This window comes from Hemiscyllium ocellatum, chromosome 31, assembly GCF_020745735.1.
Source record: "Hemiscyllium ocellatum isolate sHemOce1 chromosome 31, sHemOce1.pat.X.cur, whole genome shotgun sequence".
NCBI classification, from domain to species: Eukaryota; Metazoa; Chordata; class Chondrichthyes; order Orectolobiformes; family Hemiscylliidae; genus Hemiscyllium; species Hemiscyllium ocellatum.
The window spans coordinates 45,965,396-46,109,574 of record NC_083431.1 but is presented as its reverse complement, the minus strand read 5'-3'; the positions used below and the strand labels follow the sequence as shown (position 1 = coordinate 46,109,574).

General features: G+C 45.9%; 1 protein-coding gene across 1 annotated transcript; it reads right to left on the bottom strand.

The window, feature by feature from the left end:
• Positions 1-40,736: 40,736 nt before the first annotated feature.
• mmp28 (matrix metallopeptidase 28) lies at positions 40,737-143,428 on the bottom strand. The gene is made up of 8 exons (XM_060848002.1): positions 142,959-143,428; positions 107,616-107,695; positions 98,262-98,449; positions 67,902-68,123; positions 63,256-63,501; positions 46,838-46,987; positions 44,244-44,411; positions 40,737-43,465 (listed from the first exon to the last, which is right to left on the bottom strand). Exons 1-8 carry the CDS (start codon positions 143,106-143,108, stop codon positions 43,062-43,064), a joined length of 1,608 nt encoding a protein of 535 aa, XP_060703985.1. The 5' UTR covers positions 143,109-143,428; the 3' UTR covers positions 40,737-43,061.
• Between the last annotated feature and the right edge of the window lie 751 nt (positions 143,429-144,179).

Here is a 144,179-nt window from a genome sequence, read left to right as displayed (position 1 = left end):
AGTGATGTGATCAATACTGAGAGGGGATGTGGTCAATGCTGTGAGGGGATGTGATCAATACTGTGAGGGATGTGATTGATAATGTGAGGGAATGTGATCGATACTGTATGGGGATGTGATCATTACTGTGAGTGGACGTGAGCAATAATGTGAGTGGATGTGATCAATACTGTGAGGGATGTGATCGATACTGTGAGAGGATATGATCAATACTGTGAAGGATGTGATCCATACTGCAAGTGGATGTGATCAATACTGTGAGGGGATGTTATCAATACCGTGAGGGGACGTGATCAATGCTGTGAGGGGATGTGATCAATGCTGTGAGGTGATGTGATCAATACTGTGAGGGAATGTGATCAGTACTGTGAGGGGTTGTGATCAGTACTGTGAGGGGATGTAATCAATAATGTGAGGGGAAGTGATCAATACCGTGAGGGGATGTGATCAATAATGTGAGGGGAAGTGATCAATGCTGTGAGGGGATGTGATCAATGCTGTGAGGGATGTGATTGATAATGTGAGGGAATGTGATCGATACTGTATGGGGATGTGATCATTACTGTGAGTGGACGGGAACAATAATGTGAGTGGATGTGATCAATACTGTGAGGGAATGTGATCAATACTGTGAGGGAATGTGATCAATACTGTGAGGGGAATGGATCACGAAAGCGAGGAGGTGATTGATTCTGTGAGAGATGTGATCACTACTGTGAGGGATGTGATCGATGCTGTGAGGGGATGTGATCAATACTCTGAGGGATGTGATCAAAAATGTGAGGTGTTGTGATCAATGCTGTGAGGGGATGTGATCAATACTGTGCGGGGGTGATTGATGCTGTGAGGGATGAGATCAATAATGTGAGTGGATGTGATTAATACTGTGAGGGGTAGTGATCGATAATGTGAGGGAATGTGATCGATACTGTGAGGGGGTGATTGATGATGTGAGGGATGAGATCAATACTGTGAGGGATGTGATCGATACTGTGAGGAGATGTGATCGATACAGTGAGGGGATGTGATCAATACTGTGAGTGGATGTGATCAATAATGTGAGGGGATGTGATTGATACTGTGTGGGGATGTGATCAATACTGTGAGGGGTTCTGATCAATACCGTGAGGGGTTGTGATCAATGCTGTGAGGGGATGTGACCAATACTGTGAGGGCATGTGACCGATACTGTGAGGGGATGTGATCAATACTGTGAGGGGATGTGATTAATAGTGTGAGGGGATGTGATCAATACAGTGAGGGGATGTGATCAATACTGTGAGCGGATGTGGTCAATAATGTGAGCGGATGTGGTCAATACTGTGAGGGGATGTGATCTGTACTATGAGGGGATGTGATCAACACTGTGAGGGGTATTAATCAATACTGTGAGGGGGTGATTGATGCGGTGAGGGATGAGATTAATATTGTGTGGGATGTGATCGATATTGTGAGTTGATATGATCAATACTGTGAAGGATGTGATCCATACTGCAAGTGGATGTGATCAATACTGTGAGGGGATGTTATCAATACTGTGAGGGGATGTGATCAATAATGTGAGGAGATGTGATCATTGCTGTGAGGTGATGTGATCAATACTGTGAGGGAATGTGATCAGTACTGTGAGGGGTTGTGATCAGTACTGTGAGGGGATGTGATCAATAATGTGAGGGGAAGTGATCAATGCTGTGAGGGGATGTGATCGATGCTGTGAGGGGATGTGATCAATACTGTGAGTGATGTGATCAATACTGAGAGGGGATGTGGTCAATGCTGTGAGGGGATGTGATCAATACTGTGAGGGATGTGATTGATAATGTGAGGGAATGTGATCGATACTGTATGGGGATGTGATCATTACTGTGAGTGGACGTGAGCAATAATGTGAGTGGATGTGATCAATACTGTGAGGGATGTGATCGATACTGTGAGAGGATATGATCAATACTGTGAAGGATGTGATCCATACTGCAAGTGGATGTGATCAATACTGTGAGGGGATGTTATCAATACCGTGAGGGGACGTGATCAATGCTGTGAGGGGATGTGATCAATGCTGTGAGGTGATGTGATCAATACTGTGAGGGAATGTGATCAGTACTGTGAGGGGTTGTGATCAGTACTGTGAGGGGATGTAATCAATAATGTGAGGGGAAGTGATCAATGCTGTGAGGGGATGTGATCAATGCTGTGAGGGATGTGATTGATAATGTGAGGGAATGTGATCGATACTGTATGGGGATGTGATCATTACTGTGAGTGGACGGGAACAATAATGTGAGTGGATGTGATCAATACTGTGAGGGAATGTGATCAATACTGTGAGGGAATGTGATCAATACTGTGAGGGGAATGGATCACGAAAGCGAGGAGGTGATTGATTCTGTGAGAGATGAGATCAATACTGTGAGGGGATGTGATCACTACTGTGAGGGATGTGATCGATGCTGTGAGGGGATGTGATCAATACTCTGAGGGATGTGATCAAAAATGTGAGGTGTTGTGATCAATGCTGTGAGGGGATGTGATCAATACTGTGCGGGGGTGATTGATGCTGTGAGGGATGAGATCAATAATGTGAGGGATGTGATCAATAATGTGAGGAGAGGTGATCAATACTGTGAGGGGATGTGATCAACACTTTGAGGGATGAGATCAATATTGTGAGGAGATGTCATCAATACTGTGTGGGATGTGATTGATACTGTGAGGGGAGGTGATCGATACAGTGAGGTGATGCAATCAATAGTGTGAGGGGGTGAATGATGCTGTGACGGTTGTGACCAATACAGAGTGGGATGTGTTAAGTACTGTGAGGGGATGTGATCAATACTGTGAGGGATGTGATCGATACTGTGAGGGAATGTGATCAATACTGTGAGGGGAATGGATCAAGAAAGAGAGGGGGTGATTGATTCTGTGAGAGATGAGATCAATACTGTGAGGGGATGTGATCAATACTGTGAGGGGGTGTGATCAACACTGCCATGGGATTTGATCGATACTGTGAGGGTATGTGATCAATACTGTGAGGGGGTGTGATCAATACTGTGAGGGGATGTGATCACGCCTGTGAGAGGGTGATTGATGCTGTGAGGGGACGTGATCAATAGTGTGAGGGGATGTGATCGATGCTGTGAGGGGATGTGATCGAGACTGTGAGGGGATTTGATCAATACTGTGAGGGGGTGTGATCGATACTGTGAGGGATGTGATCAATACTGTGAGTGATGTGATCAATACTGTGAGGGGATGTGATCAATACTGTGAGGGATGTGATCGATATTGTGAGAAGATGTTATCAATACCTTGAGGGGATGTGATCAATACTGTGAGGGGATGTGATCGGTACTATGGGGGGATTTGATTGATACTGTGTGGGATATGATTGTTATTGTGGGGGATGTGATCAATACTCTGAGGGATGTGATCAAAAATGTGAGGTGTTGTGATCAATGCTGTGAGGGGATGTGATCAATACTGTGCGGGGGTGATTGATGCTGTGAGGGATGAGATCAATAATGTGAGTGGATGTGATTAATACTGTGAGGGGTAGTGATCGATAATGTGAGGGAATGTGATCGATACTGTGAGGGGGTGATTGATGATGTGAGAGATGAGATCAATACTGTGAGGGATGTGATCAATAATGTGAGGAGAGGTGATCAATACTGTGAGGGGATGTGATCAACACTTTGAGGGATGAGATCAATATTGTGAGGAGATGTCATCAATACTGTGTGGGATGTGATTGATACTGTGAGGGGAGGTGATCGATACAGTGAGGTGATGCAATCAATAGTGTGAGGGGGTGAATGATGCTGTGACGGTTGTGACCAATACAGAGTGGGATGTGTTAAGTACTGTGAGGGGATGTGATCAATACTGTGAGGGATGTGATCAATACTGTGAGGGAATGTGATCAATACTGTGAGGGGAATGGATCAAGAAAGAGAGGGGGTGATTGATTCTGTGAGAGATGAGATCAATACTGTGAGGGGATGTGATCAATACTGTGAGGGGGTGTGATCAATACTATGAGGGTATCTGATCAATACTGTGAGGGACGTAATCACTCCTGTGAGGGGACGTGATCAATAGTGTGAGGGGATGTGGTCAATACTGTGAGGGATGCGATCAATACTGTGAGGGGATGTGATCGATACTGTGAGGTGATGTGATCAATACTGTGAGGGGGTGTGATCAATACTGCCATGGGATGTGATCGATACTGTGAGGGGGTGATCGATGCTGTGAGGGGATGTGATCAATAATGTGAGGGGATGTGATCGATACTGAGATTGGTTGTGATCGATGCTGTGAGGGGATGTGATCGATACTGTGAGGGGATGTGATCAATACTGTGAGTGATGTGATCAATACTGTGAGGGGATGAGATCAATACTGTGAGGGATGTGGTCGATATTGTGAGAAGATGTGATCAATACCTTGAGGGGATGTGATCAATACTGTGAGATGATGTGATCGATACTATGGGGGGATTCGATTGATACTGTGTGGGATATGATTGATATTGTGGGGGGTGTGATCAATACTCTGAGGGATGTGATCAATACTGTGAGTGATGTGATCAATACTGTGGGGGATGTGATCAATATTGTGAGGGGATGAGATCAATACAGTGAGGGGATGTGATCAATACTATGAGGGTATCTGATCAATACTGTGAGGGACGTAATCACTCCTGTGAGGGGATGTGATTGATTCTGTGAGGGGACGTGATCAATACTGTGAGGGGATGTGATCGATACTGTGAGGGGATGTGATCGATACTGTGAAGTGATGTGATCAATACTGTGAGGGGGTGTGATCAATACTGCCATGGAATGTGATCAATACTGTGAGGGGATGTGATTGATACTGTGAGGGATGTGATCAATACTGAGTGATGTGATCAATACTGTGAGGGGATGAGATCAATGCTGTGAGTGATGTGATCGATATTGTGAGAAGATGTGATCAATACTGTGAGGGGATGTGATCAATACTGTGAGGGATGTGATCGATAATGTGAGGGAATGTGATCGATACTGTGAGGGGATGTGATTGATACTGTGAGGGATGTGATCGATACTGTGAGGGAATGTGATCGATAATGTGAGGGAATATGATCGATACTGTGAGGGGATGTGATTGATACTGTGAGGGGATGTGATCAATACTTTTTGGGATGTGATTACTACTGTGAGGGGATGTGGCCATAACTGTGAGGGATGTGATCAATTTTGTGTGGGATGTGTTCAATACTGTGAGGGGTTGTGATCAGTACTGTGAGGGGATGTGATCAATAATGTGAGGGGAAGTGATCAATGCTGTGAGGGGATGTGATCGATGCTGTGAGGGGATGTGATCAATACTGTGAGTGATGTGATCAATACTGAGAGGGGATGTGGTCAATGCTGTGAGGGGATGTGATCAATACTGTGAGGGATGTGATTGATAATGTGAGGGAATGTGATCGATACTGTATGGGGATGTGATCATTACTGTGAGTGGACGTGAGCAATAATGTGAGTGGATGTGATCAATACTGTGAGGGATGTGATCGATACTGTGAGAGGATATGATCAATACTGTGAAGGATGTGATCCATACTGCAAGTGGATGTGATCAATACTGTGAGGGGATGTTATCAATACCGTGAGGGGACGTGATCAATGCTGTGAGGGGATGTGATCAATGCTGTGAGGTGATGTGATCAATACTGTGAGGGAATGTGATCAGTACTGTGAGGGGTTGTGATCAGTACTGTGAGGGGATGTAATCAATAATGTGAGGGGAAGTGATCAATGCTGTGAGAGGATGTGATCGATGCTGTGAGGGGATGTGGTCAATGCTGTGAGGGATGTGATTGATAATGTGAGGGAATGTGATCGATACTGTTTGGGGATGTGATCATTACTGTGAGTGGACGTGAACAATAATGTGAGTGGATGTGATCAATACTGTGAGGGAATGTGATCAATACTGTGAGGGAATGTGATCAATACTGTGAGGGGAATGGATCACGAAAGCGAGGAGGTGATTGATTCTGTGAGAGATGAGATCAATACTGTGAGGGGATGTGATCACTACTGTGAGCGATGTGATCGATGCTGTGAGGGGATGTGATCAATACTCTGAGGGATGTGATCAAAAATGTGTGGTGTTGTGATCAATGCTGTGTGGGGATGTGATCAATACTGTGAGGGGGTAATTGATGCTGTGAGGGATGAGATCAATAATGTGAGTGGATGTGATCAATACTGTGAGGGGTAGTGATCAATGACATGAGGGGACGTGATCAATGCTGTGAGGGAATGTGATCAATACTGTGAGGGCATGTGATCAATACTGTGAGGGGATGTGATCAATGCTGTGAGGGAATGTGATCAATACTGTGAGGGGATGTGATCAATAATGTGAGGGGATGTGATCAATATTGTGGGGAGTTGTGATCAATACAGTGAGGGGATGTGATCAATACTGTGAGCAGATGTGGTCAATAATGTGAGTGGATGTGGTCAATACTGTGAGGGGATATGATCAATACTGTGAGGTCTTTGATCAATACTGTGAGTGGATGTGATCAATACAGTGAGGGGATGTGATCAATACTGTGAGGGGATGTGATCAATACTGTGAGGGGTTCTGATCAACACCGTGAGGGGACGTGATCAATGCTGTGAGGGGATGTGACCAATACTGTGAGGGGTTGTGATCAATACTGTGAGGGAATGTGTTCGATACTGTGAGGGGATGTGATCAATACTGTGAGGGGATGTGATTAATAGTGTGAGGGGATGTGATCAATACAGTGAGGGGATGTGATCAATACCGTGAGGGAATGTGATCAGTACTATGAGGGGATGTGATCAACACTGTGAGGGGTATTAAACAATACTGTGAGGGGGTGATTGATACGGTGAGGGATGAGATTAATATTGTGTGGGATGTGATCGATATTGTGAGTTGATATGATCAATACTCTGAGGGATGTGATCGATACTGTGAGGGGATGTGATCAATAATGTGAGGGGAAGTGATCAATGCTGTGAGGGGATGTGATCGATGCTGTGAGGGGATGTGATCAATACTGTGAGGGATGTGATCAATACTGAGAGGGGATGTGGTCAATGCTGTGAGGGGATGTGATCAATACTGTGAGGGATGTGATTGATAATGTGAGGGAATGTGATCGATACTGTATGGGGATGTGATCATTACTGTGAGTGGACGTGAACAATAATGTGAGTGGATGTGATCAATACTGTGAGGGAATGTGATCAATACTGTGAGGGGATGTGATCAATACTGTGAGGGGAATGGATCACGAAAGCGAGGAGGTGATTGATTCTGTGAGAGATGAGATCAATACTGTGAGGGGATGTGATCACTACTGTGAGGGATGTGATCGATGCTGTGAGAGGATGTGATCAATACTCTGAGGGATGTGATCAAAAATGTGTGGTGTTGTGATCAATGCTGTGAGGGGATGTGATCAATACTGTGAGGGGGTGATTGATGCTGTGAGGCATGAGATCAATAATGTGAGTGGATGTGATCAATACTGTGAGGGGCAGTGATCAATGACATGAGGGGACGTGATCAATGCTGTGAGGGAATGTGATCAATACTGTGAGGGGATGTGATCAATAATGTGAGGCGATGTGATCAATATTGTGGGGAGTTGTGATCAATACAGTGAGGGGATGTGATCAATACTGTGAGTGGATGTGGTCAATACTGTGAGGGGATATGATCAATACTGTGAGGGCTTTGATCAACACTGTGAGTGGATGTGATCAATACTGTGAGGGGATGTGATTGATAATGTGTGGGGATGTGATCAATACTGTGTGGGATGAGATCGATACTGTGAGGGGATGTGATCGATACAGTGAGGGGATGTAATCAATTGTGTGAAGGGATGTGATCAATACTGTGAGTGGATGTGATCAATACTGTGAGGGGATGTGATTGATACTGTGTGGGGATGTGACCGATACTGTGAGGGGATGTGATCAATACTGTGAGGGGATGTGATTAATAGTGTGAGGGGATGTGATCAATACAGTGAGGGGATGTGATCAATACTGTGAGCGGATGTGGTCAATAATGTGAGCGGATGTGGTCAATACTGTGAGGGGATGTGATCAGTACTATGAGGGGATGTGACCAACACTGTGAGGGGTATTAATCAATACTGTGAGGAGGTGATTGATGCGGTGAGGGATGAGATTAATATTGTATGGGATGTGATCGATATTATGAGTTGATATGATCAATACTGTGAGGGGATGTGATCAATACTGTGAGGGATGTGATCGATACTGTGAGAGGATATGATCAATACTGTGAAGGATGTGATCCATACTGCAAGTGGATGTGATCAATACTGTGAGGGGATGTTATCAATACCGTGAGGGGACGTGATCAATGCTGTGAGGGGATGTGATCAATGCTGTGAGGGGATGTGATCATTACTGTGAGTGGACGGGAACAATAATGTGAGTGGATGTGATCAATACTGTGAGGGAATGTGATCAATACTGTGAGGGAATGTGATCAATACTGTGAGGGGAATGGATCACGAAAGCGAGGAGGTGATTGATTCTGTGAGAGATGAGATCAATACTGTGAGGGGATGTGATCACTACTGTGAGGGATGTGATCGATGCTGTGAGGGGATGTGATCAATACTCTGAGGGATGTGATCAAAAATGTGAGGTGTTGTGATCAATGCTGTGAGGGGATGTGATCAATACTGTGAGGGGGTGATTGATGCTGTGAGGGATGAGATCAATAATGTGAGTGGATGTGATTAATACTGTGAGGGGTAGTGATCGATAATGTGAGGGAATGTGATCGATACTGTGAGGGGGTGATTGATGATGTGAGGGATGAGATCAATACTGTGAGGGATGTGATCAATAATGTGAGGAGAGGTGATCAATACTGTGAAGGGATGTGATCAACACTTTGAGGGATGAGATCAATATTGTGAGGAGATGTCATCAATACTGTGTGGGATGTGATTGATACTGTGAGGGGAGGTGATCGATACAGTGAGGTGATGCAATCAATAGTGTGAGGGGGTGAATGATGCTGTGACGGTTGTGACCAATACAGAGTGGGATGTGTTAAGTACTGTGAGGGGATGTGATCAATACTGTGAGGGATGTGATCGATACTGTGAGGGAATGTGATCAATACTGTGAGGGGAATGGATCAAGAAAGAGAGGGGGTGATTGATTCTGTGAGAGATGAGATCAATACTGTGAGGGGATGTGATCAATACTGTGAGGGGGTGTGATCAACACTGCCATGGGATTTGATCGATACTGTGAGGGTATGTGATCAATACTGTGAGGGGGTGTGATCAATACTGTGAGGGGATGTGATCACGCCTGTGAGAGGGTGATTGATGCTCTGAGGGGACGTGATCAATAGTGTGAGGGGATGTGATCGATGCTGTGAGGGGATGTGATCGAGACTGTGAGGGGATTTGATCAATACTGTGAGGGGGTGTGATCGATACTGTGAGGGATGTGATCAATACTGTGAGTGATGTGATCAATACTGTGAGGGGATGTGATCAATACTGTGAGGGATGTGATCGATATTGTGAGAAGATGTTATCAATACCTTGAGGGGATGTGATCAATACTGTGAGGGGATGTGATCGGTACTATGGGGGGATTTGATTGATACTGTGTGGGATATGATTGATATTGTGGGGGGTGTGATCAATACTCTGAGGGATGTGATCAATACTGTGAGTGATGTGATCAATACTGTGGGGGATGTGATCAATATTGTGAGGGGATGAGATCAATACTGTGAGGGGATGTGATCAATACTATGAGGGTATCTGATCAATACTGTGAGGGACGTAATCACTCCTGTGAGGGGATGTGATTGATGCTGTGAGGGGACGTGATCAATAGTGTGAGGGGATGTGGTCAATACTGTGAGGGATGTGATCAATACTGTGAGGGGATGTGATCGATACTGTGAGGTGATGTGATCAATACTGTGAGGGGGTGTGATCAATACTGCCATGGGATGTGATCGATACTGTGAGGGGGTGATCGATGCTGTGAGGGGATGTGATCAATAATGTGAGGGGATGTGATCGATACTGAGATTGGTTGTGATCGATGCTGTGAGGGGATGTGATCGATACTGTGAGGGGATGTGATCAATACTGTGAGTGATGTGATCAATACTGTGAGGGGATGAGATCAATACTGTGAGGGATGTGATCGATATTGTGAGAAGATGTGATCAATACCTTGAGGGGATGTGATCAATACTGTGAGATGATGTGATCGATACTATGGGGGGATTCGATTGATACTGTGTGGGATATGATTGATATTGTGGGGGGTGTGATCAATACTCTGAGGGATGTGATCAATACTGTGAGTGATGTGATCAATACTGTGGGGGATGTGATCAATATTGTGAGGGGATGAGATCAATACAGTGAGGGGATGTGATCAATACTATGAGGGTATCTGATCAATACTGTGAGGGACGTAATCACTCCTGTGAGGGGATGTGATTGATTCTGTGAGGGGACGTGATCAATACTGTGAGGGGATGTGATCGATACTGTGAGGGGATGTGATCGATACTGTGAAGTGATGTGATCAATACTGTGAGGGGGTGTGATCAATACTGCCATGGAATGTGATCGATACTGTGAGGGGATGTGATTGATACTGTGAGGGATGTGATCAATACTGAGTGATGTGATCAATACTGTGAGGGGATGAGATCAATGCTGTGAGTGATGTGATCGATATTGTGAGAAGATGTGATCAATACTGTGAGGGGATGTGATCAATACTGTGAGGGATGTGATCGATAATGTGAGGGAATGTGATCGATACTGTGAGGGGATGTGATTGATACTGTGAGGGATGTGATCGATACTGTGAGGGAATGTGATCGATAATGTGAGGGAATATGATCGATACTGTGAGGGGATGTGATTGATACTGTGAGGGGATGTGATCAATACTTTTTGGGATGTGATTACTACTGTGAGGGGATGTGGCCAATACTGTGAGGGATGTGATCAATTTTGTGTGGGATGTGTTCAATACTGTGAGGGGATGTGATTAGTACAGTGAGGGGATGTGTTCAAGAAAGTGAGGGGGTGATTGATTCTGTGAGGGATGAGATCAATACTGTGAGGGTTGTGATCGTTACTGTGAGGGGATACGATTGATACTGTGTGGGAATGAGTTCAATACTGTGTGGGGATGTGATCGATACTATGAGGGGATTTGATCGATACTGTGAGGGGATGTGATCAATACCGTGAGGGATGTGATCGATGCTGTGAGGGGATGTGATCAATACTGTGAGGGCGTGTGATCTATACTGCCATGGGATGTGATCGATACTGTGAGGGGATGTGATCAATACTGTGAGGGATGTGATCGATGCTGTGAGGGGATGTGATCAATACTGTGAGGGATGTGATCGATGCTGTGAAGGGATGATCGATACTGTGAGGGGATGTGATCGATAATATGAGGGGATGTGATCAATAGTATGAGGGGATGTGATCAATACTGTGAGGGGATGTGATCATTGCTGAGAGGGGATGTGATCGATGGTGTGAGGGGATGTGATCGATAATGTGAGGGGATGTGATCAATAGTATGAGGGGATGTGATCAATACTGCAATGGGATATGATCGATACTGTGAGGGTATGTGATCGATACTGTGAGGGGATGTGATCAATACTGTGAGGGATGTGATCGATGCTGTGAGGGGATGATCGATGCTGTGAGGGGATGTGATCGATAATATGAGGGGATGTGATCAATGCTGTGAGGGGATGTGATCAATACTGTGGGGGATGTGATCAATACTGTGAGGGGATATGACCAATACTGTGAGGGGATGTGGTCAATGCTGTGAGGGTTTTTATCGATACTGTGAGGGGATGTGATCAATACTGTGAGGGGATGTGATCAATACTGTGTGGGGATGTGATCAATACTGTAAGGGGACGTGATCAATACTGTGAGGGGATGTGATCAATACTCTGAGGGATGTGATCAATAATGTGAGGTGTTGTGATCAATGCTGTGAGGTGATGTGATCAATACTGTGAGGGGGTGATTGATGCTGTGAGGGATGAGATCAATAATGTGAGTGGATGTGATCAATAATGTGAGGGGATGTGATTGATATTGTGAGGTGATGTGATCAATACTGTGAGGGAATGTGATTAGTACTGTGAGGGGTTGTGATTAGTACTGTGAGGGGATGTGATCAATAACGTGAGGGGATGTGATCAATGCTGTCAGGGAATGTGATCAATGCTGTCAGGGATGTGATCAATACTGAGAGGGAATGTGGTCAATGCTGTGAGGGGATGTGATCAATAATGTGAGGGGATGTGATCAATGCTGTGAGGGGATGTGATCAATACTGTGAGGGGGTGATTGATGCTGTGAGGGATGCGATCAATACTGTGAGGGATGTGATCAATAATGTGAGGAGATGTGATCAATGCTGTGAGGAGATGTGATCAATACTGTGAGTGGATGTGATCAATAATGTGAGTGGATGTGATCAATACTTTGAGGGTATGAGATCAATACTGTGTGGAGATACGATCAATACTGTGAGGGGAATGGATCAAGAAAGGGAGGGGGTGATTGATTCTGTGAGAGATGAGATCAATACTGTGAGGGGATGTGATCAATACTGTGAGGGGGTGTGATCAATACTGTGAGGGATGTGATCGGGAATGTGATCGATACTGTGAGGGGATGTGATTGATACTGTGAGGGGATTTGATTGATACTGTGAGGGATGTGATCGATAATGTGAGGGGATGTAATTGATACTGTGAGGGGATGAAATAGATGCTGTGAGGGGATGTGATCAATACTTTGAGGGATGTGATTACTACTGTGAGGGGATGTGGCCAATACTGTGAGGGGATGTGATCAATGCTGTGTGGGGATGTGATCAATACTGTGAGGGGATATGACCGATACTGTGAGGGGATGTGATCAATACTGTGAGGGGATGTGATCAATACTGTGAGGGATGTGATCGATACTGTGATGGGATGTGATCAATACTGTGAGGGATGTGATCGATGCTGTGAGGGAATGTGATCGATACAGTGAGGGGACGTGATCAATACTGTGAGGGGATGTGATCGATTCTGTGAGGTGATATGATCAATACTGTGAGGGGGTGATTGATTCTGTGAGGGGATGTGATCAATACTGTGAGGGGGTGATCGATACTGTGAGGGATGTGATCGATAATGTGAAGGGATGTGATCGATACTGTAAGGATGTGATCAATACTGTGAGGGCGTGATTGATGCTGTGAGGGGATGTGATCAATAGTGTGAGGGGGTGAATGATGCTGTGACGGATGTGACCAATACAGAGTGGGATGTGTTAGGTACTGTGAGGGGATGTGATCAATACTGTGAGGGGGTGTGATCAATACTGTGAGGGTATCTGATCAATACTGTGAGGGACGTAATCACTCCTGTGAAGGGATGTGATCGATGCAGTGATGGGATGTGATGAATACTATGAGGGGATGTGATCAATACTGTGAGGGGATGTGATCAATACAGTGAGAGGATCTGACCAATACTGTGAGGGATGTAATCAATACTGTGAGGGGATGTGATCACGCCTGTGAGAGGGTGATTGATGCTGTGAGGAATGTAATCAATACTGTGAGGGATGTGATTGATACTGTGAGGGGATGTGATCGATACAGTGAGGGGACGTGATCAATAGTGTGAGGGGATGTGATCGAGACTGTGAGGGGATGTGATCAATACTGTGGGGGGGTGTGATCAATACTGTGAGGGGATGTGATCGATACTGTGAGGGAAGTGATCAATGCTGTGAGGGGATGTGATTGCTATTGTGAGGAGATGTGATCGATACTGTGAGGGGATGTGATCAATACTGTGAGGGGATGTGATCAATACTGTGAGGGTATGAGATCAATACTGTGTGGAGATACGATCAATACTGTGAGGGGAATGGATCAAGAAAGGGAGGGGGTGATTGATTCTGTGAGAGATGAGATCAATACTGTGAGGGGATGTGATCAATACTGTGAGGGGGTGTGATCAATACTGTGAGGGATGTGATCGGGAATGTGATCGATACTGTGAGGGGATGTGATTGATACTGTGAGGGGATTTGATTGATACTGTGAGGGATGTGATCGATAATGTGAGGGGATGTAATTGATACTGTGAGGGGATGAAATAGATGCTGTGAGGGGATGTGATCAATACTTTGAGGGATGTGATTACTACTGTGAGGGGATGTGGCCAATACTGTGAGGGGATGTGATCAATGCTGTGTGGGGATGTGATCAATACTGTGAGGGGATATGACCGATACTGTGAGGGGATGTGATCAATACTGTGAGGGGATGTGATCAATACTGTGAGGGATGTGATCGATACTGTGATGGGATGTGATCAATACTGTGAGGGATGTGATCGATGCTGTGAGGGAATGTGATCGATACAGTGAGGGGACGTGATCAATACTGTGAGGGGATGTGATCGATTCTGTGAGGTGATATGATCAATACTGTGAGGGGGTGATTGATTCTGTGAGGGGATGTGATCAATACTGTGAGGGGGTGATCGATACTGTGAGGGATGTGATCGATAATGTGAAGGGATGTGATCGATACTGTAAGGATGTGATCAATACTGTGAGGGCGTGATTGATGCTGTGAGGGGATGTGATCAATAGTGTGAGGGGGTGAATGATGCTGTGACGGATGTGACCAATACAGAGTGGGATGTGTTAGGTACTGTGAGGGGATGTGATCAATACTGTGAGGGGATGTGATCAATACTGTGAGGGTATCTGATCAATACTGTGAGGGACGTAATCACTCCTGTGAAGGGATGTGATCGATGCAGTGATGGGATGTGATGAATACTATGAGGGGATGTGATCAATACTGTGAGGGGATGTGATCAATACAGTGAGTGGATCTGACCAATACTGTGAGGGATGTAATCAATACTGTGAGGGGATGTGATCACGCCTGTGAGAGGGTGATTGATGCTGTGAGGAATGTAATCAATACTGTGAGGGATGTGATTGATACTGTGAGGGGATGTGATCGATACAGTGAGGGGACGTGATCAATAGTGTGAGGGGATGTGATCGAGACTGTGAGGGGATGTGATCAATACTGTGAGGGGGTGTGATCAATACTGTGAGGGGATGTGATCGACACTGTGAGGGAAGTGATCAATGCTGTGAGGGGATGTGATTGCTATTGTGAGGAGATGTGATCGATACTGTGAGGGGATGTGATCAATACTGTGAGGGGATGTGATCAATACTGTGAGGGGATGAGATCAATACTGTGAGGGATGTGATCGATATTGTGAGAAGATGTGATCAATACTGTGAGGGGATGTGATCAATACTGTGAGGGGATGAGATCAATACTGTGAGGGATGTGATCAATACTGTGAGGGGATGTGATCGATACTGTGAGGGATGTGATCAATACTGTGAGTGATGTGATCAATACTGTGAGGGGATGTGATCGATACTTTGGGGGATGTGATCAATATTGTGAGGGGATGAGATCAATACTGTGAGGGGATGTGATCAATACTGTGAGGGGATGTGATCGATACTGTGAGGGGACGTGATCAATAGTGTGAGGGGATGTGATCAATAGTGTGAGGGATGTGATCGATACTGTGAGGGGATGTGACCGATACTGTGAGGGATGTGATCAATACTGTGAGTGATGTGATCAATACTGTGAGGGGATGAGATCAATACTGTGAGGGAAGTGATCAATACTGTGAGGGGATGTGATCGATACTGTGAGGGATGTGATCAATGCTGTGAGTGATGTGGTCAATACTGTGAGGGGATGAGATCAATACTGTGAGGGATATGATCGATATTGTGAGAAGATGTGATCAATACTGTGAGGGGATGTGATCAATACTGTGAGGGGATGTGATCACTACTATGGGGGGATTTGATTGATACTGTGCGGGATATGATTGATATTGTGGGGGATGTGATCAATACTGTGAGTGATGTGATCAATACTGTGGGGGATTTGATCAATACTGTGGGGGATTTGATCAATACTGTGAGAGGATATGATCAATACTGTGAGGGGATGTGGTCAATGCTGTGAGAGATTTGATCGATACTGTGAGGGGATGTGATCGATGCTGTGAGTGATGTGATCAATACTGTTGCGGGATGTGATTGATACTTTGAGAAGATGTGATCGATTCTGTGACGGGGTGATTGATACTGTGAGGGGATGTGATCAATACTTTGAGGGATGTGATCAATATTGTGAGGAGGTGTCATCAATACTGTGTGGGATGTGATTGATACTGTGAGGGGAGGTGATCGATACAGTGAGGTGATGCGATCAATAGTGTGAGGGGGTGAATGATGCTGTGACGGATGTGACCAATACAGAGTGGGATGTGTTAGATACTGTGAGGGGATGTGATCAATACTGTGAGGGGATGTCATCAATAATGTGAGAGGATATGATCAATACTGTGAGGGGATGTCATCAATGCTGTGAGGGGATGTGATCAATACTGTGAGAGGATATGATCAATACTGTGAGGGGATGTGGTCAATACTGTGAGAGGATATGATCAATACTGTGAGGGGATGTGATCGATACTATGGGGGGATTTGATTGATACTGTACGGGATATGATTGATATTGTGGGGGATGTGATCAATACTGTGAGTGATGTGATCAATACTGTGGAAGGTGTGATCAATACTGTGATGGGATATGATCAATGCTGTGAGGGGATGTGATCAATACTGTGAGAGGATATGATCAATACTGTGAGGGGATATGGTCAATACTGTGAGGGATTTGATCGATACTGTGAGGGGATGTGATCGATACTGTGAGGGGATGTGATCAATACTGTGGGGGGATGTGATTGATACTTTGAGAAGATATGATCGATTCTGTGACGGTGTGATTGATACTGTGAGGGGATGTGATCAACACTTTGAGGGATGTGATCAATATTGTGAGGAGATGTCATCAATACTGTGTGGGATGTGATTGATACTGTGAGGGGAGGTGATCGATACAGTGAGGGGATGTGATCAATACTGTGAGGGGGTGAATGATGCTGTGACGGATGTGACCAATGCAGAGTGGGATGTGTTAGATACTGTGAGGGGAGGTGGTCAATACTGTGAGGGGATGTGATCAATACTGTGAGGGATGTGATCGATACTGTGAGGAATGTGATCAATACTGTGAGGAGATGTCATCAATAATGTGAGAGGATATGATCAATACTGTGAGGGGATGTCATCAATGCTGTGAGGGGATGTGATCAATACTGTGAGAGGATATGATCAATACTGTGAGGGGATGTGGTCAAAACTGTGAGAGGATATGATCAATACTGTGAGGGGGTGATTGATTCTGTGAGGGGGTGATTGATTCTGTGAGGGGATGTGATCAATACTGTGAGGGGATGTGATCAATACTGTGAGGGGATGTGATCGATACTATGGGGGGATTTGATTGATACTGTGTGGGATTTGATCGATACTGTGAGGGGATGTGATTGATACTGTGAGGGGATGTGATCAATACTGTGGGGGATGTGATCAATACTGTGGGGGGACGTGATCAATACTGTGAGGGGATGTGATTAATACTGTGAGGGGATGTGGTCAATACTGTGAGGGATTTGATTGATACTGTGAGGAGATGTGATCAGTAGTGTGAAGGGATGTGATCAATATTGTGAGGGATGTGATTGACACTGTGAGACGATATGATCAATACTGTGAGGGGATGTGGTCAATACTGTGGGAGGATATGATCAATACTGTGAGGGGGTGATTGATTCTGTGAGGAGATGAGATCAATACTGTGAGGGGGTGATCAATACTGTGAGGGATGTGATCGATAGTGTGAAGGGATTTGATCGATACTGTAAGGATGTGATCAATACTGTGAGGGCGTGATTGATGCTGTGAGGGGATGTGATTGATACTGTGAGGGGATGTGATCAATACTGTGAGGGCAGTGATCGATACTGTGAGAGATGTGATCAATACTGTGAGGGGATGTAATCAATACTGTGAGTGATGTGATCAATACTGTGAGGGGATGTGATCGATACTTTGGGGGATGTGATCAATATTGTGAGGGGATGAGATCAATACTGTGAGGTGATGTGATCAATACTGTGAGGGATGTAATCAATACTGTGAGGGGATGTGATCGATACTGTGAGGGGACGTGATCAATAGTGTGAGGGGATGTGATCAATAGTGTGAGGGATGTGATCAATACTGTGAGGGGATGTGATCGATACTGTGAGGGATGTGATCAATACTGTGAGTGATGTGGTCAATACTGTGAGGGGATGAGATCAATACTGTGAGGGATGTGATCAATACTGTGAGGGGATGTGATCAATACTGTGAGGGGATGAGATCAATACTGTGAGGGATGTGATCGATATTGTGAGAAGATGTGATCAATACTGTGAGGGGATGTGATCAATACTGTGAGGGGATGTGATCAATACTATGGGGGGATTTGATTGATACTGTGCAGGATATGATTGATATTGTGGGGGATATGATCAATACTGTGAGTGATGTGATCAATACTGTGGGGGATGTGATCAATACTGTGAGGGGATGTGATCAATGCTGTGAGGGGATGTGATCAATACTGTGAGAGGATATGATCAATACTGTGATGGGATGTGGCCAATGCTGTGAGGGATTTGATCGATACTGTGAGGGGATGTGATCGATGCTGTGAGTGATGTGATCAATACTGTGGGGGATATGATTGATACTTTGAGAAGATGTGATCGATTCTGTGACGGGATGATTGATACTGTGAGGGGATGTGATCAACACTTTGAGGGATGTGATCAATATTGTGAGGAGATGTCATCAATACTGTGTGGGATGTGATTGATACTGTGAGGGGAGGTGATCGATACAGTGAGGTGATGCGATCAATAGTGTGAGGGGGTGAATGATGCTGTGACGGATGTGACCAATGCAGAGTGGGATGTGTTAGATACTGTGAGGGGAGGTGGTCAATACTGTGAGGGGATGTGATCAATACTGTGAGGGATGTGATCGATACTGTGAGGAATGTGATCAATACTGTGAGGAGATGTCATCAATAATGTGAGAGGATATGATCAATACTGTGAGGGGATGTCATCAATGCTGTGAGGGGATGTGATCAATACTGTGAGAGGATATGATCAATACTGTGAGGGGATGTGGTCAATACTGTGAGAGGATATGATCAATACTGTGAGGGGGTGATTGATTCTGTGAGGGGGTGATTGATTCTGTGAGGGGATGTGATCAATACTGTGAGGGGATGTGATCAATACTGTGAGGGGATGTGATCGATACTATGGGGGGATTTGATTGATACTGTGCGGGATATGATTGATATTGTGGGGGATGTGATCAATACTGTGAGTGATGTGATCAATACTGTGGAAGGTGTGATCAATACTGTGATGGGATATGATCAATGCTGTGAGGGGATGTGATCAATACTGTGAGATGATATGATCAATACTGTGAGGGGATATGGTCAATACTGTGTGGGATTTGATCAATACTGTGAGGGGATGTGATCGATACTGTGAGGGGATGTGATCAATACTGTGGGGGATGTGATCAATACTGTGGGGGGACGTGATCAATACTGTGAGGGGATGTGATTAATACTGTGAGGGGATGTGGTCAATACTGTGAGGGATTTGATTGATACTGTGAGGAGATGTGATCAGTAGTGTGAAGGGATGTGATCAATATTGTGAGGGATGTGATTGACACTGTGAGACGATATGATCAATACTGTGAGGGGATGTGGTCAATACTGTGGGAGGATATGATCAATACTGTGAGGGGGTGATTGATTCTGTGAGGAGATGTGATCAATACTGTGAGGGGGTGATCAATACTGTGAGGGATGTGATCGATAGTGTGAAGGGATTTGATCGATACTGTCAGGATGTGATCAATACTGTGAGGGCGTGTTCGATGCTGTGAGGGGATGTGATCAATACTGTGAGGGCAGTGATCGATACTGTGAGAGATGTGATCAATACTGTGAGGGGATGTAATCAATACTGTGAGTGATATGATCAATACTGTGAGGGGATGTGATCGATACTTTGGGGGATGTGATCAATATTGTGAGGGGATGAGATCAATACTGTGAGGTGATGTGATCAATACTGTGAGGGATGTAATCAATACTGTGAGGGGGTGTGATCGATACTGTGAGGGGACGTGATCAATAGTGTGAGGGGATGTGATCAATAGTGTGAGGGATATGATCAATACTGTGAGGGGATGTGATCGATACTGTGAGGGATGTGATCAATACTGTGAGTGATGTGGTCAATACTGTGAGGGGATGAGATCAATACTGTGAGGGATGTGATCAATGCTGTGAGGGGATGTGATCAATACTGTGAGGGGATGAGATCAATACTGTGAGGGATGTGATCAATACTATGGGGGGATTTGATTGATACTGTGCAGGATATGATTGATATTGTGGGGGATATGATCAATACTGTGAGTGATGTGATCAATACTGTGGGGGATGTGTTCAATACTGTGAGGGGATGTGATCAATGCTGCGAGGGGATGTGATCAATACTGTGAGAGGATATGATCAATACTGTGATGGGATGTGGCCAATGCTGTGAGGGATTTGATCGATACTGTGAGGGGATGTGATCGATGCTGTGAGTGATGTGATCAATACTGTGGGGGGATATGATTGATACTTTGAGAAGATGTGATCGATTCTGTGACGGGATGATTGATACTGTGAGGGGATGTGGTCAATACAGTGAGGGATTTGATCGATACTGTGAGGGGTGTGATCGATACTGTGAGGGGATGTGGTCAATACAGTGAGGGATTTGATCGATACTGTGAGGGGATGTGATCGATACTGTGAGGGATGTGATCGATACTGTGAGGAGATGTGATCAGTAGTGTGAGGGGATGTGATCAATATTGTGAGGGATGTGATTGACACTGTGAGACGATATGATCAATACTGTGAGGGGATGTGGTCAATACTGTGAGAGGATATGACCAATACTGTGAGGGGGTGATTGATTCTGTGAGGAGATGTGATCAATACTGTGAGGGGGTGATCAATACTGCGAGGGATGTGATCGATAGTGTGAAGGGATTTGATCGATACTGTAAGGATGTGATCAATACTGTGAGGGCGTGATTGATGCTGTGAGGGGATGTGATTGATAGTGTGAGGGGATGTGATCAATACTGTGAGGGCAGTGATCGATACTGTGAGAGATGTGATCAATACTGTGAGGGGATGTGATCAATACTGTGAGATATGTGATCGATACTGAGAGGGATGTGATCAATGCTGTGAGGGGATGTGATCAATACTGTGAGAGGATATGATCAATACTGTGAGGGGATGTGGTCAATGCTGTGAGGGATTTGATCGATACTGTGAGGGGATGTGATCTATGCTGTGAGTGATGTGATCAATACTGTGGGGGGATATGATTGATACTTTGAGAAGATGTGCTCGATTCTGTGACGGTGTGATTGATACTGTGAGGGGATGTGATCAACACTTTGAGGGATGTGATCAATATTGTGAGGAGATGTCATCAATACTGTGTGGGATGTGATTGATACTGTGAGGGGAGGTGATCGATACAGTGAGGTGATGCGATCAATAGTGTGAGGGGGTGAATGATGCTGTGACGGATGTGACCAATACAGAGTGGGATGTGTTAGATACTGTGAGGGGATGTGATCAATACTGTGAGGGGATGTGATCAATAATGTGAGAGGATGTGATCAATACTGTGAGGGGATGTGATCAATACTGTGAGAGGATATGATCAATACTGTGAGGGGGTGATTGATTCTGTGAGGGGATGTGATCAATACTGTGAGGGGATGTGATCGATACTATGGGGGGATTTGATTGATACTGTGCGGGATATGATTGATATTGTGGGGGATGTGATCAATACTGTGAGTGATGTGATCAATACTGTGGAAGGTGTGATCAATACTGTGATGGGATGTGATCAATGCTGTGAGGGGATGTGATCAATACTGTGAGAGGATATGATCAATACTATGAGGGGATATGGTCAATACTGTGAGGGATTTGATCGATACTGTGAGGGGATGTGATCGATACTGTGAGGGGATGTGATCAATATTGTGGGGGGACGTGATCAATACTGTGAGGGGATGTGGTCAATACAGTGAGGGATTTGATCGATACTGTGAGGGGTGTGATCGATACTGTGAGGGGATGTGGTCAATACAGTGAGGGATTTGATCGATCCTGTGAGGGGATGTGATCGATACTGTGAGGGATGTGATCGATACTGTGAGGAGATGTGATCAGTAGTGTGAGGGGTTGTGATCAATATTGTGAGGGATGTGATTGACACTGTGAGACGATATGATCAATACTGTGAGGGGATGTGGTCAATACTGTGAGAGGATGTGATCAATACTGTGAGGGGGTGATTGATTCTGTGAGGAGATGTGATCAATACTGTAAGGGGGTGATCAATACTGTGAGGGATGTGATCGATAGTGTGAAGGGATTTGATCGATACTGTAAGGATGTGATCAATACTGTGAGGGCGTGATTGATGCTGTGAGGGGATGTGATTGATACTGTGAGGGGATGTGATCAATGCTGTGAGGGCAGTGATCGATACTGTGAGAGATGAGATCAATACTGTGAGGGGATGTGATCAATACTGTGAACGGATGTGGTCAATACTGTGAGGGATGTGATCGATACTGAGAGGGATGTGATCAATAATGTGAGAGGATGTGATCAATACTGTGAGAGGATATGATCAATACTGTGAGGGGATGTGGTCAATACTGTGAGAGGATATGACCAATACTGTGAGGGGGTGATTGATTCTGTGAGGAGATGTGATCAATACTGTGAGGGGGTGATCAATACTGCGAGGGATGTGATCGATAGTGTGAAGGGATTTGATCGATACTGTAAGGATGTGATCAATACTGTGAGGGCGTGATTGATGCTGTGAGGGGATGTGATTGATAGTGTGAGGGGATGTGATCAATACTGTGAGGGCAGTGATCGATACTGTGAGAGATGTGATCAATACTGTGAGGGGATGTGATCAATACTGTGAGGGATGTGATCGATACTGAGAGGGATGTGATCAATGCTGTGAGGGGATGTGATCAATACTGTGAGAGGATATGATCAATACTGTGAGGGGATGTGGTCAATGCTGTGAGGGATTTGATCGATACTGTGAGGGGATGTGATCGATGCTGTGAGTGATGTGATCAATACTGTGGGGGGATATGATTGATACTTTGAGAAGATGTGCTCGATTCTGTGACGGTGTGATTGATACTGTGAGGGGATGTGATCAACACTTTGAGGGATGTGATCAATATTGTGAGGAGATGTCATCAATACTGTGTGGGATGTGATTGATACTGTGAGGGGAGGTGATCGATACAGTGAGGTGATGCGATCAATAGTGTGAGGGGGTGAATGATGCTGTGACGGATGTGACCAATACAGAGTGGGATGTGTTAGATACTGTGAGGGGATGTGATCAATACTGTGAGGGGATGTGATCAATACTGTGAGGGGATGTAATCAATGCTGTGAGGGGATGTGATCAATACTGTGAGAGGATACGATCAATACTGTGAGGGGGTGATTGATTCTGTGCGGGGATGTGATCAATACTGTGAGGGGATGTGATCGATACTATGGGGAGATTTGATTGATACTGTGCGGGATATGATTGATATTGTGGGGGATGTGATCAATACTGTGAGTGATGTGATCAATACTATGGAAGGTGTGATCAATACTGTGATGGGATGTGATCAATGCTGTGAGGGGATGTGATCAATACTGTGAATGGGTTTGATCAATACTGTGAGGGGATGTGGTCAATACTGTGCGGGATTTGATCGATACTGTGAGGGATGTGATCAATACTGTGAGGGCGTGATTGATGCTGTGAGGAGATGTGATCAGTAGTGTGAGGGATGTGATTGACACTGTGAGACGATATGATCAATACTGTGAGGGGATGTGGTCAATACTGTGAGAGGATATGATCAATACTGTGAGGGGGTGATTGATTCTGTGAGGAGATGTGATCAATACTGTGAGGGGGTGATCAATACTGTGAGGGATGTGATCGATAGTGTGAAGGGATTTGATCGATACTGTAAGGATGTGATCAATACTGTGAGGGCGTGATTGATGCTGTGAGGGGATGTGATTGATACTGTGAGGGGATGTGATCAATACTGTGAGGGCAGTGATCGATACTGTGAGAGATGTGATCAATACTGTGAGGGGATGTGATCAATACTGTGAACGGATGTGGTCAATACTGTGAGGGATGTGATCGATACTGAGAGGGATGTGATCAATAATGTGAGAGGATGTGATCAATACTGTGAGGGGATGTGGTCAATACTGTGAGGGGATGTGGTCAATACTGTGAGAGGATATGACCAATACTGTGAGGGGGGGATTGATTCTGTGAGGAGATGTGATCAATACTGTGAGGGGGTGATCAATACTGCGAGGGATGTGATCGATAATGTGAAGGGATTTGATCGATACTGTAAGGATGTGATCAATACTGTGAGGGCGTGATCGATGCTGTGAGGGGATGTGATTGATACTGTGAGAGATGTGATCAATACTGTGAGGGATGTGATCGATACTGAGAGGGATGTGATCAATGCTGTGAGGGGATGTGATCAATACTGTGAGAGGATATGATCAATACTGTGAGGGGATGTGGTCAATGCTGTGAGGGATTTGATCGATACTGTGAGGGGATGTGATCGATGCTGTGAGTGATGTGATCAATACTGTGGGGGGATATGATTGATACTTTGAGAAGATGTGCTCGATTCTGTGACGGTGTGATTGATACTGTGAGGGGATATGATCAACACTTTGAGGGATGTGATCAATATTGTGAGGAGATGTCATCAATACTGTGTGGGATGTGATTGATACTGTGAGGGGAGGTGATCGATACAGTAAGGTGATGCGATCAATAGTGTGAGGGGGTGAATGATGCTGTGACGGATGTGACCAATACAGAGTGGGATGTGTTAGATACTGTGAGGGGATGTGATCAATACTGTGAGGGGATGTGATCAATACTGTGAGGGGATGGATCAATACTGTGAGGGGATATAATCAATGCTGTGAGGGGATGTGATCAATACTGTGAGAGGATATGATCAATACTGTGAGGGGGTGATTGATTCTGTGCGGGGATGTGATCAATACTGTGAGGGGATGTGATCGATACTATGGGGGGATTTGATTGATACTGTGCGGGATATGATTGATATTGTGGGGGATGTGATCAATACTGTGAGTGATGTGATCAATACTGTGGAAGGTGTGATCAATACTGTGATGGGATGTGATCAATGCTGTGAGGGGATGTGATCAATACTGTGAATGGGTTTGATCAATACTGTGAGGGGATGTGGTCAATACTGTGCGGGATTTGATCGATACTGTGAGGGATGTGATCAATACTGTGAGGGCGTGATTGATGCTGTGAGGAGATGTGATCAGTAGTGTGAGGGGATGTGATCAATATTGTGAGGGATGTGATTGACACTGTGAGACGATATGATCAATACTGTGAGGGGATGTGGTCAATACTGTGAGAGGATATGATCAATACTGTGAGGGGGTGATTGATTCTGTGAGGAGATGTGATCAATACTGTGAGGGGGTGATCAATACTGTGAGGGATGTGATCGATAGTGTGAAGGGATTTGATCGATACTGTAAGGATGTGATCAATACTGTGAGGGCGTGATTGATGCTGTGAGGGGATGTGATTGATACTGTGAGGGGATGTGATCAATACTGTGAGGGCAGTGATCGATACTGTGAGAGATGTGATCAATACTGTGAGGGGATGTGATCAATACTGTGAACGGATGTGGTCAATACTGTGAGGGATGTGATCGATACTGTGAGGGATGTGATCAATACTGTGAGGGCGTGATTGATGCTGTGAGGAGATGTGATCAGTAGTGTGAGGGGATGTGATCAATATTGTGAGGGATGTGATTGACACTGTGAGACGATATGATCAATACTGTGAGGGGATGTGGTCAATACTGTGAGAGGATATGATCAATACTGTGAGGGGGTGATTGATTCTGTGAGGGGATGTGATCAATGTTGTGAAGGCGATGATCAATACTGTGAGGGATGTGATCAATACTGTGAAGAGATTTGATCGATACTGTGAGGGATGTGATCAATACTGTGAAGAGATTTGATCGATACTGTGAGGGATGTGATCGATACTGTGAGGGATGTGATTGATACTGTGAGGGGGTGTGATCAATACTGCAATGGGATATGATCGATACTGTGAGGGGATGTGATCAATACTGAGAGGGGTTGTAATCGATATTGTGAGTAATGTGATCAATACTGTGGGGGAAGTGATCAATACTGGGGGGGTGATCAATACTTTGAGGGGATGTGGTCAATACTGTGAGGGAATGTGATCAATACTGTAACGGGATGTGATCAATACTGTGAAGGGTGTGATTGATACTGTGAGAGATGTGATCAATACTGTGAGGGGATGTGATCAATAATGTAAGGGGATGTGATCAATACTGTGAGGGATGGGATTGATACTGTGAGGGAATGCGATTGATACTGTGAGTGATGTGATCGATATTGTGAGGGATGGGATCGATACTGTGAGGGGATGTGATAGATGCTGTGAGGGGATGTGATTGATACTGTGTGGGGATGTGATCAATACTGAAGGGATGTGATCAATATGGTGGGGGGGTGATTGATGCTGTGAGGGATGTGATCAATACTGTGAGGGGATGGAACCAATACTGTGAGAGATGTGATTAATGCTGTGAGGGGATGTGATCAATACTGTGAGGGGATGTGATCGATACTGTGGGGAATGTGATCAATACTGTAAGGGGATGTGATCGATACTGTGAGGGGATGTGATTGATACTGTGAGGGATGTGATTAATGCTGTGAGGGGATGTGATCAATACTGCAAGGGGATGTCATTGATACTGTGAGGGATGTGATCAATTCTGCGAGGGATGTGATAGATACTGTGAGCTGATGGGTGAGTGGAATCTGTGAGGGGGTCATGAATGGAAGCAATATTCCAAGGAGGAGGAGGAAGCGGACCGTGAGTGAAGGAAGCTCTCTTTGTGGATGACAGAGCTCAGAGGCTAACAGCCTGATCGCACTGACAGCCAGTTCCAATCGATGGGAGCTGGCTCCTACAGACCAGGGTGGAATGTCAAATCTCTGTTTCGGCTTGAGTTGGTTTACACTGAGTGAGGAAGCTACAGCCTGTGTTGGTTTTGTCTGTGTTCCCTTTTGCTGTCTGTAAATCAAACCTTTGCTGGTAATAGTGTAATTGTTTGTCTGCAATTTTTGAGATTTGTAGCTCAGGTTGAGGTTCAGGTTGTAAGTTAGCTCGCTGAGCTGGAAGGCTTGTTTTCACAAATTTAATCACCATACTAGGTAACAGCATCAGTGTGTCCCCAGTGAAACACCAGTGTTCTGTCCCACTTGATATTTCTGTGTCTTGGTCTGTTGTGGTGGGTGCTATCATTACCAGTTCTTTCTCTCAGAGGTTGGTAAACTCTCTCACTCATTTTCTTACATAAAGATGAAGAAGGACATCACTTCAACTGGGACAACATAAAGATCCTAGCACAGGCTAAACACAGACACGCATGAGAATTCCAGAGGCCTGGCATTCTAACCGGAACTCCATCAATAAACTCATCGTTTGGACCCCATTTATCAATCTCTGAGAAAAAGAGCTGGAAATGATATCACCCACCTTAACAGACCAAGACACATAAATAGCAAGCAGGACAGAACACCAGTGCTTCACCAGAGGCTCACTGATTGTGTTACCTAGCGTGGTGATGAAACATCTGAGGAAACATCCTACTAGTTCACTGAACAAACTTATAACTTGAAGTGTTTGCCTGTTTGCGATGATCTTTTACTGTCAGGCTTACAGTGGGCAGGGTAGCACTGATGTGGACGGTGTTTAGGCAGGACGTAGCTAAGGACAGGTAAAGTATGTGCCCTGAAGGTTAAACAGTGACGACGGTGAGAGAAGGGTTTTCTTTGTGTCAGAGACTGTCAGCCGTGAGTGTCAGCGGTCTGCCTTGAGCAATGTAGCTCTCTCGCTGCTGTGCCAAGGCGTTGCCAGGGAAGGGCAACATCAGATTGCTCAGGGGCACAGTAACCTTTTTAAAGTTGGTACAGACGTAGGGATATCAGTCTTTGGGCAGGTATTGCTGGGCTGTTCTGGGAAAGGTGTGTGGAAAGATGAGACAGAAATTAGACAGAGAGACACCATGAGGCATGCTGGGTAACTAATACGTCAAGTTGGAAAGATAGTGCAAGGAAACACACTGTGATTGAGGGCACCAAACTCTATAAAAGACTCAACACGATTCAGAACTGACCAGAAATAACATAACACTGTTGTGGAAGTTACTTACAGCTGGGTGACTGGTTACTGACTTCCGGAACACTCATCACTCAGGGTGTAATTGGTTTGTTTTAGTCACTTTTTATTAAAACAGGGACTCAGTCAATAAAAGACAGAATGGCCTCCTTTTCAAAGTAGCATCAACACGACCAAGAGAAATCAGCGACCAACAACACCTAGAGACGTAGTGTATAGTCAGGGATCGCCTGTACACATAGACTTGGAGGGGGGGTGTCAGGGATCACCTGTACACAGAGACTTTGGAGGGGTGGGGGATGTCAGGGATCACCTGTACACAGAGACCTTGGAGGGGGGGGGGTGTCAGGGATCACCTGTACACAGAGACCTTGGAGGGGGGGGGGTGTCAGGGATCACCTGTACACAGAGACTTGGGGGGGGTGTCAGGGATCACCTGTACACAGAGACTTGGAGGGGGGGTGTCAGGGATCGCCTGTACACAGAGACTTGGAGGGGGGTGTCAGGGATCGCCTGTACACAGAGACTTGGGGGGGGGGGTGTCAGGGATCGCCTGTACACAGAGACTTGGGCGGGGGGAGGTGTCAGGGATCGCCTGTACACAGAGACCTGGAGGGGTGGGGGGTGTCAGGGATCGCCTGTACACAGAGACTTGGGGGGGGGGGTGTCAGGGATCACCTGTACACAGAGACTTGGGGGGCGGTGTCAGGGATCACCTGTACACAGAGACTTGGAGGGGTGGGGGGTGTCAGGGATCACCTGTTCACAAAGACTTGGAGGGGTGGGGGGTGTCAGGGATCGCCTGTACACAGAGACCTTGGAGGGGGGTGTCAGGGATCACCTGTACACAGAGACTTGGGGGGCGGTGTCAGGGATCACCTGTACACAGAGACTTGGAGGGGTGGGGGGTGTCAGGGATCACCTGTTCACAAAGACTTGGAGGGGTGGGGGGTGTCAGGGATCGCCTGTACACAGAGACCTTGGAGGGGGGGTGTCAGGGATCGACTGATGAACAGCTTCTCTTTATTTCAGGTTGATCTCCAGCTTGTCTGCTGCTGGTGCTGTACCATTTGAACGAACATTGTGCAGTGTTCCAAAAACATCGCTGTTAATAAATAGCTTCTGTCAATGAGATAAGAAATCTCGGAGCGAAACAATGGACCAATTCACCACGGCCATCCTGAGTCAACAGAGCTGGAACTTTCCCGGGAGTGAGCTGGCCAAGTGCTGAGTGACAGGAGGAAACCGACAGATGTTGATACCAGCCCGTCAACACTCCGATAACCTTGGCTCCTGGTTGATGCCCATTTGATGCCAAGTCTGTCTCGGGTCGTCAAAGATAATGGCCCCTCATTAGAAAGAAAGTAAAGTTTAAGGCATTATAGGGAGCTCATTTACTTCCCGGCTGTTACTAGCCTGATGAATGGACTCTCTAGCCTCAAATAATGCTGACCTTACTCTCACCCGGGGCATGCACTGTGCAATGTAAACTGTAACCTGGGGTGGCTCAGCGGTTAGTACTGCTGCCTCCCAGTGCCAGGGTCAATTCCAACCTTGGACAACTGTGTGGAGTTTGCACGTTCTCCGCGTGTCTGCGTGGATTTCCTTGGAGGAAACTCAGGGAGAATGGGCAAACTCCACACAGACAATCGCCCAATGGTGGAATCGAACCCGGGTTCCTGGCGCATTGAGGCAGCAGTGCTAACCACTGAGCCACCATACAGCCCTGAAATAAAAAGTACTAACCAGGAGGGGCAACTTTTTCACACATAGCATGGTATGTGTATGGAATGAGCTGCCAGAGGAAGTGGTGGTGGCTGGTACAATTGCAACATTTAAAAGACAGTTGGATGGGTTTATGAATAGGAAAGTGTAGTGGTTCTGTTCGCCGAGCTGGAAGTTTTAGTTGCAAACGTTTCGTCCCCTGTCTAGGAGACATCATCAGTGCTGTGGAGCCTCCTGCGAAGCGCTTCTTTGATGTTTCTTCCGGTATTTATAGTGGTCTGTCCTTGCCGCTTCCGGGTGTCAGTTTCAGCTGTCCGCTGTAGCGGTTGGTATATTGGGTCCAGGTCGATGTGTTTGTTGATGGAGTTTGTGGATGAATGCCATGCCTCTAGGAATTCCCTGGCTGTTCTCTGTCTGGCTTGCCCTATGATAGTAGTGTTTTCCAAGTCGAATTCATGTTGCTTGTTGTCTGAGTGTGTGGCTACTAGGGATAGCTGGTCGTGTCGTTTCGTGGCTAGTTGGTGTTCCTGATGAAGGGCTTATGCCCGAAACGTCGAATTTCCTATTCCTTGGATGCTGCCTGACCTGCTGTGCTTTAACCAGCAACACATTTTCAACTGTGATCTCCAGCATCTGCAGACCTCATTTTTAACCTTTCAGTGAAAGGCTAATACTTAATTGGATATCTAACCTGGTTTAAGTTTCCATTTTCTCCCTGGCCCTTGGTAGTCCCTAACCTCGCATCATTATAAACTCCTCAGAATTGATGTCTTTTGCATGTAAAGCATTTGGCCTGAACTTCCCAACAGTAATCTCCCCTTGTTACAGCTTTGCTCACTCACTTATTCGATCAATGCCCCAGTGGAAGATTTGCTCCCTATTGTATAAGAGACTGGTTCTCAAGGTGTTAAGATTCCTATTACAAAGGCTCCACCCTTTCTGTTGATGTCACATGCTCTGTGGGTGAGCTCACTAGTTTTCGGAGGCAGTGGACATACCTATAGCAGATCCCTAAGGTCCCAGTAATGATACCTGACCAAATCTAGTTGTACTTATTGCTATCATGCAATAACCCTTCTTGTTAACTAACAACACAGCTTCTTCTCTAGTTACTGAACAGTGGTACATCCTCTCCCATTGGTCATAGAGTCATAGAGTCATAGAGATATACAGCATGGAAACAGACCCTTCAGTCCAACTTGTCCATGCCAACCAAATATCCCAACTCAATCTAGTCCCACTTGCCAGCACCTGGCCCATATCCCTCCAAACCCTTCCTATTCATATATCCATCCAGATGCCTCTTAAATGTTGCAATTATACCAGCCTCCACCACTTCCTCTGGCAGCTCATTCCATACACGCAGCACACTCTGTGAAAAAGTTGTCCCTTAGGTCTCTTTTATATATTTCCTCTCCCACCCTAAGCCTATGCCCTCTAGTTCTGGACTCCCCACCCCCAGGGAAAAGACTTTGTCTACTTATCCTATCCATGCCCCTCATAATTTTGTAAATCTCTATAAGGTCACCCTTCAGCCTCCGATGCTCCAGGGAAAACAGCACCAGCCTGTTCAGCCTCTCCCTGTAGCTCAAATCTTCCAGCCCTGGCAACATCCTTGTAAATCTTTTCTGAACCCTTTCAAGTTTCACAACATCTTTCCAATAGGAAGGAGACCAGAATTGCACGCAATATTCCAACAGTGGCCTAACCAATGTCCTGTACAGCCGCAACGTGACCTCCCAACTCTTGTACTCAATACTCTGACCAATAAAGGAAAGCATACCAAACTCCTTCTTCACTATCCTATCTACCTGCGGCTCCACTTTCAAGGAGCTATGAACCTGCATTCCAAAGTCTTTTATTCAGCAACACTCCCTAGGACCTTAACATTAAGTGTATAAGTCCTGCTAAGATTTGCTTTCCCAAAATGCAGCACCTCACATTTATCTGAATTAAACTCCATCTGCCACTTCTCAGCCCATTGGCCCATCTGGTCCAGATCCTGTTGTAATCAGAGGTAACCCTCTTCGCTGTCCACTACACCTCCAATTTTGGTGTCATGTGCGAAACCTACTAATTGCACCCCTTGTGCTCGCATCCAAATCATTTATATGAATGACGAAAGGTAATGGACCCAGCACCGATCCTTGTGGCACTCCAGTGGTCACAGGCCTTCAGTCTGAAAAACAACCCTCTGTCTTCTACCTGTGAGCCAGTTCTGTATCCAAATGCTATTCCATGAGATCTAACCTTGCTAGATAGACCCAAGTCAAAGCAAAGACAAAGGGGCACTGGTGGCAGCAAACTACCTCAGACAAGGTCTTAGCCGGTACCACACCCTGGCAGAGGTTCCATCCGATCATCTGGGAAAACACCATTCCCATTTCTATCGCTTACTCCCAGGCAGCTCACCCCCGCCTTCTCAAGGGGCAAATAGGAATGGGCTATCATTGCTGGCCAGCCAGCATCACCCAAATCCCAAAAATAAAAAAAAGTAGCCAAATAGTATTTGAAGTGAACAAAGTGCCCAACTGTAATAATGATGACTGGATTTTACTTGACATTATTTGGGGTTTGAGCTTAAATCTTTGTGTCAGTTGTAAAGAGGTTAAAGGTAGGGTTACCCGGTACTCACCTTGTTCCATCCCAACCATTTAAGATTGTTTAAGATTGGAATAAAAGCCCTTGCTTTAAGCAAGTGAGTGAGTAACTATAATGCAATGGTTGTGGTCCAAGTGTCCCAATGTTTCCGAGTGATCCAGAGACGGCTAATGAGTACAGTTGAATGAAAGCATGAGCTGACTTCAGGGAGCACACACACACACACAGTAGGGTGGCTGGAATTAAGTTGAGTCAGTGATAATACTAACGTGAGAAAAATGCCAAGACTATGAAGACCAGGCAACAATGGGATACATTAACCCCTTGGAGGGTTTGGCAGGGCAGAAAGAGAAGAGACAGCTCCTGAGTAAATGGACAATGCTCATGACCCCAATATTATTGGGTAGGTGCAAAACTAAATATGTTTGGTTAGCAGTAAAATAGGCCTTGCTTGAGATTAATAAATGTAAGTGTTTAACACTGAATATGATTTTGCAATTGGACAGCATTTGTTGAATAATCCTTAGTGTGCTCAGAATTACACTGAAAACATTTAAATTGTCATTTGGGCTGGCAATTTTGTTACTGGGAGCTATATGAATGCACTGGTCCCTATTCTATGCAGACAATAGGAACATGTGCATCCATTGTGCTTGTTTCAACTAAACAAAATAGGTGACAGCTATTCGCTGGTTCATTCCTCACGGCCTTGACCAATCAGAGTCAATGTGGCTGGTTTACGTTTAAACAAAGCTTGGCAGTTAGCTGTCAGTCATCATCAAACTGGTGCATTCTCCAAGGGCAGCATCTCTACCAAACAAACTCCACATGCTCATACAGATTAAAAATGCTGTTCCAGGGGGATCCAAGATGGCGGCAACCCCACTGAGTCTGCAGTGCTCCTCCCAAGACTTGGGCAAAGTGGGTCACCCCCCCACCACACTCACCAAATCACTTAAAATAGTTTTTACTTAATGTAATTAGTTGCTTTGTTTAATTTCAATACTATTTAATCTTCAGTAAAAATGACTAAAGGGAAGGGAGCCCGCAGTTCTCAGCAGGCAGGAGCCCCACCCCGCCCCTCCCCAGCTGCAGCAGAGGCATCCGCAGCCACCCCAGGAGGCTTACCTACGGTGGTGAGTCTTGTGGAAATCATCTCCAAACTCGATGCGAAGATTGACGCTTTCACTGAAGAGTCCCGAAGCTGATGGGACTCACTCTCAGCCGCACTACAAAAACATGGCTGAGACATCGAGGAAATTGAGCGCCGAGTCAGAGGGGCGGAGCTTAAAGCCGTGATCTCCGAGGCCATTGCAGAATCGGCCGTGGATCGGGTCCGGGCTCTCGAGCAGCAAGTCCGGACCTTAGAGAATCACATTGACGACCTCGAGAATCGAGGTCATTGAAAAAACATTCGTTTGCCGGGCCTTCCCGAACGGGAAGAGGAAGGCCAGCTTACAGTGTTCCTTGAACAGTGGCTGCCACAGCTTTTAAATCTGGAGGCTGGATCAGGCCAGGTAAGGGTGGAATGGGCCTACCGGGCTGTAATACGCGGACCCGGCCTGAACCAGCGCCCCCGCCCGGTCCTGTTCTGGCTGCAGAGCTATAAGGAGAGGCAGATATTCTTAGAAGTTTTCTGAAATCTTGGGAAAGATCCACAAGCCATGATCTATAAAGGATCAAGATCATGTTATTCCAGGACTTTTCCCCAGTTCTGGTCCAAAAAAGGAAGGTGTTTGATGAGGCGAAGAAGTGTTTAAGGGACTTAAATATTCAGTACTCCTTACGCCAGCCAGCGACGCTACCCTTTAACCATGAAGGGTCCGTGTATAACTTCGGATCGCCGGAAAAGGCCAAGGAATGTTTGGACTCTTTTAGATAAATTGTAAGAGATAACTGATGTTGGTTTGCTTTGCCCCATCCCGGTTTACACACCCTTTTTAAAATATATATTAATCCCCTTTTTTTAACCTTACTGTTTAATATTATCTTGGGGGTGGGGAGAGGGATTTCTTTATTTGTTCTCTACTTAACAATTTTCTCCCCCTCCACCTTGTTTTTTATTATTCTATATACAGGCCGGGGGGATTTAGTTAATGTAGGTGGGGGGAGGTGGTTACCTTATCCTATTTTACCTCTATCTCTAGGAGTGGGGTTGTTTTCCCTTGTTACTTTGTATTATTATATTTAATTATTACTTGTTGAGGCTGTAATTTTATAGTTATATATGTTTATACATGTATTAACATTACCAAATATATCCAGGTGTTGGTGTAGGTCGGTGGGGTGGGGTGGGGGGGGAGGAGGCAGGGTATTCACTGTTAATTCTAGCTCTGTAGTATATTTGAATTTTCTTCATCCTATTGAGGAGCGCCTGGGTCAAGGGTGGGGCACTGGTTGGGAGAGGATACGATGGACTTTTCGAAAGGAAGTGATACCCCCTGGGAACAAGGGGGAAAATCTCCATTTAAGTTTTTTTAAATTTAGAAATAGCTTTTTTATTATACTGTTGTGAGTGTACTAGAGAGCCTTTATTTTTGTAAATTTTATATGCTCTATGCTCGGGATGTTCCAGATAGGGTTTCCTCTCCCGAGGGGTCTCGGATTTGCCCAGACAATTAGGGTTGATCAGTCGGTTAAGTGGTGCACCTGGAATGTCAAGGGGAGTAATTCACCAATCAAAAGGAAGAAAATATTATCAAATCTCAAGAAAGAAAGGGTTGATATAGCTCTCCTACGGGAGACACACTTATTGGATAAAGAACACTTGAAATTACGACAGGATGGATTTGATCAGGCCTTTTTTTCTTCTTTTAGCTCAAAAAGCAGGGGAATTATTATTCTTATTCGGAAGAATTTCCCTTTCAAAATCCTAAATCAGATAAAAGACGAATCTGGATGATATATTCTGATTAAAGCCCTTATAAATGGAGAGGAATGTGGGATTTTAAATTTGTATTGCCCCCCGGCACATCCTTTTAAATTTATAACGGAAGCCTTCTCAAAATTGATGGCTCTCGGTGCCCGTCATACAATTATAGGGGGAGACTTTAATTATATCGTGAATCCGAAAATAGATAGGATTCCCAAGAGTACAGCAGGAGTATCTCCCAGATCTAGACAATTAGTGGATCTGAACAAAGAATTAGGACTAGTAGATGTATGGAGATGCCTTCATCTACAAGGCAGAGATTTTTCTTTTCACTCCAATCCACATAAATGTCCTACTAAAATCAATATGTTTTTTGCCCCCTCGATTTTTTTAAATTCCATATCATCCTGTAAAATAGGCAGTATAACAATTTCCGATCACGCTGCTGTATATATGGAAACCAAGGCGAGGAACAATGGGACATCCCCTCAGCATTGGCATATGGACCCCTTCCTGATGAAAGATAGTAAATTTGTAAAGTACTTCTCTCAATAATTCTAAACTTTTTTAGAAATTAATTCAGGTATGGCTAGCAACCCATCAATGATGTGGGAGACCATCAAAGCTTACACGCGAGGTTTGATCATCTCCTACTCAGCGACCCAGAAGAAACTGAAGGGAGAGCAACAGCGTCTGCTCGAAGCTCGCTTAAAAGCAGCTGAAACAGCAAATGCTGATAGACCTTCTATTATCAAATTGCACAGGATTACAGCCCTTAGGACAGCTCTAAACACCACGCTTACCCAAACGGCTAAGAGGGAAATATTACTTGCAAAACAAAGGCTATATGAATTTGGCGATAAACCCAGTAGATACTTAGCATTTCTTGCAAAGAAAAAAAAGGCCCCTCAAACTATCACATCTATCAAGGAAAGTACGGGTATTTTGACTCATGGTCATAAAAGGATTAACGTAATCTTTAGAAAATTTTATTCTGATTTATATAAATTACAGGATTGCGAAGACAAGACTAGGAGGATGCAATCATTTTTTTAAAAACCTGACTTTTCCGGACCTAACTCCGGAACAGGTATCGGTCTTGAATGTTCCCCTAACAAGCCAAGGAGTAGTTGACACAATCAGGCAACTTCAGAGCGGTAAGGCACCTGGCTCAGATGGATTTCAAGCTGAATTCTATAAGAATTTACAGGAATATTAGCTTGCCCACTTATGGACATGTATAACTATTCATACAGTCAGGGCTGTCTCCCGCCTTCGCTGAAAGAGGCAAATATCTCTCTTATCCTTAAAAAAGGAAAGGACCCAGAAGATTACATGTCATACAGACCAATATCCTTACTAAATGTAGATTTTACAATCCTCTCTAGAATGTTAGCATTGAGGCTAGAAAGGGTATTGCCACATATCATAAAGGAGGATCAGACAGGGTTTATTAAGGGCCATAGATCATCCAATAATGTTAGAAGGGTTTTGATTGTGATTCAAGCCTGCCATCAGGGAAAGATACCCAGAGTAGTAGTCTCATTAGACACAGAAAAGGCATTCGACAAGGTTGAATGGTCATATCTGTTTTTCACATTAGAAAGGTTTGGCATTGGAAAGGTGTTTACCAAATGGGTCTCAACACAATTTCCCAAAGCAGTTGTGGTTACCAATGGATTAGATTCAGATAGCTTCAATGTGGATACGGGCAGCTGTCAGGGATTTCCTCTCTCGCCATTGCTATTTACGCTAATAATTGAGCCACTAGCAGAAGCTATACGGGTTGACCCTAATATAACAGCCCCGAGGATTGGTACAGGTAAACAAAATTACTCTTTATGCAGATGATGCTCTTCTATTTCTTAGTAATCCTTTGATGTCCATGCCTCGTTTAATCCAAGTTATTAATACATTTAGTGTATTTTCAGGCTATAAAATTAATTTTTCAAAATCGGAGGCTATTCCAATGGGTGGCCTTGCTAGTATATCCCACCTATTAGATGGATCCCACTTTCCCTCTCGGTGGTCCCTGGAGGGTTTCTTATATTTAGGTATTTTTATTACCCCAGTATATGGTTAGTTGTACAAGGCTAACTTTGTCCATTTACTGGAAAGGATAAGGCAGGACCTCCAGCGATGGGGAGACCTTCCAATTTCCTGGTTGGGCAGAATAGCACTAATTAAAATGAATGTCCTGCCCCGTCTCCTGTACCCTATGAGAATGCTCCCGGTGATGCTGCTGAGGCTGGCACTACGTAAATTATATGGCTGGTTAGGTTCCTTTATCTGGAATCATGGACGGCCCCTCATTAAGTTGAAGAAGCTACAGCTTCCACAGGCAAGGAGAGGACTGGATTTCCCAGATTTTAGGAAATATCAGTTAAGTTCCCTATTAAGTTACATAGCTGATTGGGTCTTGTCTGACCTGCAATCAATCTGGCTGGACATCGAGGCCTCTCAAGTAAATACCCACTTATTAACCTCTTGTTTTCAGACAAGAGGAAAATCATTACAGATCACTGTAGAAACCCTCTAATGCTAAACACAATTAAAGCTTGGAATATAATGCGGCAAAATGAGGGCAACTCACATAAAACATCCCCCTATGCTCCGATAGTGGGAGCATGGGGATTCCAATCGGGACTTACAGATGCCACATTCAAACTCTGGAGATCCAGGGGTATCTCCTGCTTTGGGGATCTATTTAAAGAGGGGGTCCTGATGTCTTTTGAACAGCTGTGTCAGAAATTTAGATTATCTAATGGAGACTTCTTTTGAGACTTCCAAATTTGAGATTACATACAGAAGAAGACTACATTATTAGATAGTCTTTATAAATCAGACAGAGAACGTAGAGTACTATGACCAATGGGGGTATCTTCCGTCAGTACTACTTATCATTTACTACATGATGAAATATTGGGAGATATGGACAATCTGCTTAAAACATGGAATCAGGATTTGGGACTAGAAATCTCTATAGAAATGTGGAATGACATTTGGGAAAATGCCAGAAGAATCACCATCTGCAGCAGAACTCAGGCCATTCAGTTGAAGATACTTCATAGGGCCCATATAGCACCGGATTGATTGGCAAAATTTAAGGCAGGAGCATCTCCAATGTGTCCCAAATGTAAAATAGAGGTGGGCACTCTTGTACATTGCTTATGGACCTGTCATAAGATCCGTAGATATTGGACTAAAGTAGCAAGTGCTCCGACAGAAATCTTAGGAACGGAAATTAGAGTGGACCCTGTATCTCTCCTTTTGGGCTTTTCGAACCTACCCTCCCTGGATATGCACGGGTAGAGATTATTTTCTATTCTCTCTTTCTGTGCAAGGAAAAATATTTTGGTGAAGTGGGTGGCTGAGGGCCCCCTGGACTTTCAAATTGGCAGAGATTAATTATGGAATGTATTCCCCTTGACCCCCTCACAAATACGGTGCACCGAAAGACCGCATTATTCCATAAAATATGGCAGCCCTTCTTGAATTATATAAATACAGATATTTCGGCTATCCTAACAAGGGCTTTTATTTAATTGAGATTACGAACCTGGCTGGTCTGGGGCCCCTTGGGAGGAGAGTCCCGCAGGAACACGGGTTTCGTTAAATTTGATGTTAACACATTCCGAGCATGTATCTCACTACCCAATTTCTGTGTTATCCGTCTGGTTTTATTTCTCTTATTTGAATAATGTAAGAGACTTAATTATACACTCTGGTTAGTTGTAGGTTAGATTAGTAGTTAATTTAGTAGTTAGTTGAGTTTTGTTTTGTTTTGGTTTTTTTCTCTCGGTTTTTTCTTTTGTTAAATTTTGGTTATTATTTATTGAAGATTTAATTGTATATCAATGTTTGTACTTGGTTTTTTTAAAATTTGTAAACTTGTAAAAATATGTTAAATTTTCAATAAAAATATCTATAAAAAGAAATGCTGTTCCACTTCACATTGGTATTCTTGCGAATTGTCCTGAGTGTAAGATAAGTCGTTCTGACAAAGCATATCCTTTATCAGCTATACACAATTAAGATTGATTGTAATGAAGGAATCAAAGGTACATGCAGGAGATGAAGGGGAGTCATGTGTGAGCCCAGTTATAGGTTATGATCAAGCTGTAGAGGGTTCAGAAGGGATGTACCAGGATATTGCCAGGATACTGGAAGGTTTCAGTTATAAAGAAAGGCTGGATGGAATGGGACTTTTTTCACTGGAGTGTAGGAGGTTGAGAGATGACCTTGTAGAGGTTTATAAATCATAAGGGGCATTGATAGAGTTAGCGATAGGTGTCTTCTCCCTAAGAAGGGGAATTTCAAGACTCGGGGCCATATCTTTAAGCCAAGAGGAGAGAGATTTTAAAGAAGACATGAGGGGATTTTTTTTTACACCGAGGGTGGTTCACGTGTGGAATCAATATATCATTTCAGTTTCGTGACACTGTATTCTTTTGCTATAAATTCTGTGCCTTATGATCTTATACTCCACAGCTACCTGATGGAGCAGCGCTCCGAAAGCTAGTGCTTCCAAATAAACCTGGTGGACTATAACCTGGTTTAACTTTGTGCACCCCAGTCCAACACCAGCTCCTCCACACCATTTCCTGAGGAATTGATGGATGTGGGTACAGTTCCAACATTTAAAATACACTTATAAAAGTTCATGAATAGGAAAGGTTTGGCGGGATATGGGCCAGGAGCAGGCAGTTAGGTTCGGGATTATGTTCGGCATGGACTGATTGAACCGAAGGGTCTGATTCTGTGCTGTATGACTCTCGGACTATGAGCATTTTTCTGCTCATTGTCTCGAACGTCTGCAGTTCTCATGGAGTGAACAGTGGCTTCGCTGAATAAGAAACAGAAGAAATTTCAGAAGGCAGCTTCGGTTTAATTACAGCTCAAAGTGATTAACATAAATACACAGACTCATCAAAACTTTGGTTGAGTAAAAAGGACAAAGGACTAGACCAGTGATGCCCTGGAATTTCCCTGAATGAATGATACTTTTTCAGGACAATGATTTGAACAAACCCAGAGGTTACCATCAGGGCTTTAAAACTCAGAAGTTTCTTGCTTTCCATTACTTCTGCTCTTTAGCTTTTGCTGATGGTGAAGAATCATTCAATCAACTGTTTGCTTTCCCATTGGCTGTTGGAAGGCAGACTCCCATGAGGATGGGTGCGTCCAGTGACCAATGGCAGGAGGGTGAGGGTGTGGCATTCAGAGGTCATGTGATGAAACTGTGGCAGATATGTCAAAGCAGAGCTGACATTCCCCTCTCTCTCCAGCAACACAGAGGGAGTAAAGTTCAGAGTGAGGAATGATTCAGTGGTGTTGTGCTTAGATGGAGCACTGTCGGCAAGTTCTGACATTAAACAATAAATACTGATCAGATATCAGTATAGAAAACTGATCATAGGATGTAAGGAAAAATTATTTTAAACAATTACTAATGAAACCAAACAAAATTCAGCTTGCATTTTCTGCCCTTGCCCTCTGTCACTGCAAAAACAAAATGGTTTTGAAGAATTGAAAGACTATATGAACAGGTGGCTTTACAATTTGGCCAATGACATATTAATATTTGCACAGAGGATTGATACATCAGGTGCCTTCCACCCCAACATGACAATACACTGTATCCTGTCTGTAGTGTGCTCTTTGTGTTTAGGGTAATCTGTAACCTCACCCGATGTATAGGGTACTCCATATCCTCATCCTGTGTATAGGATATTCTATACACTTGTCCTTGTGTATAGAACAATCTACACTCCTATCTTTGACTGTAGGGTACTTTAGTATGAGGGGATAATGTGTACGGAACTTTATACTATCATCCTTATGTGTAGAGTACAGTCTATCCTTATCTTTGTGTGTAGGTTACTTTAGACTTCCATATTTGTGTGTAGGGTACTCTATGCCTTCCTCCTGATGTATAGGGTGAGGTGACAGAGAAACAGAGAGAGACAGAGAGAGAGAAAGAGAAAGAGAGAGAGAGTAAAGGATCAGGTCATCAGAGGCCAGATACAGGGAGTGAGAGGTTGGATTGAGATGGGGTAGCAGTCAAATGCAGGTTGGGAGTGTTGTATGTGGTGAGCTATGGTTAGGTCAGCTTTAGAGTTAACCAGGAATCTTTCTCTAAGTCAGAATTAAGCTGAGAACATCAAAGCCCTCTGAGGCCTGGGACTCGAACCCAAGAGTTGGAGACCTTTTCAGAGGGTTCTGGACTCTGACCCATGAGAAGATTTAACTTCAGAAATAATTCCCACCAAGCTAACTGCATTGGCACTTTCGGCATAGTTCCAGCACACTACTCCAGGCTACACTGCTGCATTATCCCATCGGGGGAGCTCAAACAAGTCATCTCCCAAACTAATGGACGCTTTGCAACAAAAACAGGATAGGAGCCAGGGAAGGACCGAACAGGCTTTAGGAAAGTTGCAGTTCTGAGCTCTGGAATATTTTAAAGCAAATGGGACTAGTTTGATTTTGGAAACCTGGTCAGCACGGACAAGTTAGGCGAAAGGGCCAGTTTCCATACTGTATGACTCTATGCCCCTATGGATCCATGAACAATGGGAGGTAGAGCACATCGACCATCCTTTAGAATGTTGTGGGTTGGCTGGGCCGCAGCTGTGGACTTTGTTAGAACTGACAAATTGTGAGCAGAGCTTTCACAGCAGGTTGGTGGGGGCGAATTGCCCTGATCCCTCTTCAGTGAGACGGAGGCTCTTGATCAGAAAAAAAAAACGATTTGTAGTTACAAAGCACCAAGCAGGTAGGGAATAGCCTGAAGGAAGAGCTGTATAATTGTGATAATGTGGAGTTAACACACTGTGGAACAGTTCCCCTTTCTGTGAGCTTTCCATTTCTCATGTTGGGATTGGGATTACTGTATACTCTGCCAATGTGTATATGGTAATGGATATTCCATGCCGGATTTTTGGAATGCCCTTCCCTTTTCCGGCATGAGGGAAATCAGATATCCTGTGCCTTGAGTTATTTTATACCCTTGTCTCTATGACAGAGGTATGTGGTCTCCTGGATTGTGTTCGGGTTTCCTTGATAGCCTCTCATTGTGTTACTTCCTCCTGATAGGATGTGCTGGAGCTCCGAATACCAATTTCCACAAGAGCAGGAAATGTCACACCTCTGCAACGGAGCCCGGGTTGATTGCCAAGCTTGGCTCGGGTCACGTTTGCAAGTGCTCCGTGCCCGTTGTGTTCCTGTGGTAACAGCCAGTCCATTGCAGCTCCTTCGCCCACTTGCCCTGGTGCAGCATCTTCAGCCTGCTGTTGTCAAATTTCCAGTACGTCTCATCCTTGAAGAAATAGGTGCGCTTCTCATTCCAGGTGAAGACACCGTTGATGCCAACGGGGATGCCTTTCCAATCGCTGAGGGTTCGAGGGTAATACTGCTCCACCTGCATTAGCTCTTCATTTAGGACAAAGTACTTTGACCCTTTGAAGATCACCACATGATTCAGCGGTTGGAAGTAGAAGGCTGCGTCCGGGTGGCGAGGGAGACCCATGGTCTTGACCTTCATCGGGAAGCCCCGGTCCAGCTGGTCTCCAGCGTACCTCCAGCAGCGGCCCCCTGCTCCAACGAGAGCCATTCATTAGACGGGTTACGGCATCTGGGTCAACCCCAGGTCAGCACCGAAGACAGGGCCTCCCTCCAGCTCCCCGGTCCGCCTTCAACTAGCGTCTATCGCGACCACCCGTCACCCCGCGCTCGGTCACTCCCATCGCAACATTGTCAACACGACCGACCAAACCCATCCCCGAGGTGATAACCTGCGTGTGGGAGGAGAGGGAGAGTAGGGTAGGGGAGTGAGGGGGAGGGGGAGAGTAGGGTAGGGGAGTGAGGGGGAGGAGGAGAGTAGGGGAGTGAAGGGGAGGAGGAGAGAAGAGTAGGGAAGTGAGGGGGAGGAGGAGAGTAGGGGAGTGAAGGGGAGGAGGAGAGTAGGGTAGGGGAGTAAGGGAGGGCGAGCGTAGGGTAGGGGAGTGAAGGAGAGGAGGAGAGTAGGGGAGTGAAGGGGAGGAGGAGAGTAGGCTAGGAGAGTGAGGGGGAGGAGGAGAGTAGGTTCGGGGAATAAAGGGGAGGGAGAGAGTAGGGTAGGGGAGTGGGGGGAGGGGGAGAGTAGGATTGGGGAGGGGGGGGGATGAGGAGGAGAGTAGGTTCGGGGAGTGGGGGCTGGAGGAGAGTAGGGTGGATTGGGGATTGGCTGATCGAAATGATCCCGGCAGGGGCAAGGGATCTACTGAAGCTCATCGAATCAAGGATTGCTGGTGCTCACTGATCACATGATCTCAGGGATCACCTGATCACAGTCTGAGCAGGGCTTTGAGTGATGTGAGTGTGGTCACTTTACCTCTGAAGAAGTAGAATTTCCCTTCCTTATCCGACACAGCAGCTGCCTCAATAGCTGAGGGCAGCTCAGGCCAGCTCTTCTGGATTGACAGAGGGCCCTTTATATTCCCGTCTTTTGAGATTTTCCAGTAATCTGCTCCTCGGAATATGTAAATATTTTGTTTTAAATCTGCACAGGAGCAACAAACAGATGCATATTCAGAATCCCGCCGCTGTAAGGAGTGGTTATCAGCTTGTTTCAGGTTCCTCAGTGTCTCAAGCATCTCTAGCTCACTGTTATAGATCTACCCAAACAGACAGCCCTGAGAGAGGTTCCCTGTGAAACTTGTGGCAAGTCAGAAAAGCTCAAATCTCTGCAACACCTTTCACAGTTTCAGGACATCCCAAAGCACATTACAGCTTTACCTTCGAAGTTGGAGTTACGTATTTGTGCACAGAAGCTCCCATTATCGGCAATAAACAGGTTATCTGTTTCATACTGTTGTGTTTCTGGGATAAATAACGGCCAACTCACGAGCTAGAGCAGTGTCGCAGGGAGTTGTACATTCACTCGAGAAGGCAGACAGAGCATCAGGTGGAGATCAGTGTATGACAGCACATGTGACAGTGCAGCACTCCCTCGGTACTAACAGTGGACATTGATTAGATTAGATTACTTACAGTGTGGAAACAGGCCCTTCGGCCCAACAAGTCCACACCGACCCGCCAAAGCGAAACCCCCCATATCCCTACATTTACCCCTTACCTAACACTAGGGGCAATTTAGCATGGTCAATTCACCTGACCCGCACATCTTTGTGACTGTGGGAGGAGACCAGAGCACCCGGAGGAAACCCACGCAGACATGGGGAGAACGTGCATACTCCAACACAGTCAGTCGCCTGAGGCGGGAATTGAAGCCGGGTCTCTGGCGCTGTGAGGCAGCAGTGCTAACCACTGTGCCACCGTGCCGCCCGGTTCATTGCTCATGTCTCTGCAGTGGGGCCTGAAACTACAGCTGCCTGACCATGGGACAGTGATACTGAGTGAAGCACAGCAGCACTGAACCCCAGTAAAGTGGCGTCAAATGGTTATGCTATCACATCAGTGTTTTTGCTGGGGTTACAGTGAGAGATCCTGCAAAAACTGAAGACTTTCAGTTATACCCAGATTGCTTTGTCAGGTTTTAATGTATATCTTAGGTGAAGGGGTAAATGTAGGGGTCTGGGTGGGTTGCGCTTCGGCGGGTCGGTGTGGACTTGTTGGGCCGAAGGGCCTGTTTCCACACTGAAAGTAATCTAATCTAATCTAATCTTCCACCAGCCCCCATTAACTGTTCTCCTGATGAAAGGCTTTTGCCCAAAACGACGATTTTCCTGCACCTCGGATGCTGCCTGACCTGCTGTGCTTTTCCAGCACCACTCTAATCTATTCTCACACACGGTCAGTCGGAGGTGCCTCCCCTTCTCTCTTTTAGCCTTTTGCAGTTTCATTCCAATCTCACTCCGGCCATTCCTCTTGTTCCCACTAGATGGCAATCCAATTTCTTTTCATTGGTATGTGTGAGTACATATGCGTGAATTCAAGCGTGTGTGTGTGTGTGTGTGTGTGTGTGTCTACATACGAGTGCATACCTGCATATGTCTTTGTGTTTGCACATGTATATGTATGTGCATGTGTGTCTGAATGAGTGTTTGCATATGTGGGTGTGTCACACACATGAATGTAGTGTGTGTACACATATTCATCAGTCTATCATACATGCATGTGTGTTAGTGTTCAGAGTGTGCGTGTTGGTGAGTGAGTGAGTGAGAGAGAATGTGTGTGTTTGTGCGTGTCTGTGTCTGAGTGTGTGTTTGTGGATGTAAGAATGTATGTTGTGTGTGACTGTTGTGTTTGCGTGTGTGTATGCTGATTATGTGTGGTAAATGCATCAGGTGTGTGTCTGTGTGTCAGGCATGTGTGTGCATGTCGAGTGTGCGTATAAAATTAAAAATCACACAACACCGGGTTATAGTCCAACAGGTTCATTTAGAAGGACAAGCTTCCAAATTCCTCCACATCATAGTGTGCGGGTGTGAAAGTGTGTGTGTGTGTCAGATGTGTCTGTGTTAAGGGTGTGTGTGTGTGTGTGTGTGTGTGTGTGTGTGTGTGTGTGTGTGTGTGTGTGTGTGTGTGTGTGTGTGAGAGAGAGAGTGTGTGAGAGAGTGTGTGTGGTGTGTGACATGCGTGTGATATTTGATGGTAGGCTCCCTCCTCACTTTGTCCCACGCTTGGTGAGTGGTTACAGTCAGGCTCTATGTAACCAATGGTCCCGCTGTACTGGAGAGCAACGTCTATGGCTCTTTGTGGACTACAGCTAGTCAACAGCATTACCATGTCCCTTTGTTTTGCTCTATTTATTGCATGTTGCAGTGGAATATCTTTTATTCTCTGCACAGACCCACCGAGGACTGACAGAGTTTTCTGTGATTGGCTCTGTCCATATACAAATCTCTTTCCTTCCCTCAGGAGACAATGTGGGGGCAGAGGAACACTGGTTTCTCTTGTCAAAGTGTCAATGTTAGATTTCCACTACATTTTATATTCTGTCAAACTGTGAGGGTGAACTCTTACCCTTAGTGATGGTGTCAAAGTGGGTCTGGCAGTAGGAGGGAGGCAGATGGTCATCTGATGGGATTCTGGGCTTGGCGTGCTCGGCTGCATTCTGGAAAAAGGTCAGCAACTTTCCGGGCAGCTGCAGCACAGGCTCACGCAGCGGTTCTCCTGAAACAGAAAGAGAGGGAGAGAGAGGAAGAACTGCTGAGAAGGTTCATTCCAAACTCGGCTCGGGGGAGTTGCAGGCTGGGTTTCTGCGTACTGAGCATGAATGAAGGCAGTGACTGGAACACCACATTACCCCACACGCCCGCCACACAGTCTGCTTGGCGAGAAGGCTTTGACACGGTCTCTTTAACCCCCGGAGTACCGTGGCCAGCTCCCTCCCCGCCCCCAGGCTGACTCCACTGGATTTATCTGGTGCTGCAGCTTCACTGGGGACCTGTCTCCCTGTCCGACACCTCATCCACACCTCCACAGAGCCACAGTGGGCATCGTGCCCCTGGCTGACTTCCACCGTCTTGGGGGTCAGTTAGAATCAGCACACAGCAGCAATGTAGCGATGGGGACAGAATAAAGACAGGGGGAATAGCAGGAGTAGGCCATTCAGCCCCTCAGGCCCTGCTCCAATAATCCATCTGACTGTGGCTTCAACTACATTTTCCTGCCTCCCAGCTCACCCACCCCACCTATACCCCTCTACTCTCTTCTGGTCAAAAACTCCATCGAACTCAAATTTTAACACAATGACCCAATCTCCAGTGTTCTCTAGAGAAAAGAATTCCAAACCTAACACAGCAATGCTGTGTGGTTCACTGGGCTAACACCAGGGATAGCAGGACAGTCCCATACAGTCATACAGCATGAAAATAGGGCCTTCAGTCCAACTCATCCATGCCGACCAGATATCCTAAACGAATCTAGTCCCATTTGTCAGCATTTGTCCCACCTCCCTCCAAACCCTTCCTATTCATATACCCATCTAAATACCTTTTAAACGTTGCAATTGTACCAGCCTCCACCACTTCCTCTGGCAGCTTGTTCCAAACACGTACCACCCTCTGCGTGAAAAGGTTACCCCTTAGGTCTCTTTTATATCTTTCCCCTCTCACCCTAAACTTGTGCCCTCTAGTTCTGGACTCCCCAACCCCAGGGAAAAGACCTTCTCTGTGCACCTTATCCATTCCCCTAATGATTTTATAAACCTCTACAAGGTCACCCCTCAGGCTCTGACACTCCGGGGAAAACAGCCCCAGCTTGTTCAGCCTCTCCCTGTAGCTCAAACCCTCCAACCCTGGCAACATCCTTGTCAATCTTTTCCGAACCTTTTCAAGTTTCACAACATCTTTCCTGTAGCAGGGAGACCAGAACTGAATGCAGGATTCCAAAAGTCCTGTGCACTGACTGGGCTTGTATTCATTAGAGTTTAGGGGGATGAGAGGGAATCTGACTGAAATGTGTAAAACTCTAACAGGGCTGGACAAAGTAGATAAAGGGACAATGTTCCCCCGGTTGGGGGTCTAGAACCAAGGGACACAGTCTCAGGAGATGAGGATAGACTATTTAGGGCTGAGACAGGAAAAGGTTTTCTCACCCAGAGGGTGGTCAAACTGTGAGAATTTCCTTCCAGAGGAGGTTGTGGAGGCCAGGTCACTGAGAACATTCAAGAAAGGCATCGAAGGAGTATGGGGAGAGTGTGGGAATGTGGTGTGGATATACAGGACAAGCAACTCCAACAGTATAGCTCTCCCTCAGTACTTCACTGGACTGTCAGCATGCTTGTACTGCCAGACCATTTCCTGGGATAGAAAGTTCTGGAAGAACAGGCCACGGGACATAATATTAAATCAAACAGGCCCGAGATGAATAGAGGATATTTTGTTTTGCACAGAGGGCTGTATAATGCTGTGTTTATTTACTGTAACAGATCTAGGCTGGCTCTGCACTGACACAAAAGATGGATGAAAGAACGAGAGGGAGAGAAGGAGAGAGAGAAGGGATGGATAGAGGGAGAGAAGGGGCGAGGGAGAAAGAGAGAGACACTGGAGAGACAGTGAGAGAGAGAGAAAGAGGGAGAGACAGAGTGATTTGGGAATAGTGCAGACACAAAGGGATTAACAAGCTCAGGAACTGACTGGCTGAGACAAACATCCTGTCTCTGGGCTGTAATTCCTATCAGTTCGATGATAGTGATAGCAGCCAATAATGACGGCTGATTTGAACATTCTCCAGCTCCAAGGCCTCAAAGCGCACCCTCCCAGGAGTCCACCTGGAAGCTGAAGCCTGACTTCGCTCAGCTCCCTCAGCAGAGGCAGGACTCAGTCCTCCTCCCTGAGCTGTGCACATGCTCAATGGGATCTCTCTGACTCCCCACACCTTGAACATCGGTTTTCCTTTGTGATGTGATGCAGAACGAACAGGGACAAGGCAAATACTCTCCGCTGAACCTTGTGCAGTGAACTACCCAGAGCTAGCCCCAAGAAGAAAGGAGTCCTGCATTTATGTAGCGCCTTCCACAACTTCATCATGGCCCAAAGCACCTTACACCCAATGAAGAATTTTTGAAGCGTAACTGAAGTGGAGACAGTCCATTTACACACAGCAAGATCCCACAGTGGGCAAGGTGATAATGATTAAATATGAGTTTAATGATTGGTTTATCAATCAGAGTCCATTTTTGATGGTGCTGCCTAATGAGGGATGAATACTGGCCTGAGGAGAACTCTTCTACCCTCAGGAGAGAGTCAAAGAATACAGTCAGGGCCAAGGCCAGAAATAACAGTCCCACCCCCAGCCAGAGCACAGAGGGCCCCAAACAGAACAGTGACCCCACCCTGAATCAAAGCACCATAGCTCTCAGAGCTCCATCCCCCAGATCCTTCAAGATCCACCCATAAACCACTCCTCCCCATCCCCAAAGGTTTTTGGTCAGATTGGGATGTGGGGAAAATAGGAGAGCTCTGGTCCATGAATTTTCCTGGAGCTATTCTCAGTTTGCTTCCATAACCTTGGTGGGGGGGGCGGGGGGGGGGAGGGGGGGAAGCAGGGTTGCGAACTTTGGACTGACATCTCACGAGAACACAATAGCCACCTATGGACTGCTTGGGATTGTGGGAATGGTGGGGCCATCATCTGAGAAGACTAGGCATGTCCTCTCTGCGATTTGGCAGAACACGGGGTGACCCGACTGGAACATGCAAAATTCTCACAAGGACAAACGTAAGAAGGATTTCTCCTCTGGCTGGGAAGGTGGGCAGGGCAAAAGGGGGATCCAGAACTGAGGACACAGCCTCAAAATAAGCAACTGGCCAATTTAAAATTGAGATGAGGAATGTTTTTTTTCACTCAGAGGGAAGGGAATGTTTGAAATTCTCTACCTCAGCCTGTGAAAGCTCAACCGTTGAATATATTCAAGACAGAGTCAAAAAGTGTGGCACTGGAAAAGCACAGCCGGTCAGGCAGCACCCGAGGAGCAGGAGAATCGATGGTTCGAGCCTAAGTTCTTCATCAGGAATCACTTTTTGACTCTGATCTCCAGCATTTGCAATCCTCTCTTTCTCCCTGAATTCAAGACAGACTGATCGATATCAAAGATATCAGGGTGTGTCGGGGTTGTGAGTGAAAATGGTATTAAGGTCGAAGGTTTTATCGAAGGATAGAACAGACCCAAGGGGCTGAATGGCCTGTTCCTGCTGCTATTTCCTACCTTCTGACATTTCCCAATGGAGAAAGCAGAGTTAAACTGGCCAACCTTCAAGGGGTGCGTGTGCATGGCACAAGAGTCACAGTTTTAAAGCATTGGCGCAAATGTAACATGGGTCACAGCAGTACAGGGCATTGGGAAAGGGCAGGCACTCCGTCCAATGACATTTTGAAAGCTTTTCCTTGTGATTCAGGAATGCGACCTCCCCCACACTCCTCCTCCTCCTCCTGTCATCCTCATAAATCTCTCTGACAGCTTTCACAACATTTCTGCGGCTGTGCTCAATCTGATATCTTACTGCTCCACTCTCCTCTCTCTGTCTCTGTGCTTCACTGTACCACAGTCTGACCGCCACCGGAATACACTGGTTTGATTTTAGCTATGTATAACTCAGGGTATTGAGTACAGGAGTTGGGATGTCTTATTGCAGCTGTTCAAGACATTGGTGAGGCCACATTTGGAGGACTATGTGCAGGTCTGGTTGCCCTACTATAGAAAGGTTATTATTAAACTGGAAGGAGTGCAGAAAATATTTACTAGAATGCTACCTGAACTTAAGGGTTTGAGTTATCAGGAGAGGTTGGATAAGTTGGGACTTTTTTTCCCTGGAGTATAGGAGACTGAGGGGTGACCTCATGGAGGTCGAGAAAATCATGAGAGGTATAGATAAGGTAGATAGCGAACAGCTTTTTCCCATGGTAGGTTTAAGGTGAGAGGGAAGAGATATAAAATGGTCTTGAGAGGCAATATTTTCATACAGCGGGTGATGAGTACTGAGAGTAGGCTGCCAGAGATAATGGTGGAGCTGAGTACAATTTTGCGATGTAAGAAACATTTGGACAGCTCCGTGGATGGGAAAGGTACGGAGGGGTATGGGCTGTGGGAGATGTGTGGAAGAATGCAAAGAGAAGTCCAGTCAGGCCTGTCTCAACGCTGGGAGCGTATCGTTTATAATTTTCACAAGCAGCGAGGCTAGTCTCTCAATAAGCAGCAGGCAGTGGTCAATTCCAGGGAATTAGTGCTTGTTCAATACACCGCAAACAGCCTCACTCACCTCACTCACCTCACTCGCCTCACTCGCCTCACTCAACTCACTCTCCTCACTCAACTCACTCGCCTCACTCACCTCACTCAACTCACTCAACTCACTCGCCTCACTCAACTCACTCGCCTCACTCGCCTCACTCAACTCACTCGCCTCACTCGCCTCACTCGCCTCACTCGCCTCACTCGCCTCACTCACCTCACTCACGTCACTCATCTCAACTCACTCGCCTCACTCACCTCACTCACGTCACTCATCTCACTCAACTCACTCACCTCACACACCTCACTCACCTCACTCGCCTCACTTACGTCACTCGTCACTCATCTCACTCGCCTCACTCACCTCACTCATGTCACTCATCTCACTCGCCTCACTCGCCTCACACACCTCACTCGCCTCACTCACCTCACACACCTCACTCGCTTCGCTCACCCCACTCGCCTCACTCACCTCACTCACGTCACTCACCTCACACACCTCACTCGCCTCACTCACCTCACTCACCTCACTCACGTCACTCATCTCAACTCACTCGCCTCACTCACCTCACTCACGTCACTCATCTCACTCAACTCACTCACCTCACACACCTCACTCGCCTCACTCAACTCACTCACCTCACTCGCCTCACTTACGTCACTCACCTCACTCAACTCACTCGCCTCACTCACCTCACTCATGTCACTCATCTCACTCGCCTCACTCGCCTCACTCGCCTCACTCGCCTCACTCACCTCACTCGCCTCACTCGCTTCGCTCACCCCACTCACCTCACTTGCCTCACTCACCTCACATACCTCACTCACCTCACACACCTCACTCGCCTCACTCGCCTCACTCGCTTAACTTGCCTCACTCGCCTCACTCGCCTCACTCGCCTCACTCGCCTCACTCGCTTCACTCACCTCACTCGCCTCACTCGCCTCACTAACCTCACTCGCTTCACTCACCTCACTCGCCTCACTCGTTTCACTCGCCTCACTCGCCTCACTCGCCTCACTCGCTTCACTCGCCTCACTCACCTCACTCGCCTCACTCGCTTCACTCACCTCACTCGCCTCACTCGCTTCACTTGCCCCACTCGCCTCACTCGCTTCACTCACCTCACTCGCCTCACTCGCTTCACATGCCCCACTCGCCTCACTCGCCTCACTCACCTCACTCGCCTCACTCACCTCACTCACCTCACTAACCTCACTCGCCTCACTCGCTTCACTCACCCCACTCGCCTCACTCGCTTCACTCACCCCACTCGCCTCACTCGCCTCACTCACCTCACTCATCTCACTAACCTCACTCACCCCACTCGCCCCACTCGCCTCACTCATCTCACTAACCTCACTCACCTCACTCGCCTCACTCGCCTCACTCGCCTCACTCACCTCACTCGCTTCACTCGCCTCACTCGCCTCACTCGCCTCACTCGCTTCACTCACCTCACTCGCCTCACTCGCCTCACTCATCTCACTAACCTCACTCGCTTCACTCACCTCACTCGCCTCACTCACCTCACTCGCCTCACTCGCTTCACTTGCCCCACACACCTCACACACCTCACTCGCCTCACTCGCCTCACTCGTTTCACTCGCCTCACTCTTCTCACTCACCTCACTCGCCTCACTCGCTTCACTCGCCTCACTCACCTCACTCGCCTCACTCGCTTCACTCGCTTCACTCACCTCACTCGCCTCACTCGCTTCACTTGCCCCACTTGCCCCACTCGCCTCACTCGCTTCACTCACCTCACTCGCCTCACTCGCTTCACATGCCCCACTCGCCTCACTCGCCTCACTCACCTCACTCGCTTCGCTCACCCCACTCACCTCACTCGCCTCACTCACCTCACACACCTCACTCACCTCACACACCTCACTCACCTCACTCGCCTCACTCACCTCACTCGCTTAACTTGCCTCACTCGCCTCACTCGCCTCACTCATCTCACTAACCTCACTCGCTTCACTCACCTCACTCGCTTCACTCATCTCACTAACCTCACTCGCTTCACTCACCTCACTCGCCTCACTTGCCCCACTCGCCTCACTCATCTCACTCACCTCACTCACCTCACTAACCTCACTCGCCTCACTCACGTCACTCGCTTCGCTCACCTCACTCACCTCACTCGCCTCACTCGCCTCACTCACCTCACTCGCCTCACTCGCTTAACTTGCCTCACTCGCCTCACTCGCCTCACTCGTTTCACTCGCCTCACTCATCTCACTAACCTCACTCGCTTCACTCACCTCACTCGCCTCACTCGCTTCACTCATCTCACTAACCTCACTCGCTTCACTCACCTCACTCGCCTCACTCACCTCACTCGCCTCACTTGCCCCACTCACCTCACTCACCTCACTAACCCCACTCGCCTCACTCGCTTCACTCACCCCACTCGCCTCACTCGCCTCACTCACCTCACTCATCTCACTCACCCCACTCGCCTCACTCGCCTCACTCATCTCACTAACCTCACTCGCTTCACTCACCCCACTCGCCTCACTCGCCTCATCCATACTACCAGGGTAGCGAAGTGTTGAGAGTCTGATACAGAGAAACCAAGTTTGCAGCTGGTTGATTCAGCTCCCAGCTTGGTTCAAAGAGAACTCCCAGTGGGGCCCCAGGGCAGCACAGTGGCTCAGAGGTTAGCACTGCTGCCTCACAGCACCAAAGACCCGCGTACAATTCCCACCTCGGGCAACTGTTTGTGTGGAGTTTGCACATTCTCCCCGTGTCTGTGTGGGTTTCCTCCCACAGTCCAAAAATGTGCAGCTTCGGTGAATTGGCCATGCTAAATTGCCCATAGAGTTAGGTGTAGGGGAATGGGTCTGGGTGGGTTGCTCTTTGGAGGGTCAGTGTGGACTTGTTGGGCCGAAGGGCCTGTTTCCACACTGTAAGTAATCTAATCTCAGGGCACCCGCATCCACCAACATTGACATTTGACACATATCAGGAACTATCTCCAATATGAGACTTCGAAGCTGCGCAAGTAACTATTTGTGTAATACTCAGCAAGGATACTGTACTCTTAAGGACACACACCCAGTTCATGGACTGCTGCGGGCTCTACCTCCAAGCTCTTTGCTCACTATCATGGCATTCACTCACTTGGAGCCTCCACTCTGATCACAGCATCCCTACCTTTCATTGCCTTTTCCTACCTTGTCCCTCAGCCAGAGATATCAAGCACACCATGCTGCTGTTTTGCTGTGCCATTAAGTACAGAGACACCCCCACCACTGAATCACCCTCTGCCTGTCCACTAATCTCAGGGACTGTGCTGGGCCACTCCAGCCTGACTGTCACTGTCTGGGTTTACAACAGGCTTCTAGAGCTTCCGCTGGATTCTGGGACATCCGATGAGTGGCCAGTCATTCCGGGAAGACAAGGTCAGAACTGTACAGAGAGAGAGAGAGAGAGAGAGAGAGAGAGAGGCCTTGGGTTGGTCATTAACACAGCATGTGTGGATGTGACACAGTGACAGACCCCACTAGGCACCATAGCAAAACACCCTCAAAATACAAATGCAACGCAACTTGAACTGAGGCAAAAGCCACATAAAATTCATCACAGCAAGGCTGACAGAGAGACCTGCACACAGGCAGCTAGAGGGGGACACACAGCAGGAGAGGTGCAGCAGAGAGACAAACCAATACATACAGACACTGAGAGAGGGGTGTTCAGAATGACAGACAGTACAGAGCACTGCAGATAGAGTATGTGGGAATACAAGAGTAGGTCAGTGTATTACAGCTCAACTTAGTGCAACAAATTCAGTCCAACTTTGCTGCTTCTTAGGAAACCTCTGTGTTTGCATGTTCATGTGGTCAAGCTCAGTGGCACAGTGGTTAGCACTGCTGCCTCACAGCACCAGGGGCCTGGGTTCAATCCCAGCCTTGGGTGACTGTCTGTGTGGAGTTTGCATGTTCCTCCAGGTGCGTGGGCTTCCTCCACGTGGTCTGGTTTTCTTCCACAGTCCAAAGCTATGCTGGTTTAGGTGGATTAGATGTAGGAAATGTGGGTTATAAGGATGAGGGTGTGGTTATAAGGATGCTCTTTGGAGGGCCAGTGTGGGCTGAATAGCCTGCTCCCTCATTCTCAGGATTCTAAATATTGATCATCGCCAAATGGTTTTATCCAAAAGGCCACAAAACTAAATAATTTAATTTCAATGTATCCCAATTTAATAACTTAGTTCACAACTGTTTACCCAAACTCTCAATGAACCAGGGCCTGCTGTTGCCCTGGGGCCTGTTTTGGTTAATGGAGATTGTGATAACAATAACAGGCCAAGTCTCCACAGCACATTCACAGGCGGAAAGTGGCTGACAGGCGCCAGGCCAGTCCAGGGACTCCCAGCCTCGGTCCAGATTGCATCGGTAACGCTAGAAAATGCCCACAGATTTCTTGTTAGGATGTTTATGGTTTAGCTCTTCCTAATTACACCAGAAAATCTTCTCCTCAAAACACAAGTTACTTCAGTTAACCCTTTCACTAACGTTGATTGACATTAAGTGCCTTCCCTTCAGCTTTGCCTGAAACTTGCAATCTTCCTCCTTTGTCAGGGCTCAGAGTGACAGGAACAGAAGTGGAAAATAGGTGATAAAATGACAGGATGTCCAGCACTGTCTGGAAGGGAAAGGGAGCTGGAAGCTAACCATTTGAACTTGCACCTCAAACTATGTCCATGGTTAGGGTAGTCAACTGTGACAAAATGAAAGTGATAGAGTCAGAGATCACGGAAATAGACCAAGCAGTGCATGCTAACCAGGTTCCCAAACTAAACTAGTCCCACACCCGCCTGCTCCTGACCCATACCCCTCCACATATTTTATTATTAACGTACCTGTCCAAATGCCTTTTAAATGTTGTAAGCGTTCCCACATCCACCACTTCCTCTGGAAGTTCATTCCACACACGAACCACCCTCAGATGAAAAATGTTGTTCCCCATGTCTTTTTTAAAGCGTTCTCACTTTGAAAATATGCCCCTTAGTCTTGAAATCCCCCATCCTAGGGAAAAGATCACCCTATCTGTGCCCCTCCTGATTTTATAAACCTCTATAAGTTCATCCCTCAACCTCTGCACTCCAATGAAAACAATCCCAGCCTATCCAGCCTGTACCTGTAATTCAAACCCTCCATTCCCAGCAACATCCTGGTAAAAGTCTCCTAAACCCTCTCCAGCCTAATAATGTCCTTCCTATAAACAGGACGACCAGAACTGGTCACAGTATTCCAGCAGACACCTCACCAATGTTCTGTAAAACCTCAACCTGATGTCCCAACACTCATACACAAAGGTTAAAGGTTCTAGAGAAGAGTCACTGCTCTCAAAACGTTATCACTGTTTTACTCTCTCCACACTGGCTGAGTTTCTCCAGCAATTCCTGCTGCTGTTTGTTAGAAATCCTGGAGATTTCTTCACATGGGCCTTGCCCCATACTCTGACCATTCATCAGCCGTACACCTCTCCCTGTGTCAGACTGTCTCTCAGAACACAGTCAGACGAGGCTTGGCTGTTACCTGAAGAGTTTTCTCTTTCCCCATTTCAATATTTTTATATCTGGCCAAGAGAAATGTTGGAACAAAGTGACAAAAACAAAGCAAGCCTTCTTCATGTCCCTGTGTTTTTGATTCTGTGGTCGCCCACAGCAGTGTCCTGAAGATTGAACATCAATTACTGGAGATCCCAGGTCAATCTTCCTGGGAACTCTACTCCATTTCTGTTGTTTATGCCATCGACTAGAATAGGTGCAAACACCAACAACGGTGTGCATTAATGTAGCAGCCTGTTTGGCAGCACAGTGGCTTAGTGGTTAGCACTGCTGCCTCACAGAGCCAGGGACCTTGGTTTGATCCCACCCTCGGGCGACTGTCTGTGTGGAGTTTGCACATTCTCCCCGTGTCTGCGTGGGTTTCCTCCGGGTGCTCTGGTTTCTTCCCACAGTCCAAAGATGTGCAGGTCAGGTGGATTGGCCATGCTAAATTGCCCATAGTGATCAGGATGTGTAGGTTAGGTGCATTAGTCAGGGATAAATATACCCACACTGTCCACAGTTGTGCAGGCTCGGTGGATGAGCTGTGGTCAATGCAGGGTTACAGGGATGGGTTGAGTCTGGGTGGGCTGTTATTCACCCCGAGGCTGGAATCGAACCCGTGGCACTTTGAGGCATCAGTGCTAGCCACCGTGCCACCTAGGGTACTGCCCTTGAATGCCGGTTACATTCAGTGTTTGCATCTCTGGAATAGGGTTTGAACCCCAAATGCCCTGGTGAAAGTGCCAGCACTGAGCCAGAGTCAAACCCAGCCTCCTGCACGTCTACCGTGGATTTCCAGCATCTGCAGTTTTTTTAATCTCTAACTGACCAACACTGGCACTGATAGGGGTCTGGGCAGTGAAGTGATTGGACAGTTGTGAAGAGCCAATGAAAAGGATTGTTTGAAACAACTATCCACCGATGTCACTTCCCAGACCCTTTCAGTGCCAGTGTGGAGGAGAGAGGATGCAAGGATCAATATATAAAGGATTTGCCTACATGAGTCCCTAATTTCCAAGAGTCCCTATTTCTGTTTGTACACGAGCATACCAGGGCCTGTTAACCCCGGCATAATGTATTGGTCGTTTGCACGTAGACTCTGCGAACTTGCAGCACTGAGCTGCCTTATCAGAAGCTCAGTCTAATCTGCCATCTCACACAGTAATACAGAAGCAATTTAGTTCTAATCTCCAGGAATGTAGCTGAGCTCAGGAATTCTTGAAGAGACAGTAGTCCATTCATAGAGGCCAATCCAGATGGTGCTTTGTGAAAAAATGATAATTGTCCCATAAATACCATCGGTAATTTACGTGAAGATTTTCCACTTTGGTGCACGTTTCATACCCTGCCCCCGGTCTGTGGTGGCCCCCTCTTGCCAATATCCCAGGCATTGACCATCACAGGGTGTTACTGGGGGTGGCTGACCTCCCCCTGTCATGTGACATTATTTTGCCAAATAGCTTCGACCTGGGCTGTAGAGGTGGAACTTGGTAACTTGCTGAGAATTTTGCGTCTCACCAATGCCAGTGTTCTCGCTTCTCCAGCCACCTTGGTCTCCTGCCCTTTCAGCCACCCACATGGATAAGATACCCCTGGAATGTCCTTTGGGGACCGAACTGAGTGGAGGGCAAGATGATCATTTACAGATTTGACCAGTGTCACATCTGCTTGGTACAAAGCAGCCACACTGAGTTTAAAATCCATTTGTTGATTTAGTTCAATTTTCAAAAATTGACAGAAATGGCTGACGTGGGATTAGCATTCCCGTCCCGCACTCTTCCCATCCCACCTCACTCCTTCTATAAACTGGCATCACTTCATGTTACTTGCTTCCCCTCAGCAAGGCTCTTTAATGTTCCAATTTGCCCAGTGTTCTTATTGCTAACACAGTCAACATTGGTTTATGCGTAACATCTAGAGATGGATAGGCAGCGACGTAGTGGTGAAAGTGAGGACTGCAGATACTGGAGATCAGAGTCAAGATTAGAGTGGTACTGGAGAAGTACAGCAGGTCAGACAGCATCCAAGGAACAGGAAAATTGATGTTTTGGGCAAAAACCCTTTATCAGGAATCATGATGAAGGGCTTTTCCTGCTCCTTGGATGCTGCCTGACCAGTGATGTAGTGGCACCAACACTGCCCTGCGCAAGGTCCTGCGAATCCTGTACCAACACCAGTGTCCTCAAGCAGGCCAACATCCCCACAATCGAGACACTGACACCTCCTAGATTGGCTGGGCACATCATCCCCATGACCAACACGAGACTCCCCAAGCTCTACTCCCAGCTCTGAAATGGTAAGTGAGCCCCAGGTGGACAGAGGCAATGCGTCAGGGATACCCTCAAGGCCTCTCTGGGGAAGTGCAGCATTCCCACAGACACCTGGGAATCACTGGCCCAAGAGAGTCCAAAGTGGAGGAGGAGGAGCGCTGGGGAAGGCATCGAACACCTTGCCATAGGGAAGAAGCCGAAGCCAAGCTAAAACAGAGCAAGGAGCGTGCTGCCCCACTCACCCCTTCCCGTGACCAGTCTCTGCCCCCAAGTGTAATGGCTGCCACAAGCTCTGCATCAATCCCACCCTGACAGCGGTGAAGAGTCATCCTCGTCCACGAGGGATGCCAATGATGATGAGATGAGATGAGATGGTCATGTCACTAGACTCGTAACCCAGAACCTCAGGCCAATTAAGAACCTAGAACAGTACAGGCCCTTCAGTCCCCAATTCTGGGGATATTATTCCAACCTCACTTTGGTAGCTGGTGACATTTTAATTCAATAATGAAAAAGACCAAATCTGAAATAAAGAGCTAGCCTAATGGTGATCCCGTGGCTATTGTAAACTGTTGTGAAAAAGGTCTGGTTCATTACTGCCTTTTACTGAAGGAAATCTGCCATCCTTACCTGGTCTGGCCTATATGTGACTACATCTGCAACAATACAGTTGACTCTTAACTACTCTCAGAACAATTAGGGATGGATAATAAATGCTGACTTCGCCGGCAAAGCCTACACCCTAAACTATTTTTTTCATTATTGTCTACTTTTGTCCACCATACGCACATGTACCAGCGGAGGGAGTCTGTTTGGAAGTCAATCATAAGGACTAAAGGATCCAAGATGAACAATTTTTGCAGTTCCTACTCAAAAAGTCTGAATGTTTAACTGTTTCTGTCCTAAGAATTTAACTGCTGTTTAACAATCCAATGTTGTTCTGCAGATCAACATGTAATTATCAGCTATGTTTTGAAGATATTTTGGGAAATCCTCATTCCTGCAAGTGTTGAAGGCCACACCGATATCTTGGATTTTTTCCACATGTTGAAGGAACCCATCTCTTTTCCCCTTCCTGTACAGTATGATATTCATGATCTGTCAACCAGAGAAAGCCTACTCTACACAAACCATGGGAGGAAGTGCTCCCCAAGATGATGAAAGTCTGAAGAAATGCCTGGGAAAATCTCCTTGATTTCCCAATGCCCTCACAGAGCGTAGCCAGAACCCCAAGAGAAAAGACAAACATGACCACAAACCCCAATTCTCAGGCCTGAAGGGTGACTTCATCCAGAATTATCACCTCAGTGTGTAACCCTTCAAAATCACCAAACTGGCTCCAAATTACTTTGGGACATCCTGGAGTCAGTGCAGGTGCTATTGAAATGCAATTTCTTTCTTTACTACCGGAAGTGGGAAAAGGCAAAACCCACGATATTGTTGCAAGTTAAACTGTGATGGTAGGACAAAGCACTGGTACATTGTAAATTTTGGCCTGGAGACAGACACACACACATACACAGACACACTAACACAGACACACACACAGACACACACATACACGGAGACAGACACACAGACACACACACACAGACACACTCACACAGACACACTAACACAGACACACACACACAGACACACACACATACACAGACACACACACACACATACACAGACACACACACACACACACAGACACACTAACACACACAGACACACACAAGACACACGCATACAAGGACACACAGACACACACACATACACAGACACAGACACAGTCACACACACATACACATACACAGACACACACACAGACACACACACAGACACACACACAGACACACACACATACATGGACACACAGACACAGACACAGTCACACACACATACACAGACACACACACACAGACACTTAGACACACACAGACACACACACAAACACACACAGACACACACTCAGACACATACACAGACACATACACAGACACACACACACATACACACAGACACATACACAGACACACACACATACACAGACACACACGCAGATACACACACAGACACAGACACACATACACACACAGACACACACACAGACACATACACATACATGGATAGAATGGGGGCAAGAGTCCTGGAATCAAATAGCTTCTGCAGTGGGGATGGGCAGTGTGAGCAAGCCCGTCATTGGAGATGGATTAATGAGATCGGCCCAAATAGCTGTCTACATCTGGAAGGATGATGATCAAAGAAAACTGCTGAGGTGCCATCAGACTCCAGTCAAGTTAAATGCCATCAGGCTGTTGCCAATTCCTGACCTAATGTAATGATGTCTTAATTAAGTTGAAAGTGGGAGCAATTACTTTCAGTCTGGTGCAAGTATTGTTTACAAACCATTCATATTTCATGGGGTTTGAGAGTTTAGGTAAGTTAGCGTTTTACAATATCTGTATCTCTCTTTCTCTTTTTCTCTTTCTCTCTGGTGTTCTGGGTCAGTTTATGACAATCTTGTGAATATGAATAATAACCACAGAAAGAGGTGGATACCTAGTCACTTGTATGAGGGACCAAGCTGCTAACAATGTCACCTCATTGTCACGGACTTAAATCTGTGATAATTTCCACTGTACTCCCTACACCTCTCTAATCTGTGACTCGTCAAATCTATGGTGAGTCAAACTGCTTCCAAAGTAACTAGAAACGTGAAGGATGATGTTTGAGGTGACTGATAGCAGGAGAAAACTTGTGTCCATTCAGCCAAGAGTTGTGGGAGTTTACTGCTGACCTAGACAATGATACCCACAAGGTAACAACAATGTCTGCAGATGCTGGAAACCAGAGTCTAGATTAGAGTGGTGCTGGAAAAGCACAGCAGTTCAGGCAGCATCCGAGGAGCAGTAAAATCGGGCAAAAGCCCTTCATCAGGAATACAGGCAGAAGGGTGGAGAGATAAGTGAGAGGAGGGTGGGGGTGGGGAGAAAGTAGCATAGAGAAAGTAGCAATGATACCCACAACCCATCAATGAGTAGAAAACAATTTTTTTTTAATTTTGTGATTTTGTCAGCCTCTTCCATTACAGATCTCGATTTTTCCTCGACATTTTTAACTGAAGCTAAACACTGGGGTTTCCTTTGACTGCCTTGTGTTGGATCTGGGTGTCATCGTTCATGAGTCACAGAAAGCTACCATGCAGGTACAGCAGGAAAGAAAGGAAGTGATTGAAATGTTGGCTTTTCTAGCCAAAGGAATAGACCATAAAGTCTAGGAGGTATTGTTGTAACTGTACAAGGCACTGGTGAGACTGCACCTGATGTATCGCGCACAGTTTTGGTCTCCTCATTTGAGGAAAGCATGCAGAGGCATTGGAGGCATTCGGAGGAGGTTCACTGGATTGATTCCAGAGGTGAAGGGTTTGTCGTGTGAAGAGAGATTGAACAGTTTAGGCCTTATACTAAGAAGAGTGAGGGGAGATCAAATTGAGGTATTCAAGATGATAAAAGAAGTGGATAAAATAGACCTGGAGCGGACGCTTCCTCTTGTGGGGCATTCTGGGACGAAAGGTCATAGTCTTAGAATAAGGAGGAGCAACTTTAAATCTGGGTTGAGGAGAAACTACTTCTCCCAAAGGGTTGTGAATCTGTGGAATTCACTCCCCCGAAGTGCGAGATGGTGAGTTAGACAGATTTTTAATTGGTGATGGGTTGAAGGGTTATGGGGAGAAGGCAGGAAAATGGGGGTGACGAGTATTTCAGCCATGATCGAATGGCGGAGCAGACTCGATGGGCCGAATGGCCTAATTCTGTATCTTATGGATAGTGTTAAGGGTGAAATGAAAGGTCAAGAAGAGGAAGTGCGTAATTGAAATGCCGGGCTTACCGTACAGTTTCTGAATGGCCATCTTGTCATCCCAGCTGAGGAGGAAGTCCCGGCCTAGCTTTTTGTAAAATGGAGACATTAGGGCGTTTTTAACGGGAGAGTGCTCGAGGCCCAGGGTGTGGCCAATCTCGTGGGCCGTGACGATGAACAGGTTCCTCCCTTTGCCGCGGTTGAGAGACCACCTCTCGTCGTTGTCAAAATGAGCTTCTCCTCTTCGGGGGAAGAAGGCGTGCGCTAAGGCACCACCTGCAACAGACACAGAGAGTAACCTAAAACACAGGGAAGAATGACCAGGCGGGCACTGTAACACAAATGTGAAACAAGATGGTATCAAGAATGAATTCAGATAGCACCTGCCCTCCCGGCAGTAATGTCACTGAGGGAGTCATCCAGAACTGCAAGCGCATGTTCTAGCGTCCCAATCCCCACATGACAGATGGTGCAATATGAATTCAATAAGAACCTGGAACACTCAGCTAGCCTGATGGTGACTGTAGAGTTACGGAAGCATACAGTACAGAAAATGATCCTTCAGCCCATCTCATCTGTTCCACTATTCAAACCCCTTTTTTCCAGCATTTGGCCTGTAGCCTTGCAATTGCACTTCGAAAATATTTCTTCAATGTTTGAGAGTTTCTCACCTTAAAGATAGTGAGTTCCAGATTCCCACCGCCCTGCGGGTTACTTCATATCCCCACTAAACTTCCTGCCCCTTATCTGAAACCAATTCCCCCTTCATTCATGGGTCACTGATCTCTCCACTAAGGGGAATAGTTCCTTCCTGTCTACTCTATCATGACTCTCCATAATGTGATACATCTCAATCATGTCCCCCTCAGTCCCCTCTGCTCCAACGAGAACAATTCCAGTCCGTCCATTCTCTATTCATAATTAAGACTCTCCAGACCTTGGCAACATCCTGGTAAATTTCCTCACCAGTGCAATCACATTCCGTCCCTCCACCCCCCCCCATAATGTGCAGTCCAGGTTTTCCCAGTGTCAATCGTCATTAAAAAAAACCATCAAATTCACTCATGTCCTTTAGAGAAGGAAATCTGCCATCTTTACCAGATCTGTCCTACATGTGACTCCAGACCAATTCCAATGTGGTTGGCTCTTAACTGCTCTCTGGACAATTAGAGACGGGTGATAATTGCGGATCTAGTCAGCAATGTCTACATCCCATCAACAAATAAAAAAAAATTGTTTTTACATGCATCCTAGATAGAAAACAAAACTCCGTATCTGTTGAGTACTGTGCTCAGCTGACCTGTACACAATGATCACTCCAGTCTCACCAGGCTCTATGCCCCTCAGTTCTAGCCCAGTGTACTCAGCCTGCTCTCTGACTAGTGTAGCTTCTGGGCATCGTGCAAGTCCCAACACTAACCACTCACTGTAAAGCGTAGTGCAGTGCACAGCTATGTAGTAACACTTTAAACAGGGACCATGCTTTAACAAATAACCCATTAGACCATAAGATATAGGAGCAGCATCAGGCCATTCAGCCCATCAAATCTGCTCCACCACTTGATCATGGGTGATATGCTTCTCAGCCCCATTCTCCTGCTTTCTGCCTGTAACTCTTGATCCCCTTGCCAATCAAGAGACTATCCATCTCTGTCTTAAATACACGAATGACTTGGCCTCCAAAGCCTTCTGCAGCAACGAATTCCACAGACAAACCTCCACAAGGAATTTCGAGGGAACTTTGCTACTGAGCTTTACTGGGCACCTCTTACTGTCAGATACTGGGGGTCAGAGGGAAAGGTCAGGTCAGTTCTCTCAGGTTAGATGGAGGGATGGGATCATTGGTTCAATGCTCAGTTTTCTCAATATTAAACTCATGGATATTGCCCACAACTGATTTGAATCTATCTCCCAGGAATTGCCTGTAAATGGGGAGGGATTGGATTGGAGGAGCACCCGAGGGTGATGTTCAGCCAACAGCTTTGGAGCCGTACGAGGAGCAGGACTAAGACTTGGGAACTGGGAACGGGACCAGGAACAGAACCAGGAATGTTCAGATTGTCGATCTGTCAGTCCATGTGGTTGTCGACCCTTCAAGTGAGTGTGCATTCACCTGCCCCGTTCCGATATTCTCGTATTTTAATTATCTCGCTGCACAGCTGTCAACTCTGGAATTTGGATACAGGAGGGTGATTTCAGTTGGGAATCTTCCATTTCCTGGTGAATCTCAGTAAAAGGAAAAACCTGCTTCCCCTAAAAGTGAGGCTTCTGCCGAATAATAGACACACAGTGCAGGAGAAAGAGAGAAGGGTGGACGACGCAGTGGTTAGCACTGCTGCCTCACAGTGCCAGAGACCCGGGTTCAAGTCCCACCTCAGGTGACTGACTGTGTGGAGTTTGCACATTCTCCCTGTGTCTGCGTGGGTTTCCTCTGGTTTCCTCTCACAGTACAAGAATGTGCAGGTTAGGTGAATTGGCCATGTTAAATTGCCCATAGTGTTAGATGTAGGGGAATGGGTCTGGGTGGGTTGCGCTTCAGCGGGTCAATGTGGACTTGTTGGGCCAAAGGGCCTGTTTCTACACTGTAAGTAATTTAATCTAAAAGAAGTAAAGGGTTAACTATATCTTTGCTCAAAGAAAAGCTACTAACGATGTGTCCAAGCTCAGAACGATGAAAGATTTACATGGAAATGTACAGGCAGTGTGCTCCTTTACTATGACATGGACATGGTTATGTTCAGGGAAGCCTGTTCATTTTCAATCATTCAGGCATAGACCTGACCCTACAGCAGACACTTTGAGGAAATCTGTATAGTTTCTGCCTCAGCCATTATATCCCAGAAAGGGAATTGGACATAGAATCAGAGAGTTGCACAGCACAGAAACAGATCCTTCCATCCAACCCAACCATGCCGCCCAGATATCCCACATTAATGGTCAGTGCATTGAGTTTAGGAGTTGCGAGGTGATGTTGCAGCTGTACAGGCCATTGGTTAAGCCACTTTTGGAATACTGCATGTAATTCTGGTCTCCCTGCTATCAGAAGGATGTTGTGAAACTTGAAAGGGTTTAGAAACGATTTCCAAGGATGTTGCCAGGGTTGGAGGATTTGAGCTACAGGGAGAGACTGAACAGGCTGGGGCTGTTTTCCCTGGAGAGTCAAAAACTGAGAGGTGACCTTATAGAGATTTACAAAATCATGAGGGACATGGATAGGGTGAGTAGACAACACTTTTTCCCTAGGGTGGGGGTGTCTAAAACTAGACAGCACAGGTTCAGGGTGAGAGGGAAAAGATTTAAAAGTGATGTAAGGGCAATCTCTTCAGATAGAGGGTGGTGCGTGTATGGAATGAGCTGCCAGAGGAAATGGAGGCTGGTACAATTACAACATTTAAAAGGTATCTGGATGGGTATATGAATAGGAAGGGTTTAGAGGGATATGGGTCAACAGCTGGCAAATGGGACAAAATTAATTTAGGATAACCGGTCGGCATGGACAAGTTGGATCGAAGGGTCTATTTCCCTGGTGTTTATTTCTATGACTTATCTATCCTGAGAGCATGAAAACCAAACCACCGTCATTCTTAGTAAGGTTCCACAAAGGCTTTGCATTTCCTCCTGGCTTTATTTACTGAGTCAAAAACTCAAATCCATGCCATCACCAGTAATGGCTCAAATACTGAGTCAAAACGTGTGATCTAATACTGAAGAGTTAAACTGGAGTAGCTAAAGTATTAAACAGGTGCATGTAGTCATTTCCAGCCCCTTACATTCATCGATAACGTTCTAAATTAATGTATTGTTCCCAATACATTGGTGATGGCATGCTGGCTCAGTGGTTAGCAGTGCTGCCCCAAAGCGCCAGGGTCCTGGGTTCGATTCCAGCCTCAGGCAATTGTCTGTGTGGAGTTTGCACGTTCTCCCTGTGTCCGCGTGGGTTTCCTCCCATAGTCCAAAGATGTGCATATTAAATAGATTAGCCATGCTCAATTGCCAATAGTGTCCAGGGATGTGTAGGTGAGCTGGATTGGCATAGGAAATGCAGGATTACTGGTATGAGGTGGATCTGGGTGGAATGCTGTTTGGAGGGTTGGTGTGGACTCGATGGGTCAAGTGGCCTCTTCCTGCACAGTAGGGATTTTAATTCTCCTATGTCCTCAGCTTTGTTCAGGTGCAGGGTCTTATAATACACCCATACACCCAGACAGAGCGTGGGTAAACTGTTTAACCATGAAGGGTATCAGAGACACTTATCTCCTGATGCTAGACAACATACATTTCTTGTCGTTTCAAGATTAATTTATTCTAACAGTGCGTGCAGCTGTTTAGGATTGAGATGTACATTGTCGATCGAGTGAGCCTGGTCAATCAGCTGATAGGATCATACAGCACTGGACAAGACCATTTGGTCCATTGTTTTCATGCCAACTCATTGGATGAGCTGTAAAATTCATCCCAGTCCCCCTTACTCTTGACCCAAAGCCCAGCAATTTATTTCCCTTTTCAAGTGCAGGTCCAGTTCCCTTTTGAAAGTTCCTTCAGAAGAGGATTCCAGGAGAAATGCCCTCGCACACCTCCTCCTCCCTTCAGCTTGTCGATCCTGAGGTGAATGCAGACACTCAGTAAGACAGCACTGAGTTAAAGTAAAAGTCTTACAATGAGACAGCAGTCAGCACCTGGTCCATCGAAAGCGTTGCCAATTCCGTCGTTGTGCTCCCCCTGGTAGAACGCCAAGCGGATGTCCGCAGGGCCATCCATCACCTCCCAGAAGGTCAGCGGTGATGCGTTACTCCACAGCTCAAAGGCCGTTCTCACCGCCATCTTCACCCGGCTTTGTTCCAAGTACCTTGGCCAGTTTATAATCTTGTATGTCAAGTGGTGCTTGTACCACTTCTCTCCTAAAGGGGAAAGCAGGGAAAAACATTCAGCACGATTTTACTCAGATCTTCATTGACCAGTTACCACTTCAACCAAGAGACCAGGCCAGACCAGGCCCTGGCTTTGGCAGAAAACTTCCGTATCTACAGCATGCTTCAAGACTAGAGGTTGTCCTAAAACACTGTGCAAACAATTAAATACCTTTGAAGTGCTGCCATGTAGGAACGGTTGAAACATGAGCACAGCAAGATCCCATGACAGCAGTGACTACATGGTATGTTTCAGTGGTGTTGGCCGAGGGGTAAAATTGGGTGGAACACTAGAGACAGTGAGATGCTGGAGATCAGAGTTGAGAGTGTTGGAAAAGCACAGAACATCAGGCAGCTTCCGAGGTGCAGGAAAATCAACATTTCGGGCCACAGCCCTTCATCAGGAACACCAGAGAGCCTGGTGGCACGGTGGCTCAGTGGTTAGCACTGCTGCCCCACAACACAAGGGACCCGGCTTCAATTGCAGCCTCAGGTGACTGTCTGGAGTTTGCACATTCTCCCCGTGTCTGTGTGGAGTAGTTGGACTGGCCACACTAAATTGTCCATGGTGTGCAGGCTCAGTGGATTGGCCCATGGGAAATGCAGGGAAAGGGATGGGTCCAGGTGGGATGCTCTTTTAAGGGTTGGTGTAGACTCAATGGGCCAAATGGCCTACTTCCACACTGTAAGGATTGTATAAACAATCCCCCTCTTCTTCAAAGTAGAACCATGAGATCTTTAGTACCAGCAAACTTTGTTTTAACCTGTACCTTAACAACCAACATTCTTAATAAACCAGCAAACATTCTCTCTACTGCACAGTCGGAGTATTTATGCTGTAAATAAAGTGTTACCGTGATGTGTATACCCCTTGCATTACTTACTGTGTGTTCCACATTGGTTTGTGGAGGTGTATTGAGGTTTTTTCATGTGGATTGTTTGAGGCATGTTGATGTCTCGAAACTTCACATGGTCAGAGTTGACTGTGGTTATGTGGACCTCTTGATTATCCAGACTTTTTAATCAACAGGCACTCTCCTGGTCCCGTAGGTGCCAGTTAATAAAGCATTTGCTGCATATACACTTAAAATGGCAGCCATCACCTCAATTTATAAATATAAGATCCATACACAGGATCACACCACACGGGAGTAGCACGGTGGTTCAGTGGTTAGCACTGCTGCCTCCCAGCACCAGGGACCTGGGATGGATTCCACCCTTGGACGACTGTCTGTGTGGAGTTTGCACATTCCTCCCCGTGTCTGCATGGGTTTCTGCCAGGTGCTCTGGTTTCCTCCCACAGTCCAAAGAAGTGCAGGTTAGGTGGACTGGCCATGCTAAATGGCCCGTAGTGTCCTGGGATGTGCAGGTTAGGTGGATTAGCCATTGGAAATAGAGAGCTACAGGGAGAGGAGGGTGTGATGCTCTTTGGAGAGTCGGTGTGGACTTGATGGGCCGAATGCCCAGTTTGCATACTGTAGGAATTCTATCACTTCATATCAGCCGTGAACTCTTTGAATGTTGGAACAGACTAAATGGGCTGAATGGGTAAATACAATGAATGCAGATGCTGGAAACCAGATTCTGGATTAGTGGTGCTGGAAGAGCACAGCAGTTCAGGCAAGCATCCAAGGAGCAGCGAAATCGACATTTCGGGCAAAAGCCCTGGGATGCTATGATTGTATAGTGGTTAGTACTCTGCGTTGCGGCCGCAGCAACCTCGGTTCAAATCCGAGTCACGGCAGCAATTGCTCTAACTGCCTCAGTTAATGGGCTGAATGGCCTACTCCTGCTTCTATAATATAATATTTTATAATCTTCACATTTCATTTGAATGATGACAGTTCCAACAGAATGACACTCTACTGTACTACAGCATAGCCTCAAAAGGAATGTGTTCAAACTAGATTAGATTACTTACAGTGTGGAAACAGGCCCTTCGGCCCTACAAGTCCACACCAACCCGCCGAAGCGCAACCCACCCATACCCCTACATTTACCCCCTACCTAACACTACGGGCAATTTAGCATGGTCAATTCACCTGACCCGCACATCTTTGGACTGTGGGAGGAAACCGGAGCACCCAGAGGAAACCCACGCAGACACGGGGAGAATGTGCAAACTCCACACAGTCAGTCGCCTGAGGCGGGAATTGAACCCGGGTCTCTGGAGCTGTGAGGAAGCAGTGCTAACCACTGTGCCACCGTGCCACCCACAACTAATACCCTTTTGAATTACCCAGAAAGTTGAGGATCCAATATACTGCCATTGTTTTCTCCATGACAATGCCTCAATAAATAGAGCCAACCAATCAGCAGTCTTTTTCCCTCCAATATAATTTGTTGTGATCATTGGAAATTTGGTATTCTTGCATGTGTCCTGATAAGAGGAAAAACTTCAGCCAAATGTCTCTCTATTCCTGACTGAGACAAAACTTATACTGAGCCAAGGATTGTAACAGTATGATTGATAACTAAAAGCCTGGACAAAGAGCTATTATTTAAGAAACATCTTAAAGGTGATTGAAACAAACAAAGAGATTCACAAAGAGAATTGTCGAGCTTGAGGACTAGCTAGCTGAAGGCACTGTTGGAGAGGTGAAACATAAGGGCTCAAAGATGGAGGAGCGCAGAGTTCCCACCGGGATTGGAGGATGTCACAGCGATTGGGAAGCGTGGGACCATTGTCGAATTTGAACACTGAGATGAGCACTTAAAAGCCAAGGTGATCGTGAACGGTACCCCAGCATAGGTCAGTGGGCACCTGAGTGATAAGCAAAAGGGATTTACTGAGAGTGGAGATGCAGAGATTTGGACAGGCTGTAGTTTATGGAGGGTGAAAGATGGGCTGCTCGACAGACGTGTGTTGGCGTAGTTAGGTTTGGGAACAATAAAGGCATGGACAAAGTTTTGGGCAGCGGATGATGTGAGGTAGAGTCCTCCAAATGTCCCGATCTGTGCAGAAACATTATCCCCCCACTCCTCAGCTTGCGGAGATCCTGCTGTTCTGCTGGGGACTCGCACATGGTAGGAGAAAGTGAGGACTGCAGATGCTGGAGATCAGAGCTGAAAAATGTGTTGCTGGAAAAGCGCAGCAGGTCAGGCAGCATCCCAGGAACAGGAGAATCGACGTTTCGGGCATCAGCCATTCCTGAAGAAAGAATGCTCATTAGGCCCAATGAGAGTGTTAGCCCCAGGGGACATTTGAGATAGGGTTGTGTGCGTGAGATGGAATGAACTGTATTGTTGGAATGATATTCCCTTCTTCAGGAAGGGCTCATGCCCGAAACGTCGATTCTCCTGCTTCTTGGATGCTGCCTGACCTGCTGCGCTTTTCCAGCAACACATTTTCAGCTCGCACATGGTAAACAGGCTTGACAGGATGATGAGGTTGAGGGAACTGTATGGACCACACAGTAATGAGGAGGCCAGTTAGGAAGTCTGACTGAGATGGTTCTGCTCAGAGTTGGTTGGCAATGTGTTTGTGCAAGGGTGAGGACAAGACTGAGCAAGTGAGAAAGACCAAGTTTGATGATTTAGCATTTGCATTATGTTCAGCTGTATAAATAGAAAGTTTAACCCAATCTCTAGCAGACTAAAGGTTAGAGTTCCTTTCTCTTCTGTTAGTGGTTTTAACTTTCCTCACTGAACTTCAGAGCAACAACAGAAAACCCAGCTCCACAAAGGTTAGACGCCCCACTGCACTTGGGTCAACATACAACACCGAAGAGCAAATTCTGGGAGCTGCAACCTGAAATATCATTCCAACAATACAGTTCATTCCATCTCTCACACACACAACCCTATCTCAAATGTCCCCTGGGGCTAACACTCTCATTAGGCCCAATGAGCATTCTTCAAATATTTATAAATCATTACTCACGCTGACAGTCTGGTTTTGGGGAAGTAATTCCACCACAATGTAATGGAAGGTCTCTCTTAGAAGAAGTCACATCAAGTTCAGCAGCCACTCGGATGGAGGATTCTAACGTTGAATTATTCCCTTTTGTCCCTCGTTGATTGGCTGGTCTTTGCCCGTCTCAGGAACAGGTCCACTCCATTGCTAGTTTTTTTGAGCACCACCACACACCAAAGGATTCTCATTTGTGTTTGACAACAAGTACTTGTCGGCTGATCAACCAGAGTAGGCAGTGCAGCAACTACAACCGTAGATTTGTTTCTGAGTTACTCCCAGCAAAGTCACAGGGTCATCGAGTCATCCAGCACAGAGACAGGCCCTTCGGTCCAACCAGTCCACGCCAACCATAATCCCAAAGTTAACTAGTCCTACCTGCCTGTTCCTTGACCCATATCCCTCCTGACATTCCTTATAAGTGTCTTTTAAACATCATAATTGTGCTCGCATCCACCACATCCTCTGGCAGTTCATTCCACACACGAGCCACTATCTGTATTAAAACATTGCCCCTCATGTCTTTTTTTAAATCTCTCTGCTCTCACCTTAAGAATATGCTCTCTGGTCTTGAGGTGCCCCACCCTAGGGTAAAGACAACTGCCGTCCACCTTATCTATACCTCTCCTGGTTTTATAAACCTCCATAAGGTCACCCCTCAACCTCCCAAGCTCCAGTGAACAGCCTATCCAGCCTTTCTTTATAACTCAAACCGTCCATTCCCGGCTACATCCTGGGAAATCTCTTCGGAACCCTCTCCAGCTTAATAGTGTCCTTCCTGTAACAAGCTGACTAGAACTAAGATGATAAGATTATAATAGTGAGAGATAATCATAGCAACCCAAATGGAACCTTTGACTTAGTTTATGTGACACGAGCAGACCTCTCTGTGTTTATGGGAAAATTGGGCAGCACAGTGGCTAAGAATCTCACAGCGCCAGGGACCCAGGTTCAATTTCCCCTCGGGTGACTGTCTGCGTGGAGTTTGCACATTCTCCCAGTGTCTGTGTGGGTTTCCTCTGGGTGCTCCGGTTTCCTCCCACAGTCCAAAGACGTGCAGGTTAGGTGGTTTGGCCGTGCTAAATTGTGCAGGCTAGGTGGGTTAGCCATGGTATATGTGGGGTTATAGCAATAGTGTAGGGGCTGGGGGTGGATGCTGTTCGGAGGGTCGGTACAGACTCAATGGGCTGAAATGGCCTCTTTCTGCACTGTAGAGTTTCTATGATTAGTTACAGAGACCTTTTGATAAGGTGCAAACCTTTCTCAATATGGCTCGATTTAGCCTCTAGGAATGATACTAAAGGCCCCTTTTTGTCCCACCCAGGTTTGAGGGAGGAGGGGATGGTTGCATGGGCAGTGCAGGATGATGGGGACGGGGCAGGGTGCAGCAGGGAAAGTGGGGTCAGACCCAGTTAAACTAGATTCCACCATCCAATGTCCATCATAAGGAAGTTCCTCTGTTATAAAAATGCTTTCCCATTGAAGGTCATGAACTCCCATTTCGAAGATGGAATCCATAAGATATAGGAACAGTAGTAGGCCGTTCAGCCCATCAATTCTGTGCTAACTTTCATTGGATTAAGTAATGGAGCAATAATAGTGTCCTCTTCCTTGACAGTGACCAATCATGGTGGATAATGACAGCTATGGTTTGCCATTCATAGAATCCCTGGGGTAGCAGGGAGATTATGGGCCACATATTGCAATATCTGCCCTCCAGATCAGATCCCCACGCCCCCCGTTAACTTTCTTGTACCACAGGTTGAGTGTTGGCAGATCCCCTTGTGTATCCAGCAAACTGAGGCGAGCTATAGTTGCAAAATCACACCCAATGTAAATGTATCTTTCAGTTCACTCACCTCCCCACTCCCCCTCACTTGGAAGGACTAGGCTGGTGAGTGGAAGGAAATATGGGTGACCGACTGCAAAGAATTGAACGCTGGAATGTACAGCAATTTCTACAAGATAATGACCACAAAGTGACAGGAAGTTCTCTTTTGATTTGGGAGATGACAGATCCAGTGTTATTTCTGAGGCAATGCAATAGGACAGCAGTTTTTATTTATTTACAGGAGCGTTTATTTTTGATTAAATAAAACCACTCCAGCCAGTTGAAGCATTAACTAATGCCTGAATGCTCACCAAGTGCTGCTGCCTGATGCTGTCAGGAATATCTGTGTGGAACAGTTCCCAATTGGAATAATCACAGTGCTCCAAGATAAGGCAGTTCCTGCATTTTTACTGGACGCTAAGTAAACAATTCATTTGCTGTAGAATTCTAAACCCTTCAGATTCCCACAGAAAGAGTAAGCAAACTACTGAGTTTATCCAGATGCCCCTGAATCTCAGGACACATACACAGACAGACACACACACACACACACAGACACGCGCACACACAGACACAGATGCACTCTCACAGACACATACACACAGACAAAGACACTCATTCACACACCTAGGCACATGCACACAGACACACATATACACAGAGGCACACATACACAAGCAGACAGGGCACACATATGCATACACACAGACACACATATACACAGAGACACACAAACACACGCAGACAGGCACACGGATGCATACACACAAACACACGTATACACACAGGCACACATACACACATGGACAGACACACACAGATACATACACACAGACACACATGCAAATACACTGGCACATACACACAAACACACACTCATATATACATATACTCACACTCACGGACAAATACACAAACACACACTCAGGCACATACTCAGACACTCACACATAGATACATAGGCTCACATAGACAAACACAGCCACACATACACAGACACACACACACACACACACACACACACACACACACACGGTCAAACTTTTAAGTTTTTACATGGGAATTTTTTCTGCAAGGGACAGAGGTCATTGCTGAGGGTACTAGCCCATTATGCTCCTTCACGTCACATCTGAAGTACCTTTCAACCAGAATTTATCTCCCTCTGCACTGCCTCAGCCTCAGAGGAGTTCCTCCCCTCCTGCATCTGTGTGAAATTCCCATTGGTGCCTGTAATAACTCCACAGAGGACAGTGTTCCATCACCAATTCACTCTTTATTTACACGCGCATAGTACACAACATGGACCCAGCTAGCTCACAGCCAGCTCCTGGAGTGAACAGAGCCTCAGACGCTCCTGCCTATATCTGTCAGCCAGGGCTCCCTGATTGGGGCTGTTAATCAGGGAGCTCATATTCCAATAGATCCACCTGGCTGACCTCCTCCAATGCCATAGATTGGGCTGAGTGCCCTTTCTCAGTCACCCTGCTTCATGGTTTGCACTCTGTAATCACTGAGAAACTTTCTAAACTCATCCCATTTCTGCCCCCTTCAGTCAATGGGTGTCAAAGTAAGCCTGGGACACCTGGCAGGTCATCCAGCCACAGTCTGATGTTTTCTCTTCAGGAATTTCCTTTAGATACTTCAGCAACCGTAACATAATTACACTTTTGTTCGGATCAGTAACATTTTGCTGTGAGTAATGTGAAATTTGAAATCCTTGATATTTGCGAACAGAATGAAGCCTCATGATTCCATCAATGCAATTTTTTAAAATTACACACATCTCAGCAAAGCAAGAATGTAATTCTATATATCTTATACATATAACATTCAGAATTAACATGAGGGAGGTATAAATTAATAAATGAACAAGTTGCACCTTAAATGCCAGGCACGTCTAAGAGAAACCTCAACAGCCCACCTAGGCATCAGTGATCACTGCGAGTTACAAAAAAATCTTAAATGCTCTGTTTTTCTCACAAGAGATTTCACCTCCTCTCTTCCAAGGATCTAGCCTCTAATTTGCCTCCATGATAGCTCCAATTCAGATTGCCCTGATAACTGTTTGCCTCCCAAGTAGCTCAATCTCTTCTCCTGAGATTGCAGACCACTGGATGTCCAAGGCCAGCATCTAATCACCAACATGACTCCAACTCAGTTGCTGCTCTGAGCAGAATGCCACTGATCCTGGGCTTCCGCAGCACCAAGCAACCACCGACCCTGAATTTTCTGCATTTCCAGTCTCCTTAGTAGCACGAATGGCAGCACTTTATGTGGGCTTTCGAATGGTCATTGTTTTGTGCCCATGCAGGCATCATTAGAACAACAGAAACCACTGAGATCTCCTGCCACACTCTGCATTTGCAGCAAAGCACCGAACCTGCCTGGAGTTACATCCTTCAGGCAGCATTCAGTCTCCACACTAAAAACACATCGAAATAACCTAGGAATACAAACTCCCTTTCCACCTCCCCTTCCCAGATGAGGGATACGAGGTTGTACGCCCATGCCAGGAGTGTATCTCGGTCGTGTTTTACAGAATTTCAGCCTGGGTGCCACCTACTCCAGAGATTCTCAACTACTCAATCAACTTCACTCCAGAGTGGCAACGCTGAGACTGAGATGGATGGGATAGTGAGGAATGGAGTTGGAGATGCTTACACTGAAGGTTCAATTGAGTCAACAGAAGGGTTTCTCTCCAGTGAGACTACCTCCCTGCCCTTGCCGAGCTCCCATCATTGTAGGGTGACCCCTGAGTGATTGGGCTACAGGTCATCTTGAGGTGAGGAAGCCAAGTGTGTCATTGGTTTCTATGAGCTTTGGATCTCTTCCCCTCTTTCAATTCCACATTCATTCTTTATGTGACATATTTTATGCTGTCCCACTGCCTCCAGACACCCATGAAAGCCTTGTGTTTACACTCAGGTCTGATGGCTTATAGTTGTCTTTTGTCAAGCCAGTCTCATAGTTGGACAAAGAGTATCTTTGTGCTTGTTATAACAGACTTAGACAGCATCTTCCAAACCCACCTACCATCTATCTTCTCAAGGGGCAACTAGGGACAGCCAATACATGCCAGCCCAGCCAGAGATGCCCACATCTCATGAATAAATAAAAGAAAGACAGCCTCCAGGATTGATCAGGTACAATGAATGCACTGCAGTTCTTAGTGGCTGGTGGTTGCCAATGAGACACTGACTAGCACTGCTGCCTCACAGCGATCCAGGTTCGATTCCAGCCTCGGGCGACTGTCTGTGTAGAGTTTGCACATTCTCCCCATGTCTGTATGGGTTGCCTTCGGATGCTGTGGTTTCCTCCCACAATCCAAAGATGGGCAAGTCAGGTGAATTAGCCATGCTAAATTTCCCATAGTGTTCAGGGATGCGTAGGTGAGGCATATTGGTCAGGGACAAATATAGGATAATAGGATAGGGAAATGGGTGTGGGTGGGTTAGTCTTTGGAGGGTCGGTGTGGACTGGTTGTGCTGAAGGGCCTGTTTGTACACTGTAGGGAATCTATGATTCATTGCAAGCAGCTGTAGCAATATGAAGTGATTCCTGGATGTTGATGTCACACCACAGCATGATGGGAAATAACCTGGGCTTCGAGGTACTTAAGCATCCCAGGCCTGGCCCACTCCCATCGCATCAAAACAAAATCAAATCCACCTTTGATCTTACCAGCAATGGCTTTGTAGATCATTTTGACGTTTCAGTTTGTATTTCTAGTCAATCCAGTGTTGTTAATTATACATCCAGGCCAACAGAACATAATTAATATCAAAGCATCTCATATCCAGCAAGTCTGAAGAATAAGGAACGCCTCCTTGGCCCAAGGGGCTATCGCAGCACAATGATGAGAAAAATCAACCCATTATTTAAATTCCAGTCTTCACTAGGGAGCAAGGCACATTTCCCCAACTAACCATGTCCAGCATTCAGCCACTTGGCCTCTTGAAGTAGTGTGCTGCATTCTCCTGCTCAGTTAATACAGCGGAAGCTTCCAGATGACAGCAGGAAGAGTTATCACACCCGATAGACCTGCAGTCCCGATCCCTGACCCACTTTGCTTAGTTTGTTCCAAAACAATATCAATCCACTCGACAGGGGCATCCTGGTGGTTACCGTGACCAGGCAATAAGCCCTTCCCTCCCTCCCCCGAGATCTGGATAGCGGTTACCAACCTCCAGAAATGAATGATTAATCCTCTGGGCACTGCTCCCAGTCACGCCAGAGAAAGGTTATAGTCAGCATTAATATTGTTCTGAAGCACTTTCTGTGTTGAAGTGTTAGAGATTGAGGAGGAAGACCCTTTGTTTGATAGCCAACAATAAGCTAATCAAGTTTCCCCGCCGCAATCCCATCCCAGTAGAATGGTGCCACATGTAGGTGGCAGTGTTGGACAATGGGTGGTCAGATGGCGCTCCCTCAAGGGGCAGATCAAGAGGTGGTAGCCCCAGAGCTGGTTCCATCTCGCAAGCTCCTGCACCAGACTGGACTGGCAAATGTGCCCCCCCACATCAGGGCATTCGAGACCTCCACTCCAACAGGCCCAATTAGGCCAGGTGTCATGGCTGACAGGGGTCTCTGAGCTTGGCCAACGTCTGGAGATAATGGAAAGCAGAGGAAAGGGGGAAAGCAGACAGGGGTTTGGCTGGGTTAATGCAGTAATAGAGAGGCGTAGATCTGAAGGGGATGTATTCGATCCCGTCACGGACAGTCATAACATTGTATCACTGAAACTCGCTGCAATGCTTTGAGTGCCTAAAAAGGAAATAAAAACAATTCCTGAAAGATAAATGATTTGCATGCTAAACTGGTCCAAAATGATTGCCCAGTTGATGGTGATAAAGTGATATTGAGGTTCCTCCAAAACTCAGCAGGAATGGGCTACATCCAGATGCTTCATGGGTAATGAGGCTTGCATGCTACTTGAGTAAAAAGATATTACTCCCATCAGTTTCAGCCCTCTGCCTGGTTGAAATTACCAAGTTCACACGCTGTTGTGCTTTCCTGGCAACATGAAGCACCAGGTGATGGGATGGAGTTTTCTAACATGTTCGTCATGCAGGCCATTCAGCCCATCAAGCCTAACATCCCAGTCAATGACTGATCAATCATTTCAATGTCTTTTATCAACCCTATCCCTATAACATCACTGGCAATCAGAAATCTACCAACCTCAACATCCGAAACTTCCACAGCCCTTTAGAGAATTCCAAAGGTTTGCCCGTTCCAAATGAAATCAATTCTCAGATCTAAGTGGTATCTGCCTAATTGTTTTTGAATTATGCTCCCTGGTTCTTAACCAGGAGAAATGTCTTACCTACATCTACCCTGTCCACCCTTTCAAGTGTTTAGTAAGTTTTAATGAGATCACCCCTCATTCTCCATTCTCATTCTTCACAGACTCAGGCCCAATTAGTTTTTGTAGGGACAGTCCTACCATCCCAGGAACAAGTCTGGTGACCCTTTGTTGCAGTCTCTCCATGACAGTCATATCATTCCTGAAATGAGGAGGCAAACTCCACAGAGTACATCCATGCAAGCTGAGACAATCGAAGGAAAACTTCACTACTCCATAGCAGCATCAGGTCCTATTGAAACAGATATCTGGAAGTTTATTAACAATTAACAGTGTACACCAATATGACCATGTAGACTAAATATAGTCTGGGTTCTATGCTTCCTTACATATGTATTACATTAAATACATAGCTGACTGACTGCCACAGATTGACCAACCAACTGATTGGTATAAAAGGCTTCCAACCTACCCTGTGTACAGAGTGCCAGATGTTGTGGCCAATGTATGCAATAATCCAACAAGCTGTGCCCACTACAGAATGATAACAGCATGGCCGTTCCAGTTGTCTTTCTTTAAAATCTAATCTCGGGATGTGAATGCCACTGGAAATATTCCCTGTTCCTAGTTAGCAAGCTTTCTCCGCTGGGTGGCGTCCACCTTTTCACAGACGTTAGGCCTTGCAGCAATCCTGTAGGCAATCTGGGCCACTTCAAAGGGATGGATTTACGTGTAGGCTGGAGCGCATCCTGGAGTCCAGCAGCTATCCTTCCCTCAAGGCCACCTGCCAGACCCTTGGTTGTTATTCCCCATTTCCAGAGCTTTTCCAAATAAAATCCTGAATGAACAATCCTTCATCAACTCTGTATCTCGAAGCAGACCTTGTAACATTATTGATGTTGTGTCAGCTGAGACAATCTCAGACTAGGGGCGGGTTGGACTTGGAGAACAGGGTGCTGCAGTTGAACCTGGAACTTTCACACTGGCCAATTCAGTACTGAGCAGACGTATGATGACAATAATTTGAGACAGTGGGGTTGGTGGACAGTTTTGGATTACAATGTTGATGGTATCAGTATTGAGTCATAGAGATGTACAGCATGGAAACTGACCCTTTGATCCAACTCATCCATGCCAACCAGATATCCTAAATTAATCTAGTCCCATTTGCCAGCATTTGGCCCATATCCCTCTTACCCCTTCCTATTCATATACCCATCCAGGTGTCTTTTAAAGCTGCAAATGTGTTGCTGGTCAAAGCACAGCAGGTTAGGCAGCATCTCAGGAATAGAGAATTCTATTCCTGAGATGCTGCCTAACCTGCTGTGCTTTGACCAGCAACACATTTGCAGCTGTGATCTCCAGCATCTGCAGACCTCATTTTTTACTCGAGGTGTCTTTTAAATGCTGGAATTGTATCAGCCTTCACCACTTCCTCTGGCAGCTCATTCCATGTATGCACCACCCCCTGCATGAAAACATTGCCCCTTAAGTCCCTTTTAAATCTTCCCCCTCTCACCCTAAACCTGTAGTTCTGGATTCCCCCACTCCAAGGAAAATACCTTATCTATTTACCCTATCCATGCCCCTCATGATTTTATAAACCTCCATAAGGTCACCCCTCAGCCTCCAATGCTCCAGGGAAAATAGCCCGTCTATTCCGCCTCTCCCTATAGCTCAAATCCTCCAAACCCTGGCAACATCCCTGTAAGCAACATATAATTTTAAAATTATTATTAAAATTATTACTTCCTTTAAGAAACAATCGGAAAAAACAATGCTCTTAAAAACACCTTTCAATAAAGTCTTATTTCCAGTTATGTACATAAATATATGCTTGCATTTATAAATATGTCCAGATATATGACTATTAAACAAATTCAGTCACTCAGACCAAGCCTCAGTGTGGGATTTGCGGTACATATTTCTTGTGGAATGGTTTGGTTCTTAGGAAATGAGTTGCTTACACAGAGATTCCTGTGCTTTCCTAATCAGCGGCCACAAACATCCTTTCCATATACTTCCCAGGGAAGCCTGGACACCTAGATTCCTGACTGCAATTCCCAAAGCTCCTGAATTTGACATTTTCTCTTTCTCGACAGCGTGGCTTTTGTCAGTTGCACATGGATCTACTTAATCCCCCTGGGCCCAGCAGTCTCTGAAACAATCTCTGGCAGCCTGCGGGAACAGACGTGGAATTGAATGGAGCTCTGAGGTGATGGGCCTTGGAGGGGTAGGAGTGGAGAGAGAGAGACCGTAGGGGAGAGAGAGACAGAGAGAGTAGGGGAGAGACTGGTAGAATCATAGAATCCCTGCAGTGTAGGAGGAGGCCATTCAGCCCATTGAAAACCACACTCACACAACTTCTGAGCTCACGTGCTGCGGGGATCGGAGAAATGAAAAAACAAAGCACTGTCATTTGATATGGCGCGAGCTGAACGCCTGTGCTCAACTGAAAGGCCACCAGTTATTGATAAGCAGTGTTCAGGCGAAGACAATCCCTCCAGCAGTATTCCTTCTCCAAAGAAAGCCAAAGGAAAATAACTTAAAGTAACGTCGGAAATAGGAGCAGGAACAGGCCATTCAGCCCCTCGGGCCTGTCCCGCCATTCTACAAGATCGTGGCTAATCTGTCCCAGGCCTCAGATCCTTTTTCCTGCCTGCTCCTTATAGCCACCAATGGGTGCCAGCTGAGGGAACAGACCAATCTTTGGTTTGACTTGTCCTTTCGATATTTCAATAATCTGTCTACTCTTTAAATTCATTCAGTGATGTAGCTTCCACAGTTCTCTGGGGTACAGGGTTACAAACATTCACTTCCCTCTGACAGAAGAGATTCCGCCGCCTCTCAGTTCGATCCTGTAACTATGTTGTCTAGCTTGAGAATCCCCTACTAGTGCAAAATATCTTCTCAACATTTACCCTATCAAACCCTTCCAGAAAGTTATTTGTTTCAGTATGATTCTTCTAAACTCTATTGTATAAATCAGAAAGTAAGGTGCTGGAAAAGCACAGCAGGTCAGGCAGCATCCGAAGAGCAGGAGAATCGACGTTTCGAGCACAAATTCATCATCAGGAATGTGGAGGGAGGAGGAAGACGTCTTCAAGGTCGGAAGAGGCTTCACAGTAAGGTTATAATCAATCAGAAGAAAGTGAGGGCTGCAGATGCTAGAGGTCAGAGTCAAGAAGAGTGGTGCTGGAAAAGCACAACAGGTCAGGCAGCATCCGAGGAGTAGGAGAATCGACGTTTTGAGCATAAGCTCTTCATCAGGAACATTGTATAAATGCCAAACCTGTTCAGTCGTTCATGATCAATCAACCTTTTCATTCCAGGAATTTGGATACTGAGTCTCTTATAAACGGCCTCCAATACCAACACATCCTTTCTTAAATTGGGAACCAAACAGTTCTCCAGGTATAGCCTCACCCAAAATCCCCGTACAGTTGTAAGAAGACTTGCCAGATTTTTAAACTCCAACCTTTAGTGATAGAGGCCAACATTTCATTTGCCTGGAAGAAATGGATCTTAAAATAGAATGAACAGTTGTCTCCTTTTTCAGATTTCTTGCCCTCGCCAGACAACAGAATTAAATAAAAGCAACAGTACTGGGTAGCATGTAGCTGGGAAAGCAGAGCTGGTGGTAAGGCTGGAGTTGCGATGTTTCAGGAGTGTGATATGAAGAGTGTGCAGAGGAAGATGTCCATCTCAACCCCAAACCAGCCCTGGCTCGGGGCAGAATTCTCAGAGTTTGAAGCTTAGTCCAACTTAAGGAACCAGTTGCACTATCTGGACCGACACGCCAGTGCAGAACAGAGGGGGTGCTACACAGTTGGGATGCCATCCTTCAAATGACAAGTCAAACCAAAGATTGGTCTGTTCCCTCAGCTGGTACCCATTGTATTAATTCAAAACAAGAGCAGACAGTTACCCCACCCCCTCCCCACCCCCAACTCCCACAGTCAGTAAAACACACGACTGAGCCACCACCATGGGGGGCAACAGCCTAATGGTATTATCACTGGGACCCAGGTAATGTCCTAGAAACCCAGGTTTGAATCCCTGGCAGATGGTGGAATTTGAATTCAATAAAAATCTGGAATTCAGAGTCTAATAATGCCCAGAAATCCATTGTTGATTGTCAGAAAAAAATCTTCGAGGAAAAAGTGAGGTCTGCAGATGCTGGAGATCAGAGCTGAAAATGTGTTGCTGGTTAAAGCGCAGCAGGTCAGGCAGCATCCAAGGAACAGGAAATTCGACGTTTCGGGCATAAGCCCTGATGAAGGGCTTATGCCCGAAACGTCGAATTTCCTGTCAGAAAAAAACCCATCTAGTTCATTAATGTTCTTTGGGGAAGGAGACTGCCATCCTTACCTGGTCTGGCCTACATGTGACTCCAGACCCACAGCAACATGGTCCATTCTTACCTACCCTCTGGGCAATTAGTGACGGGCAATAAATGCTGACCTAGCCAGCGACCCCCTTATCCCATCAATGAATGAAAAGAACCCATTGCTGTCAGTGACAGCCTGCAAGTTGTTATGTTTGTCTACACAGCAGCGAAGTGCACCCTTTAAAAATGATGAAAGGTTCCAGAGAAATGCACGTCCTTTCTTCAAAGTGGAAAGGTTTGGCAAACGGCGAGTTAAATAGCGAGCAAAATAGAGCAGGGACTAAATGTAATTACCTGCAGTGTAGGAATAAGGTTGGGTCAAATTGGCAAAAGTGAAATTGACAGCTGAATGGCCGGCAGGGAAAAGCTGTCAGTCTTGGTTGCTACGAGGACAAGAAATGACAGGACATTTTAAATGAACTGATTAGTTCTTGACAGACTCTGCATTCCTTCCAAGAAACGCTGAGGGCAAGCGAGACATAATTTCATCATCTGACACCTTTCGGAGCAAAACAGAATCCTGCAGAAATCTGACCGACAACATGATGCAACAAGCAAAGTCACTTATTTCAGTGAAAAAAGAATGTTATCGCCTCCTCCAGAATGGGGAATCTCTCCTCAAACTGTCACAGCATTTACACGGATCAACGTTCACTGGCAGTCAGTGAGACACACTAAATTTGAACTCTAGCCTGCTTTGAAACAAAGACGAGGGGTGGGGGTGGGGGGGGGGACAAGGAGTGCTACACAGTCGAGATTAGAGAGATGCTGGAAAAACACAGCAGGTCAAGCAGCATCCAAGAAGCAGGAAAATCGACGCTTCAGGCAAAAGCCCTTCATCAGGAATGGCATTCAGGAAAGCCCTTCATTCCTGATGAAGGGCTTTTGCCTGAAACATCAATTTTCCTGCTCCTCAGACGCTGCCTGACCTGCTGTGCTTTTCCAGCACCACACTAATCTAGATTCTAATCGTCAGCATCTGCAGTCCTCACTTTTTCCAAGGAGTGCAATCCTTCAGCTGCAACATAACACCAAAGCCCCAAGTTCCTTCGAGGATGGTCGCTAAAGATCACATAACATTATTCCAAGAATTCTCCTCAGTCAATATTTATCCGCCAATTAACAACAGATCATAGAATGCCTACAGTGTGGAAACAAGCCCTTCAGCCCAACAAGTGCTGAAAATGTGTTGCTGGAAAAGTGCAGCAGGTCAGGCAGCAACCAAGGAACAGGAGATTCGACATTTCAGGCATAAGCCCTTCTTCAGGAATCACCGAAACGTCGAATCTCCTGTTCCTTGGATGCTGCCTGATCTGCTGCGCTTTTCCAGCAACACATTTTCAGCTCTGATCTCCAGCATCTGCAGTCCTCACTTTCTCCTTCAGCCCAACAAGTCCACACCAACCCTCTGAAGAGTAACCCACCTGAACCCATTCCCCTACATTTTACCCCTGGCTAATGCACTTAACCTATACATCTCTGAATCCTCAGGGCAATTTAGCATGGCCAATTCACCTAACCTGCACATCTCTGTGATTGTGGGAGGAAACCAGAGCATCCAGAGCAAACCCACGCAGAACGTGCCAACTCCACAAGGACAATCACCCGAGGCTGGAATCGAACCCAGGTCCCTGATGCTGTAACACAGCAGTGCTAATCACTGAGCCACTGTGTCACCAATTACCAAATTGCCAAATGGGTAAGCTTGCTGCGCATGAGTTGGTTACCTTGCTTCCTACTTTACCACAATGATGCTTCAAAACATGTAACCAATGGGGTAAAATCCTTTAGGTTCTGAAAGGCAAGAACTGTGCTTCACATGACGCCAGCCAACACTCCGATCTTAATCCTGATCCTAATCACCACTCGGATGGAACAATCTCAGGAGATTCCCAAACCAAGGAATATTTTTGTATTCTTTTGACGAGGCGGGACAAAGCCAGCATTTGTCCCATCCCTAATTGCCCCTGAACCTGCTAGGCCATTGGATTGTGCTGTTAAGAATCAACCACCATTGCTGTCTTAGTCTAGAGTCACATGTAGGCCAGACCAGGTAAGAAGGGCAAATTTCCTTCCCTATAGGGCCTGAGGAAAACAGGTGGGTTTTTAACAACACCATTTCAGAGGCTAGCTTTCAGTTCCAGATTTATTAATCAAATCTCAATCCCAAAATTGGTGTGATGGGATTTGAGCTGCAAATGTGTTGCTGGTCAAAGCACAGCAGGTTAGGCAGCATCTCAGGAACAGAGAATTCGACGTTTCGAGCATAAGCCCTTCATCAGGAATATTTGAACCCATATCACAAGAGTATGGAGCCTCTGCATTGTTAATTCAGTGACTACTCCACTGTGACACCATTTCCCCATGATCAGGGAGGCAGTTAAGTGGACAATTTGGATAAAGTAACATGTTATAATCATGAAGGATTGGTGAGTCTGTTTGTAGGGTTGGTTGGGAGAGGAATATTGGCCAGGATACCAAAGAACTTCTTTCAATGATGCTGACAGAGCGTGAACATTCACTTTGGAAGGTAGATGGTCAAGTTGCTCATTGAAAAGATTAAAACTGCAGTGATTCAGCAATCTCTCCAACACTGGAGTGAAGTGTCTGTGAAGACTGGTCCAGAAACTCTGAAGGTCAGACAGTAATCGGAGCAGTTTAGATTGGTGTGGAAATCCCAGTGCAGTTTATTCCAGGAAATTGGAAATTCTAGTTGACAGTTCCCAGATGTCTGGAACTCTCCAAAAACATTCCTTAAAGTTGGAGATTTTGGAGGATTAAAATTCACTTTATTACTCCTGCAATTTATTCTGGATATATATTAAGCTTAAAGTACTCTAACTCTGGGTAACTATTAGACTGAATTTACCATTGGCCCTCTCAATTAGATCTCCCAACCTGACCACTCATCAACCCCCAATCCTACCTTCACTCTCCTGCACCAGCCCAAAGACCATCCACCCTCTCAGCCAACCCTCCAGATCTGACATCCCAACACCACCCTCCGGGTCTGACATCCCAACACCACCCTCCAGATCTGACATTCCAACACCACCCTCCAGGTCTGACATCCCAACACCACACTCCAGGTCTGACATTCCAACACCACCCTCCAGGTCTGACATTCCAACACCACCCTCCACCTAATCCCTCAACCTTCCTGATACACTCACCAGTTATCCAGCATCCTACACTCTCACCCACCTGGCATTTTTGCCTATCTCTTCTTCACCCACCTTGCACCCTGACACCTCAAACACCATCACTTTATTCCCTTTGTTTTTCATAATTCATGAGATTTTGGCATCCCTGGCTGGGCCAACATCCATTGCCCATCCCTAGTTGCCCCTTGAGAAGGTGGTGGTGAGCTGCCTTCTTGAACTGCTGCAGTCTAACTGCTGTGGGTTGGTCCACAACGGCATTAGAGAGGGAATTCCAGAACTGTGACCCAGAGACACTGAAGGAATGGCAATATAATTCCAAATCAGGATGGTGAGTGGCTTGGAGGGGAACTTGAAGGTGGTAATGTTCCCATATATCAGCTACCCCTGTCTTTCTAGGTGGAAGTGATTGTGGGTTTGTAAGGGGCTATCTAAGGATCTTTGGTGAATTTCTGCAGTGCACCTTGTAGATAGTACACACTGCTGCTACTGAGCCTCAGTGATGGAGGGAGTGGATGCCTGTGGATGCTTAAGTCTGCCCATATCTGGAGGGCATAGGTTTAAGGTGAGAGGGCAAAGATTTATTAGAGACCTGAGGGGCATGGAGGGTAGTGCATGTAAGGATAGAGCTGGCAGTGGAAGTGGTAGAGGTGGATACAATTACAACATTTAAAAGACATTTGTACAGGTACATGGATAGGAAAGGCTTTGAGGGATAAGGGCCCAATGGGGTAGGCTCAATTTAGGAATTCTGGTCAGCATGGATGAGTTGGGCTGAAGGGTCTGTTTCCATGCTGTATGGCTCTATGACTCTAAAACTAATTCTCTAAAATGGGGAGGGTTTCAAGAATAGTCTTGTCTACTACTGGCTGCTAGAATTCCAATTTCACAAAAAAAACTCCAGTCCAGGAATTTCCAAAGTAAGAATTTCCGTTAATATGTTTTTTTTTGTCTGATCCAGGATGGAAATAGAGCTTCTGATGCTGATCAGAATTTCTTGGCCATTATTCACTTCAGTCCCAGAGTAAGGTTTGAACACCTAATGTCCTTGCTACCAACTAAGAGAAAGTGAGGACTGCAGATGCTGGAGTATCAGAGCTGAAAATGTGTTGCTGGAAAAGCGCAGCAGGTCAGGCAGTATCCAAGGAACAGGAGAGTCAACGTTTCGGGCATGAGCCCTTCTTCAGGAATTCCTGAAGCCATTCCTGAAGAAGGGCTCATGCCCGAAACGTTGACTTCTCCTGCTCCTTGGATGCTGCCTGACCTGCTGCGCTTTTCCAGCAACACATTTTCAGCCCAGTTGCTACCAACTAAGCCAAGATATAAATAGAAAGGATGGGCTGGGGGTGTAGTTTAACATAGGAACCATAGACAGAACAGGGGCCAGATTTTCAATTGCTGATGGGGTCAGGACCTGGTATAACCAGGATTGAAGAACACATTCGTGGAGGTCCTGTGGGAATAAGACATACGAGTGGAAGCAAGGCCATTCGGCCCATTGAGTCCACTCCGCCATTTAATCATGGCTGATGGGCATTTCAACTCCACTTACCCGCATTCTCCCCGTAGCCCTTAATTCCTTGTGACATCAAGAATCTATCAATCTCTGCCTTGAAGACATTTAGTGTCCCGGCCTCCACTGCACTCCGTGGCAATGAATTCCACAGGCCCACCACTCTCTGGCTGGGCCTGTGGAATCTTAGCATCTCCGGGATTGTTTCAGATTTCCATATGGATGGTGGGGGGAAAGTTTTGGTGTCAAGGAAGGTGCTTGAGCAAGGAAGCTTGCTGAGGAGCTGACATGAAGCAGGCCAGGCTTGCACACTTCAGAGCCCCTCTGCTGGTTTGGACATGGGGCCGGATAAACTTGCACTGCAGTCGGCTTTTCAAGAAATCTGTGGTTTCCAACTCACACCAGCGCCAGTGATGACTCTACCTTGCCATGTAAGCCCATCTCCTTCCACATCTCAGGGACTGGCTACTCAAATCAGCAAGTGAGCAGCCGTCCCCAAGATGGCTGCCACCCACCTTTGCAGCTGGTATCAGGCAGGCAACTCCCAGCTCCTGGCAGTGGTTGGTACCACAAATCGGGCACTGAATTCGAGCAGACCATTTAAGTATTTTTTAAGTCTCACTCAAAAGTGACCGGTGTTGGCATCCAGACCCTGCATAGAAAATCCAGCCACGTGGAATGGTAAAAAAATCTGAGAACGGTAATGAAACGTAGGAATCATACAGCAACTCCGGCGAAGGAGTGGGGATGATAAAGACAGAGTTGAATTGCACATCTGACATCGAGGTCTGTGTATTCTCTACTGTCCTCGGGCTACTGCTGAACATTTTTTGCTGATCAATAAATTCGGTTCAGGTGAGAAGGTGAAGAATTCAAACCTGCCCGCAGGAAAGTATCTCGATATCCTGACGACCCCAGTCTAAACCAGCTTGATCTGGGAGAAATGACACGGTGGGGACGTACAGGCTGTAACAGGTCACTAAGGATGTGCTGTGGCAGTGGATGGAATCCACACCAGCTGAAGACACGGCTGGGCCACTCCCTCTTCCACCAGATGTTGAAATGTTGATGTGAACCAGTCATGGCTGGGGAGCTGCTCTCTGATATAGACACACGAGCAGAACGGCGAAACCCCTTTCGAAGATTGCAACTCCATTTGCAAATGCCAGAGCTATAAATGGTCCTGTAATCTATTAGCCTGACTAGATCCAACAACACCAGCATGGTGGCACAGTGGTTAGCACTGCTGCCTCACAGCGCCAGAGACCTGGGTTCAATTCCCGACTCAGGCGACTGTCTGTGTGGAGTTTGCACATTCTCCCAGTGTCTGCGTGGGTTTCCTCCGGGTGCTCCGGTTTCCACCCACAGTCCTAAGATGTGCGGGTCAGGTGAATTGGCCATGCTAAATTGCCCATAGTGTTAGGTTAGGGGTACGGGTGGGTTTCACTTCGGCGGGTCAGTGTGGATTTGTTGGGCCGAAGGGCCTGTTTTCACACTGTAAATAAACTAATCTAATCTAAAAAAACATACAAAGAGGCTGTGCCAAGTTTTCTCGAGGCCTGTGGAATGGAATTGACATTACTCAGGGTCATGTGCAGAACCACCAATGTCAAGTCCAGCATGTTTTCAGATTATTTTATTGAACAGAGAATCAAACTGGAGTGAAGCGGTTGCATTTCTGAACTAATAGCTCAGAGGCCTTGGTTACGAATCCTAAAAGCTTAAGACCCCACCACATTGTTTCATGAGTTACTCTCAATTAAAAAAAACTTGAGTGGTTTACTAAGCAGAATGAGACCTGGCATCATGGTTGGGTTTGAGGATTTATGTGACTACAGGCTAGCCTCAATGTACTATCAATCGCAGTCACATGTTACTGCAGAATAGCTAAGAACATTGATCAATAACAAAGAACATTAACCAAAAATTCAAACGTACTTGCCATTTATACATGTTGCCTACAACAGCAGGTCAGAGGCTAGGAATCATGCAGCAAGTAACTCACCTCCTGATTCCCCAAAGTCTAAAGTCCGGTTGAAGATTTGTAGCTCGGGTGTCCGTTGTTGTGGTTCTGTTCGCCGAGCTGGAAGTTTTTGCTGCAAACGTATCGTTCCCTGGCTAGGGAACATCATCAGTGCTATTGGAGCCTCCTGTGAAGCGCTGCTTTGATGTTTCTTCCGGTATTTATAGTGGTTTGTTCTTGCCGCTTCCGGGTGTCAGTTTCAGCGGCAAGAACATCCATCAACAGACACATTGACCTGGACCCCACATACAAACTACTACAGCTGAAGCTGACACCCGGAAGTGGCAAGAACAAACCACTATAAATACCGGAAGAAACATCAAAGCAGCGCTTCACAGGAGGCTCCAATAGCACTGATGATGTTCCCTAGCCAGGGAACGAAATGTTTGCAGCAAAAACTTCCAGCTCGGTGAACAGATCCCCAAAGTCTGTCCACCGTCTACAAGGCACAAGTCGGGAGTGTTATGGAAAACTCCCCACTTGCCTGGATGTGGGCAGCGCCAACAACACTCAAGAAGCTTGACACCATCCAGGACAAAGCAGTCTGTTTCATTGGTACCACATCCACAAACATCTACACATCCACTCCCTCCATCACCGCTCAGTAGCAGCCGTGCTGACTAGCTACAAGGTGCACTGCAGAGTCATCAAAGGTCATTAAAGAACACATTCCAAACCCACGGCCACTTCCTTCTAGAAGGACAAGGGCAGTGGATACATGGGAACACCACCTCCTGCAACCTCCCCCTCAAGCCACTCACCATCCTGACTTGGAAATCTATCACTGCTCCTTCACTATCACTGGGTCAAAACCCTGGAATTCCCTCCCTCAGAGCATTGGGAGTCTATGTACACCAAATTCAGTTCAAGAAGGCAGCTCACCATCACCTTCTCCAGGGCAAATAGGAATGGGTCCTGCCAGTGAGGCCCACATCCCAGGAATGAATTTAAAAAAAGATCAATGAAGGTAAACATCTGCACCTCCTTCCCGATAAGCCTCAACATTGGAGCCCCTCCCAAGGATGTGTTCTCAGTCCCCTACTGTACTCCGTGTACACCCAGAACTGCCTCACCAAATTCTGATAAAAGGTAGACAGGCAGGAGGCTGGGAGATCACAGCAGGCCAGGCAACATCAGGAGGGGGAGAAGTCAATGTTTCAGGTGGAACCCTTTGTCAGGAGGCTTTACACCCGAAACATTGACTTCTCCCCCTCCTGATGCTGCCTGGCCTGCTGTGATCTCCCAGCCTCCTGCCTGTCCCTCCTGATGCTGCCTGGCTTGCTGGGTTCTCCCAGCCTCCTGCCTGTCCCTCCTGATGCTGCCTGGCTTGCTGGGTTCTCCCAGCCTCCTGCCTGTCCCTCCTGATGCTGCCTGCCTTGCTGTGTTCCCCCAGCCTCCTCCCTGTCCCTCCTGATGCTGCCTGGCTTGCTGTGTTCCTCCAGCCTCCTCCCTGTCCCTCCTGATGCTGCCTGGCTTGCTGTGTTCTCCCAGCCTCCTGCTTGTCTACCTTGGATTTCGGCATCTGCAGCTTTTTAACCAAATTCTGAACGAACGCCATCTACAAGTTTGCTGACGATGCTGTAACGATAGGACGGATATCAGACAATGAGTCAGAGTACAGAAAGGAGATAGAGGGCTTGGTGACGTGGTGCAATGAGAACAATCTATCTCTCAATGTCGGGCAAAACTAAAGAACTGAGCATTGACGTCAGAAAGAAAGGAGGAGAACCTGTCCCATCTACATGAACAGAGCTGAGGTTAAGAGATGGACAGCATCAAGTTCCTCAGGAGTGACAATAACCAACAATCTGTCCTGGACTTCCCACGTAGATGGGATGGTCAAGAGTTACAACAATGCCTCTCTTCCGCAGACAGCTTAGGAAATTCAGCATGTCCATAAGGCCCCTCACCAGCATTTATAAATGCACTATTGAAAGTATTCTATCCAGATACATAACGGTCTGGTGTGGCAACTACTCTACCCAGGACTGCAAGGTTGTGTGCACAGCCCAGACCATCAGGGACACCAACCTACCATCCATGGACTCCATCTACACCTATCGTTGCCATGGAAAAGCTGCCAACATCATCAAAGACCCCTCCCACCCCGGTAATGCTTTCCTACAGCCTCTTCCATCAGGCAGAAGATACACATGCACCAACAGGTTCAAGAACAGCTTCTTCCTTGCTGTTATTAGACTGGTGTGGAGGTGCTGGTGTTGGACTGGAGTGGACAAGGTCAGAAGTCACAAGGCACCAGGTTATAGTCCAACAGGTTTATTTGAAATCACAAGCTTTCAGAGCACCGCTCCTTCATTGGGTGAAGTGATTAGACTGATGAATGGACTCTCTACCTTCAAATAATGTTGAGCTTGCTTCGCGCATGTCCTGTGCAGTGTAACCTCACTCTGTCTAAGCCCCCTATGATCTGCATGTTCTTGTTTACTACGATCTGCCTGTACTGCTCACAAACAAAGCTTTTCATTGTACTGAGGAACACATGACTATAATAAATCAAACCAAATCAAATCAAACAGTAAACCAGATTGAAAGAATAATGACATTTCCACACTCTCATGATGTACCAAGTATCACTAGCCAAGAAACATAGTCAAACTAGAAGTACAACGATGGAGTTTGACTGAACTAGAATGAGCTGAAAATGTGTTGCTGGTTAAAGCACAGCAGGTCAGGCAGCATCCAAGGAACAGGAAATTCGACGTTTCGGCCCAGAGCCCTTCATCAGGAATGAGGAGAATGTGCCAGGCAGGCTAAGATAAAAGGTAGGGAGGAGGGACTTGGGGGAGGGGCGATGGAGATGTGATAGGTCGAAGGAGGTCAAGGTGAGGGTGATAGGTTGGAGTGAGGTGGGGGCGGAGAGGTCAGGAAGAAGATTGCAGGTTAGGAGGGCGGTGCTGAGTTGAGGGAACCGACTGAGACAAGGTGGGGGGAGGGGAAATGAGGAAACTGGAGAAATCTGAGTTCATTCCTTGAGGTTGGAGGGTTCCCAGGCGGAAGATGAGGCGCTCCTCCTCCAGCCGTCGTGTTGTTATGTTCTGCCAATGGAGGAGTCCAAGGACCTGCATGTCCTCGGTGGAGTGGGAGGGAGAGTTAAAGTGTTGAGCCACGGGGTGGTCGGGTTGGTTGGTCCAGGCGTCCCAGAGGTGTTCTCTTAAGCGTTCCGCAAGTAGGCGGCCCGTCTCCCCAATATAGAGGAGGCCACATCGGGTGCAGCGGATGCAATAGATGATGTGTGTGGAGGTGCAGGTGAACTTGTGGCGGATATGGAAGGATCCCTTGGGGCCTTGGAGGGAAGTGAGGGAGGAGGTGTGGGCGCAAGTTTTACATTTCCTGCGGTTGCAGGGGAAGGTGCCAGGAGTGGAGGTTGGGTTGGTGGGGGGTGTGGACCTGACGAGGGAGTCACAAAGGGAGTGGTCTTTGCGGAACGCTGATAGGGGAGGGGAGGGAAATATATCCCTGGTGGTGGGGTCCGTTTGGAGGTGGCGGAAATGACGGTGGATGATACGCTGTATGCGGAGGTTGGTGGGGTGGTAGGTGAGAACCAGTGGGGTTCTGTCTTGGTGGCGGTTGGAGGAGCGGGGCTCAAGGGCGGAGGAGCGGAAAGTGGAGGAGATGCGGTGGAGGGCATCGTCGATCACGTCTGGGGGGAATCTGCGGTCCTTGAAGAAGGAGGCCATCTGGGCTGCACGGTATTGGAACTGGTCCTCCTGGGAGCAGATGCGACGGAGACGAAGGAATTGGGAATATGGGATGGCGTTTTTACAGGGGGCAGGGTGGGAGGAGGTGTAGTCCAGGTAGCTGTGGGAGTCAGTCGGTTTATAGTAGATGTCTGTGTTGAGTCGGTCGCCCGAGATAGAAATGGAAAGGTCTAGGAAGGGGAGGGAGGAGTCTGAGACAGTCCAGGTGAATTTGAGGTCAGGATGGAAAGTGTTGGGAAAGTTGATGAACTGTTCAACCTCCTCGTGGGAGCACGAGGCAGCGCCGATAGAATGAGATAAGGTTATATTTTAAAAACATCCCAAATTCCTCCTGGGCAATTAGTTTAATGGTTACAATCTCGCTGTTGCTCTGATTGAGATTAACTAATTCATCACACTCCCCAAGACTAGCGCTGTCCTAACACACGTAAGACTTACTGCAATCATAGGGAGCAAACCTGACCCTATTTAAATGGAACCTATGGGAGGTAGGAGCAGAGGTGGCTGGTTCCTTGAGTCTGTTCCACTATTCAGTACGTTTGTTCCTGATCCAATTTGACTTTACTTTCGTGCCTCTCCCCTTTCACCTCCCACACATCCCCAATTCCTCTCTGAGTCAAAAACTTGTCCAACTCAACCTTGAATACATTCATTGACTGTTCCCTGGAGAGGGGAATTTCAAGATTATGACCCTGACAGAATCAGAATTCCTCCTCCTCTCCAACTTAACCCCTCATTTTGAAACTGTACCCTTACGTCTAGATTCTTCTCAGATGGGAAACATCTTCTTAGCATCGACCTTGTCTTATGGAATCTTATGTGTTTCTATAAGATCGCTTGTCATTTTGTAAACTCCAGTAGAGTGTAGGCGATGGCTTGTTGCTGGACTGTAAATCCAAAGAAAGTGAGGACTGCAGATGCTGGAGATCAGAGCTGAAAATGTGTTGCTGGAAAAGCGCAGCAGGTCAGGCAGCATCCAAGGAGCAGGAGAATCAACATTTCGGGCATGAGCCCTTCTTCAGGAATCAGAGACCCAGCCAACGTTCTGGACACCTGGGTTCAAATCCTGCCACAGCAGATGGTGGAATTTGAATTCAATTTTTTTTTAATATATAAAACAGCAAGTCGTGAGTTCATGGAATGCCCTGCCAGTAGCAGTGGTGGACTCTCCCTCTTTATGGGCATTTAAACGGGCATTGGATAGACATATGGCAGCTAGTGTAGGTTAGGTGGGCTTGGATCGGCGCACAAAGGGCCTGTACTGCGCTGTATTTTTCTATGTTCTATGTTCTATAAAATCTGGAATTAAAAGTTTAGTGATGACCATGAAGCCGTTGTAATCGTCAGGAGCAACTCACGTAGCTTCATTACTGTCTATTAGGGAAGGAATCTGTCATCCTTACCTGGTCTGGCCTACATGTGACTCCAGACTCTCTGCAATTAGTTGACTCTTAACTGCCTTCTGGGCAATTAGGTGCGTGATATAAATGCTGGTCTACCCAGAGACGCCTTCATTCTATGAATGCATTTAAAAAAGTACCAAGGGTTATGGCCACAGTTTGTCCAACATTTCCTCAGAAAATACCAAATGCATGTCAGGAATCATCTTAGAAGATGCAGCAGTTTTAACACCCCCGTTCTTCAATACTTACCTCAAACAGGGCAATTGCCAAATATAGCCCAATCACTGAATTAAGATTTCACTTCAAATTCACAAAAACCTGTTGCAGACACATTTACCAAGCCAGCTTTCCTCCTCACAACTCAAGCTCTCCCTCCACATTATTACTGAGACCGTGACAATTGGGTAGTGAATGGCTGTGATTGGGTAGTGAATGGCTGTGATTGTAGTGAATGGCTGTGATTGGGTAGTGAATGGCTGTGATTGGGTAGTGAATGGCTGTGATTGGGTAGTGAATGGCTGTGATTGTAGTGAATGGCTGTGATTGGGTAGTGAATGGGTGTGATTGGGTAGTGAATGGGTGTGATTGGGTAGTGAATGGCTGTGATTGGGTAGTGAATGGGTGTGATTGGGTAGTGAATGGCTGTGATTGTAGTGAATGGCTGTGATTGGGTAGTGAATGGGTGTGATTGGGTAGTGAATGGCTGTGATTGGGTAGTGAATGGGTGTGATTGGGTAGTGAATGACTGTGATTGGGTAGTGAATGGGTGTGCAAATGTGGTGTATGTTCCAACAGCTTCAGTTGTTTGACAGCAAGTTGATGCAGAGAGACTGGAATCCAGTCAGCGAGTTCAGACAGAGAGAGACGAGAACCAGCGAGGAAATGATTCTGAAAAGTATTTCTTAAAACAACAGTTCATTACCACAGCTTCCGAACCTAACTCTCCTTCCAGCACTCGGATGGTAAGTGACCGGGTGATGATGATCTGTGCTTCAAGGTTGGATTTTGTTTAAACTGTCAAGGCAGGCAATGGCTATGTTCAGTGACACTGGGAAAGCGAGTAGGGTCAACATCAACTATCTGCTGTCGAGCTAAGCTGTGAGAGAATTTGTTACCGGATTCCTCTCTATGGATTGTGATATTTTACCGTTGGTGTCCCTAAGCCACAGGAATCACAGTAGTTCAGGAATACAGCTCACCGCCACCAACCGCAGGATAATGAGAGATGGGCCAATAACTGGATTGCCACACAAGCATCCCATGAACGAAACCAAAATCATTCACGTGACTGTTCTCTAAATTCACTGAGGAATCCAGCAATAAGATCTGCACTAACTGAACAAATGAAACTGAAAAGCATCACAATTCTGTCATTGTTTTTCCTCTCATTTTAAGCAGCTGTTTGTGGAGCCATTCCTAGTGTTTCCAATCACACAACTGGCCATGTCCATTAATGCCATGCACGTTCTTTGCTTCTCCCTCTTCCCCTGCATCTCTCTGACACTCCTCTCTCTCTCTACTCTTCTCTCTCTCTCACATTTCCCTTCCTCACCCAGTCACAGCTCCCTTTTACTTCCAAACTACTCCCAACCATTGTGTTCAGAGATGACACTGCTTTCAATGCTTTTTTCACAGAGCTTTCAATTGTCTGTCCCATGCTTCAACGCAGCTTTCCAGCTCTTTCTACCATTTGTTTACCTCACTCTGAATCCACAATCAGGCTTATCCGACAAGCACAGTGAGCATCAATAGTAAACAGACTCACAAACAAAACAAGCTCAACACCAGAATTTCCCCCTTCCCCCATCAATTATCCCAAAATGTTGTCAGTGTTGTCTAAATGCAGCAATCACAAAGACACAGGGGATTATTTCTGCAGCAGTATAACAACATTTTAACACCACTGTGCTAAAGGGCTAGCATTCAAACCCATTCTAATGTAGAGTTATACAGCATGGAAACAGACCCTTCAGCCCAACTCATCCATGCGAAACAAGTTTCCCAAACTAATTAGTCCTACCTGCCTGCATTTGGCCCGGCCCCTATCCCCTCAAACCTTTCCAATTTATATACTTATCTCAATGTCTTTTAAATGGTGTAACTGAACCTCATCCACTACTTCCTCAGGAGGTTCATTCCACACGCAAACCACTCTGTGTAAAAAATGTTTTCTTTCATGCCATAAAATCTTTCTTACTAAAATCTTATTAAAATTATGACCCCAGTCTGAGCATGTACCAAAGAGCTTCAGAGCCAAGAAGGTACATTTCCTGTGTAATCAATGCTGCATTGTGGGAAATGTACCAGTCAGTTTGTGAACGGCAAGTTCCCCACACACAGCAATGAGACAAATGAACAGATAACATCCCGAGATGTTGGTCAAGAGAGAAACATTGGCCAAGACATCGTGAAAAGTTTTGCTACACAAAACACTTGAAATGGTGTCACGAGATCTTTAACATCTATCAGAGAGAGCAGGCAGCATCTCAGCTAAATGTCACATCGGTAAAGTTGCACCACTGACAGCGCTGGACTAAATATAGCAATCTAGGTTAGAGTGGTGCTGGAAAAGCACAGCAGGTCAGGCAGCATCCGAGGAGCAGGAAAATCGACGTTTTGGGCAAAAGCCCTTCATCAGGAATAGAGAAATGTAGCAATCCCTCAGTCCCAGACTGAATGTCAGCAAGGAGCCAGTCTCGAGTCTCTAAAGTGGGACCTCACAGAGAGAGCAGCTGGGAAAGGGGAGAAAGAAAATACTAACAATGGATGAACATTGCGCGGTGCTCACTAACCTCTGAAAGTGTACTGTCTACATAACCAAAAGTAATTTGATAACAAACAGAACAAAGAGTACCCGTGGAAGTTATTTACCTTGTTGTAAGTAACGTTTGGCGCGGCTTCGCATGGTGGCTCGACCCAGGAAGAGGTTTTCCACATGTTCCTGCCAGGCCCTTTGGCTTCCAACATCCTTGACCCCACATCGTGGCTCCATCATCTGCTGCACTGTGGGCTCATCCAGGGCCCCACTCACAGGGAGGTGAGAGATCCATTGGAACTTCCTGCAAAATACCACCACCACAGACAGAAGGCAATGAGCACAGAGAAACACAGGGGCGTGGTAGCAGCTTCAGAGGGATTGTAAAGCAATTGGCATTGACACAGAAGGACCACACACAACAAAGTACCCATCATGTCGCACTAGCTGGGGCCCCCCCAAAGGGCATGTTAGGAGGGGAGGGTGACAGGGTGAGTGGGGTAATGTCTGGCAGGATGTTGAAGGGTGACATGGTAGTCACTTTCCTGCTATCCCTTGGCATTTTACTTGTCACATGGGAGGCAGTAGATGCCCCATAAGATCATAAGATGGAGGATCATAATTAGGCCATTCCGCCCATCAAATCTGCTCTGCCATTTGATTACAGCTGATGTGTTTCTCAACCCCATCCTCCTGCCTTCTCCCCATAACCCTTGATCCTCTTACTAATCAAGTACCTATCTATCTTGGTCTTAAAGACACTCAATGACTTGGTCTCCACAGCTTTCTACACTAATACGTTTCACAGATTCACCAACCTCCGGCTGAAGGAATTCTTACTCAGCCCAGTTCTAAAAGGTTGTCACTTCATTCTGAGGTTGTGCCCTTGGGTTGTAATCTTTCCTACTAACGGAAACATCTTCTCCATGTCCACTCTATCCCAGTCTCTCAATAAGTTTCAATGAGACCCCCCTCATCCTTCTAAACTCCATCAAATACAGACCCAGAGTCTTCAACCCATACCTCATATGTCAAGCCCTTCATCCCTGGGATTATCCCTGTAAACCTTCTCTGGACCCCTTCAAGGCCAACACATCCTCCCTTAGATAGTGGGTCCAAAACTGCTCACAATATTCCAAATGCAGTCTGCCCACAGCCTTATACAGCCTCAGCATTCGAGTCCTCTTGAAATGAATACTAACATTGCACCTGCCTTCCTAACTGCCAACTAAATCTGAAGGTCAACTTTAAGAGAATCCTGAACTCAGACTGCCAAGTCCATTTGTGCTTCAGATTTCTGCAGCTTCTCCCCATTTAGAAAATAGTCTACATCTCTATTGATCCTACCAAAGTGCATAACCTCATACTTTCCCACATTGTCTTCCACCTGCCACTTCTTTGCCCACTCCACTAGCCTGTCCACATCATTCTGTAGCATCCCCACCTCCTCAACACTACCTATCCCTCCACCGATCTTTGTGTCAGCTGTAAACTTAGCAACAATGCCCTCAGTTCCTCCGTTCGGATCGTTCATGTATAATATGAATGTATAGTTGTGGTCCCAATACTGACCCCTGTGGGGCTTGACTAGTTACTGGCTGCCAGCCTGTAAAAGACCCTTGTATGCTCACGCTCTGACTTCTGCCAGTTAGCCAATCCTCTATCCGTGCCCCTAACACAATGGGTTCTTATCTAATTAGCACCTCCTGTGTGGTACGCTGTCAAAGGCCTTCTGGAAATCCATATAGATCGTGTCCACTGGCTCTCCTTTATCTAACTTGCTCATTAGCTCCTCAAAGATTTCTAACAGATTTGTCAGACATGACCTCCCTTTGATGAAGCTGTGCTGACTCTGCCCAGTTCTACCATACACTTCCAGGTGCTCCGCAATCTCATCCTTTATAATGGACTCTAAACCTTTACCATTGACTGAGGTTGGGCTAATGGGCCTATAGTTTCTTGTTTTCCTTCCTTAGACAGGAGTGCTATATAAGCTATTTTCCAGTCCTCTGGGACCCATTTCTTTGTTCCCCATTAATATTTCTCCAATCTCATTTTCCAGTGGTCTAATGTCAATTCTTGCCTCTCTCAAGTTAAAAATTACACAACATCAGGTGCTAGTACCAACAGATTTATTTGGAAGTACTAGCTTTTGGAGTGTTGCTCCTTCATCAGGTAGCTACAGTGGCTCAGTGGCATGTCCCTCAGCACTGCTGCCTCACAGTGCCAGGGACATGGGTTCAATTCCCATCTTGAACAACTGTCTGTGTGCACATTTTCCCTGTGTCTGTATGGGTTTCCTCTGGGTTCTCCAGTTTCCTCCCACAATCCAAAGATGTGCAAGTTAGGTGAATTGGCCATGCTAAATTGTCTGTAGTGTTCAGGGGTAAATGTAGAGTAATAGGGTAGGGGAATGGCTTTGGATGGGTTACTCTCTGGAGGGTTGGTGTGGCCTGTTTCCACATTATAGGGATTCTATAAATGCTCTGAAAGCTAGCACTTCCAAATAAACCTGTTGGACTATAACCTGGTGTTGTGTGATTTTTAACTTTGTACACTCCTGTCCAACACCGGCATCTCCAAATCTTATCTTTTAGATAGCTTAAAAAAAAACACTCTTACAATCTTCTTGTATATTACTAGCTAGCGTACTCTCATATTTCATCTTCTGCCCACTTATTGCTTTTTTAGCTGTTCTCTGCTGGTTTTTAAAGGCCTCCCAAGCATCTAAACGTTTACCAATGACTGAGGTCAGGCTAATTGGCTTCCCACTAATTCTCAATATATTGTATGCTTTTCTTTTTGCTTCTATGCTGTCCCTGATTTCCCTTATCAGCCACAATAGCCTCACCCTCCCCTTAGCATGCTCTTTCTTCCTTGGGATGAATTTCTGCTGTGCAAACAGCTTTACTCCCAGAAACTCCCGCCATTCTGCTCCACCGCCTTCCCTACAAGACCCCCTTCCAATCAACTCTAGACAGCGCCTCCCTCAGGTCTGTGTGGTTACTTTTACTCAATTGTAATACTGTAACGTCCGATTCCAGTTTCTCCCTCTCAAACTGCAGGATGAATGCTATCATAATTACGGTCACTGCCGCCTAGGGGTTCCTGCACCTTAAACTTCCTAATCAAGTCTGCCTTGTTACACATCACCAAATCCAGATCTGCCTGTTCCCCAGAAAGCTTTACCACCCTGCTCCAAAATAAAACATCTCGGAGACATTCCACGTCTTGAGATGATAGATTCTATACAGTGTGGAAACAGGCCCTTCGGCCCAACAAGTCCACACCGACCCTCCGAAGAATAACCCACCCAGACCCATTTCCCTCTGACTAATGCACCTAATACTATGGGCAATTGAGCATGGCCAATCCATCTGACCTGCACATCTTTGGAAACCAGAGCACCCAGAGGAAACCCACGCAGACACAGGAAGAATGTGCAAACTCCACACAGACAGTCACCTGAGGCTGGAGTCGAACCAAGGTCCCTAGTGCTGTGAGGCAGCAGCGCTAATCATTGAGCCACCGTGCTGCCCTAATGAGAACACCAGCCTAATTCTCCCAGTCCACCCATATATCTCAGTCCCCCACGATTATTGCAATAGTGCCTTTCTTACACACCTTTTCTATCTCCTGATTTATTTTCTTCCCCACATCCTGACGACTGCTCAGAGGCCTGTACACAACCCCATCAGGGTCTTTCTTCTTTTGTGGTTCCTCAACTCTACCCACACACATTCTACCCTTTCCAGTTCCATATCAGTTATTGCTATTGATTTAATGTCATTTCGTAGTAACATGGAAATCCTGCCCCCTCTGCCCATCTTTCAAATGTATCTTTGGATATTGCGTTCCCAGCCTTGGTTCCTTGTGGCCACAACACCCTCTGCCTGCTCATTTCAATCTGTGCTACAGCCTCATTTACCTTATCTCTAATACTGTGTGTACCTAAGTTCAACATCCTCAGTTCTGTAGCGGACTGCTCCCCATCCAAACAGCTCCCTCCCTCCCCTGGACTGTTGCCACGAATTTGAAACGGTTTCTCCCACATCAAGCATTGAGCCATGTGTTTATCTCTTTAATGGTGTTGACCCTGTGCCATATTGCTCATGCTCAGGCAAGAATCGGAGTTAATTACCTTTTAGATTCTGCTTTCTAATTTAGCCCCAGCTGCACATATTCCCTCAGCGGAACCACTTTCTACCAATGTTGCTGTACCCACATGGACCATGATGACTGGATTTTTCCCTACCACTCCAAGTTCATCTGCAGCCCAGATGTGATATCTTGAATCCAGGTACCAGGCAAGCAACACAGCCTTTAGGGTCTCTCAATCCTGGCCTGAGAACAGTGTCTATTCCCCTGACTATACTATCCCTGATTACAACTACAGTTCTCTTCTCTTCCCCCTCCCTGTACCATGGTGCTATGGTCAGTTTGCTCATTCTCCCTACAGCCCCCATTCTCATCCACACAGGGAGCAAGAGTCTTAAACCTGTTAGACAGACTCAAGGGCTGAGGATCCTTCAGCACTACCTCCTGGATCCCTCGACCTGCCTCACGTGCCATCACACCCTCCTGTCCCTGATCACTGACCGAATTTGAAGTAGTTAATCTAAGGGGTGTCACTGCCTCCTGAAACACAGTGTCCAGGTAACTCTGCCCCTCCCTGATGTACCACATTGTTCAAAGCTCAGACTCCAGCTCATCACCTCTGAGTCGGGTTCCTCAAGCAGCCAACACTTGGTACAGATTTACATTCGCCACTTGCTGGAGTTACACTACCAGAGAGAGTTGAGAGGAAGAAATAATGAGAGACTGAATTGGGAAACACATTTGAAAATTTGATTGACTGGGCAGCCGCCATTTATACATGTGTCCAAGATGGCAGCTGGTGACAGGAACCTATACTCCCATTGGGTGAAGCAGGATCATTAGATTAGATTCCCTACATTATGGATACAGGCCATTTGACTCAACAAGTCCTCACCAACCCTCTAAAGGGTAACCCACCCTGTATTTAACCTTTGACTGATGCACATACAACTATGGGCAATTTAGCATGGCCAATTCACCTAACCTGCACATCTTTGGACTGTAGGAGGAAACCAGAGCACCCAGAAGGGACCCACGTAGACATGCAAACTCCACACAGACAGTTGTCCAAGGCAGGAATCGAACCCGGATCCCTGGCACTGTAAGGCAGTAGTGCTAACCACAGAACCACCGTGCCATCCGTGAATCACTTCAGTGACCAATCAATTCAGTGATGCTCTCATGGGTAACTAGCCTGCCACGCAGCTAAACTTTCTTAACTCATTCAGAATAATGATTGGGCTATAAGACAGTCCAAATAGCCATTTCCTATGAAACTATACCCAAAAGGACGAACATGTAGGAACTACACCCGCTGAAGGATTGGTGTCTGGGAACCATGCCCAGCAAGGAATCTGAAGATCTTAAACACATCTGACATTGTGAGTTGTTTACCAAAATGTTCCTGTTCCTTTATGCTCCATCGTACAAGGAACATGGATACATTTTTATTCCCATAAGCAAAATTAAGCAGCTGCTGTGACACAAACATGGTCTATCCCCAGGACTGCGTTCTGCTGAAGTTGCCTCTCACAAGCGAAAAATCACTTTTACAAAAGAACAAAATTCTTCTTCAGCATAAAGTACAGGTTTCCTCTCTAGCTGATGAGCACACAAGGTTAAAACAAGAAAACGCTCAACAGAATATCCACTTCACTTTCCCATTTGTCAGTACGAGGTAAGGAGGAGATGGACTTGCAGATATGGGAAATCCAGAACTTAGAAAGCTGGAATTAGAGCAGGAAGTCAGGGAGGTCAGAACTGAAGGAACACAGCAGAGAGTCAGGCTGGAATGAGCTGCAGTGAGCTTTTGATCACCTGGAAGAGAAGTTTACACTGAAGCAGGGACTGAAACAATGGCGACAGGATACAGTCAGCAGACATTTAATGATGGAAGAGGGCCGTCCCTTTAAGGAAACCACTGGAATGGTCAAGCCTGGAGGCAATAAGAAGGATTTCAGCAGCAGATGGGCAGAGGCAGGATCAATAACAGGCAATGTTCAGGTGAGGTGGAATTCTCCGACCTCGGTGTTGCAGAGGATATGGAGCAGGAAGCTCAGCTCAGGATAAGCCAAGTTTGTAAAACAGCTCTGAAGTAGCTAGGGAGTGGGGAGAGGTATAACACAGGATGTGGAAGGAGCAATAAATCTTGGGCCATCCTTAGCTACCTCATTACTAGCCAGATTTCTGTTTTTGCAAGGATATGAATCATAGCTCTCTGATCTTACTGCAGCACCTCTGATACTGATTACAAGACCAGGCTCCCCCAGAATAGCTCAGACAGGGACATTTTGCTGTTCAGATGTTGAACTACAAAGTCAAAAGTTGGAGAATAAACCCTACCCAATTCTGGAAGCAGATTGCCAGAAACCCCTCAAATTCGGTCTGAACAAACACAGACTTGACTGAGGACAGAATTTCCTGCCACTAAAACATGTCAAAGATCCAAGAACAACACCTCTCCAGCTCACCAGCCCAAGGGTGTTAGTCTGGCTACCTAGCTGCCCTTTCACATACAATGTATAAAAGTCAACACACCCAAACTCAAGACACATTTCTAATAGAAGTGTAACAGAAAATCGTTCTGCAAGGTTCGCCTGAGTGCAGGGTAAGTTCTATGAGGGGACAGATTGGGAGTAATTTTGCTTTTGTGAAATCAGGAAAAAAGGATATGTCGAATTGATTGATAGTTATTTATCTGTCCAAATGTTTGGCTTCCTTGGAAGGAGAGATGACGGGCAGTTGACCAAAGATATGGCCATTACCCACTCTCTGTGTCTGAGTTATGGGACTGATCCTCAGATGGAGAACTGTGACACTGCCAAGCACTGAGGTCCTTTAATATGATAATCTTGCATTTACATAGCCCCTGTATTTCAGGTCACTCAAAAGCACTTCACTACTATACTGTAGATACTAAGGCAGCCAATTTGTGGACATATCTGGCCTACAAGCAATTGTGCAATAATGACTGAATAATCTATTTTAGTGATATTTTGTTATAGAGTCATTTGGCATAGAAACAGACCCTTTGTTCCAATTCATCCATGCTGACCAGAATCTCAAACTAAATAGTCCCACCTGCCTGCACTTGGCCAATACCTTTTCAAACATTTCTTATTCATGTACTCACCCAAACAATGTCCTTTATAATTGTAACTGTACCCACGTCCACCACTTCCTCTGGAAGTGCATTCCACTCGCTGTGTAAAACAAATTACCCCTCATGTTTTTTTTAATCTTTCCCCTCTCACCTTAAAAGTATGACCCCTAGTCTTGAAATCCCCCACCCGAGGGAAAAGACACCTGCCATTCACCTTATCTATGTCCCTCATGATTTTATAAATCTCTAACACGTCACCCCTTAACTTCCTCCGCTCCAGTGGAAAAGAGTCCCACGCCATCCAGCCTCTCCTTATAACTCAAACCCTCCATTAGCAGGAATATTCCTGATAAATCTCTTCTAAGCCTTTTTCTAGCTTAATAATATTGTTCAGACAAAAAATGACCAGGGCGCCAGGAGAACGCCTCTACTCTTAGTCTTAGAGTCGTTGAGTTTTACAGCACAGAAGGAGACCCTTTGACCGATCATGTATGTGCCAGTCCATCAACTCTAGTCCGAGTTAGTCTTGTGATGTTGTGGGATGACTGAGGAGGGGGGGTGTTGGGAGGGGGGGGGGGGTGAGCTTTGACAATGACGGGGCTAGAGGAGCTACCCAGGAGTCGCTACATGTGTCGCCAATGGGAGTCAGCAGTGTGTACCCGGCAGTTCAGCGGGTTTTGAACTAGGTTCGGCTGAGGTTTGGGAGGTGTGGGGGTTTGCTGACAGTGAAGCCTGTGTTGCGTTCATTGCACCACCCACAGGAGTTCCTGATTCCTGCTGTTCAGGAGGCAAGAAATGTAGAAACGGCCTGGGGTCTAATGGGTGTCAATCTTCCATCAGAGGAGAGAGGTCGGTGGTGTTACATCTTCTACATGTTTCTAATCAAACCTCACTATTCCCTGGGTCATGATAAGTTAACAATTTTAAAGTGTGCACAAAATTCCCTTATTTATCTGTCTTTTGGACTCAGATAAACAGAAAGCACCGACCAGTTTTATATACTTAATAATTCCGATATATTACAAATAAATAAATTCTTACTACAGATTAACAATTGGGAACAACATTCCTGTAAAGAGGCGAGCAGTAGCTCAGACTCTCCATATAAAGCCATTGGTGAGCTGGCAACTCACTGTTGGTATTGCGCTGGAGGCAGGCTAAGGATACATCACTGCACCTTAAGGCTGCTGTGAGTTGCCAGGATTGCTGGGGTCAGTCAGGGAGGCCTCAGCAGGGTCGAGGGGAATAGTTGGAGGCAACATCTCGGGGGACCGTCCATGAGCCTCACACACTGGGTTCAGACATAAGGAACCCACAGGCCCCCACCTACCACTGGTCAAATGCCAAGTATTAAAGTCATACGGATATACAGCATGGAAACAGACCCTTCAGACCCTTCCTCATTCCTAAAGAAGGGCTTATGCCCGAAACGTCGAATCTCCTGTTCCTTGGATGCTGCCTGACCTGCTGCGCTTTTCCAGCAACATATTTTCAGCCCTTCAGACTCTTCAGTCCAACACACTGAGCAGATATCCTAACCTAATCTAGTCCCATTTGCCAGCACTTGGCCCATATCCCTCTAAACCCTTCCTATTCATATACCCATCCGGATGCCTTCTAAATTTTATAATTGTACCAGCCTCCACCACTTCCTCTGGCAGCTCATTCCATACACGCACCACCTTCTGCATGAAAAGGTTGCCCCCAAGGTCCCTTTTAAATCTTTTCCCTCTCACCCTTAAATCTATGCCCCCTAGTTCTGGACTCCCCTATTATGGAAAAAAATACCTTTTTGATATACCCTATCATAATTTTATAAGCCTCTACAAAGTCACCCCTCAGCCTGCTACGCTCCAGGGAAAATAGCTCCAGCTTATCCCTACAGCTCAAACCTCCAAACCCTGGCAACATCCTTGTAAGTCATTTCTGACTCCTTTCAAGCTTCACAACATCCTTCTGATAGGAGGGAAACCAGAATTGAATATGGTATTCCTAACCAATGTCCTGTACAGCCACAACTTAGTATTAGATGGCAATAGAGTTCCCAGCCCAGACCTAACTGGAGGCTATGGGGTCTATATCCTGGACGTCTCTGTCCAACTACATCCACCGCCCCCCCCAAACCCACCTCCCCCCCCCCCCCCCCCCCCCCAACCAGGATGTTTTAAATTCAAGAGCCTCAATGCTGCCATTGGTTAGTGAAGAGTTGGCTTCCTCAACACTGATGTTGTCCTTTTGTCATTTCGCTCCTTGATGGTAAAAGCCTCACCTGACTGCCTCTTTGACCTGAGCTAAACTCAGTTCCTCAGGAGGACCAGGTTCCAGGTAGCCGTACTTTTCTAGGAATGCCTTGGGGAAGAAAAAGAAAGAGGATTCTCTTAAAATCAGATCAACTGAACAAAAACAGCAGTATTGTTCTCTGAAATATTAACGTGCACACATTGCACCAGCTGTCAGCTGTCAATGACATCCTGCTGAGTCTGTTGTGACCTCACAGAATGTCACTGGTTCCATTAAGTTCATAGCTTTCCATTAGGAAGTTGAAGAGAGGACCTCATCATCAATTGTATACATTCCCTGCTCTGACAAAATGAACATTCCCTGTTCATTTAGTGTCACTGATGCCAGGAATATGACATGGGGTAATAATCTGTCTGTACTCCTTATAAACTGCTTCACAATTTCAATACCTGGTGTACACCAAGCCTTCCATCCTTATTAGTTAAGTATGGCCATGTACTCTTGTTAGGATGGGGGAGGGTTGCTTGCTGGACAGCTGGCTTGCATTGCTGACTGATAGCAACAATTCCTGCACCAGCTCAGGTTACCCTCAAAGTCCCACCTTCTCAACCTCTCCCTTCAGCTGAGGCATGGTGACCCTCAGGTTAAACCACCACCCGCCCTCTCTCTCACTAATGAAGAGAACATGCCTATCGTCCTCTGGGATTATAGTACCTTAACACTTGTTAAGTGCTTGTAATTGACTAAGTCAAATTTGTTTTGGGCTGATCAAGATTTTGGAAGTTCTGAGGCCTTTTAAGGAGCGTTCGCCATGTTTGTTTAATAAGATTACAAGCCAGTTTTCTGTGGCATTGCCAACGAACACATGAATGTTATAAATAGCCCTTTGCAATTTGCTTTCAAAACACCATAAAACTATACACAGTAATGAAGTTCATTGTTTGCTCCCAGTATCCAAGTGTTCTAAAGTTGCAGTTATGAAGAGGGAGTTACTTGGACAGTTGTGACATTCAGGGAACACATGTTCCAATATTAGTCATTGTAAGGTTTCAATAAGTCTCCCAGATCAGATCAAGGGTCAGTGACCCACACTTCAAAAATAGTCAGACTGCTTCAGGTGGTTGGAGATGGGGCAAGAGGCTCCATCCTGGAAAAGGGGGCTGCTGTGGAACACTATATGTAATTAAGGTTCACTGAAACCCTGGGAACCACTCTGTGCAGCTATGTCTCACTGTTAGGGCTCAGTTTAATCTCTGCAAGCTGGAGAGGCTGAGAAGAAGCTTGTAAGTCATTAATATTTTGGCGCAACTGAAAGGTTCTTTTATTCACCCGTGGCCAGCAATTATTGCCTGTCCCTAATTGCCCTTGAGAAGGTGGTGGTGAGCTGTCTTCCTGAACCGCTGCAGCCCACCTGCTCGAGGTTGACCCACAGTGCCCTTAGGGAGGGAATTCCAGGATTTTCACCCAGTGACAGTGAAGGAATGGCAATATATTTCCAAGTCAGGATGGTGAGTGGCTCGGAGGGGAACTTGCAGGGGGTGGTGTTACCATGTATCTGCTGTTCATGTCCTTTTGGATGGAAGTGGTCATGGGTTTGGAAGGTACTGTCGAAGGATCTTTGGTGAATTCCTGCAGTGCATCTTGTAGATGGTACACACTACTGCTACTGAGCGTCACTGGTAAAGGGAGTGGATGTTGTAGATGTGTTGCCAATCTGAATGGTGTCAAGCTTCTTCAGTGTTGCTGGAGCTACACCCATCCAGACAGGTAGGGAGTATTCTATCACATTCCTGACTTGTGCCTTATAGATGGTGGACAGGCTTTGGGAGTTATCTGCTGCACAAATTCTAACCTTTGGACTTCGCTGGTAACCACAGTGGATAGTCTGATTCAGTTTTTTGGTCAATGGTAACACCGACAATGTTTATTTTAGGGGATTTGACCATCCTGAGGAACTCTTGCAGGGACGTCCTGAAGCTGAGATGACTCAGCAACCATAACCATCTTCCTATGTGTCAGGTATGACTCTAACCTGCAGAGTCTGTGCCCTGATTCGTATTGAGCCTAGTTTTTACTGGGGCTTCTTAATGCTACATGCGGTCAAATGTAGCCTTGATGTCAAGGGCTTTCACTCTCACCTCACTCTCTGGAAATCAGCTCTTTAGTCCACATTTGAACCAATGCTGTAATGAAGTCAGGAGCTGAGTGACCCTGGGGGAACCCAAACTGGACGGCTCTGAGCAGGTTATTGCTGAGCAGGTGCTGCTTGATAGCACTGTTGATGACCCCTTCCATCACTTTACTGATGAATGATGAGTGAGAGTGAAGGAAACCCACAAACATCATTTGCAGCGTCTCACTGAGGAACATTAGAGCTCGGAAAACCTAGTGGCAGCAATAGTTGTGTGAAGCTAGCTGTCTGCGCAAGACTCAAATAATGAGTAGGTGCTGGAGGGCAGTCTCTACCATTCAGAGAGCACAGTCCCAGGGAAGGCGAGTGAGCACTCCTCCAGGTATTTCATGATAGATTGGATTTTGAAGGTATTTCAAATCCAGATCTTTGAAAGTTCTAATGAGATCTTAGACCCCACAGATTCACTGAGTTTTGGGGCCAAGGCATTGGGAATGATGGGGTTACTGAAAAATCCATGGGAGCTAGGAGCTACCTTTACCACCCTTGTTATTTGATGTGTTCTATGGGGTGTTTGACCCCAGATTGTCAGTTTCCCATATTTGCCTCATGTTATTTCTGGATGTTAGAGTATGAGTTGAAGTTATTTATTTGCAATTAACTATTTCTTTATGCAGGACCTGGTGAATTTGCTGCTGATACTGAGCTACATTTTGTCCAATATATGATTCACAATTTCACCTTCCTTTTCTAGTCATACTTTGTTGTGGTAGTGGTGGAATGAGATGAGGAAAGGAATCAGCCACCCATCTCTCTTGATGTAATGATATCTATATTGTACAGTTTTTGGAACTATAAACTAGGATGGAAGTCAATCTACTAAAGCAGAAACACCAGGAGAATTTTGCAACTTGAAAAGCAAGTGTATTTTTCAGGTGCTGCTTTTGAAGCAGTGAAAGGGAGAATTTAAGTAGCATAAATAGTCTCTTGAGCTGAGGAAATTCTGCCTGACAACTGTCCTCTTTGTTCACAAGACTAATGGAGTTCCACAGGGGTCAGTGTTAGGACCACAACTATTCATATTATACATTAAGAGTCTGGATGAAGGAACTGAAGGCACTGTTACTAAGTTGGCAGATGACACAAAGATAGCTGGAGGGACAGGTCATGCTGAGGAAGTGAGGAGGCTGCAGAAGGATTTAGACAAGGCTAGGAGAGTGGGTAAAGAAGTGGCAGATGGAGTACAATGTGGGAAAGTGTGAGGTTTTCACTTTGGTTGGAAGAATAGAAGTGTAGACTATTTTCTAATTGGGGAATTCGGAAATCTGAAGAGTAAAGGGACTTGGGTGTCCTAGCGCAGGATCCTCTTAAAGTGCGCGTATAAGGTTTTGTTGGCAGTTGGGAAGGCAAATAAAATGTTAGTATACATTTCAAGAGATTAAAATACAAAAATGGAGATGTACTGCTGAGTCTGTCTAGGCCCTGGTCAGACTGCATTTGAAGTATTGTGAGCAGTTTTGGGCTGAGGAAGGATCTACTGGCCTTGGAAGGAGTCCAGTGGAGGTTTACAAGAAAGATCCCAGGGATGAAGAGCTTGTCACATGAGGAGCGGTTGAGAACTCTGGGTCCGTACTGGGAGTTTAGATGAATGAGGGGGGGATTTTATTGAATATTGTGAGGTCTGGATGGAGTGGATGTGGAGAGGTTTTCATGGTAGAAGAAACTAGGACCTGAGAGCACAGCCTCAGAGTGAAGAAAAAACCCTCTAGGACTGAGATGAGGATGAATTTCTTCAGCCAGACGGCGATGAATCAGTAAAACTTATTGCTACGGAAGGCAACGGAGGCCATTGAGTGAGTTTAAGACCAAGACAAGTATGATCTTGATTAATAAGAGAATCAAGGTTACAGGAGAAGGTGGGAGAATGGGGTTGAGAAACATTTAATTCCACTCCTACACTTTACGATCTGGTTGGTTGAGATGAAGAATGCTAAAAAAAAGTGAAAAATGTGAGGGGCTGGCAGAGAAAAACACCCAGAGCCTGCAAACAGGAAGCTTCGATCTCTCTCTCTCTCTCTCTCTATATATATATATATATATCTGTGTGGGGTAAGGACAGAAAACCAAGAAAACAAACATGAAAAAAATTCTCAAGCAAGAAACAAACTAAATCCATCAGAACAACCCAAAGGGAAGAACAATAACCATCTTGTAAATAACAGCACATCGTTGGTGGAAAAAATAATCACAACAGACCCCGAGACAATTTAATTTACCCTTGAAATCTTCACTTGTGATTTTTTGGAATCCTATTAACCCTGTCTATATTTTTTTCTAATATATTTTAAACCTTTTGTCTGTCTTCATTGTGATTGATAATGTGTGTATTTGAGGCCTTTTTGACTATCTAGGAAGGCATCCAGCACCTTGAGATTTGCCGTAGGGAAAAAGCAGAAGCCAAGCACAAAACAGCAAAAGGAGTGCACTGCCACACTAATGTCCTACCCACTCCTTCCCATGACCACCTTCTGCCCCAAGTGTAACAGAGCCTGCGGTAGCCATATTGGTCTATACCTATGGACTCACTCTGAGAGCAGAAGAGAGTCCTTCTTGTCTCTGAGGAACCACCAGTGATTGAGTTACTTGTGGTCTTGATGGAGCATGATTTAAGTTGCATTATTGTCGCTTAGTAATCATTTATTTTCTCTGTTTCGACTTAAAGTCATGTGTGTCACAATAAAGAGAGCTAATTTTCTGCTCCTGATGAAACCTGGTATGAATTGCTACAACTGAAAATGTGTTGCTGGTTAAAGCACAGCAGGTTAGGCAGCATCTCAGGAACAGGGAATTCGACGTTTCGAGCATAAGCCCTTCATCAGGAATGAGAGAGAGTAGCCAAGCAGGCTAAGATAAAAGGTAGGGAGGAGGGACTTGGGGGAGGGGCGATGGAGGTGGGATAGGTGGAAGGAGGTCAAGGTGAGGGTGATAGGCCGGAATGGGGTGGGGGCGGAGAGGTCAGGAAGGAGATTGCAGGTTAGGAGGGCGGTGCTGAGTTGAGGGAACCGACTGAGACACGCCTCCACCCCACTCCGGCCTATCACCCTCACCTTGACCTCCTTCCACCTATCCCACCTCCATCGCCCCTCCCCCAAGTCCCTCCTCCCTACCTTTTATCTTAGCCTGCTTGGCTACTCTCTCTCATTCCTGATGAAGGGCTTATGCTCGAAATGTCGAATTCCCTATTCCTGAGATGCTGCCTGGCCTGCTGTGCTTTAACCAGCAACACATTTTCAGCTGTGATCTCCAGCATCTGCAGACCTCATTTTTAACTCGATGAATTGCTACAATCCTGAGTAACACTCAGTCAGGTGAATCAATCATTCTGATGGGGGCTAATGGGATTTTATACATTTATACATTTTATGGTGGCTTGTTTACAGTGGGCCATGATCATTACCACACTGTTCCCAGTTATGTTGTGATAATATTGTTCATCAACAAGTTAAATGTATTAAATTAGAACTGGAAGCTTTGTCCAGAGGCTCATTGAAGATGTTACCTAGTGTGGTGACGAAAATGAACTTTTCAGATCAGTAAAGCAAACTTACATCCAGAATCTCAACCTGAGTTGCAAATCTTCTCAAAACTTGCTAAATTAGAACTAAATAAAATTATTCATTACATTTTGACCTGAGAAGGAGAGATTTATATTATTTTGAACTTTCCAGAAAATAGCTCACCGGGCCTGGCCAAATCCACTGATCGTTTGAAAACCAGATGTTACGATAACATTCCATTCCCATCATTCTTAGTAATTATTCATGAGGCTGCGATAGCAAACGTGGCAATGTACCAGAATGTCCATCTGCCGACTTGTTCTTCATCATGATTGGGGGGGGAATCAGGGCAAGCAAAGTGACTCAGTGGTTAGCACTGCTGCCTCACAGCGCCAGGGATCCGGGTTCAATTCCAGCCTCGGGCAACTGTCTGTGTGGAGCTTCCACATTCTCCCTGTGGGTTTCCTCTGGGTGCTCCAGTTTCCTCCCCCAGTCCAAAGACGTGCAGGTTAGGGTGGATTGGCCACGGGAAATTGCACATAGTGTTCAGGGATGTGCTGGCTAGGTGGATCAGCCATGGGGAAATGCAGGGTAACAGGGATGGGCTGGGTCTGAGTGGCATGTTCTTCAGAGGGCTGGTGTGGATCTGACGGGCCGAATCGGGTGGGGATTCTATGATGTAACAACAAGGGACATGCTGCAGAGATACTAATTGCCACAAGATCGTGATGTCGGCTGAAATCATGGCAGTTGAAATTACTTTCAATTGTGTGTGTTTGAGAGGAATCACAGCAGAATGTCACCCGTGAGGAAAGGCTGCCTTATTAGTGCTGCACTGTCACACATCCATGTAAAGGATCCCATGGTGTCATTCAAAAGAAAAGCACAGGAGGTCTCTTAATATCCTGACCCACATTTATCCACCAGACATATTAAAGAAGAGTCATTTTGCATGGAATCCCTACAGCGTGGAAGCAGGTCACTTGGCTCATCAAGTCCACACTGATCCTCTGAAGAGCATCCAATGCAGACCCACCCACATATCCTATCCCTGCAACCCTGCACTTCCCAAGGCTAACCCACCTAGCCTGAACATCCCTGGACACTATGGGTAATTTAGCATGGCCAATCCACCCTAACTTGTACATCTTTGGACTGTGGGAGGAAATTGGAGCACCCGGAGGAAGCCCACACAGACACAGGGAGAATGTGCAAACTCCACACAGCCAGTCACCTGAGGCTAGAATCGAACCTGGGACCCTGGAGCTGTGAGGCAGCAGTGACAATTGAGTCACCATGCTGCTCCTGGTTTGCATTCAAAACATTTTTGTCCACAGACCTATTGAGTTTCTCCAGAACATTTCTGTATTTATTTCAGATTTCCAGCATCAGCAATAGTTTGTTTTTAATTATGTTGAAAGACACAGATTTCTAGTCACAATCACATTGTTTTGTGTCAAACATTATTGTAGCCAAAATTGGCTGCTCCATTTCTCAACGTTATAAAAGTGGCTACACTTTAATAGCATGTCACGGATTGTAAATTGATTTGGGACATCATGGAAGGTATAAGTAAAAGTCCTCTCTATCTTTAATCGATAACTATTTGACTTTACAGTCACTGTAAACTTTAATATTTTGAACTGAACTGGAACAATTCAGAAACATAGCCGTTATTCCACAGGAATGCTGGCTCACTGGGCTTTCTTAAACACTGTTTTCCTGTAATTCAATATCATCTGCATATTATAATTGACTGTCTATTGTTGCAGTCCTAATTATGGTCAGAGGTTTTGATGGGAAGTCCAGCCCACATTGTTAAGCTTCCCTTTATCAGATGTTTCCCAATTTCAATTCATTACAATCGCACACTCTTCATTCGTGGAATTAATCAAACCACTGAGAACAATTGCCTCACCCCATAAAGGCCTGGTGCTGACACATTGCTCAAAGTCATTTGAAACTCTGGTGTTACTTTCCTTTCTGGTCTACCCAAGAAAAGATGGTGACGTAGAGTCATAAAGCTCTACAGCACAGTGAAAGGCCCCTTTGGCCCATTGACTGTGCACCAGTCGAAAACAACCAACTAACTGTTCCAATCCAGCATTTCGTCCACAGCCTTGTATGCTTTGGAATCACATGTATATATCTAAATACCTCTCAAATGTTATGAGGGGTTCTGCCTCTACCAGCTCTTACCAGCAGTGAGTTTCACATGCCCACCAGTGAAATAAAATTTCCTCTCACCTCCTTCTAACCTTCTGCTCCTCACCTTAAAGTAGTGTCCCCAGTTATCAATCCCTCCATCATGGTGAAAAGTTCCTTCCTGCCTCCCCTATCTAGGCCCCTCAGAACTTTATATATCACAACCATATCCCCTCCCATCAGTCTCCTCTGCTTTCAGGAAAACCACTGCAGTCTCTCCAATCTTCCCTCATTACTGAAACTCTCCAGTCCAGACAGCATCCTGGTAAATCCTCTCTGCACCCTCTCCAGTCCAGTCACATCCCTCCTATAATGTGGATTCCAGAACAGCACACAATCCTCTAGCTGTGTCCGAACCAACGTTTTATACAGTTACAGCATAGCATCCCTGCTCCTAAACTCTATGCCTCAGATAATATATCATACACCTTCGGAAGTACTTGAATTGAATTGAATTGAATTTATTGTCACGAGTACCGGGGCACAGTGAAAAGCTTTGTCTTGGGAGCAATACAGGCAGATCACAGACTTAATTAGCATAGATAGTAAATAATCGGTAAACAGCGGCAAAAGCAAAAACACAGGTACAGGCGAATGTTAAGAGTTTGAGAGTCCATTCAGTATTCTAACAAAAGTAGGGTAGAAACTGTTGCGAACTGGCTGGTGTGTGTTTTCAGGCTTCTGTACCTTCTCCCCCTTGGTGGAGGTTGTAGAAAATCATTGCCAGGTGGGATGGATCTTTGAGAATGCTGGCGGCCTTTGCTTGACAGCGAGCCTGGTAGATGGATTCTATAGATAGGAGGTTGGCCTTTGTGATTGTCCGAGCCGAGTTCACCACTCTCTGTAACCGTCTCCGATCTTGAATGGTATAGTTGCCATACATCCAGACAGAATGCTCTCGATAGCAGACCTATAAAAATTAGTCAGGGTATTCACTGTCATGCCAAATTTCCTCAGCTGCCTGAGAAAGAAGAGACGTTGTTGGGCCTTTGTAACCAGTGCGTCCACATGAAAAGTCCAAGAAAGCTTGTTGTGGATAACCATTCCTCGGAGCTTGACACTCTCCACCCGTTCCACCTCTGTGCTGTTAATGTGTAGGGGGGCATGAGTAACATCCCGCCGAAAGTCAATAATGAGTCCCTGGGTTTTGACGGCATTGACAGCTAGGTTGTTCTCAGTGCACCATTTTTACAGGTCTTCCACCTCCCATCTGTATTTTGGGACTGCGGTACGTATACATCGTGTTTGGTATTTCCCAGAGTCCAACCGTTCATCATGTATCCCCTTGCCTTGTTTGTCCTGCCCAAGTACATCACCTCACATTTATCCAGATCAAATTCCATTTACCACTGACCAGCCCGTCCATATCCTCCTATTTACCACAACACCAGTATTGGTATCACCACAAACTTACAGAAGAACCTGCCTGTATTCAAGTCTAAGTCATCCGTATGAAGCAGGAAAGGCAATGGTCCCAACTCTGACCCCTGTGGGACCTCACTGAACATAAGCTTCCAGTCAGAAAATCACTCCTTAACCATCACCCTCTGCTTCCTGTCACTCAGCCAATTTTGGGTCCAATTCGCCAAGTTTCCTTGGATCTCATTGACTCTTACTTTTGGTTTCAGTCTCCCCCACAGGACCTTATCAAAAGCCTTGTTGAAGTCCAAGTGGTAGAGTTTATGGAGGAATACCCAAACCAGCCCCCACTAGGATAGAGGATTTATCAGATGTGAAGCTAAATGAATCATCTTGCATTCATTGTTCTAAGAGGTCTTGCGGTAGTATCCTTATATCTGGGTCAGGAGGACTGGGTGGAGATCCCACTTGCTGCGGTGTTGTGTAATAACAGCTCTGAACAGGTAGATTAGAAATTCTCTACATCATTATTCTTCCAATTTACCCCTCTTTCTGCTTAGGAACAATCCTAAAAGCAATGCTCTAAGACCTTATTTAAACCAGTTATACTGGCTTTCACAATTGAGTATGAGCCACACATGCCTTAAACACTCAACTTTCAACCAGGTCTCTCTGGGCAGAGATCTATATCATAAGCCCCTGTCCAAAGCTTGCTAACTATATTAAGATACATGGGGGGCAGGCATTATTTAATTCAATACACTTATTAAGAATGACAGCTGGAACACTGGATTGCAAGGACAAATGTAGACATGTGTTGTTGTGCATTCTGTAAACAAATGAACTCACAAGAAAGGAAGTTACCTCTAGTTTCATACTGCACAACCTAGCTTCAGATCCATTTATCAAACCTGACTGAAAGTTCCCTTCCCTAGCCCCGAAACCAATTGTAACATCGATATAGTTTCCCTGCCTGACACCATTGAACTGAACCAAGCCTGGTAACCAATCCACTGTCTTCTGATCCATTCCCCTCAATTGCTTGTGCTATGGCATTTTCACTCACAGGAAAATTGAGACTTTTTCCAAATGAAATCTGAAATAAGTTTATCTAAAGTGCTAAGCTAGTGGAGTATAGTGTGTCATATTGGGCATTGGTTATCATTCACTGGTGGGTAATGGTTGGGCCATTTCATTGCCATAGAACTTCCTTTCTGTGCTGAGACAGAGAACCTGTTTAATTATCGGTGATACAGGATAGACCACCATAGAGTCCTAATAACAAAAGGCACTTGTCTTACATAACAATGTATAGTTTATTGCATGCTGACAATAGGTACATTTAGGAATAATTATAACTATCAAGAGCCACTTCTGTCCCTACTGGGAACTCATAAAATCGAGTGGTTTTGTCTTATTTCCTACTCCTGACAGTGTATTACACTGAAGACTTTTGACACCAGATTTCCCAGGATGCATTTGTTTAACATTCTCAGGTTGGATGGAGCTAACATTGGGTCTTGTGGAATCATTATCCTCATCAGCACATTGGAGAAGGGACACATTTCTCCCTGTATACCACACTGTTATTAACTTCATCATGGGCCTGCCATTACCACAACACCCCCAACTCAGAGATATCTGTTTTGGAGGTTATTCTTTTATTAACTTTTAATATTTGGACAATATGGGATTCCACACTTCCAAAACAAAGAACATGCGTTACAAACTGGAATCGAATCCAATCTGGATTTGATTTTTTTCATATATAGAAAATAATCATACTTCAATCAGCCATTGGGAAAATTATAGCCCGTGGATTTTAGAAATATCTGTGCTTTTCTGATCAAAGACGTTACAAGTTAAACAACCATTAGGGAGATAATTGGCTAAACTCCGGTAATATCTGACATGTTCCTGAATGAATATGAGATTTGTGATCCAGAGGAAATGGAACCATGTTCCAAATTAACATGTGAGACATGATCACACATTGATGAAGGTTATCTGTGACTGTTCTGGAGCATCAGCCCCGGAGCAATGTTAGCTCAACTGGTTCACCAATGACCTTTAGGACAGGAAACCTCACAATTGCGTTTAGTCTGAACCTAAGAGGGAATTGAGTCTCTCATCAATACAGCTGTCACTTGACTTCCTTCTATATGGTCAACCTATTGCTGTATCATCCCACTACAAACACAAATGTAAGGAGGAGAGACAACTAATGGGGAAATGTGACTGAAATAAAAGTTTAAATAATTTACACTTCATTTCATGCATAAAAGACGGGAGAACTTGTTCTCAGTATAGAGAGAGCTATTGATCTAAAAAGAATCAAAGCCATACCATTCAGAAGTTGTACAAAAATGCATTCTGGGAAACCTAGTGTCAAAAGTCTTCAGTGTAATACATTGTCAGGAGTAGGAAATAAGACAAAGCTGGGTTTTGGTTTTAAACTTGTGCAGGTTAGAAGAGGAAGAAACGGTAGTAGCCAAATGGCACGCTAAGTCTTGATTTCACCACTCGGTTGTGTTACGCTGGAGAGCAAGATTATATGGTGCATCCCAGCTGCTGCTCCCTCGGTTAGATTCACATGGTGTAGCTTTCTACTCAAACCATAACTGATGGGTCCACTTTCATCTTACAAAGACCCACAAAACAATGCTACCATTGAAAGAAACCACGTCTGCCCTTGTATATCACCCAGTGCAGGAAACAGTGCTCAGAGGAGCAGCTATACTTCGATAACTGAACATGGCATGTGGAGCTATGGAATTAGCAATAGCTTTATTGTCACATGTACTGAAATGAGGACAAATTTACAAGTCACAACTTATGGCGCCATCTTAGGTACCTAGGTACAGAAACTTGAGTACAAGTTCATCAAAAAGAAAATTAGAAAAATAAAGAAATAAAAAGTCCAGCTTTACGGACTGTAGGAATAAATTAGAATACTGGACAAAGTGGCTTGTGTTTGTGTTTAGGAGGTGCCATACAGCTAAGCTGAGAGCAGTCAATATCAATAAATGGCAGAGAGGTGGGAAAGGTTGTGATAGAGAGAAAGGTTGGAGGTCAAGACTGAGGGAACAATCATATTTTAGATTGCAGCAACAGAAATTGCTGGAAAAGCTCAGCAGGTCTGGCAGGATCTGTGGAGATAAATCAGAGTTAATGTTTCAGGTCTGGTGACCCTTCTTCAGAACATTTTAAGTTACTAGGTTTGGACCCATTAAAATGTCTGCATTGAATGACATGTATTGAATTAATGATTAAAGTATTTACATCTAACCAGGGTATTATGCATGTACAGCAAGCTGGTCTATTTGAAAGTTATATATAACACATGGAGGCAATGTCATTACAGAGCTGTACAATCACAAATCTTACATCAGAGAGTTATTGAGCGTGTGGTATACCACTTCTATTTTTAGCCCTGGCTGAATGGATACTTTGTTTTGATCAACAAAGATCAGAATCGCATGCCAAAAATGTCTTTTCACCACAAACAATTAAATGAAGGAATTTTTCCCAAAGAAATGCATTCGTGATGAATCATTGTAATGGACATTTCAGTTCTAAGGATAATGCTTTCTCCTCCGAAGCAGACCTTGTGGGTTCAAATCTCTCCACAGAGGCGTGCATTCATAATCCTGGCGGACACTTCAATGCGGTACTGAGAGAGTGCTGCACTCACTGAAATGGCACCTTCTAGTTGAGAAGTTAAACACTGTGATGTTTCCTGCCATCTCCAGTTACTGTGGGTCAAGAGTTTGTAAACAAAATGTTACAGTCCAACACTGCCTCTGATCCTTCACCACTATTCAAAGCAGCAAAGTGTCTCAACCTATATTTATCCAGCAATTAACCTCACCAGGAGGAAGGTTAGGGAGATCAGTTATTTCCTGGAAGCGCATATCTAGATGGGACCGAGGAAGTAAGAGCTCTCAGTGTACCAATATGCCGATCACAAAGAAGTGATGCCACAACTTAGCAAGGCCATCAGAAAAAGAGCACATCAAGAACTTGGCTTCAGTTCCAGAGGGAAGAATTGTAAAGTAGGGGGTTTGTACTGAAACTGTACCAATTCTCGGTTCGACCATTCTTATGAATACTGTGTGCTGTTCTTGTCACCATATTATAGAGTGGGCATGGAGGCACTGGGCAGAATGAAGGGAAGATTTGCCAGGGTGATACCAGTAATTTGCGGGACCATTCATCAGGAAAAGATCAACAGGCTGGGTGTATTTAAAAAAAAGACTGATGAATGATCTGACAGAAGTAATTAAAATCCTGAACGTTTTTGATGGGGTGAGTACGGATAAAAACTCCTCTTGTGAACAACTGCAGAACCAGAGGCAGATATTAAGAACACCTATAGAAAGTTCTTTACTGAAAGAGCAGAGAGAATGGGGAATTCACTGTACCTGGACTTCACGCGATGAAGGGGCGATGCTCCGAAAGCTCATAAATTCAAATGAACCTGTTGGACTGTAACCTGGTGTTGTCTGACAACTGAACTCATGACAGGGGGAGAGGTTGAAGTGGATACAGTGCTGAAGGGGAAAGTGGACAAGTAGTTGTGGGAGGAGAGGATAGACGGTTTTGACAGAACACCTCAAAGTTACCTCGTTGGCATCTTCTGAGATTATGCAAGGGACCATATAATCACCAAACTGGAGTGATTGGAACGAGGTCAGCCAAGTGGACCTCAGAATATCAGCTCCCTGATTGGACCAGATTAACAGCCTCAATCAGGGAGCCCTGGCTGACAGATATAGACAGGAGCGTCAGAGAGACTGACATTCCGAGAGCTGGCTCTGAGCTAGCTGGGTCAGTGTCGTGTACTGTGCACGTGTAAATAAAGGGTGACTTGGTGATAGGAAACCAGCCTTTGTGGAGATTTTTCACAAACTTTATTTCTTTTTATGAACGGAGGTTTAATGCGCACTAGGACCATGTCTTTTTCTTTTTGTTATTTGAAAAAGACTGAAAAGAGAAAGAACAGTTTTAGAAACCAGTATTTGAAAGAGTGGTTGCAGTTTCAAAAGCAAAGTAACCTGACACCCATCAAAACAAGCAGCAGGAATTAAAACGTGAGCTGTGGCCATCTCGAGCTGAAAGGTTCTGTATTCAGATGGAGTTTGGTGTTGAGGAGATATCAATTGGTCATGGATCAGTGACCAATAAGCAGGACCGTTCTGCCTCACAACGGCTATGCGATTTCTTCAGGGGGGGACGGAGCAGCTTGGAGCTGGAACACGTCACAGAAAGAGAGAGAGCGAGAGCAAGAGTGTGTGTGTGAGAGAGAGAGAGAGTGAGAGAGTGAGAGAGTGAAAGCAAGACCGTGAGTGAGAGAGAGTGTGAGTGTGAGAGAATGAAAGAAAATGAGTAAGAGAGTGAGAGAGAGTGAGTGAGTGAGAAAGCGAGAGTGTGAGTGAGAGAGAGTGAACGAGTGAGAGTGAGAGTAAGAGAGAGAGAGGGAAAGAGAGAGAGTGAGAGTAAGAGAGCAAGACAGAGTGAGTGAAAGTGAGAGAGTGAGAGAAAGTGAGTGAGAGAGAGCAGAGAGCGAGAGTGAGAGAGCAAGACAGAGTGAGTGAAAATGAGAGAGCGAGAACGAGTGAGACAGAGAACGAGAGAGAGGAAAAGAAGTGTGCAGAGGTTTTCCCAGCCCAGAAGTTGCCTGTTCTATACAGTCAAAAACTCAGTTTAAACATGAATAGTTTTCCTCTCTGTGAACTCTGACATTTGTCTGATTTATCATATCCTTTTCCAGGTGAATCAGTCACTCCGTATGTGCAAAGCAGTGGAAGCTTCCAGAGAAAGACATCTGGACACCAAGAATTGAAGAAAGATTATCTCAACATCAGAATTGGGAAGGAAGGACCACTGAACTGACTCACCAGCGTTTTTACCACCATCTGTAATCTGTTTTTCCTGTTTGTGTGTGTGAGTGAGTGAGTGAAAGGGGGGCTTATTAGGGGATTTGTGCTTTAGTTAGTTATATTATATTGTCAATGGTTTATATCTGTTTATCTGTAACTATAACCAAATTAATTACAATAAATAATAATTATTTCGTACAGAAAGCTGATTTGTGCTTTCTATCAGCCTTGGTCCAAAACTCCAGTAAGTTGGGGAACTGTGCATACCTTGAAAAAATGTTAACATTTGGTATGACTGAGAATAACAGGGCTTGATGAATAACGTGTTACCCCATGGGTGCTGTAACACGTGTAAGAGAGAATGTTAATAAGGAACGGAATCTTTCTGGTGTAGGTGGGACCTCTACAAGCAGGATGGTCTTCATCTAAAGCAGAGGGGTACCAATATCCTGTGGGAGGGGGGATTCGCTAAAGCTATTAAGGTGGATTAAAACTAATACTGCAGGGGGATGGGAACCAAAATTGTAGGACAGCTACAGAAGAGGATGAGAGTAGGGAGTTCCAAAATCAAGTATCTGACACTGGCAAGCGAGAACCTGGTTTGAAGTGTGTGTACTTCAATGCGAGGTGCATCCGAAATAAAGTGGGTGAACTGGCAGCGTGTTTGTACCTGGGACTTCGATGTTGTGGTCATTACGGAGACATGGATAGAGCAGGGACAGGAATGGCTGTTGTAGGTTCCAGGATTCAGATGTTTCAGTAAGAACAGAGGAGATGGTAAAAGAGGGGGAGGTGTGGCATTGTTGATCAGGGACAATATTACAGTTGTAGAAAGGATGTTTGGGGACTCGTTAACTGAGGTAGTATTGGCTGAGGTTAGAAACAGGAAAGGAGAAGGTACCATGTTGGAAGTTTTCTATAGGCCTCCAAATAGTCCCAGAGATGTAGAGGAAAGGATAGCAAAGATGATTCTCGATAGGAGTAAGAGAGACAGGGTAGTTGCCATGGGGGACTTCAACTATCCAAATATTGACTGGGATCACTACAGTACGAGTACTTTTGATGGGTCAGTTTTTGTCCAGTGTGTGCAGGAGGGCTTCCTGACACAGTATGTAGACTGGCCTACAAGGGGCGAAGCCACTTCAGATATAGTTCTGGGTAATGAGCCTGGCCAGGTGTTAGATTTGGAAGTAGGTGAACACTTTGGAGACAGCGATCACAATTCTATCAGGTTTACTTTAGTGATGGAAAGGGATAGGTGTACACCACCGAGCAAGAGTTACAGCTGGGGGAAGGGAAATTATGATGCAATTAGGAAAGATTTAGGAAGCGTAGAATGGGGAAGGAAACTGCAGGGGATGAGCACATTAAAAACGTGGAGCTTATTCAAGGAAAAGCTCCTGTGTGTCCTAGATAAGTATGTACCTGTCAGGCAGGGAGGACAATATAGAATGCGTGAGCTGTAGTTTACTAAAGAAGTGGAATCCCTGGTCAAGAAGAAGAAGAAGGCTTATGTTAGGACAAAATGTGACAACTCAGTTAGGGCGCTTGAGGGTTACAAGGAAGTCAGGAAAGACCTAAAAAGAGAGCTCAAAAGAGCTAGGAGGGGACTTGAAAAGTTGTTGGCGGATAGGATCAGGGTTAACCCTAAGGCTTTCCATAGATATGTCAGGAATAAAAGAATGATGAGAGTTAAATTAAGGCCAATCAAGGATAGTAGTGGGAAGTTGTGTGTGGAGTCAGAGGAGATAGGGGAAGCACTAAATGAATATTTTCCGACAGTGTTCATTATAAAAAATGAAAATGTTGATGAGGAAGATACAGAGATACTTGCATCTCGACCAGAAGAGATGGAGGTTCACAAGGAAGAGGTATTAGAAATACTGCAGAGTGTGAAAATAGACAAGTCCCCTGGGCCAGATGGGATCTATCCTAGGATCCTCTGGGAAGCAAGGTAAGAGATTGCCGAGCCTTTGTCATTGATCTTCAAATCATCATTGTCTACAGGAATAGTGCCTGAGGACTGGAGGATAGCAAATGTGGTTCCCTTGTTCAAAAAGGGTAGTAGAGACAAGGCTGGTAATTACAGACCAGTGAGTCTCACTTCAGTTGTTGGTAAAATGTTGGAAAAGGTTATAAGAGAGAGGATTTATAACCATCTAGAAAAGAATAATCTGATCAGGGACAGTCAGCATGGTTTTGTGAAGGGTAGGTCGTGCCTAACAAATCTTATTGAGGTTTTTGACAAAGTGACCAAACAGGTAGATGAGAGTAAACCGGTTGATGTGGTGTATATGGATTTCAGCAAGGCATTCGATAAGGTTCCCCACAGTAGGCTATTGTACAAAATGTGGAGGAATGGGATTGTGGGAGACATAGCAGTTTGGATCAGTAATTGGCTTGCTGAAAGAAAACAGAGGGTTGTAGTTGATGGAACATGTTTATCTTGGTGTCCAGTTAGTGGCTGCGTACCACAAGGTTCGGTGTTGGGTCCACTGCTGTTTGTCATTTTTATAAATTACCTGGATGAGGGCTTAGAAGGGTGGGTTAGTAAATATGTGCCCGACACTAAGGTCGGTGGAGTTGTGGATAGTGACGAAAGATTAAGTAGGTTGCAGAAAGACATAGATAGGATGCAGAGCTGGGCTGAGAGGTGGCAAATGGAGTTTAATGTGGACAAGTGTGAGGTGATACACTTTGGCCAGAGTAATCAGAATGCAAAGTACTGGGCTAATGTTAGGATTCTTGGGAGTGCAGATGAGCAGAGGGATCTCGATGTCCATATACACAGATCCCTGAAAGTTGCCACCCAGATTGACAGGGTTGTTAAGAAAGCATACAGTGTTTTGACCTTTATTAATAGAGGGACTGAGTTCCAGAACCAGGAGGTTATGCTGCAGCTGTACAAAGCTCTGGTACGGCCACACTTGGAGTATTATGTACAGTTCTGGTCACCGCATTATAAGAAGGATGTGGAAGCTTTGGAAAGGGTGCAAAGGAGGTTTACTAGGATGTTGCCTGGTATGGAGGGAAGGCTGAGGGCCTTGAGGCTGTCCTCGTTAGACAGAAGACGGTTGAGAGGTGACTTAATAGAGACATACAAGATAATCAGAGGGTTAGATAGGGTGGACAGGGAGAGCCTTTTTCAAAGTATGGGGACGGCAAACACAAGGGGACACAACATTAAAGTGAGGGGAGATAGGTATAAGACAGATATCAGAGGTAGTTTCTTTACTCAGAGTAGTAAAGGTATGGAATGCTTTGCCTGCATCGGTAGTAGATTCACCAACTTTAAGTACATTTAAGTCATTGGACAAGTATATGGACGTACATGGAATAGTGTAGGTTAGATGTGCTTCAGATTGGTATGACAGGTCGGCGCAACACCGAGGGCCGAAGGGCCTGTACTGCACTGTTATGTTCTATGTTCTATGTTCTCCAGTACAAATATAGCAGACTAAATACAGAGCTACCATAGAATGATGCGTTTCCAATCGCCATATCAATCCTTGCTATTACTCCATCGAATGAAATGAACACTTTGTGATGAATGATGGGTGACTGTATGCAATGGACTCCTGGTGGAGATTGGACAAACTGATTTCACTCTGGCTGCTCACAGCCAATAGATAAAGCAAGAAACTCACCTTCTGAGGGATGGCCATAGTCAATCCAAAGCAGTCTACCTGGTGGTACAACCGGCACGTGGTGCAAGTTGTCACGGAAACAATCTGGAAGGGATGATACAGGACCCCAAAGAAAACTCGCAGCTGTATCCACCATGTGACTGACTGGCTGCCTGACACATTCCCCATTCCCTCAAATAGACAATCTCAAACCAGGAACAGATTTCCAGCCAAACCTTCAGTTCATGGCAAATATTGGAACTGTACCAGTCAGTCAATGAAAACAGATTAAGGGACAGAATATAAGAAACAGTTGTTGAAATGAGAAGGACAGTGCCTCCTTTTTCAAAAGAATTGAGGATGGCACGGTGGTTCAGTGGTTAGCACAGCTGCTTCACAGCGCCAGGGACCTGGGTTCAATACCAGCCGCAGGCAACTGTCTGTGTGGAGTTTACACATTCTCCCCGTGTCTGCGTGGGTTTCCTCCCACTGTGTAGATTAGATGGATTGGCCATGCTAAATTGCCCACAGTGTTCAGGCTAGGTGGGTTAGCCATGGAAAACGCAGGGTCACGTGGACAGTCAGGGAGGGATAGTTTTTGGAGGGTTTTGATGGACTGAATGGCCTGCTTCCACACTGTAGGGATTCTATGACTTTACTCCCCACATTTTAAGTTCTAAAGGATACTCAATGATTCATCAAAAAATAAACCAGGTGGCTGTATTGTATGGGCATTTGTCTATCAGAAAGCAAAAACATAACTCACTAGTCCATGACAGTGTGTAGGTTCCACACAGCAGCCTCCCCTTTCATCAATCAGTCTAACATTCTAAGCTCCTCTCATTCATATGGTCATGTAGTATGGTGAGGCATGCCTCACCACACACTTTACATTCAACAATCGGTCATGTCGTATCTCCTTACCTATGTCTTACAGTGAAAGTCCTCTTTAAAGTCATCATGGTGGCAGAAACATAGAAGATACGAACAGGAGGAGGCCATTTGGCCCTTCAAGTCTACTCCAACATCCATTATGATCATGGCTGATCATCCAACATAACAGCCTAATCCTGCTTTCTCTCTTATATCCTTTGAACCCATTCACCCCAAGTGCTAAATCTAGCCACCCCTTGAATGTTTTAGCATCAATTACTTCCTGTGATAATGAATTCCACAGGCTCACCACTCTGTGGGTGAAGAAATGTCTCCTCATCTCCACCCGAAATGGAGAATCCTCAGACTATGACACACCCACCTTCGGGAACATCCTCCCTGCATCTACCCTGTCTAGTCCTGATACACTTTTAAAAGTCTCAATGAGATCCCTCCTCACTCGTCTGATCTCCAGAGAAAACATCTTGGTCAATCTCTCCTGATACGTCAGTCCTGCTATCCCCAGAATCAGCCTGGGAAACCTTCCCTGCACTCCCTCCAGAACAAGAGCGTCCTTCCTCAGAAAAGGACACCAAAACTGTACACAATATTCTAGGTATGGCCTCACTAGGGCCCTATATAACTGCAGCTGAAAATGTGTTGCTGGTTAAAGCACAGCAGGTCAGGCAGCATCCAAGGAACAGGAAATTCAACATTTCGGGCATAAGCCTTTCATCATGCCCGAAACGTCGAATTTCCTGTTCCTTGGATGCTGCCTGACCTGCTGTGCTTTAACCAGCAACACATTTTCAGCTCTGATCTCCCGCATCTGCAGACCTCATTTTTTACCCTATCTAACTGCATACCATTTGGACAACATCCCACTTGCCTTCTTTACCACCTGCTGCGCCTGCATGCTTACCACCAGCACCTGGTGCACCCAGGTCCCACTGCACACTCCCCTCTCACAAGGTACAGCCATCCAGGTAGTAACCTGCCTTCTTGTTTTTGAGAGGAACTCATCCCCTTTCTACTACAAACCTGCTACTTTAAGATCAAAACTGTACTGTGCTTCTGATGTTGCTCAGCATATGCCTTGATACAGCATTCATCCATTCCCTCTCACATTCCGTCTCTATTAGGCTTTGAGTGTCAGTGTGGTTAAAAGAAGCTTTTATTCACCACAGAAGTGATTGCTTTGAGCTCAGGCCAATGAATCAATAGCAGAACAAACTTTTCTTCTAAGCAAAGCAAAGAATGAAGTATTGCATATGCTACACTTTTCCATATCCATAACATTTACCACACATTGGAAACATCACAGCCTCCTGCCTTACCAAGATTAGTTTTCCATTTTAGACAGCACAATTTCCAAAATTGCAATACTTTCCATGCTTCCTTCATGGTGGTAAAATAGAAAGAAATGCCATGTCCCAATCCTAATTAATGCAATTATGATAATACTGTGTCTAAGTTAGCAGATTGGAAGATTGGGTACAGCGCAGTCGCCAGCAGATGCTGAAGGAACAGAGAGTTGCAGCATGTCAATGGAACATTATATGTTTGAAAACATAATTCCTGAAATGTAAGGAATGGTTCTTTGCACCAAATATTGGCAACTGGTGTTGGAAGGTGCATATACATCAGAACGGGAGTATTCCATTCAGATCCTCCAGCCTCGTTTCATATTCAGTCTCACTCCCACTGCTGATCCCCCCCACCATCAACATCCTGGGAGTTACCATTGACCAGAAAGGGAAGTGAACTTGCTATATAGATACGATGGCTAATACAGCAGATCAGAGTCAGAGAGTTATACCGTGCAGAAGCAGATGTTTCTGTCCAATATGCCCATGCCGACCAGATATCCTAAATTAACTTAGTCCCATTTGCCTGTATTTGGCCCATACCCCTCTAAACTCTTCCTATTCATATACCCATCCAAATGCCTTTTAAATGTTGCAATTGTGCCAGCCTCCACCACTTCCTCTGGCAGCTCGTTCCATACACGTTCCAACTTCTGGCTGACTTTTAAACATGGTCCTTGAGGTTATGTAGGGGAAGGTGGCCATCAATTTTACACAAAAAAATCTCCCACAGGAAATTTGAGGCAAATCTGTTTTAATGGTGGACGCAGGATTGTTACCGGTGAGAGATCAGGGACAGATCCCCCAACTGCTCTCTGAAATACTAGCATGGCATCTTCTTCCTCATCTCCTGAATGGTCTAGATCCACGTGCAATCGGAGATCTCAGAAAACAAGACAACGCGATGAAGCCTTTCACCTTGAGCCTGAGTTCAAATCCAGCTCTGCCTTAACGAATGAGCATCTCTCTCTGCACCTTCGCTGTCAGAATGAAGTGGGAAGCAGCCTCCAGCAAACAAACATGGGCAAACCCTTTCACAGCAGCACATAGACAGAGCTGGGGAGCTCTCCATCTTGTTGATAAATCGCACAGCACGGGGTTCCACTGCACAAAACCACCCACATTTAGTATTTAATTTGGAAATATTTCATTTAGTAGAAAGTACAAAATATATTCTCTGAATGAGACCACTGGTGACCTCTCAACTGGTAAAACAGTCCCCTGGTTTATAGTTATAGGTTCAGTGCATTGTAGTATAGGAGTTGGGGTGTCATGTTGTGGCTGTGCAGGACGGTGGTTAGGCCACATTTGGAACACTGCATTCAACTCTGGTCTACCTGCTATAGAAAAGATATGGTTGGCTCAGTGGTTAGCACCACTACCTCACAGCACCAGGGTTCCCAGATTTGATTCCAGCCTCAGGCGATTGTCTGTGTGGCGTTTGCACATTCTGTGTGGGTTTCCTCCCACAGTCCAAAGATGTGCAGCTCAGGTAAATTGCCCATAGGTTAGGTGTGTTAGTCAGAGGGAAATTCCCTGTAGGGAATCTAATCTTTATTTCAAATGGTTCAGAAAAGATTTACGAGGATACTGCCAGGGTTGGAAGGTTTGAGTTCTGGGAGAGACTGAACAGGCTGTTTTCCCTAGAGTGTCAGAGGCTGAGGGGTGACCTTAAAGAGGCTTATACAATGAGGAGGAACATGGATAGGGTAAATAGACATGGCCTTTTTCCCCAGGGTAAGGGGAGTCCAAAACCAGAGGGTTTAAGGTGAGACGGGAAAGATTTAAAAGTGACCTTTCTCATGCACAGGGTGGAGTAAGCTGCAAGTGGTGGAGGCTGGTACGATCACAACATTTAAAAGGCATCTGGATGGGTGTATAAATAGGAAGGGTTTGGAGGGATATGGGCCAAGTGCTGGCAAATGGGACTAAATTAATTTTGGATATCTGATTGGCATGGACAAGTTGGACTGAAGGGTCTGTTCCCATACTGTATAACCTTATAACTATGACTGGGTTCTGGGGTTGTAAGCTGTCGGGCAGAGAGCAAGTTAATTTCTGACAAACTGCGAGGCCTCTGTAAATCCTTGTGGTTTGTTATGCTGTTGGCAGGCAGGGTGGAATGGATTGATCTCTGTGACCTCTGCGGAAATGAAAGCCTGTGAGGTGGTCAGTGTTTTTGTTTCGCCCAGAAACCTTGCCTTTTCATCAGCTCCTTCAACACTCCTGCTCCCCACACCTCCGACAAACCGCATCCGCCTCGTTATGTGAAGAACCAAAGACTATCCTGCCCAAAAACAAAAACTGACCGTTTTTCAAGCCTCCATCCCCACCACCCTCCACACTAACAGCTGCTGTGACCTCCAGTTTCTCACACTGGAGCCTTGTGAACAATCCAGGTATAAAATCATGGAAGTGTTTGGGGAACATCATGCCAGAAGGAGTAAGAGGAGATCGAGAAGAGGAAGATGCTGGGACCACCTTTCTGCCAGGGCTGGACGTGCTCCCTATAGGGGCATCCCCACAGCACTCTGGGCTTTACACACTCCAGCTTCAGACTGCACTATTGAGGAAAGGCAGGGAAGTATCACCAGCAACATCATCAGGGGGACGGTGAATGCTGTCATCCTAATGGAGGGCCGAGGACAAAATCAGAGTTACTTCCCCCTGGCCTGTGCCTGAGCAATTCTCAGTGCCCTGACACACACATAAACACACACACACACACACACACAGACATAAACACACACTCTCTCTCTCTCTCACACACACACACACACTCTCACATGTGAGCCCCTATGGTAGACACAATGACAGCAGTCTGGACTTCGTGCTGTTTGTGTGGCAATGGGAAGGCAGACAGTGGCAATCAGACATGCAAGTCCCATTTACATTTCCAATGACCCCGACCTCTCCCACAGTCATTGAACTTCTTGTATCCAGCTCCTGAGGGGTTGAAGGCCTGTGTTAGTCTGCGTATCTACCTACTGCCTCTGTCTCTCTAAGAAGGCATTGAAAGGCCTTCTGGTAGAAACACCATCTTGCCCCATCTCGTCCCAAGCTCTACATGCCAGCAGTGTAGGGCTGGTTGCTCCCATTGTTGCAGGTTACCCATAATTCATGCCCTCTCGATGCCACATGTGGGTGGGTGGTGATGGAAAACAATTTAAAGGTACTGTGCACTCAAAGGAGGTGTAACATAAATGACAATTTGGGGGAAGATCAGTCTCTGTTAGGTTGCCCCATTCCTCATTCTTTCCTAAGTTACAGTGCAGAGAGAGGCCATTCAACCCATCGAGTCCACACATGACCCTCCGAAAAACATCCCACCCAGACCAAACTAACCCCTCCATCTCACATTTCCCATGGCTAACCCGCCTAGCCTGCACACCATTGGGCAATTTAGCATGGCCAATCCACCTAACCTACACATCTTTGGACTGTGGGAGGAAACCAGAGCACCCGGAGGGAACCCACACGGACATAGGGAAAAATCACAAACTCCACACAGACTAGAATCGAACCCAGGTCCTTGGCGCTGTGAGGCAGTTGTGTTAACCACTGAGCCACCATGTCACCCACAGTCAGATGCAATTCTTCAGGATCCCCTGCATCTACAATGTACCTCCCCTTTAGAAGGTGCTGGCTAACTTTAAGAAACACTGGGAAGTTACAATGTTGGTACATGCAGCCAGCAAACAGCGTTAGCTGTGTCCTGAAATGACAGGGAGTGGGCAGTGCCAACGTGCATGCTACTGCCATGTCAATGAATGGGTAGATTGCAACCCTTGTCCACTCAGTACAGCCACCCGGCTCTCCTCTTCTGGAACAAATAAAAACAAATTGCTGGAGAAACTCAGCAGCTCTCGCAGTGTGTGTAGAGGGAGAAACAGAACCAACACTCAGAGTCCAATAACCCTTTTTTTTTAAACTGATAGCAGCTACACAAGTGGGTCTCTTGATCTGGATTCATGCTCAAAGGGAAATGGGAGGGAGATACCGTCTGTTCTTAATGATGGCTGCAGCTCCTGAGGGAGTATCTGATCAGGCAACCACACATTTTATTTTGTTAAAACTCAAATAAGCATCCACCTGACAGGACAATTAATATTCTGTCAAACTTGTGTGAAAGAATTGCTTCTTTTGTAGTCACCATTCATGTGACAGAAAACCAGCCTGAGTTTTCTCAATCCACGCCTGGGCTGTATGTTTCTCAGGACTGTCAACATTGACTCGTGTTATATACCCTATATTGAAGACTCTAGCCCCTCTCCTTTGTATAACTGCTGAGCGTGTGATCATGTTCATTTTGTTTCAGAGATGTGTAAAGTTTGGGCAAATGAAATGTCAAAAATCACTTGATGGATGGTCTTTGCTTCTGTGACATCTGATGAAGGGCTTATGCCCGAAACGTCGAATTTCCTATTCCTTGGATGCTGCCTAACCTGCTGTGCTTTAACCAGCAACACATTTTCAACTATAAGCTTGACTAGTCAGTAGTCATTCCTGATTAAGGGCTTTTGCCCTAAGCGTCGATTTTCCTGCTCCTCGGATGCTGCCTGACCTGCTGTGCTTTTCCAGCACCACTCTCATCTAGACTCTGATCTCCAGCATCTGCAGTAGCCACTTCTGCCTAGTCAACCAGTCATTACACCAGATGGACAGAAAATCACTCACCCACGTCCCGCGAGTGAATGAGAAAGAAAAAACCCACAGAAGTGGACAGACTCCGCAGTTTCAGTGGCAAAGTCTGTTTTTCTTAGATTTCCACAAATACTATCTAATCCAGTTCTGTTTTTGTTCCGAACTGTCTGCAGCGTTAATGTGAATGTTGTTCTTCCTTTCATTCAAAACTAAACCAGTGTTTCCAAAACTTACAAAATGCTGCAGCACGTTTTGTTTTTAATCCCAGCATGTTTGGAAGTGTCAGTATGTCAGTGCTCGAAGGGTTAAGTGCTAGCTAGTGGTGCCTAGGTAAGAACACGTCCTAGTGCAGCAACCTCAGTGCTGCCCTCTGATGGCTTCACTGCCAACTGCTAGCAGCTGAAACATGCAGGCAAGTCACTATTCCTAAAGGGACAGTGCTACCAATGATACAAGTGAACTGCACTGAAAACATGGTTTAGATTACTTACAGTGCGGAAACAGGCCCTTTGGCCCAACAAGTCCACACCGACCCATCGAAGCGCAACCCACCTTTCCCGTACATTTACCCCTTACCTAACACTAGGGGCAATTTAGCATGGTCAATTCACCTGACCTGCACATCTTTGTGACTGTGGGAGGAAACCGGAGCACCCGGAGGAAACCCACGCAGACACGGGGAGAATGTGCAAACTCCACACAGTCAGTCGCCTGAGTCGGGAATTGAACCCGGGTCTCTGGCGCTGTGAGGCAGCAGTGCTAACTGCTGTGCCACCATGCCACCCACTGTGGTCACCTACACAACACAATCTGTCAAAGATGCACCAGTTTTCAAAAGAAAATATTTATTAACGTCACCATAAATAATCCACAACACATTTGGTAGCAGGAACACACTGGAGGATGCAGAGATGTTCTAGCGAAGTTTGCCGATGATATAAAGTTAGGTGGACAGGCAGGTAGTACTGAGGAAGTGGGGAGGCTACAGAAGGATCTAGACAGTTTGGGAGAGTGGTCCAGGAAATGGCTGATGGAATTCAATGTGAGCAAATGCAAGGTCTTGCACTTTGGAAAAAAGAATACAAGCATGGACTACTTTCTAAACTGTGAGAAAATTTGTAAAGCCAAAGTACAAAAGGATCTGGGAGTGCTAGTCGAGGATTCTCTAAAGGTAAACATGCAGGTTGAGTCCGTGATTAAGAAAGCGAATGCAATGTTGTCATTTATCTCAAGAGGGTTGGAATATAAAAGCACCGTTGTGCTACTGAGACTTTATAAAGCTCTGGTTAGGCCCCATTTGAAGTATTGAGTCCAGTTTTGGTCCCCACACCTCAGGAAGGACATACTGGCACTGGAGCGTGTCCAGCGGAGATTCACACGGATGACCCCTGGAATGGTTGGTCTAACATACGAGGGACGGCTGAGGATCCTGGGATTGTATTCATTGGAGTTGAGAAGATTAAGGGGAGACTTAATAGAAACTTACAAGATAATACATGGCTTGGAAAGGGTGGACGCTAGGAAATTGCTTCCGTTAGGCGAGGAGACTAGGACCCGGGGACACAGCCTTAGAATTAGAGGGGGTCAATTCAGAACAGAAATGCGGAGACATTTCTTCAGCCAGAGAGCGGTGGGCCTGTGGAATTCATTGCCATGGAGTGCAGTGGAGGCCGGGACGCTAAATGTCTTCAAGGCAGAGATTGATAGATTCCTGATGTCTCGAGGAATTAAGGGCTACAGGGAGAATGTGGGTAAGTGGAGTTGAAATGCCCATCAGCCATGAATGAATGGCGTTGTGGACTCGATGGGCTGAATGGCCTTACTCCCACTCCTATGTCTTATGTTGCTTGATTAGTCATCCAGGGGTCTAATATTCCAGTGAGTTCAAATCCCAGCATAACAGTCTTGAGAATTAGAGTTCATTTCTAAAAGCCTGCTGTTTAGAATTAGTGGCCATAACCTTCTTCTTCTCTCCCATCCTCTCAGAAAACCTGGCGTCCTGGTCAAGTCTGGACTATATGTGAGTCACATCCCACGTTGAGATGAAGGACTGCCCTTTGAAGAAGTCAAGTGAATGACTGAAATTGGTAGTAAAGGTAAATCAGAGTGTGACAGCTCCAGGCCCGAGTGTGGAGTTAAGTCGACGATGTTTTATTGAATTGGGTGCAGCTGACTTGAGGGAGCACATTCCCAAATCAAAAACAGAAATTTGCTGCAGAAACTCAGCAGATTTATGGGGAGAACTGAAGAAGGGTCACGTTGGACCCGAAGCGTTAACTCTGCTTTCTCTCCACAGACGCCGAGTTTCCCAGCAGTTTCAGATTTCCAGTATCCACAGTTCGTTGCTTCATGATATAATTCCTGCTCATAGTTCACATGGTCTTGAGTGAAGGACACCACCTTCCTCAGCAGCAGCTCAGGATAAAAGCCAACGCGAATCTGTTCCTTTGTTAAAAAAAAAATTCTACAACTGCCCACAGTAAATGCTTCTCTTAGTGAACCCAGCAGCATTCACATGCAGATTAACTAGTGTTGCAGTAATATGATCGTGGTATCATAATGGAGTTAATATAAGTTTATTCACTTTGAGCTTATTTCCCATACTCAACTCTGAGAAAGAGGCATGTACAATTTTCCCAGAAGTCATTTGATTAGGAAGCACAGAAAAAGGGCCAATGAAAAGCACGAGGATTGATAATTGTTTGTGCATTTTTAGCAATGTTTGATAGTTCTCTCCTTTCACAGCCTCACTACCAGTCAGATTAGATTACTTACAGTGTGGAAACAGGCCCTTCGGCCCAACAAGTCCATACCGACCCGCATCCCACCCAGACCCCTACATTTACCTCTTATCTAACACTACGGGCAATTTAGCATGGCCAATTCACCTGACCCGCACATCTTTGTGGGAGGAAACCGGAGCACCCGGAGGAAACCCACACAGACACGGGGAGAATGTGCAAACTCCACACAGTCAGTCGCCTGAGGTGGGAATTGAACCCGGGTCTCTGGCACTGTGAGGCAGCAGTGCTAACCACTGTGCCACCCACTCAGCCCCATGTCATTTTATACTGGCAGACAACTGCAGCGACCACAAAACACACACATATCCAGAGAGAATGATTCAGTTGCGTTGTGCACTATCGCAATCTTGGCATCCTTGTTAATGCATCCAGTTCTACCACAGGGTGGTTAGGTCCCACAGGGCTTCCTACTGGTGGAGGAAAACAGCACTTGAAACCCACTGTGGGCAAAGACAACACTTTATCACATCAAAACCACTTTTCTTGGTAAATGGAAGAACTCCACTTAAGGAAAAATGGTCTGTGCATATTCTGAACGATGGAATCCTTACAAAGTGGGAATAGGTCATTTAGCCCATTGTGTCCACACCAACTCTCTGAACAATAACCCACCCAGACCCATCCCTATTACTCCACATTTACCCCTGACTAATACAACTAACCTACACATCCCTGAACACCATGTTAACTAGCCAATGCACCCATCCTGCACATCTTTGGATTGTGGTAGGAAACCAGAGGGAACCCATGCAGACACAGGGAGAACTTGCAAACTCCATACAGATAGTCACCTGAGGCTGGAATCGAACCCAGGTCCCTGGCACTGTGAGGCAGCAGCGCTAACCACTGAGCCACCACACTGCCCCTATTGGTGGAGAAAAACAGCACTTAAAACCCACAGTGTACAAAGACAACACTTTACACCATCGAAATCACTTCTCTTGGTAAATGGGAGAACTCCACTTCAGGAGAAATGGACTGTGCATAGTCTGAAGGTGTGGTTTTCAAAAAATACTGAATAATAATCACACTGGAAACAATTGAGAACACAGCAAAATATTCCCTGTCAAATTCTGGTCTGCCTGCTACAGGGAAAATATATTGTGAAACTTGAAAGTGTTCGGAAACAAGTTACAGGGATGTTGCCAGGGTTTGGAGGGTTTGAGCTATAGGGAGAGGCTGAATAGGCCGGGGCTGTTTTCCCTGGAGCAGCAGAGGCTGAAGGTGACCTTATAGAGGTTTGTAAAATCATGAGGGGCATGGACAGGGTAAATAGCCAAGGCCTTATCCCCAGGGTGAGCGAGTCCAAAACCAGAAGGCATAGGTTTTGGGTGAGAGGGGAAAGATTTGAAAAGGACCTGTGGGGCAACTTTGTCACACAGAGGGTGGTACGTGTATGGAATGAACTGCCAGAGGAAGTAGTGGAGGCTGGTACAATTACAACACTTAAAAGGCATGTGGATGGATGTATGAATAGGAAGGGTTTAGCAGGATATGGGCTAAATGCTGTCGAATGGGACGAGAGTAATTTAGGATAACTGGTTGTCATGGACGAGTTGGACTGAAGGGTCTGTTTCCATGCTGCACCGCTCTATAACTATGACTCTAAATCAAATATTGTCTTGTCTCCAACAGGCTGACACATCTAACAGGACCAAAGTCCCAAGTAGCCAACATTCACAGGAAGCCTTCGACAACAATTCATTGGGATTCTCTCAACTCCTGCAGTAACCTCAACCATTCCTGCACAATTTCTTTGAGATTTGCACTGATTGAAATTACTGCAGGTGAATGAGAAAGAAGAAAACCACAGGATCTACATGCATCACCAATTTAAGACCATCTGAGTCAAGCTCAAATCCTGGCTTCATCTGACATCTGTCCATAAACAGGGTGGCAGTTAGGGAAAAAAGGACTTGCATTTATATAGTGACTTTCTTTGGTTTGGCGACGTTGGAATACGGCATGGCAATTCTGGTCTCCCTGCTTCCGGAAAGATGTTGTGAAACTTGAAAGGGTTCAGAAAAGGATGTTGCCAGGGTTGGAGGATTTGAGCTACAGGGAGAGGCTGAACAGGCTGGGGCTGTTTTCCCTGGAGCGTCGGAGGCTCAGGGGTGACCTTACCGAGTTTTATAAAATCATGAGGGACATTGGCAGGTGAATGGACAAGGTTTTTTTCCTAGAGTGAGGAAGTCCAAAGCCAAATGGCAAAGGTTTAAGGTGAGAGGGGAAAAATTTAAAAGGGACCTAATGGACAGAGGGTGGTGCCCGCACAGAATGAGCCAGAGGAACGGTACATATACAACATTTAATGGATATATGAATAGGAAACATTTAGAGAGATATGGGCATCACAACACACAGTGCCAGCTTAGGTACAAAGCAGTAAAATAAACAAACTTAAAAAGTTGAGCATTACCTTCATAGAATAAGTAGATAAATAGAGAAATAAGGTAATAGTTAACATTAAAGTACTTCTTAATATAGACTAGAAAAATAAAGGAATAAAGTTAAAAGCTCAACACTCTTTGATGAACTCTCTGCCTCGGTTATATTTGAGGTGTTCTAGGGCACAGAGTTGAGAGTGTGGTGCTAGAAAAGCACAGCAAGTCAGGCAGCATCCGGGGAGCAGGAGAATTGAAGAGCTTACACCCGAACTGATGACTCCTCTGCTCCTCAGATGCTGCCTGACCTGCTGTGCTTAACCAGTGCCACACTTTTTAAATCTGATCTGCAGTCCTCACTTTCTCCTAGGGCACAGACTCAAACAAACTGGGAGGAAGCTACTGTACCTGGTCACATGGAGGTGGGTTTTAAACAGGACCCGGTGGAAATGAGAGTGTGGATCAGCTGCCAGAAAATGTCTGCACCCTCTGGTGATTTCACAGAGACCAACTCACCACCAGCAATGGCACAGAGCTGCTCGGAATCATTACGTAGACAGATTGGGGTTCTACTGGGGTCTTCCAGCCAGTGGCTTGTTGGCATTCAGGCCTGAGGTGGGGTGAGGCATGGTGGAGGTGGTGACAAGGACTCCTACACTCACTCATTGCTCCACTAGCAGCAGCAGAAGCATCCCCTCCACAGGTCTAGGCTGGTTGCCATAGCTACATAACTCCTCAAATTAAAGATCGAAACTTCCTCAAACACTTCAAGATGAAGGATCCCACAGGACTCCCCTTCTCAATTGAACAGCACTTCCAGAGACTACCTTTGAACTGGAAGATCTCATAAGCTGTCAATGAGTTGGGTGAGGAATGTAAATCGGGATTTGAAAAGGGTCCTGTACTGCCATTATTCTTAAAGGAGACAGGATTCCATCCATTGTGAGGCAGTTATGCCGCCATCTTTTCACGTATTCAATCCTTTCTTGCCCTCTTGTCCCTTTGGCTCTCTGTTCACTTAACCTGCTTAACACCTTGCTGCTCTGTTCAGAGCTCATCAATCTAAAACATCAACTTAGTTTCTCTACCCTAACTTGCTGAGTGTTTGCCACCATTTTCTGTTTGTTGTACGATTATTACTTCTCCTAACTGCAGTCAATGCAAAACACTAATTCTTCCTCTTCCAAACCTACACATGACAATACACATATACTATGACTGACTAACGATACGACAACTGCAAGAGTAACAAAGGATAGTCATAGTTTGGATTTACACATCAGAATTTCACCATAGGGAGGTTAATGCAGACTGGAGTGATGAGCTTATGTATACAAAACAAATCACTGGTTGTCAAGTGAGTTACAAAACAGTAATAATACAAGAAAGTTTTCCAGACAATATTAAACCACAAGAACCAGCCTCTGGTTTCTTCTGAACATCAGCAGAAAAGTGAGATGGAATGATTGTCAAATATTTATAATCCTTTGCACTGAACATGTTTTTGTTTAAGGGACTTTGTGCAATTTTCATGCCGATGATGTGATGGGAGCAAAAAGGCAATTTTCTAATGAAGGGTCTTACCCAAAGCACTAAATCCCATGTCACTGCTTTTTCAATGTCGACTCACCCACTCCATAATCCCAGCGTTTTCTGTTCCTGCATCTTTCAGACATTCCCTTGACAAAGCAGTGCCACAACGGGCCAGATATCAGACATACCGATTAACACAGAGTAACTGATTGTACTCATTACACGGGTTTACTCAAATGCCATATCCCCACCCCAAAACAAAACTGTCATTACTGTTTGAGTCTGTGTTGTGGTACTAGCAGTGAACTGCATTTGTGTGGCCGGTTATCCTACATTGACTGAAGGACACAAACCATGTTGATTCTACTTTTCCTACCGTTAAGGAGCTGAAGTCGAACACTCACTGCCACCTTTCCAGAATGACTGAGGTGTATTTAAATTGATGGTGTTTAGGGGAACAAGCTGGGGAGAAATTTGGGTAGTTGGTGTTGTGCTTTGGGGGATGAGTGTAATCTCCTCTGCCTTTTGTTCAATAGGATCCTGGCTGATCGTCTATCTCAATGTTAATATGGAATCCCTACAGTGTGGAAGCAGGCCATTCAGCCCATTGAGTCCATATCAACCCTCTGAAGAACATTGCATCTGCCCCTTCTTTTTAACCCTGCATTCCCTGTGGCTAATCCACCTTGCATGCACATCGCTGGACACTACGGGTAGTTTAGCATGACCAATCCACTTAACCTGCATGTCTTTGGACTGTGAAAGGAAACCCACGCAGACATGGGGAGAATGTGCAAACTCCACTCAGTCATTCAAGAGTGGAATCGAACCTGGGTCCCTGGTGCTGTGAGGCAGCAGTGCTAACCACTGAACCACTGTGCCACCCACTTAAAATTCCCACATTCTCCCAATATCCCCTTATGTTTTAAAATCTGAAACTTTCTTGATTATATTCAGTGACTTGGCCTCCACAACCCTCTGTGGTTGAGTATTTCATAGATTTGCTTCCCTTTTGATGATGGAATGTTTCTTCATCTCAGTCCGAATTCATCTCAAACCCATATCCTGAGGTTGTGTCCCCTGGTTCCAGTCTGGACGGCCCTGTTAGAATGGGGTATGTTTCAAACTGATCCCCTCTCATTCTATACATCCCTGGATACTATGGGGCAATTTAACATGGCCAACTAACATTCTTGGACTGTGGGAGGAAACAGAGCAAACTGATGCAAGACACAGGGGAAATGTGCAAACCCCACCCAGACAGTCACCCAAGGGTGGAGTCAAAGCCAGTTCCCTGAGGCTGTGAGGCTGCAGTGTTTACCACTGTGTCGCCCTGTCTACTGAGATTACACACCAGATCATCTTCATGAGCTCCAAAGCAGCTCCTCCCCCCCCGGCCGCTGAGAATGAACCTGCCCCCAGCTGCCCCAGTGCCATTTCCTGGTGGCACCCATCCGACCAAGCAAGTCAAAAGGGGAAGGGGGCTCTCAGTGGGAGGGAGGTGGGGGCTCTCAGAGGGGGTTCTCAGTGCGGTTGAGGAGTGGGTTCTCAGTGGGGGTGAGGTGGGGGGAGGTGGAGGCTCTAAGTGGGGTGGGAGGTGGGGACTCTCAGTGGGGGAGGTGGGGATGAGCTGGGGCTCAGGTGGGGCTCTCAGTGGGAGTGAGGTGGGGGCTCTCAGTGGGGCTCAGGTGGGGCTCTCAGTGGGGATGAGGTGGGGGTGCTGCAAATGAAATGGACTGGCTCCTGCCACAGCACGAGCAAACAAGCTGTGTCAACGTGGGAAAATGGGAACAAAGGAGGAGGCCATTCAGCCCTTCGAGCCCATTTCACAACGCAACTAGATCACAGCTGAACTAAAAGATAAGTAAAGGACTGTGGGTGTAAGAAATAGGGTGCGACAGATTTGGATGGCAGTTATACTGCGTGTTGTGATGTAAAACTGGTGCACATTAGGTTACACAGTCATGTGTGCTTACTTTATTAAATAATACAAATGATCTGCCTGACCTGCTGAGTATTTTCAGTACATTGTGTAACATTTACAGTATTTTTGCTTTTGCTTTTGGTGTTCAATTGCACCGTTGGCCAGTAACCTTCATCCAGCATCCCCTCCCAAGGCCAGGCCAGGCATAACCCACGCCTCCCCCTGGTCGTAGCAAACCCATCGCTGTGCCAACCAGCCATCTCTGCGCAGATATCAGAGTCGGCTCAAAAAACAAACATGCACATTTTCAAACTTTCCAAAATATCACAGCATTATTCCACACCCAGCGACACAGTGAGACTAACTGAGTTTACCAACGTGCAGAGAACTGACAATGGGATAATGATCCTCTCACTGTAAGAATCAACTGTTCATCAGTCATCCCTGGTGGAGGAGTGAGGATCTGGGAACTCGTTGCAGCTCCTCAAGACCCTCAGCCCATATTGATACTGAACAGTATCATTTCACCAGACGATGGAAGAGAGGCTTGGTAGGAATGGGACATTTGAGGTGAAGCGGAGCAAAATTGGAGATACATAAAACTCAGTTAAGGTCCCAAGTAGATTCACTGCCGACGAGAAGTAAAAATAATTCCCCAGTTGGGTACTCAGCGGAGACCGTGACCATAACAGGGTATTACAATAGAGGCCAGTCCCTGAACAGAACTGGAAAAGAGTCCTTAGTATACAGCTAACTGTCATCAAACATAGAGGAACAGTACAACCAGAGTGGTACATTGTCACATACAGTCCTACAGATCAATCCTAGGTTATACATAGCCCTTTCCTCCTTAAATAGGCTATATTTCGATTCCGTCTTCCTACAAAGAGACAGAAGCCCAAGTTTGTACACAGAAGATCGGTTCTCTGCAGCCCAGCTCCGACAGAAAGAGGGGGACGTTTCTGTTTGCAAGACAGAGTCCAGTCAGTCAGTCCCGATGCTAAAACATCACTGACCCTAGAAGCTGGAACCTGCCTCCCAGAGAGACCCGATCGGATTCAGCCCAGTGAAAGGATACATACCACGGTTGCCTGCAGCCGCACAGGTTCGCTCGCTGTAACCCTCTCGGGCTCCTGTTCCAGGGGGGCACCCGGACTCCAGGGAATGAGGAGGAGAACAGCACCCAGCACTTTCAAGGATGAGGGGCGCCGGAGCGAATGTTGCAAAGTCATTATGCGCCCCCGACCTCAGAAATAAAGGTCCGTTCACAGGAGTGGGTTGTTTTGTAACCGGTTGAGTTGTTCAAGTGAAACCGGTGCAGTCATTTCAGAAAGGGCACAACTGCCTGGGAGCAGAACCCGACTTTTCTTCCCACAACTACATCGGAGTCGGGTCAGAGCTCCCTGCTCTCTCCTCAGCAGCTCGGAGCTTGACTTTACAAGCAGCCGGAATGTTCAGGGGCGTGTGTGTGTGTTTTGGCTGCGGAGGGAACAGTAATCAGAAAGAATATGAACCAACAGCAGTTATTAGCACCACCCAGCCAGCTAACGGGGGCCACAAGTCACCGCCCAGTCCGCTTTTAAACAGGCAATACTTTGGTGAGTGAGTAGGGCGTGACTACAGGACTGTACTTATATTGCACCTTGTGAGGTGAGACTGGTGCATGTCTGAGTTATGTATCATATTTATGCTCGTAATTTGTGATTTCAAAATCCTGGCAGAAAGCATTGACGCACCACATTAGACCAAATCTTAAATTGCGTGAAAGTATAAGTTTCATCCCTCCAACTTTACAATTGCCTGGGAGTTTTGCACTTTTCCACGCCTCATATACACTGCCCAGGTTTGCCACGCAATTGGCAGTGGTATCTGCAGCCTTCATTTACATATATTATAAAAGGAAGAGAGTAGCTAAAATGAGCATTGATCCCTGAGAGGGTGGGAATGGGAATTTACTGTTTATTCATTCATGAGATATAGCTAGCACTGGCTGGGTCAGCATTTGTTACCCCTATGACAGCCACGTGGGAGCAGATTCAGACCAACTAAAATATTAGATAAGCTTTACCCAACTATTGACAAGTTTCACGATTATTAGATTTTAACTCCAGATAATTATTGATTACAAATTCGACTATCTGCAGTGGTAGGATTCAAACCCAAGATGTTACTTTAATCTGTAAATTAATAGTCTAGCAATAACACCAAGCATGAATTGGCTCCTACAATTAAAAATAATTGCAAATACACCCAAGACCAAAGCTTTGTAAAGGTAGATTGCAACAAACCGAGCAGGAGAGAAG

Bases quoted from the DNA above. Each gene is read 5' to 3' on its own strand.
- mmp28 (XM_060848002.1), bottom strand. From the start codon at position 143,108: ATGACTTTGCAACATTCGCTCCGGCGCCCCTCATCCTTGAAAGTGCTG. The intron at 68,124-98,261 runs GTAAATAACTTC...TTTCCCCTTTAG, and splicing joins CAAACGTTACTTACAACAAG to GAGAGAAGTGGTACAAGCAC. The intron at 46,988-63,255 runs GTAAGCCCGGCA...TTTCTGTTTCAG, and splicing joins GGCCATTCAGAAACTGTACG to GAGAACCGCTGCGTGAGCCT.